The sequence below is a fragment of the Dreissena polymorpha genome, chromosome 12, assembly GCF_020536995.1.
Source record: "Dreissena polymorpha isolate Duluth1 chromosome 12, UMN_Dpol_1.0, whole genome shotgun sequence".
Classification (NCBI taxonomy): Eukaryota; Metazoa; Mollusca; class Bivalvia; order Myida; family Dreissenidae; genus Dreissena; species Dreissena polymorpha.
The window spans coordinates 68,894,102-69,038,280 of NC_068366.1; the positions used below are offsets into that span (position 1 = coordinate 68,894,102).

The window sequence follows — 144,179 nt, forward strand, 5'->3', positions numbered from 1 at the left end:
CATCGTTAATCCAATGTTTAAAACAATTAATTTGGCAACTTTAATCCGATGTTTATAACAAAAACGTTGAAACAATATGCACTTCCACTTCTATCTTCCATGTCTGTATCGAAACTTAGTTTAAACCACACTATTTTATTGTATTCCTATCGAAATATACATTAATGCATGACAAACACACACTCCAAAATACATTTTGAATTCGTTCGATGTTTTTAACAAATAGTTTACTGTTAAAAAAACACCACGTCCGACAGGTCCTTAAATTCCATAGAGTTTAGATAAAACTATTGTGTTTCGTCACAGAAATGACGTCAAACGATGTACTACGTAATACATTTCGTAATATAAAATATTTCCATTTTCGGTGCGCGTAATGTGACGTCATTAAATGGGTCGAAGTAGTCCGGCTAATATGGTAATACGGAATTGGAAACATCGAGTAGCGTAAGACGGGATTTTTTATTTCAACGATTGAAACAACCTGTATTTTGTTAAAAGCATTAAACAAGTATATAATAAAACACAAGTATGCCCCACGGTAGTGTTTGTTTAATACAACACAAGTCTGTCCCACGCCTGCGTTTTGTCCAATACAATAAATGTTAAATTAGTCCTTTTATAGCGAGCAATTATAACATTTGACTGCGGATAATTTCTTTAAGTTGGTTATTTAACTTGGTACAAGGTTTAATCCTCTTGCAAGTAATCAGGGCTGGTAATTTTGAGTTACTAACTTAGTCAGAATCTATGTAATAGCTTTGATTCTATTTACCCCTGTCCGGGAAATTCTTCACCAGCGAGATTTTACTCGGACATGTCAATTTCATGATAAATCAATGCATGCTACACTACATCTTGCCTTATACTATGTTGAAGAATGTAGTGACATGTTACGTTCGATAGTTAAAAATGCTGGCCTTGCCATTGTGTGCAGTATATCGTTACACCATTCAAATCAAAGAGGCAACACTGTTATGTACATAAATGTGTGTATCATTGAACATAAGTTTTGTTTTATTTGTGTGATAATGAATCTTCAATTTAAATTTCGTGAAGAATAAGCAAAAAGCAACGTAAGGTCATTAAATGCTTAATGTTACTAAAGGCTTAACTATACACAAAGACTACAACAACTGCAAACCAACACACAACATTTCGAAAATGCTAAACTGTATTAAAAGCAACTGAGTCTGATACGGAGACATGCTCTCTATGGGAAAAAACAGCTAATAAAAACTAATTTAATTGTTCAAGTTAAATCTAGTATGCCGCTGGGACATAAGTACGATGGAAAAATTGGTTGTAAAATGCCCTATATGAATGTCTTACAGATGTATTTTCAGGCATTTATAATCAGAATGTATGTTTCATTTTAATTTGCAAAAAAACTTAATTTATAAGTTTAACCTATACAAAAATGTTTTGAATGCAAACACACATAAAAATGTTAAACATAACAGCGTGAAAATAGTCATAAGAAAAACAAGCAATTTATCAAAAGTAATATTTTAAGCAAAACAGAGTTTGTTTGTTTATTATTTTTTGCTGCTGCATTTCTTTCAGTTATTGCATTCTCTCAAAATGTTTTAAGATTTGTGTTTATTGTTAACAACGATGACGATGATATGATGACTACGGTAGAGGTGGTGGCGAGGATGATCATACTTATCACAATAAAGCAACAGTGTTTTACGGCGATAAAATAATAGATTCGGAAACCGCGAGTAGCTTTACTTTCAAAGAAGCACTACCAAAAGCTAATCCATCTGTTGACTTGAATATTAGACAATAGTGTCAAATATGGCCATAAAAACGTTCGCCCGAGTTTCTGGTATGAGAATAGCTATAACTATATCTGAAATAAAACGTCAACATATTTTGAACAATTGAAAGCGTACACTTAAGGCCGACATGTATACTACCGCCTCAATTTTAAACACGAGTCACACGGGGTATCAAAAAAAAGCAAGAGGGTCTAAAGCACGTAAGTCTTTTGCCTTAGACATGTAGTAACTAACCTGTTTGTGCAGAATGTATTATGTTTGTGTAACAACTGTGGGTTTTATCGAGTTTTTTCTCTTTGTGACACACGTAATGTGATCTGAGAAAATATTAAAACTATTTTAAGTTTTTACTAAAAACAGTTCCAAAAAACTAAGAAATCCCTAGAACTGGGCATATTTTGACCCAGTGGCATGATTTGAACAAAGTTAGGGCAAGACCATCATACGGTGTTGCACATCAATATTAAACCACTGACCCTTGCTACTTGTTTTTCTGAGAATAACAAGTTGAAAGTTATCTACTATATAGGTATACTTAGTATATAAATCATGAAACTATATGGCGTGGTTAGTTTTGACCTCATGCGCACGATTCGAATAAACGTAAAAGATGAAAACGTTCAAATTGTATAAACCAAATATAAAACCCCTGCGGTTTCAGAGAAGCAATTGTATGGAGCGTATGATATTTACTGTGCAAGTCGGTTTTATTATTTGACCCTGGGGTGGGGAATGTTTTGCCTACAGGGGCTGGATTCGAACGAAATAATCACTAAACCACTATAATACGTTACATGCCTATTAACAAACTTCCGAACCTACTGTTTTAGATAAGACGATTTTTATCTGTCACTATACATGTAAAGTAAACACGTCACAACTAGAACATGGCCAATTTTAAACCCAAAGGCATGACTTGAACAAACCTGGTAGATGACCACCGTACGATGTTAAACATTACATATGAAATCCATGACCCTGGAAGGTTTTAGATTTGTTTATACTCATGACTCGGTAAAAGTTCTTTTTCAATCTGGATCTAATGCAATATTAGTGTTTTTCTACCAAACAACATGTTTAATTAACCAGTTCAAAGCAGCTGAAACATTCATTTGGCAAACATTTTTCGAAAAAGCACAGGATTCACATGACGTCTTTTGTTTTATTTCACAACAATTGTTATATTTTCATCAAGTAACTTGACAGAGCGTTCACAACAGATTGTATACAAACAGGTACATTAACAACATTTCCTTTCCTTTAAAAAAATAACTGCCGCCCCCTGGGCAATTTTCTCGTATCTGCATGAAAGGCGCATGTATTCTGAAAGCAATAAAGCGTTCCTCTAATGGGTGAAGATCCTATTCTTCTGGCTTGACTGGCCACTGCATACCTTTAATTACTACAGGTTTAGTATTTTTCTTTGGGTGATATTTACTTTACATGTAGTACAAATCCACTGTTTTGCATCAACAGACACCAGAAAGGCAAAGACAGTTTGTCGGAACCAGGTTTGGTCACAACAACTGAAAATAAAGATTGACCGAATCTCAATCGCTGCATTTTTCAATAGAATCAGTCATAGTTTGACCAATCTTCATTTGTTTAAAAGCAATTCATTCATGCTCATTACTTATTCTCGTTGCTGCTTTTTGCAATCGATTTTCTTTGGGCTCTAAACTTTTATTTCTCAAAATTGACCTCCATTGTTGTTTCTTCATTCGTTCTGTTTCTAAATTATAAGGATCTGATCTTGCTTTCTTCTTTCAATTTAATGTTCCTTCTTTTTAAATAAGTTTCATTTTAGATGATTGCCTAAAGGTTCTCTGTGCGACTCTTTTGTTTCTTTCTTTTGTTTGATACTCTTTATTCTGTCTTGATTTCCTCATTGAATTGAATCTTCTTGCTTTTTCAATAAGCTGTATTGTAAGTGATTGCCTTAAGATTCTCTTTGCGACTCTTTCTTTTGTGTGAATTTCTTGATTCTGCTTTGATTTTCTTATTGAAATGAATGTTCTTTCTTTTTTCAATTAGTTGTATTGTATGTAATTGCCTAAAGGTTCTCTGTACGACCCTTTCTTTTATTTGAAATAATTTATTCTGTCTTGCTTTCCTCATTGACTTAAATGTTCTTTCTTTTTCAATACGTTGAATTGTAGGTGATTGCCTACAGGTTTTCTTTGCAACACTTTTTCTTTCTTTTGAAACTCTTCATTCTGCCTTGATTTCTCATTGAATTTAATGTTCTTTCTTTTTCAATACGTTGTATTTTAGGTGATTGCCTAAATGTGCTCTTTGTGACTTTCTTTTGTTGGAAATTCTTGATTCTGCCTTGATTTTCTCTTTAAATTAAATGTTCTTTATTGTTCAATATGTTGTATTTTAGGTGATTTCCCATATGTTCTCTTTGCGTCTCTTTCTTTCGCTTTAAAACGTCTGATGCCTTAATTTTCTCATTGAATTGGATTCTTTTTCAATAAACTGTATGTTTGTTGATTTTCTTAAGTTTATTTTGCGTCTCTTTCTTTTGCTATAAAATCTTCAGTTTGCCTTGCTTTTTTAATTTAATTCCATGTTCTTTTTCTCTGAAAGAACTTATTTTGTGCTAATGATCTAAAATTTCTTCTAGATTCATTTTCTTTCAGCCATTTTTGTCAGATTGTCTATATTTGTACACAGAAAAGTATGCTTTTCGTTCAATGTTCTTTGTTTGTTTATGAATTTCATGTCTTTCATCATTAGAGTATTTACTTATCAAAGTTGCTTAATTGTCTTCAGAGCAGATACGTGGAAAACTTTCTTTATTGCATAAAGTATTGTGTTCTGTTTGATGACTCATTCTTTGTTTAGTAACAGAACAATTGCTTACATTTTTCTCCCCAACAGTCCATGTGTCATTTGATTTAACATCACCGATATCATTTGTGTAGTCTTCGAGTTGATCTTCAGCATAAGTTTCACAGCAGTCATTATCTCTTTCACAATTCAATCCAATCCGCAGCAATTCAGCTTCTCCAGTGGTGGCAATATGCTTGTATACATAGAGGGCAAGATAAGTACTAAGTTGCGAGGCTGATTTGCCATCAGATGATAAACCAACTGGACCATGAGAGTTGGAGTCAAATACAAAATATTTCTCACATTTTATGAACACTACTGAGCAAATGGCAACAGTCATAATCAGTATGTATGAACTTTGATCAAAAGCAGTATGAAAGGTTATATAAAGATGGAAAATGAGAACTATTGATTTTTTGTATGCATACACTTGAGCAAATTTCATAATTATTAACAATTATTTGTCCATCAATAATATTCACTGAATTTGGAAGTTAAACAAACGCGAATTTATTTGATAACTTGGAGAGTTCTGTTGTTATTGTATTATTTTGTGACATGAGGATTGCTTATATACATGTTAAGTATAAAAAAAAACACCACTCACTACATGAGCACGAATAGTCGAGTGTTTTTAAGTGCTAGACTTTTACTCTAATGGTCAGTGCCTCCAGCCCAGTTGAGGATTATTGTGTTTTTTTTATTTCTGTAATTGTACTCTTGTTCTTTACTGAAGCAATTTAGTTCCAATGTTTCTATTAATAAATTTAAAGTATTTGGGGGGACCTTTCCACGTTTTGGTAAATTGACAAATTAAAATAAGTGTTCCAGATTCGCAAATTTTCGTTGTAGTTATGATATCTGTGATGAAACAGTAATACTTTCCATTTACCATGCTCTGAAATATCCATTATAGGCATCTTTTGACGATTTAAAAACCCTGAAAATTATAAAACTTTGCAAGGCCAAACGATTGAATAATATGGAGAGTTCTGTTGTTGTCATTATATTTTGTGACACGACCAGGATTGCTTATATAAAGTATAAAATACATCACGCTCTGTATGAGCACAGATGGCCAAATAGGCTAAGGGTTAGACTTTTACTCCAGGGATCAGTGGTTTGAGCCCAGTTGAGGGTTACTTTTTTTTTCTTTAATTTTATTTTTGTCTCTTTATGGAGCATTTTAGATCAAATGTTTACATTTATCAATATGCATTTAATAAAAAACTTCAATACATGCCAAAATCTGTGAAAATGTCCCTTTAAAGACAAACTTCAATACATGCCCAAATCTGTGAAAAGGTCCCTTTAAGGCCTCGTTACACTCGTGCATAAAGTGAACGAACAAAACAGAATGCAAATATAGTAAATACTCCATCCTTAAAGTATATTCTAATTTAGTTAACCAGTGCAAACTCGTGGTTGTGGATATAGAACATCCCAAACACTAGTGAAGGTATGTCGAAGAACTTTTTTGTGAACGTTTTCACGATACAGGTTGTATTTCTAAACCGTCCCACGGACATGCTGGGATCTCCATAACATCTACTTAATACTCATTCTAACAATCTATTCCCAATATGGCCCTCTATCCACATACGAAATTTCATGAGCCTGGATACAAAACTTGTTGAGGTCTTGCAGGAAAAGATTTCTTCAGACGAATGAATCAGAGATACAAACATCCGGTGAAACTGGTTGGGCACTCATCGTTTCCAGAGGGGTCGCTTCTAAACTAACCTATGTACTTTTCGCATTGTATGATAGATAATAATGCAGAACTGCATAGTGTGCCAGTACACGAGGCTCTTTCACTAAAAATTGGTAAAAATGACAATTCTGTATAGAATTTATTGTAACTATGTTTATGCACTTATTTCGTGTATCATTATCCACCAGATTGAATAAGTTAACAACAGTGAATATGCTTGTGCCTATTATTCGTAAGTGGAATTTTTATTCAGTAAAATATCACTCATACTATTCATGTTTTGAAAGATGCATACATTGACAAATGCATAAAAATCAAACTCAAAGGCCAAAGACCACATTGTGAGCTATATTTGAAGTCAAAATGAATGTAATGCATTTTAGTTGTACATTTAACAAAGCATACAAATGTGCTTTAATTCAAATGTTTTCTTACAATTAATACAAACCATTTTTTAAACAAATTAGTCTGATTTGTATTATAAGATGACATATTTGCTAAAAATAAATGTGTCCTAATATAAAACAAGATGTGTTTGTGAAACACAATGTCCCCCTATATGACGTTTGACCTTGAAGGATGACCTTGACCCTTCACCACTCAAAATGTGCAGCTCCATGAGATACACATGCATGTCAAATATAAAATTGCTAGCTTCAATATTGCAGAAGTTACATTACATGAGCAATTTTGACCCATATATTTGACCTAGAAGGATGACCTTGACCTTTCACCACTCAAAATGTGCAGCTCCATGAGATACACATGCATGCCAAATATCAAGTTGCTATCTTCAATATTGCAAAAGTATTCATAAAATAAGCCATTTGGGCCACATATATTTGACCTCTGACCTTGAAGGATGACCTTGACCTTGACCTTTCACCACTCAAAATGTGCAGCTCCATGAGATACACATGCATGCCAAATATCAAGTTGCTATCTTTAATATTGCAAAAGTATTTATAAAATAAGCGATTTGGGCCACATATATTTGACCTCTGACCTTGAAGGATGACCTTGACCTTTCACCACTCAAAATGTGCAGCTCCATGAGATACACATGCATGCCAAATATTAAGTTGCTATCTTCAATATTGCAAAAGTATTCATAAAATGAGCGATTTTGGCCACATATAATTGACCTCTGACCTTGAGAATGACCTTGACCTTTCACCATTCAAAATGTGCAGCTCCATGAGATACACATGCATGCCAAATATCAAGTTGCTATATTCAATATAGCAAAAGTTATTGCAAAATGTTAAAGTTGGCGCAAACCAACCGACCAACAGACCAACCAACAGACAGGGCAAAAACAATATGTCCCCCACTACTATAGTGGGGGACATAAAAACATGCTTATGATGAAAATTGATTACACTGATATAAAAATAAATATATGTATTATAACATTTGATAAATTATGCTTACAATAAAAAATAAGTTTCATACACAATATTTCTTTTCATTATGTTAAGACAATCAAAATGACAAAACATGGATTTTACAACTTCAGAATTTCAAATACAGGTCATAACTCTAGCAATATATTTTAAAAATTAATCTAAAACAAACAATTATTTATTTATAACAAATATCATGGGATAAACACAGCCTTCACAGTCCTCTCCTATGGCAATATGTGAACATAGTTGTTACCATTTTCTTATAACCTTTAAATATGAAGGGTTAGGGTGTAAAATATACTTGAAAAGAAACATGTTAGATACAAACACCTTGAGCATTTAATATATTTTAACAAAACCAATATTGAAACAACAAACTTCATAATAACAAATATTGAAATTCTAGTTATACAAATCAATAACATAAATTCTGTATTGCTTTACATCACCGATGCACAAGACAATCCCATCTCAGAAACAGATTCAGCTCATGTGTTACGAAATGTTAACTCATACCAAACATAAGATCAAATTAAACATGACAAAAAAGGTCTACCGCTTATAAACATCTATTGAAATGTCTGAATGTCTTGAATATCGCATGATTCGCCTTTAAATAACAACTCATTAGCAATTCAAATCCAAAGTGAACTGATTTGTAGGTCTCAAGATATTTGGCTCAGATTGTCTGAAAAAAATGGATAAGAAATACATATTTAAACAGATGCTCCACAAATGGACAAGTTTAAATGAAATGCCATGGGGAAAAAACAGCTGTCAGGAAAAGGAAACTTAATAACAACATACAAGAACCCTCATGCCCAGAATAACAACTCAATGACTTGGTTACAATTACGACAATCTCTTATTTGCATGCCTTATTACAACAAGAGTACACTATTTTTAGCACATTATTGAGATTTTGGACAAGAGATTTGGTGATATAAATAATTAATTACAAGATATTCTTGTATTCATAGCTTTATAGAACAGCTATCGGACAGGAGATTGGGAGATTAAAATAATAAATTACAAGATGTTCTTGTATGCATAGCTTTAAAGAAAGGCTTTCTATTGGTCATAAGTGTGAAATGATGTGCTACATACACAGAATCTGTGAGTACAGTGCCTGCACACTCTCCTGTGTGTTGTGGTCCCCTTGGTTGCCTGGGGTAACCGTGAGTGTATAGTCCGGACCATACTCCATAAGGTACTGGAAATAAAAAGTTGTGTACTAGTTTTAATTTTAATATGTCAAGCATATATAATTCATCAATGTCTGCATTAAATGAGTAAGTTTTCGAGTCAATTAACAACCATTGTATTCAAACATCTTTTTAATAAATGGATAGAAGCCTGTCAGCAAAATGTCTCTTACTTGTAAATAAGAGCTTTGTCATAGACAAAACAGCAGTCCCTGCATGGCTTAATGTCAAGGTAAGAAAGTGATCTCCATAAGTTTCATTGACTACCTTTCGTACTTTTGAATTATAACATGCTGCAGATTTTTGTCTTGAATTATTCATGTTCTACTGGTATAGAAAGCACATCATTTATTTATCAAGCTGCACCAAGCACATGTTTCAGCTTTGGCTTTTAATGTGACTTGGACAGGCAAGACAAGCTGTTTATGGCCTTAAGTCTAACTTTGACCTTGAAAATGACTTTTGATTAAGGGATGAAGATTTACTCTTGACAAGTTGTCCTTTTATGGTGGTCATTTGTTGTAAGGTATTATAATAGGATAAATGACAAAGTTATAGTCTGGATATGCTGTTTGATAGCAAAATGTAACTTTGAACCTTTGGGTTTAACCTTAACTTTTGAGGAAGAGAGACAAGAGTTACACACAACATGTCATTTTACAAGACAAGCTTAGAGGCACGCAAAAACATGATACTATTGACCATTATGACATGCAATATTGGGTTTTACACAGTCGGACCCGACAATATAGTTCAAAAGAAAACTTTGATGTGATACTGTAAATAAATGGAAGTGCCATCTGATAATTTATATTGGGCTATCTGTTTATTAGAAACTGAAATTAAAACTTGTTTTATAATTGATAGATATAAAATAATAAATTCATGCCCATTAGCTTCTAAATTATGTACATATTATGTTAATCAAAAATTAAATGAAAATGTTTCACAGGTCTTCATTACCTAAACTGCAAGCAAAATCTACCTTATGCTCAGGTATGTCATCAGGTAGTTTCCTTCCCAAGACCACAGCTGTCAGATAGGCCCAACACCTGGCAGTGTTGGCATGATTGTAGCCTCCTAGAAATAACAAGGGTCAAAATTGTCACAAAACCAGGTTTTCAATTTCAAAATAAAAAATATGATAAAGGGAGACAACTAAAACTGATCTGATTGTTCAAAGTAATCCCCCTTGTTTCAAAATAAATCTACTTTTAGCCGTGGCAACCTTGAACTTGGAGACATTGATGTAATTCTTTCGTGCGACACATTGTCCAATGATGGTGAACAAATGTGCCAAATGATCTTAAAATCTCACAATGAAAGACACAGTTATGGCCCGGACAAGCTCATTTATGGCCATTTTTGACCTTTGAACTCAAAGTGTGACCTTGGAGATATGGACGTAATTCTTTCGCGCACCACCGTCTAATGATGGTGCACAAATGTGCCAAATGATTTTAAAATCTCACAATGAACGACAAAGTTGTGGCCCGGACAATCTTGTTCCGCCTGCCCGCCAACATTTGCCTATCTAATAACCAGTTTTTTCCTTCAGAAAACCTTGTTGATGAAACAATGTTGCACTGCTGCCCCACAGGTTAATCATGGACAAAACTTTCTGCTTTTATGGAAATTTAATTAAATTTTTGTTAAGTCTCTCCTTAGCAAAAACCCAGTTTAGGTTGAAAACGTTTTATCCTATTACCAGATGAAAATCGATAGTATAACAACGATTGTATAAACTTGAGCTTTATACTTTCGCTATTTGATCAGATTTGGTTTTTTTCAAAAATTGGAGAATCTTTTTTTGTCAACTACAGAAAAACAAAATAATTAAAAAATGCGATTTTTGATAATTATTTATGGAAAATAGGGAGGAAATAATAGGATAAATAGAATATTATGTGAGTTTTGGATAAATAGAATATTATGTGAGTTTTGGATAAAGATCAAGTTTATCATGCTCGGCTCGAACTATGTCAGCGCTCGGCAAGCCTCGCGCTACATCGGTTCTAAGCCTTGCATGATAAACTTGATCTTTATCCAAAACTTACATAATATTCTCTATGTCCCTGATAAGGCTGTGCAGACGTTGCCCCAATGAGAGAAACAACTTAATTTCAGCACAAGCAATAATAAGCAATTTAACGTGACAGAAAACAGGCACTTTTATTTGCAAAGAACTAAAAGTCATACTATATCTGCAACTACAATTATGCATGTTAAAGCTCTCATTAATATCTAGTTAATTGTATTGTATTACACAAGACAACATTTATTCAGAGTCTGGGATATACAAAAGGTAACATTAACTCTTATTAGGTATTGATGCATCCAAAAGTATCATTTATGTACACATACACTGTATTAGCAAGACTATTGCCAAGCAATATAAGTCCCCTACCGGTGAAACTCCAACATTTTCAGCAATATTTCTAGTCTATGTGTTGCCATAGCAACCAGAATTCTTGATGTAGGAACAAAATTAAATGAAGTGCTTAATCTCCATATTGCCATATGTCCATGTTATAAGTTTCATGAAAAAATATGAAGAACTCTTAAAGTTATCGCAGGATCCACTATTTTCAGCAATATTTCTTGTCTATTTGTTGCCATAGCAACCACAATTCTTGACCTAGGAACAAAATGAAATGACGTGCATAATCTCCATATTGCCATCTATCCATGTTTTAAGTTTCATAAAAATATATTGAGAACTTTTTAATTATTAGGTAAATCAAGAATACGAATATGCTACATATTTGGATCAGTTTCATAAGAAATGGCCAAATTGGTAAAAGCATTGCACTCTCCTATAAGAGTATTCAAGGAAACCTGGCCAGAAAGCCATGACAAAGATGCACACAAATTCCACTAGGGAATAGACAATATATTATATATAAATATATATAAACTGATGTACACCATTTGAACCTAAATGAACGCATTTGAACCTTGTTCAGTTAAAAACTGGGCTTGTGCAGTCTGTACAGGCTAATCAGGGACGACACTTTGTGCTTTTACGGTATTTTTTGTTTATAGGAAGTTTCTTTTAAACAAAAATCCAGTTTAGGCACAAAGCGTCATCACATATTAGCCTGCGAGGACTGCACAGGCTAGTCTGGGACGACACTTTACACATACACATTAAAGCCCATTTATCCCCAGTACAAGGCTCATATAACAACAAAGGAGACTTTTTGCATCACCTCCCCCCAGAAGCAGCAGTGGCCGTTTCCATGACAGCAGAGTGTAGACACACTTTCCCAGGGCGTTGGGCGTCAAGTTGAAGGCCCCATTGGGGTCTCCAGTCAGTCCATCGGCCCCACACTGACAGACAACGGCTTCAGGATTGAACCGGTCCCGAACTTTCAGCAGCACTCTGTCAAGCAGAAATTGTCTTCATGGGAGATTTTCATTCTAAAATAGTGGTTTTTAAATGGTGTCATATTTTTCAGAAAATTACTTTCAAATCATGCAGTTTTTCCATACAATTAACTGAACATAACTGAGAATTGTGTATGAATATCCTACCTCCCCCAAACAATAATGCTTCTTTATCACAAAATGATGGCAAAGCACACATAATTATGTGCTTTGAAAAAGTCATGTCTTAAAATAGTTTGTTATGAGCATTTAGCATTTTTTACCAAGTATACAAGGACATAATGGTGACACTATAGAAATAAGAAAGAAGCCTGATTGGGTTTACTAAGTCATCCTTCATGGAATTGGAAAACAAATCATCAAATTTATAGCACACCAATTCAATTTAATAAGAGATAAACAAAAAATATATGTCCAAGGTTTTAAATGCAATTCATCATCAAGTGTACAGCACACCAATTCAATTTAATATGAAATAAGAAAAAGAACTAAAAATATGTATGAGGTTTTCATGTATATTGTTATCATAGGTCAAATTTTCCATGAACAAAAAAACAGTATTCGAAGAAACAACATTTCCAAAATGACAAGAATGTATTAAGAGAAGTTGATTCTAACATGCAGTGATGCTGTCTTTAAGACATCCTACTAAAATGAAACTGATTGAATCTTTCTAGTAATAATAGCGCACCACTGGGACCTAGGAGTGATTGGTAGAATATGTTGTAATGTAATGTTCAGATTTAAAATGAAGTAGCCCATAAAATGGATTTTCGGGCATTTGTAATGGGAATAAATGTTGTTATTCAAAAGTGAAAGCATACAAATTTGTGAATTAAATTGTGAAAAAAAAACAGATTATTTTGAAAGCAAATACCCATTAGACATCTCAACACAACAGCGTAAACAGGGACGCAATAAATATGTTTGCATCTGAGATAGCAATATCTCCATTCCAGATAAGACATTTTCAAGCATTTTCAGTTGCTACTGCATTTTAAAATGTGCATTATCTGTACTAAAAGTGTTGTTAAACATATTGGTGGTGATGATGATAAAAATATACACCTCCTTCTCCACCTCTTCTTTTTATCAATGTTCAATTATCTAAGTATAAAAGGGGCCATAATTCTGTCAAAATGCCAGTCAGAGTTACATAACTTTGCCTGCACAGTACTCAAATGATAGTAAGTGCTGCAAGTATGAAAGCAATAGCTTTGATACTTTACGAATAAAGTGAACCTAAACACAAAACTTTACAAAAAAATTAATTATGTATAAAAATAAAAAGGGAACATAATTCTTACAAAATGCTTGATACAGTTGTCTTCTCTTGTTTAAAGATTGGGGTCATGTTGGTAAAGAAATATGCAAAATATAAAAGTAATATGTCAAGGGACATAGGAAATATTTAACATTCCAAGACTCACAGTAACGGGAACGCTGACGTGTGTAGGATAGCTACACTATATATATATATATATATATATATATATATATATATATATATATATATATATATATAGTCAAGCTAAAAATGTGTAATTGTAGCAATTAACGGCTGTGCAGTCATAATGCACTAGCGCGTGACAAAGTCAATTGATCTTTATCGCCGATAAAGTGATAAAAACAACATTAAGCCGGCGAGTGTTTTTATAAGAAGGCGATAAAAGGATTAGTGATCGTCTATAAAGACATAAACATACAGTGAATTGCAACATTTATAACAAACTTTGGGCAGTTATGAAAGAGGATTTGTACATGTTTGTATTTTGTATAAGGTTGTTTGAATGAAAATGCTGTTAGTGTGATGTTTGCGTACAGTTAAATTTTTACAACATTTTGGCGTCTTTTTCTTTGAATGAGAACGGTACAGTAACACCGTACTTTCCGTTTTTGACAGCAAATCCTTTTTTTATACTTGTTCGGACGTGATCACAATGGCAAGTGACAAGCTTAATTTACTGAATGAACAAGATGCATGAGTAAACATTTATACTATCGAAGATAAAGTCATTGATTTTACATTGTTCAATGTAAGTTAACTATGTTATTATGCTCAGTTATTGGCAACATTTCAACATTTTGTTCATCTCCCATCCAGCTAGATAAGTTCAACCTTAGTAAAAATAATACTGAAAAATTAATTTTGATAAAAGGTGAATCTCAATTATTATTGCTCTGTGGCAATGGACATTGAATGCATGTGCCCACAAAAATCATCCCAGATAAGCCTGTGCATTCCACACAATTTTAACAGGGTCAGCCCATTGCTCTTTTAGGGTATTTTTTTTGCTTTAAAAGCAGTCTCTACTTAGCAAAAATTCAGTTTAGGCTTAAAGTGTCTTCTCTGATTAGCCAGTGCAGACTGCACAGGCTAATCTGGGACAACACTTTACGGATATGCATTAAGCCCTGTTTTCCCAGAGTGAGGCTCAAATACATGTACTTACTAACTTGAATACGAAACCCTCAATGGTCTGAAACACCTCAAGATAACCTGCATAGCTACATAACTCGCACATTCACAATCCGAAATAAGCTGACAGCATTCACAAATCATGTCTGTCACTAAGAAACTGTTAAGTGGAATAAATCTCAATATGAGTAACCAAGTATGATAAGACCTCTTTTTCACATTCTACTTTATAAAGCTTCATTTGCTAAGAGTTGAAGCATAAGCTTGCTTTAAAAATTGAGAGACAAAATCACTTTGATCCAATACCAAAATACAAGAAAGACTATGGCACAAACATGTATACAAATCCTAATACTCTATCAGAGCTGAATGATCTTTAACCCTTTGCATGCTGGGAAATTTGTCGTCTGCTAAAATGTCGTCTGCTGAATTTGTAAAATAAGCATTTTCTTCATTTTTTTTCAAAGAATACTATCAGAATAGCAAACAGTTTGGATCCAGATGAGACGCCACGTCTCATCTGGATCCAAACTGTTTGCAAAGGCCTTTAAAATTCGGTTCCCGCACTGAAAGGGTTAAATACGTGAATATGTGAATCAGGTCAGTAAGAAACAAATAAACTTTGATCGAATCCTCACATGGTAAGACCACTAGTATGGTACAGTCTGCCATACAAATCTGAATAGGCTAATATAGGCTAATACATGCTTTAGATATAAAAACACATCAGGTAAGTTATAAGAAAAAGACATTTTCAACAATTACATTATGTTAAATATACTCTTAACGAATACTGAATTTATATGTCAGAATTTGTTCTGTTCCATGTAATGTTTATTTCACTTTAGGCTTAACAAAAAAATATGTGTGTTTCCACTGACATGGCCTAAAAAAAAAGGGTAGGTAGGTAGGCAAATAGTTTAATTTAAATTTTTAATTTTTTTTTAGAAAATGTCGTACATGGTGCATCTTCTTCTCATTTTTTTTGTACAGCTGTATGTATAATAAATTTGATGATGTATGTAATGCTTTATGGCTTTTTTTAAATGCTTTTATGAAATAAAAACTTGCTGTTCATTAATTTTGCATTTGTTGCTTTCCTTATTTTCGAGTTTAATGTTGACTCCTGGCAACGGCTTTAATAGTCCATTTTATGACCAATAAAAGGCATAGCTTAAGTCGCAGTAAGCTTGACCCTCAGTGTCTATAGGGATTCAGTGTTGTTATACTTTTTGTTCCTTTGGGATCATGGAGTATATACTATATAATTAATAATTAATAATATATTAAATAGCCCAAAAGCCGTGCTATAGGGACGCGAATGGTGTTATATGTAACATTATCACCATGAACAGACCCAATCAAACTGGGTGTGCTATTATATTTCATGGATGCATTTTATGCTTCCAACGGACCACATTTTCAGATTATATTATGTACTGGTGTCGTGTGGTCTATCTACCAGAGCTAGCGCTGTCCCAATATTTCTTTGAGCCAACCAGGTTTTTGTTTTTCGATGTGCGAAAAATGGTTTTGAAATAATTATATATACATTTAATATCAACTTGTTTATATTTCTTTTAATGACAACAAGGGCATATCACATATCGTAATGTAACATACATTTTTCAATATAGAAATAATTAGTATGGTACTTGTCAAAGTACAAACATAATTTATTTTATAGATGTACTTTTTATAGGGGTGTCGATTGTTCCAAATTTGAAATCCTGAAAATTAGGCCGGGGGTCTTGGAACTGCAGCCGCAGGAACCCAACAGGAATAAAGGGCGGATCCCCCACCCCATCCAGAGCCCTTACTAATTGTTCTTTTTTATAGTCTTTCCAATTGTATTTTCAGGTGAACACAATTTAAAATATTACAAACCACACCGTCCTTATCACCGCATGTGCATTCGTCATTCTATTTCTTCTATAAAGAACTTTGAAAATAAATTATAATCGACAAAAAATAATGTACCCGAAAAACGACAGTCCAAAAAATTGTACGCGTTTTCCACATTAAATAAAATGTGCATATCGTTTGACTGCAGACATTGTTAAACCTAGCAAATATACAATTTGGTTGACATATTGCTTTACAATAGCATTTTTTGTGGGTAAAAAACAACTTAATTATAACCTTTCAATTTCAAACGATAATCGGCAGAAAGGTGTAACATCGTCGAAATAGAACTAATTATTTAATTATCATCCTTTAATTCCGATCGATGGTCGGGAGAAAGGTGTTAAGTAATCAGCTTAGAAATAATTTATTTCACTTCTTTTGATTTTGATTTGTTAATTTTTAAATACGACGTTTGCCATCGGCCGCTATATTGTTGGCAGACGACAAGATCAACTGACTGTGTATTCCAAGTGTACAGTGTCTGCGCATGAATGACCCAATATTATGTGTGAGCAAACTAAATGCTGATTGGCCAGCTACCACGTGCGCTTCAATAACCATAAAAATAACGGATAACGTAGACAAGTTTATTATTGAGCGAAGTTTATTGAGCGTCGCCGAAAAAATACGCGGTCTGATTTTTTTCGAATTTTGGCTCAAAAAAAATTAGGACCGGCGGCAAAAAATTAGGTAGGGTCGGGCCACCGTAAACAAACAATTATTTTTTTTACGCCATATAGGATTTTTAGGGGGTATTTTTCTTCTCATGTTTAGACAAATTCAACATAAAGGAAGGACAACATTCTTGTCTTTCTCAGCTCCTGAATCACCACAATGGTCGCACATATATTACACGGCAATAATAGATGCATAGTAAGCAAATTCCATGTGTCTGAACAAAACTGACAAAATACTTTTAGCCATCAAAATACCTAATAGGTCACATATTACAAATCAACAAACTTGTGTAAGCACAATTTAAAGAGTTACAGACCTGAATTTTTTTTTTTTTAAACATTTGGATTTATAAATACAATGGCTGGCTTCTTGTCTCGGTAGTAGGAGGAAAATCAAACAAAATTTCAATTTAGGCCCCATTTATTCATAAATAAAGATTATCTTCCGAACTAAAATCAACAAAGTTGAAACAAATAGTTGTTTGAGTCTCGTTATAGGAAAACTGGGCTTAATGCATGTGCATTAGTGTTGTCCAAGACTAGCCTTTGCAGTCCGCACAGGCTTATCAGGGAGAACACTTTCTGTCGAGCTGGATTTTTGCTACAAGACTTCCTTTAAACGAAAAAAATACCATAAAGCAAAAAGCATTGTCCCTGAGTATCCTGTGTGGACAACACTTTACCCACATGCATAAAACCCTGTTTTTCCAAAGCGAGGGCCATATAATCCTGTCACATTTACTGACCATACTGAGCTTACCTGCATACCAGGGCAGAGAACTCTGCATCCTTGATGCCGTCTTGTAGTGGAATGTTCACGCTGTAGTACTTCCCCTTGCCCATCCCCACATCTGAAACACTGCCAGTACCTGGGAATATCAACAAAGCAATTGTAGTCAGGGAGAGACTAGTTTTGTGAATGTTAACACTCTTAATACTTTTCATTTAAAGTTAGTGCTATTTTACACAGTCTCGGAGGCGGGGGGGAACACTCCAGGCTTTATCAATAAAGTAATGACTCATAGATTTTCTCTTTTAGATTTTAGATTTATAGGAAAATGCAAGTAAAGTAAAGCACAATTTCATGGAGTATCTGCTGTTTTTTTCCAATCAAAGCACTGCTGTATTTCATCAATGATGATGCTGTATAATAAAGCTTTGACTACTGGTTCCACAATTTTACTGCTCCTACCTGGGAAGAATCCAACAGCATGTTTATGTACGGAGACCGTCAACACTTTGTTGGAGGAACAGAACGCATCCTCCACACCTAAAAGATCAGATCGAAACAAAGGTTATGTGTTAAGAGGAGACAGGGTTAAAAGCTTTCTGGTTTGTGCCGGAATTCCCTATTTTCAAGGCACCAAAAGGTCCGAATTAATGTAAATTCTATTAGAAATTATTTTTGTTTTGAAGGGGGGGGGGGGCATCTAAAACAGACATCCCTGGTGTGTTTTTTGTGTTTCATACAGAGAAAAAGTTATAAATTATCGGGAAAAAGGCAGTTGAAGCCTATGCAACCAACAAAGCACACAAACACACTGTTGAAATCGTGAAAATCATGTGCAGTTAAAGGTACCGTCAACCATGAATGATGTAAAAAAAAAAGTTCTAAAATACCGCATATGAAAAAAGTTGCTAAGTTTTCGTATTTTCAGTTATTCGGTAATAAATTTTACAGGGTACCTGTACCAGGTAACTACCAGTTAACGCCAGTAGATTGATCATCATCGTCACGTGGTAAACCTAGGAATGCAAATTGTGCATGCATAGTGAATTGTTTATAATTATATATAAAATGATCAATCTACTTGCGTTATTTATAGTGTGTATATCTTAATGTCACCTATTTTTGCGATGTACTTTCGATTTCACATCCCACAATTTTATTACCAAATATACTGAAAATATGAACTTTTTTCAAGTAATGTAATATACCAGTCATGATATTTAATCAATATAAAATAATAATTGTAAAAAAATACAGTATTTTAGAACTTTTCTTTTTTTGTCATTCGTGGTTGACGGTACCTTTAATGCATTGGGTCATACCTCATTGTCTCATGTATATGTTGAATTACCAAAATTTTTCAGTTTTGCAAAGTTTTACCCCTGCATTCAACTGAACTTTGTAGTGACTAAAGGAGAAACAATACATGTAAAAAAAACAGGTAAACTTAAGTTTTAAAAGGACATTATTAGTATTATTTTTAAATTTCTTTTTATTATGTCTGTTTAGTTTGTATGGAATTTTCCAATTTCAACAGTTCAGCCAGTTTACAGCAAAGGTTGACATATGTCATTTTTAATTTCCATTGCAGTATCTTAAATATTAGCAGGCATTACCCACCATATATAAGCACTTTTTGACAAACAAGCCATCATTCTTTTCACATTTAAATGTATTAATTTAAATTTGTTATCTACACAATTAAACTTCTTTTATACCTTTTTCTAGGGAAATATCTAGAGCAAAAAGAAGGGTGCATGGCCTTATTGCTTTTAGCTGCCCAAAAGCTGTCCCTCAGGACAGGTCAACACAAAATGTTGAAGCCTCTTCAAATGTTTAATTTCTTTGCAAAGTTTTAGTGAAAGGAATGTCTATGCTTGAAGACCTCAAATTTGGATTTTCTAAGATTTACATGTAGTACGTTTTTAGAAAATGTCTGTTACAACATTTCACCCTACCTTCTTGTAGAACAATACAAACAATTCTTCATATTTTACAGCCTACGCATTTTGAATTAGAAAAAAATAGCATGAAAAACCATGAAATTGATAAAAATGAAACATTATCTATATATGATTTTCAATTAGAGTATTACAATTGCTTATACCTGTATGTTGAACTGCATTTTAAAATTTATATAACAAAGTGCTATACAATTATACGGCTGTATAATTAAATATATAAACAAATTATTGAGTATATTGGAAAAGTTTGGCTTTTTGGGGGGAAATTTTGGTCAGATTTTTGGGAAAAAAATGTTACTTTTTGCCATTGGAAACCAGCCTGTATGAGGATGTAATTTGGGGCTAAAAATCACTGTAGCAGCATCCTGAACATTATGTGGTCTTAGATCTGTTCATTGTATCAATATGGTACATAAAAAATAGTGCTGCAACAATAGGCCAAAAACCGTATTGCAATATATTGTCAGTTCAATAACCCGTATGCCAATATATTGCAATATATTGCTAGCTTGTGCCAGAATTATAACTCGCCAGCTAATCACCAAAACCAACTTAATTACATGTACATAACCTTTGTATAAATTGTATGTCAAGGTTCTAGTTATATCCTATTGGCAATCCTAGCCTTTTTTACAAAATGCTTAATAAACACAATTAACTCTCTTTTTGGCTTTACAAAGCATTATGTTATAAAATATTAGTATTGCCATTTTGTCCATTGGATATTCCCATTAAACATTAAGAATAACAACTCGAACAAGAATTGTGGGTGTTAAAAAGCGGGTCGTATAACTTATCAGAATTCTGTAAAAACAAGATGTGTTTGTGAAACACAATGTCCCCCTATATGACGTTTGACCTTGAAGGATGACCTTGACTTTTACACTTCACCACTCAAAATGTGCAGCTCCATGAGATACACATGCATTTCAAATATAAAATTGCTAGCTTCAATATTGCAGAAGTGACATTACACGAGCAATTTTGACCCATATATTTGACCTTGAAGAATGACCTTGACCTTGACCTTTCACCACTCAAAATGTGCAGCTCCTTGAGATACACATGCATGCCAAATATCAAGTTGCTATTTTCAATATTGCAAAAGTGTTCATAAAATAAGCGATTTGGGCCACATATATTTGACCTCTGACCTTGGAGGATGACCTTGACCTTTCACCACTCAAAATGTGCAGCTCCACGAGATACACATGCATGCCAAATATCAAGTTGCTATCTTCAATATTGCAAAAGTATTCATAAAATAAGCGATTTGGGCCACATATATATATGACCTCTGACCTTGAAGGATGACCTTGACCTTTCACCACTCAAAATGTGCAGCTCCATGAGATGCACATGCATGCCAAATATCAAGTAGCTATCTTCAATATTGCAGAAGTTATCATAAAATGAGCTATTTTGGCCACATATATTTGACCTCTGACCTTGAAGGATGACCTTGACCTTTCACCACTCAAAATGTGCAGCTCCATGAGATACACATGCATGCCAAATATCAAGTTGCTATATTCAATATAGCAAAAGTTATTGCAAAATGTTAAAGTTGGCGCAAACAGACCAACAGACCAACCAACCAACCAACCAACCAACCAACCAACAGACAGGGCAAAAACAATATGTCCCCCACTACTATAGTGGGGGACATAAAAAATTGATCATTATTACTTCTGTTTATAATGACATCAATTTTTATTTGGATTATATAATTATTTTTTTTACGTATTTCTACAAGCTTCATCTTAAATTTAACAGTATTAAATGCAAAAGCAGATCTTGCGGACTCCCATGTAACAACGCTTCTCCTTACAACAGAATTTTTAGAATGCTATTTTTGCGCAACAATTTATTTTTACTAAACACCAATTTGTTTTGTTTACCTTATAATGATATTATTTTTCGGATTTTCTGGACGAAATGTGGATGAATTTTTGTTGAATTTTCGTACCGGTATAATGAAAATCCTATCGCAATACAACATGCGGATTGTGTATTGCGATATATACCGAAAAACCGATATATTGTTGCAGCACTAATAAAAAACTACTGATAAATACTACCATCACCATGGTGAACATCGAGGTCAATATATAGGACTCTGTTGAATTTCTCACGCAGTTTCAGTATTCCCAAAACCACATCATTGGTATAGCAGAACCCAGATGCACTGTCTCTGCGTAGAAAAAAAAGCTATTTTATATTGGTTTTTAATATCTTTTGTCTAATTTCGAATGTATTTGAGCAAGATAAGTAATTAAGTCAGTTAATTTCCTCTTAGATTTTCTTGGTAAGGTAGTTCATGAGTACTAACAGCACATACACATTTACTTGAAAAAAAATTTAATGAGAGATACAAAAAGCATTGCTGTTGAAATAATTTATGATCAATCCCAACAAATATTTGGTGGCCAGATTCAGAGAACATGCAATCCTCTGATTTTTCGTCAAGCGCTCTGGAATCACTGAGCTAAATTCTGGGACAGTTCCAAAACAAAAGTAAATCATAGTGTGGAATAGTTAACGGATATTTAATGACATACAGTGTTCTCATAATGTATAGCTTTGTACACGACTATATAAATGTTAGGTTTAATTGAACAAATCAATGCTTTTTGTCACATAACTGTAAAAACTCAGTCATGAGCCGAGAATGTTTTCGTTAAAAAATAATTTCAAATTATAGACTGGGCCCATGATCGTAAAAATGCAGGACTGGTACACCATGTGCCTGATATTATTGAGAAAATTGTGGGATAACCCTGTATTTATACAGTCATTCGATTGACACTGGGGTAAGGCAAATAAAACTATGTGAATTATGTACTGCGATGAATGCTCATTAGACACTGGTCTTATTCAATTATAACAACCAATCAACTAACCAATAAATCTACAAGTAAATTTAAATTTAGATCAATGAAACATCCAAATTATTTGTCCGTAAATTGCGGAAAGTGAAAATAAATATATGTGAATGATCAACTCGTATTTTTCTGCATTTTAAGGACGTATTCATTTTAACTGGTATACGAAATCAATGTTTGACAGATTATACATGCATATCTAAATGTTAGGTGGTAAAATACACAGATTTAAAGTACCTTTTGGCTTGATTGGCCCCTAAATCACAACACAGTGAGCAGATAGACTTTTTGCGAAAATAAAAGGTTTAATTTTTTTTTTCACAGCAGTCAGCACCCAAAAAGAGCTTTGGTGTCAGTAAAAACAAAACCATTATGAGGATGCAACCAGGAAAGAAATAATAAATTTAACCAATCTTATATCAGCCAGTACAGTAGTGCTAATACCCACTTCTTTCCATGATGCCACCCTCCAAACCAGTTGATAGCTATGTCAGCAGTCTTGTTCATGAGACACTCTGCTGCCTGTATGGTTGCCCCGGTAACCAGAGAGGCGTAGTCATAGACACCAGGATGGGCAGGGCAGTCATAACCTGGGGGTGGAGGTCATGCTGATTGAATGCATTTGTTACAACTTGGACACAACCTAATAGTTTCAAAGAACAACCATACAAATAATTTCTAATTTTAATGAAAATACGTTTTTTTCATGCTAACATTTAATATGTTTATGGTAAAAATATTTATTTTCGTTAAAATTTAACAATTTTAAGCACAACAGTGCAAATTATTTGCAATTCATAAATGAACAGATTTAAGATTTTTTCTACCTGGGAATAGGTCTGTGTGCAGTAAAAAATTTCTAACATTACGGAAACTTTGGAGGTAACCTTACTTCTTGAGGACTCAACTTTTCATAAGAGCCACATCTCAATTATTATGATATACTTGATGAAAATGTACATGTACAAGAATACTATGTTTTCTACCTTAAAGTAGGCATTTTACAAGATCAGTGCCTTCCAAAGGCTACCATACAGTCAGATATGATGACAAGATACTTTTGAAGAAGAAATATTAAAAGAAGTTGTTTTTCAATATCTGATAATTTTCATTTAATACGTTATAAACAGATCTAGGCTGACCGTCTTACCAAAAACGGAAGAGAAGTAAAGCGTGGCCCATTTCAGAATAATACATAATATCTACTTGGAATTTTCATAGCCAGAGGCAAATAAGAAAAGGCGCCACACAACATGCTTGTCCCGTAATCGTTCATAGTTCATGGACGACACATAGTTACTGGCAATGTTTATTACTCTTACATTACCGGTATGTAGCCTATCATTCGATATCTCGTCATGCGCGAATTGCCAAGATGACGAGATTTGCATTAACTACCATTTTCTCGTGTCACGCATGGGACAAGTCGGTCCCTCTTTATTATATCGGTTTTTCTGCATAATATAGGATAAAATATTCAACAACACCATGTATCAGTTTCTAGTCCAATTTAATGTCTAACATACTTAATATTTTCGGTTATACAAATACAGTCTGATAGCTACATGATCGTATCTTTCTCGATCCGTACACCTCCAAGTCTAAACGCTAACCCAACCGCGGAGCGCCGCTCTCCTTCCAAACATCCCCATTTTGTCCCCAAATTAATTTGCATATTTTTCTTTTAAACTTTTGATTGGTCCTCAGCTAGTATGGTTATTATTCATTGGTTGATTCGTCAGAATATTCTAGAAGGAACACTTTTTCATGTATTCACTTGCTTGGCGGATATACTAAAATTTAATCAATATATATTGGTACTAATCAATTTTTATTGATATAGAGTAATTCTGTTACTTTCGTCAGTACTATAACTTTTGTACCCCAGACAATAGGTGACCTTTTCATCTGTGCTGTTTATTGACCATGAGTGTTACTTATAATCTCGTATCTATATGCCGACTCTGGACTCAATGTGTTCTTATTTGGATTTAATCAGGTCTGACTTTCCATGTTATTGATTCCAATTATACCCCACCCTGAGTGTGTTTGCTTTCTTACTTTAAATAAATCTTAACCAGGTCTTAGTTTTGTAAATACCTCCCATTATTAATTGTTCAGACTTTATCTTAACATTGCATATATACATTATTTGAATATACATATTATCCTTTTAATTTCTATCGTAAGAATAAAGTCATAAGAATAAACGATAAACGATATGTTTGCATACTCGCTACTGATATACTTGTCAATATTTCGTACATAAAGAAAACCCAAATATTTCACCCAATTTCTCATCATTATTTGACACAACTTATCCTCTCAATTTGATTTTTATGTATTTTAGGATACAGAAAAATCTTTAAGAATGTAAGTATGGAAGTAAACGAAAACATATTAATACATACGATGTAGAAAATCAAACACGCAAACATGAAAACATCAGTGACTAAAACATATATATGATGAAAATCTGCAAATTATTAATGAAATTTTTATCGAATGTTTCTGCTGAAATAATAAAACGTCGGAATATTTAAATAGTCAATGTCAATCACAATGAAGTGGAATGTGTCACTGGTTTGGAAAATCCAATACGAATAGTGTCCATTTTTGACATCTTCGCTGGAGGCGATGTGGCGTCTAGGTGAAGAGATGAGACATCTGGTTGTAGATGGTAACATGCAGTCGATTGAAACGACGGCTTCCGAATGAAGACGATGATGGTCGGTCGGAGAAGCTGTTGGTCCTCGGCTGTTGCACGATTTAGAATACTTCAAACGTTTATTATATATAGTTCTGGAGAATGTCTGCATTCATGACTGTAGTATTATAATTAGTGTTTATGTACATGAAATAAAGGTAACACACATATATATATTAGTTCATAGACGATAAAATGTTCACCTAATATATGTACAAAGTACGCGCGATTTTTCATCATCAAGTCCATTCATATCATCGTATCTTTAAAAATCATTTTCGACGACGCGTGAAATGTCCATTAACAGCCCACTCGTTGTATGGTACTGATGCTGGTTCACAATTTGGATCAATGTCGACAATGTTGATCCTAATTGAAGTCGTCTGTTACGTCATCTGATTCTCGACGGATACATCGTCGTCGAAGATATCGGTCGATGACATATTCTTCTTCTTTGTCGGGGTGTTAAGATCTGATCACGATCTCAAATGCGTTATGAACGCATGTTGCTGCAGGCAAACCACGCCAACTATCTTAGGAGCGCTGTTTTTCTCCTTAACTTGTATCGCATTGGCAAATCGTATAGGGTTAATTACATGGAATGGTAAACGGGCTTTCTATTTACATAGTTATAGTAAATCGAATTTGTTATATTAGCACTCAGATTACTTATCACACCTGTGATAATATACCTAGATAAAATGAATGTGCTAAAGAAACGCTATTCTCATGACACAAATTCATTATGTTTAATTTAAACTATACGCATTTGTCTATTAAATAAAATGCATTGTGCTTTATTATGTTTTATTTACTTAGAGAACAAAAATTTACAAACAAAATCCCTTGTCTTAATGTAGTTATTCTTATAAAGAAACGAAAAAAAACTATATATATGATCAGTATCAAAAATTTAATGTATTATAGCAATATAGTTGTATCTTTTGCATTATACTAATAAAAGGACTGTGTTGCTTTGAAGGATATTTACAAACTGTGTTAAAATGTTATCTACGCCTAAAAAGGTGTTTACTTGAGAGCTGTAGGGCATAAGCTAGCGTTAATTTACGTCGTTGTCAAGTGCGTTATCATTAGCTGGTCTGATACGCGTATATTTGTATAATGTCTTATGTGCAAACATACGAAAGCGTCGGTCAATAAGATTAGGTCGATATACGATACAGGTATTGTGCGTCGTTTGGAACGATACCGAACACTCTTATAATCAATTATGCAGATCCCGATATACATTCAATCCGAACTTGTATCGTTATTTACCTTGAGAAATTGGAATCACACTTATATAATCAATTATTTAAATTTCATTAGTTTGAAGTAACGTTGACCTACGAGCCTAATTGTTTATATAGAGCTAAGACCATATCAACAGATGTTCCCGATAATGGAATTACATTGGGGAAATGAAACCATATTGGCATAATAAATTATTCAAACTTCATTATTCGGTGTGACATAAAACTTTATATGGCCTGTACACATAAGATTTTCTGTTGACCCCTTTCATATGTACCGTTACAACGATAAATGATGTAATAACAATCCTATATGTCAATAGGTTGACCTGTTCCGTTAATCAACCGTCTGTCAGTTATATAATCCTTCAATTTCCTAATCTTAACGTATGGTATTGAACTTTTCAATTTATTTATCCCACCCTGGGTGTAAATGTATTCGTGTTCATACTTGAAATAAATCTTAAATCGGATCTTAGTCTATGTAAATATCTCCCAAAAGTTTTATTACGCTTCAGAGCTGGTTGCTTTTGCGCACGGATAAGTGGTATTTCACCCGTATACTAAAGTATGACATTTTCATTTCATTCTAAACCCGTAAATCAATGCTAATGACGATACATTATCGAAATCGGACGATATCGTCCTCTATAATCCTCTTTTTACATATTTAATACATATACATTCAAAACATATTTCTCTATATACAAAATTTTTGGGGTCTTTAAGTCTCGACATCTATCTCGCTTTATTTTGCAGTCCATTCATTTACATGTGTTCAGCCATTGTCTTAAGGCACGTGAAAATTGCTTTCTTCATTGCGTTATTTGAACGTGAAGTCCTTTTTGTCAATTTTCGTTTTTTGTGTTTTAACGCTACCGCGTCAATTTGCATCTGATCGTCTGAAGAATCATTTTCAAACCTACGTACAGGTGAGTTTTGTGAATTACCGTTATTGTAATGCATCGTATCTGATTCACTGGAGCTTGACTGTATATCCGCGAATTGTTTGTTTCTCAAATGTTTTTGCAGTTCCGCAAGTGGAATATTTTCCTCGTTGTCCGTATTTTCTCTAATCTGTCGGGTCTGTTGCGTAATTACAGGTAACCCATGTACTGAGTTATTTGAATCGCTATCAGAAGATAATGTGTCGTCCGCAAAGGCTAAATTTGCTTTTCTAATCGGGCGCGTTAACGATTGATTTATCACTGGCCATTCATCGATATTTGCGTGTCTTATTTGATCAGCGTGAACTTTAATAGTTGAGTTGTCTAACTGATTTTTTATTACGTATGTTAACGGCGACTTTTGTTCGATTATACGATAATATGGCCTCCATTTACTGTCTAATTTATTTGTACGTTGAAAGTTTTTGTAGTAAACGGGGTCATTGATTTCGAATTTAATATCTTTCGTATTTTTATTCGCATAATCAGCTTGTCTACGTTTCGATTTTTGAATTTGGGCACATACCTTTTTAAATGATTTGTGTTGTTCTTCTAATATTATTTTATGATAATCTTCACCGTGATATTTACGTCTAGGCTTTAACAAGTTGTCTATTGGAAGAATAGGGTCTCTATTAAAAAGTAAGAAGAACGGTGTGTGCTTCGAAGTCTCGGATGTACAAAATCTCATTGCCGCTAAAGACATGTTTAAATGTACGTCCCATTGTTGTACATTTTCTTGAACCCGTTTTGATAGTATATTATTCATAGTCCCATGTGAACGCTCGTTCATGCCATTAGACGCGGGATGATATATTGTCGTCTTTACGTGGTCAATGTTCATTGATTTTAATGTTTCAGTGAAAGCTGTGCTTGTGAATTCTTTTCCGTTATCAGTTATAATTCTTATAGGACAACTATGACGGCAATAAATCTCGTTCATTAACAGGTGTATTACGCTATCAGAAGACTTATCAGGCGATGCGAAAGCTTCTATGTATCCTGAGAATTGATCTACGAAACATATTATATATCTATTTCCGGAAAGCGTTTTCGGATATGGACCGCATATATCTATGGAAACAACTGAAAACGGAAACGGCGGTATTGAGGTATCTGACGATATGGGAGCTTTGATTGCTTTTAAGTTTCTACTTTGACATATAATGCACTTAGATACATAATCATTCAATTCTTTGAACATTTTAGGCCAGTAATATTTCTCTTTTAGTGTTTGGAAAAGCCTTTGAGACCCAGGATGTCCGTTTCCATCATGGTATTGCTTGACAACTGAATCAGTCAGGTGTTTAGGTACAAACAGCCTGAGAGTAGGTTCCTCATCTACGTTTGATATGTAGTACAGTATGTCATCAACCGTTAAATATCTATCATCTTCACTCTTGTTCTGTTTCCCTAATCTTAATCTCGCTTTAATCTCAGATATATGAGGGTCTTTTTCTTGTTCTATTTGCATATTAAGCCCTGATATGTTATCATTCGACGCTGTGTCGTCGACTGGAAGTGGCCGCGGGGTAATAATATTATCAATTATTTGCCTGTGATCGATATGCGTAGAGTCAATTACATTAATTTCGCGCGTCTGGTTTTGTCCATTTATTTCCGAACTAATCGTCAAATGTTTATCGTTAATATCTAATTCTAGTTCTGTTTGATCGCATTGATAATTCTTTATTTTGGTTTTTGGAGGTCGGCTTAGAAAGTCAGCAATAATATTCTTTTTTCCCGGTATATATTCAATTTTGCAGTTGTAACCCGCTATACTTAAGGCCCATAATTGTATTTTCTTGTTTTGCATCGGACTTTCCAATAAATACTTAAGCGGCTTGTGATCACTCTTTATAACAAATTCAGCATTGTGTAAATAATGGTGCAATTTACTTAGACTGTAAAATATGCTGTAACATTCTTTTTCAATGGTACTATATTTGCATTGTGTGGGGCTTAATCTGTGCGATATGAAAAATATCGGCTTTTCGCCCACATAATCCCCGGTCTCGTTACTGTCGCATTTTTGAGTCAAACAGGCTCCGACGCATTTATCAGATGCATCCGTATACAGAATATAACCTTTTTTTGGATCAGGGTATGAAAGATAAGGGATTTGCGTAAATGAGTCTTTTAATTGTAGGAAACTATCTTCGCATTGTTTTGACCATTTAAATGGGACATTCTTTCTCGTGAGATTAATGAGTGGCTCGACTACTTCTGAATACGACGGACAGAATCTCCTATAAAATCCTGCAGCACCTAAGATGGATCGTACATCGCGCACGCACTTTGGCCTAGGGAATTGTCGGATCGCTTCCACTTTTAACGGATCCGGCCTTATACCATTTTGATCTATGATGAAGCCTAGGTATCTAGTCTCTCTTTGTAAGAATTGACATTTTGATAGTTTTAGCTTTAGGTTATGTTTACTGAGACTCTGTAGTACTGTATCTACGTGTGATAAATGAGATTGCAAGTCAGGTGAAAATATTAAAATATCGTCTAGATACGCCACAGCGAAGCTCTCACAACCTTTGAGTACTTTATTAGCCAATTCTTGAAATATAGCACCGGCGGAGGAGGCACCGAAGGGCATAACATTAAATTGAAATAGACCCCTGAATCCCGAAGCGAAAGCCGTTTTTTCTCGGTCCTCTTCCTTTATAGGTATTTGCCAATATCCCGATATCAAATCTAAACTGGTGAAATATTTACTTTTACCTAATAACGCCAATATATCATCTATTAATGGTAATGGATAGGCAATTGGTTTTGTAATTTTGTTTAATTGTCTAAAATCAACACAGAACCTTTTCTCATCTTTATTATCTTTATTTGAATCATGGTTATTTTTCTTTTTATCTACTAAAACAATAGGGAAGCTCCACGGACTTCTTGATGGACTTATTATGTTTGCGTCTAGCATTTCGTCGATGGCTTTATCTATGAATACCTTATTGTTTAATGGTGTTCGATACGGCCTTAATTTAATGGGCGGATGATCCCCTGTATCTATGGTAAATTCTATCGCTGAAGTTTGTGTTAATTCTAAATTATTTCTTGCGAAGAGAGTTCTGTGTTTTAAGAGTATCGGTAGAATATTTTCTTTTTGATTTTCATCTACACGTAAATCTGATAAGATTTCATCTTTAGATAAACCTGATTTCGGCTGATTATTTTTAATAACTTCTTGTACTGAGCATATTTCATTATCATTTACCGATTTTATTCGCCCTATGGCACAGTGTCGTCTAAGCCTTATTGTTTTGTGCGTATTGTTTATAATTAAAATGGGAAATTGTCTATCACGCGTTGTCTTGACGACTGAATTAACAATTGTTAAACCGGGTTCATTATCAAAGAAAGAATTGCTTATTCCATTGAATTCATAATTCGTATTTGAACGTATGCAGTTTCTTTTAGCTTGAGCAAAAAGTCTATAGGCAGTTTGTGGTTTTAACACAGTATGTCTAGTTAATCTCGCTATCGTTGAGAGATGTACATCTTCTTCTTGAGGTACATAACAGTTATCAATCCTCAGACATCCTAAATCAAAGTATAAACGGACACCATTATCTTGTAAAAAGTCTCTTCCTAAAATAACATTTCTATTAACGTTACTTACTACAAAAAACATGTGCTCTTTATATATGCTCCCTATTTTGAATCTCAATTTTACACTTCCGTGGACATGTAATGAATTTCCGTTTACCGACTTTAGATTTACTTTTTTTATTATCAGTGCTGGTTTGTGTTTTAACATATCATAAGTACGTTTACTTATCAATGAAACTTCAGCGCCGGAGTCTACCAAGCTCCTAAATTGATAACCACCTGTTGAAATAACACAAGAATTTGGACTACCACACAAAGCGATATTATATGTCTCGACTTTTCCATTCTTACCATAGACCCCTTTTTGGTAAGAATTTCCTAGTTTTTTCGATTAATGTACGTTTTCCTTTGGGTACATTCTCTACTAAAGTGTCCTAATTTACCACAATTCCAACAATCAATTTTATCTTTCCAATTTTTGTCATATTCTTTCTTGCGCCTTTTATCGTTTTGATTTATCGTATGACCGTTCCGCCCTACCGTATATGCACTTATCTCGCGTTGCCTACGGCGACAGATTTCAATAGAATGACCGTGTTTCTTACAATATGTGCAAACAATAGATGACCTAATATAATCGATACCTGTCTGAATATTATCGGTCGTAATGTTATCAAGTCCATTTATTTGTGATCGTAACTCAAACCTAGCTCTGACACTTTGCTCATGTATAGCGCTTTTTAAAGCATTTGATAACGTTGCATGATTTTCGCGCATTAATTTAAGTCTCAAATAATCGTGCGATAATCCGTCAATAAAAATTTCTACTAACTGTTTTTCTTTATATTCTAAATTTCCTTCAATATTTTCGTATGCATCCGTCGCAAGAGATAAAAGTCGCTCAGCGTATATTTGAACATTTTCGTCGGTCTTTTGTTTAGTCGTCTTTAATAATGAGAAAGCGTATTGTGGGTCTTGAATTTCTGCAAATCTTAATTTAAGCTGTTCCTTTAAATCTGTCCACGTCCCTGTCGAATCATCAGTCAAAAAACGATGTATGTAATCACTAACAAGCCCTTTACTAGATTGGTAAGCAACAAATTTTAATTTATTCTCATCTAAATTGGTAAGCATTCCATATTTTTCTACATTTGTAATCCAATTTTTAAATTCGTTTGAATTTCCATCAAATGATTGTACAACCTGTGAAATAGTCTGAGTGCTTATGGCCGTTTTAACATCTTTAATTTGTTCATTTAAATTTTGAAATAATTCAGGGATTATTTGATTTGCCATTTTGATACAAGCGTTAGGAAATAAAACAGTCACTCACCGGAAGTTGCAGAATATGTGCGGTCTGATGTCGTTGTTCCCGGCTCACGGTTGTTGTTACTGGTTACAGAAGTTGCCGAAACGGAGTTTCTTCGTGTTGTTTTTCATGGCTTCGTAATCGTAAGTGGTAGTATTTCTTTGTTCGAATCCTTGGTTCACGAGCACCATTTAACGTCCTGTGTCCCGTAATCGTTCATAGTTCATGGACGACACATAGTTACTGGCAATGTTTATTACTCTTAAATTACCGGTATGTAGCCTATCATTCGATATCTCGTCATGCGCGAATTGCCAAGATGACGAGATTTGCATTAACTACCATTTTCTCGTGTCACGCATGGGACAAGTCGGTCCCTCTTTATTATATCGGTTTCTCTGCATAATATAGGATAAAATATTCAACAACACCATGTATCAGTTTCTAGTCCAATTTAATGTCTAACATACTTAATATTTTCGGTTATACAAATACAGTCTGATAGCTACATGATCGTATCTTTCTCGATCCGTACACCTCCAAGTCTAAACGCTAACCCAACCGCGGAGCGCCGCTCTCCTTCCAAACATCCCCATTTTGTCCCCAAATTAATTTGCATATTTTTCTTTTAAACTTTTGATTGGTCCTCAGCTAGTATGGTTATTATTCATTGGTTGATTCGTCAGAATATTCTAGAAGGAACACTTTTTCATGTATTCACTTGCTTGGCGGATATACTAAAATTTAATCAATATATATTGGTACTAATCAATTTTTATTGATATAGAGTAATTCTGTTACTTTCGTCAGTACTATAACTTTTGTACCCCAGACAATAGGTGACCTTTTCATCTGTGCTGTTTATTGACCATGAGTGTTACTTATAATCTCGTATCTATATGCCGACTCTGGACTCAATGTGTTCTTATTTGGATTTAATCAGGTCTGACTTTCCATGTTATTGATTCCAATTATACCCCACCCTGAGTGTGTTTGCTTTCTTACTTTAAATAAATCTTAACCAGGTCTTAGTTTTGTAAATACCTCCCATTATTAATTGTTCAGACTTTATCTTAACATTGCATATATACATTATTTGAATATACATATTATCCTTTTAATTTCTATCGTAAGAATAAAGTCATAAGAATAAACGATAAACGATATGTTTGCATACTCGCTACTGATATACTTGTCAATATTTCGTACATAAAGAAAACCCAAATATTTCACCCAATTTCTCATCATTATTTGACATGCTTTTTTCGTTCAAATGTGGTGCAGGTATTAGGCCCCATTCCCGATGGAAAAAAGTAGATATAAATGGGGCCTTAAAATTTCCCATTAAAGACCCCTCCCCAAAAACAAAAAAACAAGAGGGCCTGAAAGGCTCAAAGTCGCTCACCTGAGATAAAAAGAAATGATCTGTTCTTTGCAGCCCAAAATATCAATGGAACAAAATGTTCTAACCAAGTTTCATGAAGAATGAACAACAAATGGCCCCTTGGCGGCCATGTTTTTTTAACAGACCTGAACCATTTTTTAACTCTTCCAAGATATGTCCAAATTTCATGAAGATTGGGCAAAAAATGTGTCTTCTAGACTGTTCACATGTTTTCACTATATACATATAAAGAAAACTGCCCCACTCCCTGGCGGCAATGTTTTTTCACTGATCACGACCATTTTCAAACTCGTCCGAGACATCCACATAACTAATGTTTTGACAAATTTTCATGATGATTAGGCAAAAAATGTGACTTCTAGAGTGTTCACAAGCTTTTTTACCATATAAATATAAGGAAAAAGACCCCCCCCCCCTGAAGGCCATGTTTTTGTACCTATCCAAACCATCATCGAACTCAACTGTCGTATCCAGGTGTGGTAGTGCGGTCTCCTTCGCTTACACAAATGAACCGGTCACAGGATGGGTACGATTTATGTAACTTTGTGATGCGGAAATATTTATTTGACGAAAGCTTATTTCTGGTCAGGATGACACCACTGACTGGTTGTAATTCAATTAACTAAAGGCGTCCAGCCAGAGACGCCTGAATACACTCAAAGAATTTATTTATAAGTGAAAACCAAAGCAGCTTTAACAAAAATAACTTACTTTTATTCCAAGAACTCGGAAAATGAAGAACAATGACAGAGAATTAAGAACAGGTACAAGCCAAGTCTAAGGCATCTAAGTATCGTTACAAAAATGTACAACATACAGCAAATACCTTAATGAATGTAAAAAGAAGTTCACAATCTGTCAAAAAACTGATATAAATATTAGTTACTGTTAGTCTAGAAAGTGCTTCAAAATCTAGTTTACAAAATAGGTCTAACTTAATCTAAAGAACAATATTTATGGAGATTAGGAAACTTCAGTGAATCAAATGTAAAAACAAGAGGGCCTGAAAGGCCCAAAGTCGCTCACCTGAGATAACAAGATATTATTGGGACAAATCTTCTGACAAAGTTTCATGGAGATCAGAAAATAAATGTGGCCTCTAGAGTGTTATTAACTGTTAACAAGGTTTTACTATAGCCAAATAAGGAAAAATGCCCCGCCCCCTGGCGGCCATGTTTTTTAACCAAAGGGCATCATTTTTTAAGTCTTCCAAGATATTATTAGGATCAATCTTCTGACCAAGTTTCATGAAGATCGGACAGTAAATGTGGCCTCTAAAGTGTTAACAAGATTTTACTATTGCCATATATAGCCCTATAAGGAAAAATGCCCCGCCCCTTGAAAGCCATGTTTTTCAAGCAAAGATAACTATTTTCCAACTCATCCAAGATATCATTGGGAAAAATCTTCTGACCAAGTTTCATGAAGATCGGAAAATAAAGGTGGCCTCTAAGAGTGTTAACAAGGTTTTACTATAGCCATATTAGGAAAAATGCCCCGCCCCCTGGCGGCCATGTTTTTCAACAAACCGGCATCATTTTCAATCACTTCCAAGATATTATTGGGATGAATCTTCTGACCAAGTTTCATGAAAAATGAACATTAAATGTGGCCTCTAGAGTGTTAACATGATTTTACTATAGCCATATATAGCCATATAAGGCAAAATGCCCCGTCCCTTGGCAGCCACGTTTTTCAAGCAAATGTTACCATTTTTGAACTCATCCAAGATACCATGGGAATGAATCTTCTGACCAAGTTTCATGAAGATCAGACAAAAAATGTGGCCACTAGAATGTTAACAAGATTTTAATATAGCCATATAAGGAAAAATGCCCTGCCCCTTGGCAAGCCATGTTTTTCAAGCAAACGTAATCATTTTCGAACTCAACCGTCATATCCAGAAAACACATGTTCTGACCAAATTTCATGAAGATTGGACCAAAAATGTGACTTCTAGAGTGTTCACATGTTTTCACTATATACATATAGAGAAAAATGCCCCGCCCACTGGCGGCCATGTTTTTTCACCGATCTGGACCATTTTCGGACTGGTCCGAGATATCAATGAAAGCAATGTTTCCACCAAGTTTCATGATGATTGGGCAAAAATTGTGACTTCTTGAGTGTTTACAAGGTTTCTCAATAGCCATATAAGGAATACTGCCCCACCCCCTGGTGGCCATGTTTTTCAACGGACCGAAACCATTTTTGAAGTCGACCAACATATTATTTAGACAAACATTTTGACAAAGTTACATGAAGATTTGGCATCAAATGTGACTTCTACAGTGTTCACAATGTTTTTCTTTATTTTGACCTAGTGACCTAGTTTTTGACCCAGCATGACCCAGTTTCGAACTAAGTCGAGGTATCAATGGGAAAAATGTTCTGACCAAGCGTAGATTAAAACTAAACCCATACATTCCAGAGTAGGTAAGCAGCTAGAAATTCTCGCATGATTTCTTGGCTACCTCAACTGACTTTTTTTCTCCTTGCAGTATTTGATGTAACATTATGCAGTCAATTTGTTTACTGATAATGACGAACACATACTTTATAGAAAATGTTTAAAAGATATATTCATGTTCTGTAATCAAATCCCTTATCAGTAAAACAAGGCAACAATTTTTCCCCATACATGTTGCAAACTGACATAGATTTAGCAATATTTAAAGGACACGTTCTTCATCGTTCTTGTTGATGCCCTGTGTTAGTGTCATTTTCTTTACAGATTAAGATGGAACAATGTAACATAAATTGGTTAAAAAGTTCACAATTTATTTTAACAAATATTATTAAAGTGAGACTATACGATCTTTGTATGTGTTAAATTGTAATATATTGATTAAAATATGTTACAATGACGCAAAATAGGCAAGAAAAAATATACATTGAAGACGAATTTCATAAAATGCAGCAAAGACAAATTAGCGCCCTGAGCCGATTGTGACGAATATATTTCGTACATATTTTCCTACAATAACCAAAGCATTCATCTTTTTATCAGGTTCGAAGTTAGTGTTCCATGTGTCGTATGAATATATATCGTTGCAGGAAATTAAAATGATCCGTAAAACAAAATTTAGATTCACATCGTACATGCATGATATACATGCTGGCGAACTCGACTGTACAGACATTGGCGATTTCAGAATTAAATATCAGGCTTATTTCGCATTTTTCGACACATGTCCTTCCTAACTTTTATTTTAATTTATATTGAAATATATGTATAATAAGTTTTTACACGTTTTATATAAATTCATAAATATTTGACAAAATCGTACAATCTCGGTTGAAAACGGAAATAATACAGTTTATGAAATGACATAAAATAATTTAAATGTTAAACAAAGATACGCATGTCTATTAAAACATGCCTACTTAAATTAATATACATATTAAAAAAACAGTAAAAGCATATTACGATACCATACAATATGTACTGCTATATATTTGTATAATTTGTAGTTACCGGTATATGTCTGTTTTTGTTTAATTTAAATTTGTTGCTGTATTAATTTCTTTTAGTTATATCACTGACTTATGTCAGTCAACCTTCTCACAAAATATGTGAACAAGTCCCTTCAAAATCTTACACTTTCTTCCTTCCATGACCATCCCAGTCCATATGACAATAAAAATGACCCACAGGTCAGTACAGGGGCAAGGTGGGGGCCATTCTTAACATGGTTAGAAGAGGCAGAATGAAACAAGATGCGTTTGTGAAACACAATGTCCCCCTATATGATGTTTGACCTTGTAGGATGACCTTGACCTTGACCCTTTTCCACTCAAAATGTGCAATTCCATGAGATACACATCATTTCAAATATAAACTTGCTAGCTTCAATATTGCAGAAGTGACATTACATGAGCAATTTAGACCCATATATTTGACCTTGAAGGATGACATTGACCTTGACCTTTCACCACTCAACATGTGCAGCTCCATGAGATACACATGCATGCCAAAAATCAAGTTGCTATCTTCAATATTGCAAAAGTATTCATAAAATAAGCGATTTGGGCCACATATATTTGACCTCTGACCTTGAAGAATGACCTTGACCTTTCACCACTCAAAATGTGCAGCTCCATGAGATACACATGCATGCCAAATATCAAGTTGCTATCTTCAATATTGCAAAAGTACTCATAAAATGAGCGATTTTGGCCACATATATTTGACCTCTGACCTTGAAGGATGACCTTGACCTTGACCTTTCACCACTCAAAATGTGCAGCTCCATGAGACAGACATGTTTGCATTCATATTTAGATGTACAGTGGCATAGAGATGACATTTACTCCTCTTTTTTATAAACTGCACTCCTCTTTTTTCTATCTTGTTTCCCCGACATACTACCTAGAGGGAATGAGTTAACTATGTCGTGGGAATGATTTATTAAGTCGAGAGAACGAGATACAAAAAAGAGTAGTGCAAAACTAAATAAATGAAGAGTGCAATGAAAAAAGAGCAGTGCATTAAATAAAGGAAAGTGCATTAAACACTTTACTGCACCGCTCTTTGTTTCTTTGCACTCCTCTTTTATTTAGTTTTGCACTCTTTTTTTATATCTTGATCGTTCCCTTAACTTAGTAAGTTGTCCCACAACATAGCTTCCTCGTTCCCACGAATTAGTAAGTCGTTCCCTTTAGATAGTTGAGACATGCTCTCTTCCAAAAACACTTTTAATAATTTAACATTCAGACTGGAGATGGATGAATGGTAGATTGTTCTTAAGTGGTTCAATACAGAGTCATGAATGCCTACTTCAACCACTAGTTAATAACTAAAAGTGTTCTCCTCAACAAGGAAATTTTATTCATAATGAGAAATGTTTAATTGAAACTTAAAGTGATTTTTGAAAGACACACTCAACTTAACAATACCATCATTGTGATTATATACTTGGAAAAAGTATTTTGAGTATGAAAACCCACCAATGGTTAAAGAGGTTTGTTTTTAGAAACTTCAGTTCGTACACTTATTATACAATTTTAAGCAAGCTCCACAAGATACTTTGCAAATTATTTGTAATTGACTGACATATATAGTTTAATCATATAGAATACATACATGTGCTATGTTATCTCCTAGATAATCTATGGCAGTATAGTACTTGCATATTTCTGCATATAAATTTTTTATCATTTGTTTTCAATGGTTTTTATACCTCAATATAAGCAATAATTTCCTTTTGCCTTATTAAAATGGCATGAGCAAACATTTTGGTTCAAATTGCAGTATAAAGTGGATTTTAACAAGTTTACAATTCCACTGCAATTTACAGAATCATTTTTAACTTTGCTTTAATAAATTATCATTCTTCCACCACCCTTACCTATTTTATGTGGACAGATTTTGAAATTAAAGGTAATTTTGCGACAAATCATGTGGTTATACTGCAATACATTATGGAGTTATTCTGCTATCAAAACCTGTAAATGTTGTAGGGCTTTTTTACTTCTTTGAGTGTGGCCTGGGTCAGCCATCTCACAGCTTTGATGCAAGCATTTCACAAATCTAATAAATCCACACTATTTTACAAAATCAGCCTTTGTAAGTTGTTTGACATTTAACAGACATTTTATATTCAAAAGTACAATTCATCTGTCTGTCTGTCACAAACTTTTTAGAGCTATATTTTAGAAACTATTTAAGTTTTTTAACATGAAACTTCATAGGTGTCTATATATAAATGAGGAGAAGTCACATTTTATAGAAGGTCCTTTCCTTGAGGATTTAAGTTTCACACACTGAAAACTGGTGTCATCGAAACTGCTCTTAAAAAACACACGCCCCGGATCACTTTTTTGCAGTTTTATCCATGTTATTTTTGTCCATAAAACGTTTTGTCCACTTACATTTACAACGTTTAACGGTAGTACATATTTGGCTACATGATTGATATCTAAAAAGTCATAGTATTTCAAATATAAAATGTGTCTTAAAACCCTTGTATGATGCCAAACTTCCAATTACAGTAGCAAAGAAAAAAGACCTGCTACATGTATCACTTTGCTCTGATGAATAATTCCTTAAGAATATGACCAGTATTTCAAGGATGTTCCATCTGATAAGACAACTAGGGACAGTCTTCCAGAACCAGGTACAATGGAAGAAAGTGAAGATTCAAATGTGGAATAGAAAATCTGAATCTTGACTTTGTTCCATTGTGAAGGTTGGAGACAAACAAGTCCATACTAATTGAAATATATGTATTGTTACATGTGTATGTCCTGTTAAGATCTAGAATGCAAAAGGAAATAATGATGTACTTCTGTATAATAATATCTCGTATTATGAATATTAATATGAACTTGTGCTAAGTGCAAATGTTTCATTCAGTCTCTCAAAATAGATGCATAGCACAGGGCTGTTTTGCCTTAAGGGCACTTAGACCTGTATGGCGTAGGAAAAGCAGGGTACTATTCTTATGCTAAGTAGCACCAAGTGCACTTAACACAGTGGCACACAGAAAATATATATGTTTTACTTTTATGCCATAATGAAGTAATTGCTATTTTGAATACAAAAGCATTAAATATTGTATGCAATTCTATGATATGTTTATAATGCCATAACAATACTTTTACCTAATATTGTAACATAATATTATGCTAATATTCATATTCAAATAAAAGTTGTAGTTTGTCAACCCTTCTTTTGCGTTTTTTTCCACTATTTGAAAAATGGACTTATTACGTTCTGGCTCTAACCCCTCATAATGTGGCCTTTAGAGTGTTAACAAGATTTTACTATAGCCATACATGTATATAGCCATATAAGGAAAAATGCCCCGCCCCTCGGCAGCAATGTTTTTCAAGCAAACGTTACCATTTTCAACTCATCCAAGATATCATTGAGACCAATCTTCTAAGCAAGTTTCATGAAGATCTGAAAATAAATGTGGCAACCAGAGTGTTAACAAGGTTTTACTAAAGCCATATAAGGAAAAATGCCCTGCCCCCTGGCGGCCATGTTTTTTAACCAACTGGCAACATTTTCAAACTCGTCCAAGATATTATTAGGATCAATCTTCTGACCAAGTTTCATGAAGATCGGACAGTAAATGTGGCCTCTAAAGTGTTAACAAGATTTTACTACAGCCATATATAGCCATATAAGGAAAAATGCCCCGCCCCTTAAAAGCCATGTTTTTCAAGCAAAGGTTTCTATTTTCTAACTCATCCAAGATATCATTGGGAAAAATCTTCTGACCAAGTTTCATGAAGATCGGAAAATAAAGTTGGCCTCTAGAGTGTTAACAAGGTTTTACTATAGCCATATAAGGAAAAATGCCCCGCCCCCTGGCGGCCATGTTTTTCAACCAACCGGCATCATTTTCGAACACTTCCAAGATATTATTGGGATGAAGCTTCTGACCAAGTTTCATGAAGAATGGACAATAAATGTGGCTTCTAGAGTGTTAACAAGATTTTACTATAGCCATATATAGCCATATAAGGCAAAATGCCCTGCCCCTTGGCAGCCATGTTTTTCAAGCAAAGGTTACCATTTTTGAACTCATCCAAGATATCATTAGAATGAATCTTCTGACCAAGTTTCATGAAGATCAGACAATAAATATGGCCAGTAGAGTGTTAACAAGATTTTAATATAGCCATATATAGCCAGTTAAGGAAAAACGCCCTGCCTCCTGGCAGCCATGTTTTTCAAGCAAACATAACCATCTTCCAACTAAACTGTCATATCCAGAAAACACATGTTCTGACCAAATTTCATGAAGATTTGACCAAAAATGTGACTTCTAGAGTGTTCACATGTTTACACTATATACATATAGAGAAAAATGCCCTGCCCACTGGCGGCCATGTTTTTTCACCGATCTGGACCATTTTCGAACTGGTCAGAGATATCAATGAAACCAATGTTTCCACCAAGTTTCATGATGATTGGGCAAAAATTGTGACTTCTAGAGTGTTTACAAGGTTTCTCTATAGCCATATAAGGAATACTGCCCCGCCCCCTGGTGGCCATGTTTTTAAACGGACCAAAACCATTTTTAAAGTCGGCCAACATATCATTTAGACAAACATTTTGACAAAGTTACATGAAGATTTGGCATCAAATGTGACTTCTACAGTGTTCACAAGTTTTTTCTTTATTTTGACCTAGTGACCTAGTTTTTGACCCAGCATGACCCAGTTTCGAACTCAGTCGAGGTATCAATGGGAAAAATGTTCCGACCAAGTTTCATGAAGATCGGACAATAAATGTGGCCTCTAGAGTGTTCACATGGCAAAATTTTGACGATGGACGACTGACGACAGACGACGGACAAAAGGCGATCACAAAAGCTCACCATGAGCACGTTGTGCTCAGGTGAGCTAATAAGAAGAATTTACTAAAGTTATTAAAATAAAATAGAGTCTTTCTAATTGAGAAAATACCAAATAAAAATAATCTCAATAATAAGAATAATTTAGAAAATAATGCCAAAATGTCTTGATGCTGGTGTTAAAATAATTTAGAGTTTAATTATTTCAAAATTCCAACCTTTTTCAAGAGCTGTTACCTTTTCAAGAAAGCATCAAGAATTGATTAAATCAGCCAAAACAGCGTATTTTATACAGTTCAGAAGACATCACTGGCAGAGTAGTATATTTTCCCTAAGAACAGTCCATTTATCAATGATCAATTCCCAAATTCCAGAGCAGAACTAAAAATAGATTACTGAACCATGTTAAACAAGGGAGATAAATACTGCAAAATCATGTACATGTTGTCTTTCTTTCAGCTATCTCTTAGTTGATAGGCTTATCATAAGTGCTAATGGCTAAAACAGTTATGTTAATTATGAAATTCTGTGTTATGAAAAATTACATAATACAGTTAATGTTACATAATAATGACATAATAAAACCAAACTTTACTACACAGGAAACAAATGTTCTGACCAAATTTCATGAAGATTGGGCAAACTAGAGTGTTAACAAGATTTTACTAAAGCCATATGTAGCCATATAAGGAAAAACGCCTCACCCCTTGGCAGCCATGTTTTTCAAGCAAAGGTTACCATTTTTGAACTCATCCAAGATATCATTGGGACTAATCTTCTGAACAAGTTTAATGAAGATCGGAAAATAAATGTGGCCTCTAGAGTGTTAACAAGGTTTTACTATAGCCATATAAGGAGAAATGCCCCACCCCCTGGCGGAATATAATATTGAAAACACTTTAATTCTCAATTTTAAAGTATTCGTTAGCAAAACAACAACAACAGTTATTTTCCCAAGTTTAGTCAAAATGCAGCGATTTTTTCCAATGCAAAGGGACCCGGCCCAATTCCCAAAATGGTGAATTAAAACACTGATATGCACAAGTTGCTTATTTCATGGGTAAGGCTCAAATAATCTCCACATACTTAACCCGTAGAGCTGGGCTTCTTCATCATATTTTTCAATGTCTTCTTGTTGACTGATTTTCTGAAGAAACTCCAAGTAGTCCTCCTGGTGAAATTTGCAGAGGTCTTCAAAACTGGCCGGGGTTGGTTGTACTGTTCTGATGAAAAAGGCATAGGCCTAGTTGTATATGTTACGGTCAAATGCCGACGCACATGTGAAGTATCAAGCCAATAGGGCAATTCTTTGATGAGTCATTGGAAACAAACTGGTCTACCGACAGACAGACCGACAAACAGACAGACTGACCGACATCAAGCAAAACAGTTTACCAGGGCTCGACACTAACGTGGTCCGTTAACCTGGGGTCAGTAAAAGATAGGGAGGACCAGTGAAACTAGAAATTTGGTTGATACGTCGAACCAGTTAAAAATTCTGGCCAGCTTATTGTGAAATACTGGTGGAAAGCCGTTTTCATCAATAAAACAACTTTATATGTTCATAATAAACCGATAATTTCATCAATATTTTATGGGCCGACTCGAGACCAGGATAAAAAAAGCAACATAAGGGAAATTTCAATTTTTTTTAGATGCCCAGATGACAAAAACCTGTTGTCGCATCAAAAAATCGATTTGTGATCTGCAAATGTCTCCAGAAAATGTCTCCGGACTTCGCTGTGATCGATACACAAATTAACATAAAATTCTAATAGTTCAGATCGGGAAATGAACAAAATGGTACATGTATTTATTATTTTGAAAAAGCAGCAATAATCAGCATTTTATCGATCTTAATACCATCAGAATACACTTTGTTTACCGTAAGAATTTATACTGGAGGGCACCGAATAATGTTTTGATATTGCGGGAGAGTAAATGTGCGTATTTTCAAGATTACAAGTTTTCGAGATGTGGAATTTCATTTCGGGGGTGGTTGAACTTACGCCTAAAAACCTAAAACTAATGAAGAGAAGCTTGAAGTACAGCGAAAATATGAAAGGGATATTGAAATAGTTTATATATAATAGTAGCCATTACCAAAATAATTAATATGTCGCATATAAGCGGTTTACAAGTTTCGCATATAAGTCGCTTATAAGCCGCATGTTGGGATTTTACATGCAAATGAGATGTAAGTGGCGCATAAGCCGCATATAAAAACTGGATACATATAAGCCAGGTATAAGGGAGTTATATGCGATTTATATGCGGTTATCGAGCAGTTTGCAAATAAGCGGCTTATATGCGCCATATAAGCGACTTATATGCGAGCTTTAAAGAAATTGAGACGTTTGCATATAAGCCGCTTAAACGGACGGACGGACAACGGAAACCATACCATCACATAAGTTCTTGCAGCCTTTGGCCAGTAGAGCTAAACAAGAGGCCCATGAGGTCCTGAATCGCTCTACTAGTTGCTATAAACACTGTGCAGAATAAGATGGAAACTGTGTACTTAATCGCACAAACAAGGAGAATTTTCTCAAATTCAAGGGGAGATTATTGTGTACTTATTTCTACGATACTGCTCATATTCAATAGAGTTTGAGTCCTCATTGATACAAAGACACTGTGCAAGTTTGCCAAGAATTGGATGAAAATTATAGACTTTATCACATAAAAAAAACTGAATTTTCATTTTTTTCTCAAATTCAAGAGGAGATAATTCTGGACTTATAACTCTGATATTGCTCATTTTCGATAGGGTTTGACTCATCATTTAGATAAAGACTCTGTGCAAGTTGGGAAATGATTGGATGAAAACTGTGGACTTTATTGCGTAAACAAGCCTTATTTCACAATTTTCTCAAATTCAAGGGGAGATAATTCTGGACTTTTTACTCTGATGTAACCCATTTTCAAAAGGGTTTGAGTCCTCATTAATATAAAGACACTGAACAAGTTTGAAAAGAATCAGATGAAAACTGTGGACTTTATCGCGTAAACAAGAAAAAGTCTAACACACGCACGCACAACGGAAACAACGCCATGACATAAGCTCTTCAGGCCTTTGGCCAGTAAAGCTAAAAAAAAACTATGAACACCAAATTGAGCATGATGGTCAAATTCAAGTAAAAAATTGTGAAAAACGCTTAAAGTTAAATACAAATATCGACTTAGATTTGTGTGTGACACTAAGCCAGTGTTTTCTAATGTCAAAAGGTCCTATTATCCCTGGCGCATATTTCAATACAAGATGTTTACAAAATATTTCTGTGCAGCAGTGTGCTGGGCCCTGCCCTTTAGGCCTAGCTAGACCATGGCTTGTGTATGACATACATGCATGAAGATTTTAACCCTTTACCACTTAGATACGTATTTTGACCCATTTGTAGCCATTAGAAAGTTTATTTAATTAAATTTCTTTCTTACTAAATTCTTAATAAAGTTTTAAAGGCTTCATTTCCAACCCTTTGTTACTTATGAGCAGCAAACAGTATAAAACCTGAACAGATCTGTGAGTTACCTGCAGGCTGTTCTGGTTTTATGCTGGTTACAAAAGCCATTTCGACTTTGCTTCTTATGGGGGAAAGGGTTATTATTTGAATAGTTGTAATGTATGATGTGTCTTTTAAGGTTAGCAAGTTAAATGACAGAACATCCTTTGCAAGTATTTATTCAAACAGATACATCATCAGTAACCAAGCAGTGCTTATTTTTTTGGTCAAATTTTGAGCAAAAATTCTGCCCCATTCCAAATCTTAAAAACTATATATTTTCCAAACAACTCTCCAATGTGCAATTTAAGGTTCGCCCCCAAAAATAGGTTCGCACCAAAAAATAGATTCATCTTAACATTTAGTTCATTTCCCTATCAAGCTCTTCCAGTTGAACCTAAGTGATTATAAATTATATTAACAAGGGACAAAATTGTCACAAAACCAGGTTTTCATTGTGAAAAAAAAATCTGATAAAGGGAGAAAACTCAAACTGAACTTTTGAAATGAACAAAAAAAATTAACCCCCTTTGTAAGTTTTTTTTTTTTTTTAAATCTATTTTTAGTCGTGGCGACCTTGACATTGGAGATATTGACGTGATTCTTTCGTGGGACACACCGTCCCATGATGGTGAACAAATGTGCCAAATGATTTTAAAATCTCACAATGAATGACATAGTTATGGCCAGGACAAGCTCATTTATGGCCATTTTTGACCTTTGAACTCAAAGTGTGACCTTGACCTTGGAGATATCGACGTAATTATTTCGCGCGACACACCGTCCAATGATGGTGAACAAATGTGCCAAATGATTTTAAAATCTGACGATGAACGACATAGTTATGGCTCGGACAAGCTCATTTATGGCCATTTTTGACCTTTGAACTCAAAGTGTGACCTTGACCTTGGAGATATCGACGTAATTATTTCGCGCGACACACCGTCCAATGATGGTGAACAAATGTGCCAAATGATTTTAAAATCTGACAATGAACGACATAGTTATGGCCCGGACAAGCTTATTCCGCCAGCCCGCCAGCCAGCCAGCCCGCCAGCCAGCCAGCCAGCCCGCCCGCATTCGCCAATCTAATAACCAGTTTTTTCCTTCGGAAAACCTGGTTAAAAAAACCTGGTTAAAAATATTCTCAATCTCAATTTTAAAGCTTTTATTAACATAGTACCAATTTCCCAATTTTAGTCAGAATGTTGCAACTTTTCCCAAACTAAAGGGTCCAGGCCCCATTCCAAAATGGTGAGAAAAAAATACTGCCAAGCTTTGAAAGGATATACTGCAACACACAAACATACCTAAGAAGGCTTGGTAACCTGTATGCCTCAATCAAGCTCGATACCATGCTGGCCTGAAAAGATACGGTACATTCAATACATTCACCTTAATTTGTTGCGAGTGCTAGACCCTTCGGGTTAGTTAATTGTTTAATTGCTAGTCCAAAGCTCTTTAACTTATATATAATAAGCCTGATGTCTTGTAATAAAGAATACTGTGAAACCATTATTATTTGGCAGACATTAATTTTCTTCTATTTCATCAGTGGACCGATTGACGAATTTTAGATCCTAACGAATAATTATGTTACCGAAAGCATGAGTTCTTCTTGTTAACCCATTTTTTAATGTAAAAAAATTATGTCTCACGTATGTCTATAAAATTGAGTTCAATCAACTGAATACATTGTTACAAACACAATACCTGTTATTACCGATATCTATTTGCGAGTGAATTGTGCAGAAATACTCAAAACAAAAACTTTATACAAAAACCGTTATCAAACCGAAAGCTTAAGTTTTGAATTGACAATTCAATCTATAATAATCTTACGGATGTTCCAGAGATAGTCGGTATATTACGATTGGTAGGAGAGCTATCTCGCTGAAGATTCCGGAGATAGTCTATAGGGTATTTTCTAATTCGAAATTACTGGGAATACTTGGCTATGTCCATTGCAAAAACATATACATTTAAAGAACCGACGACGTGTTTGAAACTTTGGATTAATATCAATATTATGCGAGCATAACATATCATGTAAGCTGTTTTAATTTGCGCATTATAGATATATTTGTGTTTATTTATGCCAGGAAACAGTTTTTATTTGGCTAATATTTCGGATTAAACTGCCGCCTGGATTCTGGGCGGGGGACTTGACATGGAAAATGCTGTAAGCAGTTGCAACCCCCAGCAACCCGGAGGGTCAATAGCTGGGGGTTGGATTATTGCAAATAACCCGGCCCCATTCCCAATGATAAAAAAACACTGTAAATTTATCCTTAGTGCTCAAATTAAAACAACTTACTTGATGCGGTGTGCTCGCAGAATGATATTATAAATCCAAGTTTCAAACATGCCAACGGTTCATGAAAATGTTATAGTTTTTGCAATCAAAAACGCAGATTATACTAAAATTGAAAAATATGCATATGTATACATCGACTATCTCCAGATCCTTGGCAAGATGCATATGTATAAATCGACTATCTCCAGATCCTTGGCAAGATGCATATGTATAAATCGACTATCTCCAAATCCTTGGCAAGATAGATCTTGTGTCCAACTCTAATCCACCAATCGTGCTAGACCGACTGAGCATTTGGGGCAATTGCACTTTACCGGTATGTAAAAAAGAACGGAAAAGCTTATTCTAACCCTAACCCGCATCCCCTAACACAACACCTAAGAATCCTTTTCAGGGATTGATACTAATTTCTTACTCAGGGCCCTCAAACTACTTTGGGAGAAGGGGTTCCGCAGCCCTTAGGAAGGGGAATTTTCGCGGCGTTTCCCTTTTTTGGGGATTTTTTTACTTTCTCTCGCATTATTACATTTGTACATGTTTGTTCTATATTCATTGCATTTTTCATGATTGAGTATGTTTGAAAAGATTAAATTGAAATAGAATTGAGATATAATAATCATGAGACACATCTTTCTAAACAAAAAAATTTATTTTTTTATTTTTTTTTAGGGGGAATTTTTCCCCCCAAAAGGGGAAAAAAGTATACTTTTCAGGTGGGGGACTGCCGCCGAAATTCGGCGGCAGATTCGATAGATTGAGGGCCCTGTTACTATTGGTTGCCCGCATGGGCAACCATCTTTAGTATTTTGGTTGTCCATATAAAGAATAACGAGCCCATAAATATGTACATGTGTATATTATACATTCTTTTAATAAAATGATAGATAATTAAATAAAATTGCTGACATTACACATGTTCAATGCATGATGTATTATTATGAGCATGAATCGAATCATTTCCTATTCCTAAATAATGAATGTTATTTAACTAGTAATGATCCATGGTGGTCAATTGTTATTCAATTTTTATTGCACTGATATGTTTTAAGCTTTAAAAAAAACAAGTTGCCCAGCCGGACTACCAAGGTTTGAAATTGAGTTGCCCAGGCCAAAATCTACTTGCCCCGGGCTCACGGGAAACCTCTTATTTCCATCCCTGCTTTTTATACTATATATATGTATTTTCTTAGTATCTGGGGCTACAGCCCCCAAACCCTGCTTTGTCGATAGTGGTAAACATCTGTGTACTGGTAATGTGCAATCTATCCGAGCATTAATCCACACAAAAAACATACAAATTCTTAATTGATGTCGATGTGATAAGCACATTAGGTATTCTGTTCAGGCACTTTCTGTTTGTTAGGATGTATGAGGTTGATTGAATGTGATTTAATAGACAAACTTGATACTTAATTTGTTGACATGGAATTTTGTTTTATAAGGAAGAACTCTGAGCTGTATGTACGTACTCATAAAAGCTCAGAGCATTCAAGAGAACTAAGCTGAACTATGCCTGTACAAAATTTTGGGGCGGAAATGGGACGGAAATGAGGCGGAATTGGGACAGAATCTATTGTTTCCGGACAGAATAGAGGCGGAAATTGATTTCCGCCCCAAAAAGACCATGTCTCTTGATTTTTTTCCAAGCGGAACTCATTAGCAATTCCGGGCAGAAATAAGACTCGGGCGGAAGTTCATACTTATACATTTCTCTGTGGCGGATTTTCTGACTTAGGAAATTAACTTGGGCAGAATTTCATACTTAAACATTTCTGTGGGGCAGAATGTTGGACTGAGAAAACTATTGATAAAGAATTTCAAAATGGGACATGATAATAAATAAAAAAAACTAAGTTCTGATTTTAGTGTCTAAATGGTTATTGTAGGAAACATTTGCCATGCACAAGGTAAACAACATTTACATGTATATTCAAATCAAACAATAGTTAACCCATGCAAAAAATGCTGAAATGAGCTTGAAATGACACAAATTTAAGGCTGGAATGATTCTGAAAAAATAGGACTAATCCACAAATTCAGCTGCAAGTTTTCACTCCTTAAAATTTGGAGGAAAATAATTAACTGAGATAAATACTGTTCTGGATGAAATTTATATATATTTTGGCTCAGGCTCATTTTTATAAGACCTTATAATTAAATCACTTTGTTATGATAATTTACCTATAACAACATTTTAAGTACATGTAAATCTACTATGTATTTAACATATCTTTGAATTAAGGGTCGTAGAGGCCGGTAGAGCAAATTTGATTAAGGGCTGTATGCAAGTTGAAAATTGTTGTGAAATGCAGTACATTTATCCCTGTTTATTAGTAGAGTTTTGTTTTAAGATGTCAATTTGGTGGCTCTTTGTATTCCCCCAGTTTATTGTAAACAAAGAATGCATGGGTAATATGGGGTAATATGATGCCACAGCCAGATATGACACACTGTTGTTCGAGTGTGAGTCAGAAATTTGAAAATAACAGCGCTGTGTTTGCAAGACCTGTTGACTGGCTTGAAAATTTGAAATGCAGTTTCAGAGCAATGATTGGACTTTTTTAAATTGAAGTTTTAATAATATAATGAATTAATCTAACTTTGATCAACCTTCTGAAATAATTACCAGTAAGTAAAATGTGGTTGTCAACATTCAGTGTGTAAAAAAGGCTGAAAAGAGTGATTCAGTGAGTTATGATGGAACTTTTTTAAATGCTCCAAACTACTAAACAGGTTTGTTTCTTAGAATATTTACTTTGTATTGTTTTCTTATATTATGCTGTGTTTATTATAGTTATATTGTTTTACAGTAATATCTGTTTTGGCAGGTGGTTTACCTATAACATTTAACATGAATGCTCAAGCCAGTTTATAATCTTTGCAGTAATTTCACATTTTATAAGACATTTAAAGCAGTCAAAGGTGTCTATATCTTATTGAATGTTTTTGCCATATAATCAAGATTTTTGTCATTTGTGAAATAGAAACCAAGTGTTTATAAGCTCCATCAGAGGTCCAGATAAAGTTTTTGCATTCCTTAAATTTAATTAGTGAATGTTTTAGTGAACCAACACGCATAACTGTTGATTTTTGGTTATTTAGTTTTAAGCCAGATATTTCACTAAAGTATTTAATTGCGTTTATTAAAGCAGTGAATGAGTTAATTGTTCCATCAATGAAGTATGTTGTGTCATCTGCAAAAAAATGTTTGTTTTATGACTGACTGTATCTGGAAAAAGATTGAAGGGGACATGTTGTTTTTGTGATTTTTAGCTTTTATGACCACTTAATGTCTGTCAATCCATAAGCAGCTTAAGAAGCTATGTATATACTGGAGTAGTTAATAATACCCTCCCCACCTTCGGAATCATTCACGTATTCTCCTGTCAATTCCGCCCGGAAATTTCCATCCCAGTCTTATTTACGCCCGGAAATCTTTTCCGTCTCATTAGCATATTCCGCCTCATTAGCATATTCCGCCCCAAAATCCGCCCTGTCAGCATGCAAAAATAATTTCCGCACGGAAATCTTTTCCTCCTCATTAGCATATTTTGCCTCAAATTCAGCCCCATTCAGCCGTTTCCACCTGGAAAATATTTTTTCTTGTAACCACTATATTCCGGGCGGAATCAACAATTTTCCAGGTGGAACTGTCAATAAAATTCCGTCTCAATTCCGGCGGAACATTTCGTACAGGTGAACATGTGAAGAAATTGTTCTGTGAAAAACTTACACGTCGAGGTATTTTCAACATTTTATCACAAAGTTCTATCAATCTACTGCAATGCATAAAAGCGACTGTTCTTTGACTCGCAGTTGATGGATTGAGCTTGTCACCAGAAACTGACTTTGCATCTTGTGATGTCATGTTTGATAATGGCACTTCTTGTGTGGTAGAGGGAAACAATGAGTTCGTTTCACTAACAAAATCCGGCTGGTTTGTTTGCAACTTATCATCTTTGATACGTTTTGTGATTGCCCTATATGATCTAACTGGAGAGTCATCTTCATCGGGGAAATCATATTCCTGTGATAAGCTACGAGAACCCATCGCCAATGAGTCCAAAGTTTCCCGCGATTTTTTTATTTTGATTGAAGAGTACTTCCGGCTCTGATTCGCGCCCTGAAAATGTTTCACGTGTAAGAAAATTAAAAATAAGTCATGAATATTTGTTATTGTACATTTTTAATAATAAATAATATTATCGTAATATGGTCGATGATGAAATATTGAAATATATTTATTTTACTTTGGCATTTACCAAAACTAATATATTGGTGGTTAGAAACAACTTGAGTACGAATACTACATTTTGTGGTTACGAATTTCAAGTTCATTTCATCTGGTTCGCGTTGGTTTTTTCTTTAACAAAAAATAAGTTCTATATTTTGTTATTAAATAATGACACTGTAACATAGGTCGTAGACATTTTGAAATAATTTCAAAGATTTGTTGTAGGTAAAAGCTCGTCAGCTGATCAAAGACAAAGGTAACGAATTACTTTAGAATTGGAACGAAATTTCGCGTTTTTGCCATGTGATGTGCACGTTTCATTTGTTTTCATTTTTCTGAGTCATTGAGTGTAAAACATGTGCTCGAGATTATTCATCATAACTTGTCAACATAACTTGGTTAACGTTTTGTTTTTGTTCAATGGAACTGCCTTTTCTGAAATACATTGCATAGAAAAATTGACTACAATCGATTGATGTATAACGGATAGCTAAGGACTTCGAGTCTCAATTCAACGTAAACACCATGCATTCAGTAATTAAACCTAGATAGACACATGTCTTTCCTATTGAAACATGCCAGGGGTTTAACATTTCCGAAAAATATTATTTGTTTACAGCGCGAATTTCATGGTACACTTATTCAGCCATTACCGGATCGCGAGGGTCTTTATCGAATTACATGTGTATCGTGTTATTTCTTGAAATTAGACACAGCATTTGTAAAAAATAATTGCAATATATGTACATTTCCAGAAAGGAAATTCATTTCTGCGTTTAATAAGACCAAATTCATGGAAATCGCTGCACAATTGATGAAGTAATTGCTGTTCAAAGCGATGCAACCTATATTCGTGTCATTTTGAGTTGAATCTATATATAGATTTGATTGCGGAAAATATGTTTTCAGAGAAATCGATTTTTCGCTATAATTTGATTATTTTTCATTAAAAATGATGTTTTTACTTATTAATATCATAGCCACACGCTTACCACATGTGTATTGGACAACTTCAATTGGGTTTATATTTATTTTGAGACAATCCCCATGTTCCTGAATATGGGTCACCACATGTCCGTTATTCACTAAATCCCGAGTTGCAGCTTTCATGCTTATTTTATATGGTACGCATCAATTTGGTTTCTGAGCATTCTTACTTTTGTAAAGGACACATAATACTAAAATATTACATCAATGAACATTATGTTTACCAAACAAAATCTGCAAAATTCAAGAAACCATTCGTCTGCACTTTTCCTGTCGTCACAAAAACATGACGTGACCTTGTTTTGCTTTCGAAAAAAGAAACAGTTGTAAACATCAACACACATCAACAAAAACATGAATCGACTAAACAATGATAGGCTATTTGTATTCAATTAATAGAAAACTATAAATCTTATATAACATAAATAAAACTGACCTGTTTACTTCTACGGATTCGCCGTAGTTACTACAGATTATTTGGCTAAACTACGCACTACGGATTTGTACTGAAAAACTACGGATCCGTCGATCAAAATGGTCAAATTTCAGATTTTAATCGTACTTTCGCTTATTTTCGGTCTTAACGGGTAATTTATCAATCATAATCATTTTGGCGCTTGTGTAGTAAAAAACGTTGAAATTCAAGCCTCCTGGGGAACGAGTGCTGATCGAGCTTGTCGAGTCGTCACCGAACGACAACTGACTTGCGTAATGGTTCACAAATTTAGCCGAATATATACGATTTTACGTTGCTATCCAGTATACACATCTCTCTCTATTGCGAATACCGACGATAGTCGATGTATCGGGATTGAGCACGCCTGTTTTTACACACGTCCAAGATGGCGGCAAGCAGACGAGTAATTGCGATTAAAGGCGAAAATAATAAATACCATTCAAATTAACAACAGATATCATATGGTCATTATGGAATAATGTAATGCGTGTGTCAATTAACGCAACATACTACGTTTGAGATTTAAAAAAGCAAAAACAAATATTTATCGGAAATCTGCACAGTGAATGTGCGTCACGGAAACGAGTGTTGGAAAATTGGAGTTTAGTCTACTCACAAAGTTAAAGCATTTATTATAATAAGATGAGTATCGTTCGAAAATGGAAATAGACAAACATGATTTGATTTATATGTTAGTGGATCTGTGTATAATCAGAGACATATGCATATTCTGCTTTATTATGTTTGTTACGCTGTACAGTTTAATGAAATAGCATTTTACTGAGGTTATCAAGTGCAAGATATTGAAAGGTAAACAAATAAAATATATTATTTTAACTCCATTAAATACATCATTAACACAACAAGAACACTTAGGATGTTTGTCAATATTTGTTTATGTTTTCCCCTTATGATATTTAATTAAAAAAGATAATGAATTAAATTAATAGCAACTCTTAAAGAGCTTATGATCAAATGGTGTATTTAAGAATCTATAGATTATTGCAAGTTTAATATGCATGTGGATGGATATTAACTAAATATTGTCTTCATTGTAAGAAGACATTGAAGCAGCACTTTACAATATAAAATGCTATCAAACATGCACTTAAAAACAATTTTAATTCTGTTACTTATAATCATATGTATAATGCTTATGGTCTACCAATTTCATGGTTTATCGCGCTATTTTTTCCAATTTCATGGTTTATCGCGATAATTTTCCCAATCCAAATGGCACAGGCTGTAACAAATCAAAGCAAAAAAAAAACTACAGATTTTATTATTAGCAAGTAAATTCATCTTATGCTTTATGTACCGTTACACTGATATGTGACCCAGTCATGGTGTTTTAATGCTCAAAATTATTGAAAAGTTTAAAACTACTGACAACAGCCCCAAACTACTGAGAGATGCCCTCCATACTACTGAGAAGCAATCAGTAGGGTAAACAGGTCTGATATAAGTATTTTGCAAAAAACGTTTAAGCTATCCGTTACTCACTAAAATCCGCTATACACCAATCGACTGTAGTGTTTATTTAACATATTATAAACCTTACACTTTAGTTGCATAATCCAACTCCCCAGCTATTGAGCCTCAGGGTCTCTTGAGCTGTAGTATGTACTCATAAAAGCTCAGAGCATTCAAGAAGACCTACATTACTCTTATATTTTGGAATACACATGAAGCTAAATGTAAAGGTTTTTTTCAGGTTGTAAATAACCACAATACTGGCCGGCTTACTAAGACAGGTTTGTAAATTCAGCACCACAGCTGTCTCAAGTATGAAGTACATCCTCGTGACTGGAGGTGTGATAAGTGGGATTGGGAAAGGTGTGATTGCCAGCAGTCTTGGAACAATACTCAAATCATCAGGCGTCAGAGTGACATCGATCAAAATAGATCCGTACATCAACATTGATGCTGGGACTTTTTCACCGTATGAACATGGTACAGTACTAATTTGTTATAAATGATAAAAAAAGTTTTTCTTTATCAGTGTTTTTCAACATTTTGGGAATCGGGCCATGACTCTTTGGATTGGGGAAGAATCTGAACTTTTAGACAAAAATTGTATGGGGTCATATACCGGACCTGATTTTCAACGAAAAAAAAACTGTTTACAGAACTTTCAATTTAAAGATGAACATGGTTATCGTATATGCATTGTATGGTATCTAAGAATCATATGCTGTTCTCTTTCCTAGAATATACATTGGTCTTTTTAGCATACATGCCAGAATTTCTCGGGTCTGAATTGGAACATTCCGTAAAAATTATCGGGACCAAAGAGGGGGCTTAACCTGCCGGGACATGTAAGAAGATCAATCATTTCACCTTTACTTGAGCAGAGCTCCAGATAAGGATTTATGAAATTAGTAACGGTACTGCCACTGACAGAAAGAAAAGGAGTAACACTGAAAATCAATTAGTACCTGTACTACCATAGCCAAAAATACAGGTACATATAGTACTGTACTACCCGTGTTCTTGGATATTGAAGGGTGTATAACTGATTTTACAGAAACATTTGCAGCAATTATAATAGATGTACATATATTTAGCTTCTTAAACAGTTACTTTATTAGGTTTGGCATGTATGCTTCTTAGATTAAATCTATCACATACTTATACTAACTTATAGTTCATGCGGCAGATAGTGGCAATGCGGACTTCTACAATTTGTAGTTAGCCATGACCTTTTGCTATGTGAAATTGGAATTGTTACTCTTTGTTTAATTACTTACATATGTGCTACAGGTGAGGTGTTTGTTTTGAATGATGGTGGTGAAGTGGACCTTGACCTCGGAAACTACGAGCGCTTTCTTGATGTCACCCTTCACCGTGACAACAACATCACGACAGGGAAGATCTATCAGCATGTCATCAATAAGGAAAGAAGGGGAGATTACTTGGGCAAGACTGTGCAAGGTACAAATGTTTGTGTGAAACTCCCTAGATGGATTAGAAGTAGAGATGTTAATTGATAGTATCAAGATATCTGTTTGAGGTACAACAAGACACAGTAAAAAAAATCCAAATTGTTTTCAATTACTTCTTGTAATTAGTTGTGTCTGGTATAGTACTGTATTTGGATCCCATTCACTGAATTGTTTACTTTGAGATAAAAATAAACACATGCAGAAAGGTAGAAATAAGTATTTGAAATGAAATGTTCATGCAAAATAATTGGAAGACACTAGTTTCATGCCCCCCTTCTCCAATTATATTCATTCACAAATGGAAACATGATATTAATATCGTGTTAAATGCAATAGTTTCGAACGGTGCTTTTATCCCCTTTCTAATGTTATGGTTCCCCATATCACTTGGCTTCTAGTTTCATGCCCCCCCCCCCTTCTAATGCTATGGTCCCCCATATCACTTGGCTTCTAGTTTCATGCCCCCCCTTCTAATGCTATGGTCCCACATATCACTTGGCTTCTAGTTTCATGCCCCCCCCTTCTAATGCTATGGTTCCCCATATCACTTGGCTTCTAGTTTCATGCCCCCCCTTTCTAATGCTATGGTTCCCCATATCACTTGGCTTCTAGTTTCATGCATCTCCTTTCTACTGCTAGGCCTTTTTCTGTATATTTGTGGAAAAGTAACTAGCAAAATTGGGATTTTTCGAGTCGCGAAATCTTCCAAATTGGGAAGAATTTTCATCGACAAAAGCATTATTTTGGAAATTATTTTTCTGATTTTTTCTTATTAAATCTAATGTTTTCATACATAGGTATTGCCCAAAAATGCTAAGAAAGTATTAAACTGTTTTTTTACCATGCAACAGTCATTTTCCTTTGCGTAAGTATGTGTATGATAAAAAAAAAACAGACTTTGTTATCAGGGTTTTTTTTAGAAAAAGGGGAAGACGCTGGACGCTGGGTAGAATGGGAAAATCGAGCGCGAAAGAGACATATTTGGGGAAAAAATAAAAAACTGTTTATTTCAATGTCTATAACTCACCTACAGACTTCAGGTTTGTTTTTTTTAGAAAAAGAGGCGTGTCTCTGACCTTTTTGTTCTTAAACACATTAACAAGTATGATATTAAAGTCAAAGTCCTAAATAAAGTTGCAGGTGTAGATCTTATAATGAGACATGTTTTCAACTGGGGCCGGGGAACGATGTCAATATTATGATTTCAATTTCATGATGAATGGGTTGACGATCTAGATCTGCTACAGTATTGGAAGGGAAAGGTGCGGCAGCTGCCGATTGTCTACTTTCACTTTCACAATAATCCGACAGTATTAATCGATGTTGATTACATGTACCTCCGAATCCTGCTGGGTTTCAACGGTTTTTCAAGATTCATTCTTAAAAAATGCGTCAACGCAATTAATATTTTCCGAGTCCGAACGTTTTATTTTGTTTGTGTATGAACGCCAATTGTGAGACTTTTTTCTGTTTTAACATTTATATCTTGGCTTTCACATAACCCGGATGAAAATTTGACTGGTTTCCGGTAATTAATTGACGAAACACCCTTCTCGCGCAAGACCGGAATCCAGTAAAATAGTCACATGATTAATACGATTAGTTGCCCGGTTTCCATGACGTAATTTAAGAGCTATATATAGAATCACTGGGATTCCCAGATTTGAGTGTTTGTCGGGAGAGAGAGAGAGCGAGATTGTTGTACATGGTACAAATTGGATAGGTGTCGACTTCCCAAAAGAAAAAAACACATTTCTTTGAGGGTAAATATTATATTTTTGGAGGGGAAATGGTTTTTTAAGGGGAAAAATTCTGGTAGGGGAAGACGCCGAATATCGGCGTCACTTTCTTAGTAAAAAAAACCCCTGGTTATGCTTGAAGTTCACATAAAATACATAGCTTGATATGTCATTAAGGATTTTTTTATGAATATTCACAGTCAAAGGACCTGCATTCAACATATTTTTATTCAAAATTCAAGTTGCCAAATTACTGAAGGCAACCATTTTTTGAAACACAAAAGTAAAGCTGAACATCATAAATGTACAGTATTGAAATGTTAAGAAGCTACAAAGGGTAGTGACTCTGAATCTGGCATTGGCAAATGTTCATCACTTGCTTGCTCAGAAACCCCTTCTGGGGAACACAAACTGGCATTCTGACTAGGACTACTGGGAATGTTAATGTGGAAGTCAGATTCTGGGTTAGTTGCAATAATCCAACTCCCAACTATTGACCCTCCATGAAGAGCTGTACGTATGTACGCATAAAAGCTCAGAGCATTCAAGAAGAATTAGATTCTGGGTTAACTGTACACTGACTGGAGGTAGTATTTCCGCACAAAACATTCATTTTTTATATGCCTTTCGAGTCTATTTATCATATTTTACTTCTATAGTACTTCGATTTATGCAAGCCAACATTTTTTACACTGGGTCCTATTTCCGTAATTTTTTGCCTAAATTTATTGTTCCGAGCCACAGTAACGTTGAAAGTGAAACTAGTCCACATTTATTTACATCAGACCATCAATATCGATTCTCAACCAATTTACAATAATAAATGCGTACACCTGGTTATCACTTGTTGTATATATACATGTACCTGATAATTCTGAATAATCCAGCACTTCAATATTTAAAAGCTAATTCTAACCGAAAATGACAGTAAATGTGTCTTAAGAAATGCATAGACAGTCACACAAGCGGCCGCCATTTTGTCTGAAGTGTCAAGACCGCAAAATTGCATTATGGAACACTCGATACAATGACGTTTTACGCAGAATTCCCATTGGCACACTAAAACACGGCAACCGATTATTAAGAACACGGTACCTACAAGGAAATGCATTTTTTGGCTTAGATTATTTCGGTTGGAAATTGGGATTATTTTTTTTTATAATTGAGAAAAAAACGTCCATATTTGTCATTGGGAATGGGTCCGACTATCAGACCCATGAGATAGGCAGAAAAAGGCCTGACTGCAGTGGTCCCCCGTATCACTTGGCTTCACTAGTTTCATGCATCCCCTTTCTACTGCAGTGGTCCCCCGTATCACTTGGCTTCACTAGTTTCATGCATCCCCTTTCTTCTACAGTGGTCCCCCGTATCACTTGGCTTCACTAGTTTCATGCATCCCCTTTCTACTGCAGTGGTCCCCCATATCACTTGGCTTCACTAGTTTCATGCATCCCCTTTCTTCTACAGTGGTCCCCCGTATCACTTGGCTTCACTAGTTTCATGCATCCCCTTTCTACTGCAGTGGTCCCCCATATCACTTGGCTTCACTAGTTTCATGCATCCCCTTTCTTCTACAGTGGTCCCCCATATCACTTGGCTTCACTAGTTTCATGCGTCCCCTTTCTACTGCTGTGGTTCACCATATACAAGGCTTTACTAGTTTTATGAATCCCCTTTCTTCTACATTGGTCCCCCATATCACTTGGCTTCACTAGTTTCATGTGTCCCCTTTCTACTGCTGTGGTTCACCATATACAAGGCTTTACTAGTTTTATGAATCCCCTTTCTTCTACATTGGTCCCCCATATCACTTGGCTTCACTAGTTTCATGCGTCCCCTTTCTACTGCTGTGGTTCACCATATACAAGGCTTTACTAGTTTTATGCATCCCCTTTCTTCTACAGTGGTCCCCCATATCACTTGGCTTCACTAGTTTCATGCGTCCCCTTTCTACTGCAGTGGTTCACCATATACAAGGCTTTACTAGTTTTATGCATTCCCTTTCTTCTGCAGTGGTCCCCCATATCACTTGGCTTTACTAGTTTCATGCGTCCCCTTTCTACTTGTGCAGTGGTCCTTCACATTACTAGTTTCATGCGTCCCCTTTTTTCTGCAGTGGTTCCCCACATCACAGATGCCATCCAGGAGTGGGTTGAGAGAGTGGCCAAGGTGCCCGTTGACGGGGATAATTCTCCGCCAGACCTCTGCATCATTGAGGTCTGTGTTGAAACGGCAATGTTTTTCTTTCTTTATGACATAGCTGTGAAAAGCACTTTCCCAATGAGGAAAACCTACAAAATTCTGAATTGCTTACCAAAAATTTCCCAAAAGAAAGCAAAGCTTTGTCAATGTTGTTCATTTCAAGCAGAATATTTACAAGTGTACGAATAAAATTAGCACAATTACATTTCAGCCGAAAGGCATGTAAAAGAATATTAAGATGACTTTTTATTTTTGCAATTGAGAACCGTGTGAATAAAAAGACCCATAATTCCCAATCTGAAGATTTCATGAAGTGAATTTTGCCAATAGCTTGGTTTTCTTTGTGAAATTTTCCAAATGAGCAAGTAGTATACTGGTACTTTTCATGCTTGGATGACAAAATCCTGGTGTAATAAAGCAAGGTGTTCTCTTCAAAAAGTAATTTAATTTTTGGCAATAAAGCTCATATTTTGCAATGAAACCTGTAATACCCACAGGTGGTTAGCGTGTGGCTATGATATTAATTAGTGAAAACATCATTTTGAATGATAAATTATCATATTGTAACCAAAAATTAACTTTAATGGGAAAAAAAAATTCACTATCAAATATATATATAATAAGGTATCCAACTCGAAATCACCCGAAAACGGGGTGCATTGTTTTGAACAGCCATTATTTCCATCAATTTTGCAGTGATTTTCATGAACACGGTCTTATTCAACGCAAAAATGAATTTCCTTTCTGGAAATGTATATATCTTGTTATATTTCTACACATGCTGGGTCAAATTTTAAGAAATAACACGATACACAATTCGCTTGACCTACTTGACAATGATCGTATTTATGAATGAAATCTCCAGTTGTAAAGACACACCTTCACATTGGACCAATGAAATCACTCGTGTGTTTAAAGTGTCAGTTAGTTGAAATGTATGTAAACAAAGGTTTCAAACAACGCTGGACAGTAACAGTGATTTTTTTTGCTCAAATTTACAGCCGAATTTCGGCTGCTTCCCAATCGCAAAAATACACGTTTTTTCCCAAAATTCTGACCAAAATTTCCCAAAAAAAGCCCAACTTCCAAAAAAAAAAAAAAAAAAAAAAATTTTTTTTTTTTTTTTTAGAAAGAAGTCTCATATAACTTAATTATGATTTCTTAAATCTAGGTCTCAACTTTATTTTTTAAACATCTTACAAAATATATAACTTGAATTTATTCATTTTTGTCCATAAATCATTCCCAAACTTGCCACTTTTATTAATTAAAAAAAAAACAAATTTGACCAGACTCCTTTTCTAGAAAACTCCCTGAACATGCACTTAAAAACAATATCACTTCTGTTACTTATAATCCTATTTATAATGCTTAATTTTTCCCAATTTCATGGTTTATCGCGCTATTTTTCCCAATTTCACGGTTTATCGCGCTTATTTTCCCAATTCAAAAGGCACAGGCTGTAACAAATTAAAGCAAAAAAAATCACTGAGTAAGTTTTGATGCATAATGCAACGGCAAGCACGGTAAGAATGTTTTTTCACACGTTTTATTGAATTATGGTATCGAGGTCCGTGAACTTTGCAGGGAAAATGCCCTTTACTCCGTGGAGATTTCAATCATGAATACAGTCTGATCGATGTTAACTGGGTCACGCAAGTTGTGTATCATGTTATTTCTTAAAAGTTGACCCAGTATTTCAGGGTTCGCACAGACCTTGAAAAGTGCTTGAAAATCAAGGTTTATCTTGAAAAGTGCTTAAAAACGATATGGAGTGCTTAAAAGTGCTTATTTTCAACCATAGCCTTGAAAAGTGCGTGAATTTGGCTGGATAAGTGCTTGAAAAACGGATAAAAATATTTAATTTCCGTGAGTCGGAAGTCGTAGTTTTTTTCACGATTTATGACGGTTCCGATCTGTTATACGGACAGGTACTGGATTGGTACGGGTTGGTACGGGTTTTAGAACGTAAGGGAGGCAACAACTACTAATCTTGTGCCAATTGGTCTACTTCGGTTTTTGTTGTACACATAATGCCATTACGGTGCTGACAAGTTGAAATATGCCAGCGAATAAGTGCATTTTTCAGAAAGGGTGGCTTTTGAAGTACCTTTGGGTTGTTGATAATGCCAATTCTAAAGTCAAAGCATCTTGTAAAGAACGCAGAACAGGTATAGAGATCGACAGTATGGGGAAATCAGCGTTGAAAAGCTACCTAAAATGCAGTTTGTCTGTGAAGCAAATTCATTCGGTTAACCCAATTCATTCAGACGTACTGCAAAAGACAAAAGACAAAAAAGTTGCACTTGACTGATTGTCAAATAAGTTAGATAATACTGTGAAGAAACTGCAATCTGTTTCAATGAGTGCAGACTCTCAGTCTGAACATATACAGTACACTATTGCATCTATAACAGATTTTACATGTACATGTGTACCTGCTGTAGAAAATTACTTAATAAGTATAATTTTACAAGCCTCAATTAATACATGGCATTTTATATTGCCGTTGCGAGATTCTGTACATTTGTAGTTTTCTATTTTTACTTCAGAATAAAATTTGTATCAGATGCATAATCGTCTTTAACATTTTGTAGCAGCTATATTATATACCACTGGAATATCTGTTTTGAACATTTAGATTACATAATGATATTCAATACAAATAACAGGTTTTTTTTGGTATGTGTAATGCCTTGGTCAATTACTATATCATAATGAAATATCTTACTTTTGATTAAACAGTTGTTATGCCCCCCTTCAAAGAAGAGGGGGTATATTGCTTTGCACATGTCGGTCTGTCGGTCTGTCCACCAGGTGGTTTCCGGATGATTACTCAAGACCACTTTGGCCTAGGATCACGAAACTTCATAGGTACATTGATCATGGCTGGCAGATGACCCCTGTTGATTTTGAGGTCACTAGGTCAAAGGTCAAGGTCAAACTTGATGGGTAGATTGATCATGACTCGCAGATGACCCCTCTTGATTTTCAGGTCACTAGGTCAAAGGTCAAGGTCACAGTGACCCGAAATAGTAAAATCTTTCCGGATGATAACTCAAGAACGCTTATGCCTAGGATCATGAAACTTTGTAGGTAGATTGATAATGGCTGGCAGATGACCCCTGTTGATTTTGAGGTCACTAGGTCAAAGGTCACGGTGACCCGAAATAGCAAAATGGTTTCCGGATAATAACTCAAGAACGCTTATGCCTAGGATCATGAAACTTGATAGGTACATTGATAATGACTCGCAGATGACCCCTATTGATTTTCAGTTTACTAGGTCAAAGGTCAAGGTAACGATGACTCGAAATAGTAAAATGGTTTCCGGATGATAACTCAAGAACGCTTATGCCTAGGATCATGAAACTTGATAGGTAGATTGATCATGACTCGCAGTTGACCCCTATTGATTTTCAGGTCACTATATCAAAGGTCAAGGTCACCGTGACCTGAAATAGTAAAATGGTTTTCGGATGGTAACTCAAGAACGCTTATGGCTACGATCATGAAACTTCATAGGTACATTGATCATGACTCGCAGATGACCCCTATTGATTTTGAGGTCACTAGGTCAAAGGTCAAGGTCATAATGACCCGAAATTGTTAAATGGTTTCCGCATGATAACTCAAGAACGCTTATGCCTAGGATCATGAAACTTCATAGGTACATTGATCATGACTCGCAGATGACCCCTATTGATTTTGAGGTCACTAGGTCAAAGGTCAAGGTCACGGTGACCCGAAATAGTAAAATAGTTTCCGGATGATAACTGAAGAACGCTTATTTCTAGGATCATGAAACTTGATAGGTAGATTGATCATGACTCGCAGATGACCCCTATTGATTTTTAGGTCACTAGGTCAAAGGTCAAGGTCACGGTGACCCGAAATAGTAAATTGGTTTCTGGATGATAACTCAAGAACGCTTATGGCTAGGTTCATGAAACTTCATAGGTATATTGAACATGACTGGCAGATGACCCCTATTGATTTTCAGGTCACTAGGTCAAAGGTCAAGGTCACAGTGACAGAAAACATATACACACAATGGCTGTCACTACAACGGAGAGCCCATATGGGGGGCATGCATGTTTTACAAACAGCCCTTGTTACTGTAGCAGGGTAGTGCAGACTGTTTTTAAATTCACATACAATGTTGGGCAAGAAGAGACCAATTTAGCGAAAATATTGTCAGTATTGGCCAAAGAATAATATACAGTTTTCAGTGTGTCTGACTAAAAAGGTGCTTGAATTTGGATTTTTTCCCTTGAAAAGTGCTTAAAAAGTGCTTGAATTTCATTGGAGAAAATCTGTATGAACCCTGTATTTGTAAAAATATTGCAAGACATATACATTTCCAGAAAGGAAATTCATTTCTGCGTTGTATAAGATCAAGATCGTGAAAATCGCTGCAAAATTGATGAAGTAATGGCTGTTCAAAACGATGCACCCCGTTTTCAGGTGATTTCGAGTTGGATACCTTGTTTTATATATGTATTTGATAGGATTTTTTTTTTTCAGAAAAGTTGATTTTCGTTATAATATGATAATTTATCATTTAAAATGATGTTTAAAAAAAAAAATTAGTCTGGCTCTTCAGGTCTGTTGTGCTTATTATTATAAATATTAGATGTTTTCAGTTGGGGGGCACTATTGGTGATATAGAAGGCATGCCATTTGTTGAGGCCTTCAGGCAGTTCCAGTTTAGAGTAAAGAGAGAGAACTTCTGCCTTGTACATGTCAGCCTGGTTCCACAGGTAAGCCATGTACATGTAGCTGTGTTGTCTGTATCTATAGAATATAGCAATATTTACATGTATCTGAATATCTTACAAGATATCTTGTTATTGTTATTAAAGGTCATCTGGGCAAAACCTGCTCATGGTGAGCTTTTGTGATCACCCTTTGTTTCATTGGCTGTTGTCAGCATTTGCCTTTTGAATACTTTAGACGCCAAATGTAATTGTTCAATCTTCCCAATAATTCAGCCCAGCTCTTAACTGGTTCACATTGTCTTTTCACCATTTTGGTTAAAGTGGTTTAGGCCCATCTTATTTGGAAAATGGCATCTTTTTGACAAAAAGTGCTTAATTTAGTTGTGTGTTTTTTTGTTTACAAATACTATAACATTGAGCATTAAAGTGTTATTATATTTTTGCCAAGGTTCAACTCGTAGAGCTGGATAGTGAAATGGATTGATAAAAGTAGGTCACTAGGTCAAGCAAACGAAAATTTAGTGAGGCTTAATTTATTGCCCATGAAAATTGGTCAGAGCATTTGTCCCAATGCTATCTCGTAATGGTTCAAAGCTGGGTCACTTGGGTCAAAAAGTAGGTCTAGGGATCAAATTAAAGAAAAAGTTTGTTTGTGAACACTAGAGGCTTGTGGTATTGCTCAACCTTTTTAAATCTTGGTCAGAACATTGAAATCTTTGTAAAGTTGGAAACTTGGTCACATGGGGTAAAAAAACTAGGTTAAAGTAAAGACAAAGCTTTTGAACTGTTTAGAGGCAACATTTATAGCCCAATCTTCCTGGAAACTTTGTCGGTATGTTTGTAACAATGATGTCTCGGACAAGTTTAAACGGTTGTCGCATAGGTCAAATTAAAGAGAAAGTGTAGAGACTTCATGAAATGTGGTTTCAACACTGGTCAGAAATATATATTGGCCAAGCTCGTAACTGGTTCTCATTGGTCAAAAGGTCATATGATCAAATGAAAGAAAAAGCTTGTTAACTCTGTTGACTGAGATATGGTTCAAGTCCATTGGTAAACATGGCGGCCATCAGGCATGGAAGTTTTCCTTATGTAACTATTGTTTTACTATTTGAATGCCCTATAAGTCAGATTTACGACAAATTAATCATAAAACTTGCTCAGAACATTGTGTTGTTATAATATCAGGGCTCATTTTTAATATGATTGTGGTTTGTTCAAAAGCATGGCTGCTTGGAGTCTGGACAGTTTTCCATACAAGTCTAAGGTGTAATCTTGTGATCACTACTTGCTTAGATAATTTAAGTTCTGTGGAGTTTCAGGTGAGTGCTTTAGGGTGATTCCCCGTTTTATTTTTAGTTCCTGGAAAAATGAAAAAAATCCAGAATGGATCAGATTGGCAATTGTTAATAATGACACCGAGAATGGTTTGGACAGCTGTCTTCTCGTGCATTACTATCTAAAACTTTGAATAATTACGCAATTATAACAAGTTAAGTAAATGAAAATTCTTGTACGTTCCAAAGCTGTTTACATTTCTAAACTTTTTGCTTGCCAGAAGAAAAAGTTCAATAGCCAAAATATACATGTAACTGTATGTTAATGGGAGCCAAGTATATCATGTTTTAAATTGTGTTATGGGATGTGAAGAATATGTTTGCGTAAGTCTTTAAGAGGAGATATTATGAGTAAGTTAGTTGTAGTCTGGAAATTTGCCACTAATAAAATGTCTCGCCCATGGTACCGTTTTCCCCCATAGCCCAAGGCCACAGGTGAACAGAAGACCAAGCCAACACAGTCCAGTATACGAGAGCTGCGGGGTCTAGGCCTGTCTCCGGACCTTATTGTGTGCAGATGCACCAACCCCATTGACGACGCAGTCAGGGAGAAAGTCTCGCTATTCTGTCATGTGGAGCCGCAACAGGTTAGTGAGTGCTGGGTTGCCTTAGTCTTTAAACTTAATTGCTTACCATTGTTCTAGTGTGAATATATTTTTGGGAGATTTAGAACTCAGAGGCTTCAAGGTGATTGAAGTTTTGGAGAACTAGGTTTGAAAATAAATATTGTTCTTTTTTTTTCATTATTCATGGTTTACTAATTGTTTGTGTTCCACCTTTTAATTTTATTCTTTCCGGTGGTTTATAGAGAAATATCAGTGAATTAAAAATGATAATTTCACTGTTTCAAACAGTGAAAATTATCAGTGAAAATTATCGATAATTTTCACTGTTTACTGTGAAATGACGTCATTTTTTTTAACGAAATGACGTCATTATTGCAGCGAAATTCTTTAGTTAAACTCTTTAACAATGTATATAAACTGTAAAAAAAAGCATAAAATAAAAAGAAAATGTGTTGAATTCGGTGGAATATCGATTTTAATTCACTCGTGATCATAGAAAATATATGAAAATATAACAAATATCCTCTATATATTAGGAGTCTAACAATTAACCATCTTTCCCTGTAATCCCCCCTTCCTTTTTGTAACATTCAGGTGTTAAGCATCCACGACCTGTCATCCATCTACCGCGTGCCCCTGTTGATGGAGGAGCAGGGAGTGTCCCGGTACATGATCAATCGTCTCCAGCTCCACCCACACATCGCCAACAGGCCAAAACGCTTCATGGCAGACTGGAAGGAGCTTGCTGACAGGTACGTAATGTGGGAGGATTTTATGTGCGACCTCACTGTTAAGATATCAACTAACGCTATTTACCGGAATTGCCTACTTCTTTTACTACTTCTTGTATACAGGATATTTAAGTTTTCTCAGATAATCTATGGGCTCACATGTAAAAGGCTGATGGCGTATTAGCTTTACACACAAAAATTGTCCGTTAAATATTATTAATTAATCTGTTAATGGCATATCTATAATCTGTACACATTAATAGTCGATCATAGTCTGTAAAATGGTGTATTCTTTAAACTCTTTTTATTAGATTATAAATTGTAACTGGGTATTAACTCATCATTCCCTCAATCAGTAACCAGGACTCAACTGTAAAAGTAGAAATCTTGATTAAAACAAAAAATCTAAATTTATCCATTCTCTGACAACAAATCAATATACACTGCCACCCGTGATTTTTGCTGCAATTCTCACATCACAGCGATTGATGCAACGTGACAAATAGCGGTGATTCTGAGCGACAATAAAATTTGGGTGATGTCTTGGCGATTCCACGGTGACCGTCGGGCGATGTATCTCGCTGTAAGGCAATCAGCGCAAATCGCTGTGATTCACCTTTTTTCGCGATTTGCAAACTTTAACATTGGCCATAACTTTTGCAATATTGAAGATAGCACCTTAATATTTGGCATGCATGTGTATCTGATGAAGCTGCACATTTTGAGTGGTGAAAGGTCAAGGTCATCCTTCAAGGTCAAAGGTCAAAAAACAAAATCAAGGGAGAAACAAGCTATAAAGGGAGATAATTTCTATTTATATCATTTGGCAGGTACAGATCAATTTCACAAGGGAAGTAATATTTTTAGCTCACCTAAAGTGCTCATGGTGAGCTTTTGTGATCGCCTTTTGTCGGTCGTGCGTCGTCAACATTTTGCCTTGTGAACATTTATTGTCTGATCTTCATGAAATTTGGTCAGAACATTTGTCCCATTGATACCTCGACTGAGTACGAAACTGGGTCATGCTGGGTCAAAAACTAGGTCACGAGGTCAAAAAAAAGAAAAACCTTGTGAACACTGTAGAAGTCACATTTGATGCCCAATCTTCATGTAACTTTGTCAAAATGTTTGTCTAAATGATATGTTGGTTGAGTTTAAAAATGGTTCCGGTCCGTTGAAAAACATGGCCGCCAGGGGGCGGGGCAGTATTCCTTATATGGCTATAGAGAAACCATGTGAACACTCTAGAAGTCACAATTTTTGCCCAATCATCATGAAACTTAGTCAAAACATTGGTTTCATTGATATCTCGGACGAGTTCAAATGGTCCAGATCGGTGAAAACACATGGCCGCCAGGGGGCGGGGCAGTTTTCCTTATTTGGCTATAGTAAAACCTTGTTAACACTCTAGAGGCCACATTTATTTCCAATCTTCATATGAAATTTGGTCAGAAGATTGGTCTGTATGATATCTTGGTCGAGGTCAAAAATGGTTACGTGTACTTGAAAAACATGGCTGCCAAGGGGCGGGGCATTTTTCCTTATATGGCTATATATATGGCTATGATAGTAAAACCTTGTGAACACTCTAGGGCCACATTTATTGTCCAATCTCATGAAATTTGGTCAGAAGATTGGTCTCAATGATATCTTGGTCGAGGTCGAAAATGGTTAAGTTTGCTTGAAAAACATGGCTGCCAAGGGGCAGGGAATTTTTCCTGATATGGCTATATATGGCTATAGTAGAATCTTGTTAACACTAGAGGCCACATTTATTGTCTGATCTTCATGAAACTTGGTCAGAAGATTCATCCCAATAATATCTTGGACAAGTTAAAAAATGTTTCCGGTTGGTGGAAAAACATGGCCGCCAGGGGGTGGGGCATTTTTCCTTATATGGCTATAGTAAAACCTTGTTAACACTCTAGAGGCCACATTTATTTTCCGATCTTCATGGAACTTGGTCAGAAGATTTGTCCTAATGATATCTTGGATGATTTTGAAAATGGGTTTGGTTGCTTAAAAAACATGGCCACCAGGGGGCGGGGCATTTTTCCTAATATGGCTATATATCATGCTTTTGTCTAACCTTGTTAACACTCTAGAGGCCACATTTATTGTCCGATCATCATGAAACTTGGTCAGATGATTTGTCCCAATGATATCTTTTATGAGTTCGAAAATTGTTCCGGTTGGTGGAAAAACTTGGCCGCCAAGGGGGCGTGGCATTTTTCCTTATATAGCTATAGTTAAACCTTGTTAACACTCTTAAAGCCGTATTTATTGTACGATCATCATGAAACTTTGTCAGAAGATTTGTCCCGTCCCAATGATATTTTGGACAAGTTCGAAAATGGTTCCAGTTGCTTGAAAAACATGGCCACCAGTGGGCCGGGCATTTTTCCTTATATGGACTTATGAATCTTCATGAAACATTGTCAGTATATTTGTTTAAATGATATCTTGGATGTGTATGAAAATGGTTCTGTTCTATTGAAAAACGTGGCTGCCAAGGTGTTCACTAGTCATGAAAGTTAGTAAGAACATTTTGTTCTAATGACATCTTGGGCTGCACAGAACAGGTCAGTTACTTTGAATCTCAGGTGAGCGACTTTGGGCCTTTCAGGCCCTCTTGTTTAAAAGGATATAATAAAAAACAAATTTTAAGGTCAAAAGTAAAAAAATACAATCCAAGGGAAGTAATAAGCTATAAAAGGGAGATAATTTCTAAACCTGCCAAATGATATATTGAAACTTTATTTCAAAGTGGCGCAATAGGGGGTATTGTGTTTCTGGCAAACACATCTCTTGTTCTAACAAATTCAGTACAAGTATCCGATTCTGATATATACTTTGTTTTCATTAAAATAAAAAAGTAGCAAAATCGAAGAATTCTGCAACATGGGAAATGGAAATATGCGCTCCGCAAACTAGGATACATTGTAAATAACCGAAATAATAAATATTCGGCCCATTGGGAATTGGCAAAAAAATGACTTCGCAAACTGGAAATCTGAAATTGGAAATTCGAAAATCTGGTACAAAGATGGCGACGATCACAGCTTCATTGCTTTATCCGTCCGTTAAACCAATTTTAACCGCTTAGAGGTTAAACGACCTTCGACAGCTATTTGGTGTTGATCTGTTGTGTAATGTCAATAATGGTGTGAAAAACTCGCTCCCTATCAAGAGCAGTACGTGTAAGAAAAATAAATGAAATAATCCAGACGATTTATTTACATGCTAACGCAGTGTAACTGTTAACAAATATTCATTTTTACCCGTTATCAGACAGTGTTTTTTTCAATTTTCGGGGAAAGGGGTCGGGTCCTTTGGGGAAAGGGGTCGGGTTCCCTGAAGGGGGGGGGGGGGGAATTTGCGCATAAAAGGGGAAATTTCAATGCTTAGCAAGTAACAGTACAAAATCAAGTTGTAACACTATAACTCACCATACATAGAGAGAAAAACATTATTCCAAAATATATACGGCAAAACAACATTTTTTTTATCCAATATACACATTGTAACGTAGTAATCTCTTTTGCTTTTGTGTGTAAATGCTCTTGCAACAATTTGCCATTGATAATACTATAGCATATAATACACCGATCAAGTTTGTATGCCTTTTCAAGGTTAAAGTTCGTACAGGCAATATAATTCTACCAAAATCTTCCTCATTCTGTCCCTTGTGTTAAAACCATTTCTGAGAACATCTAAAATGCGTGATTAAAAGACTTCTGTGTTTCAACTACCATTAAAGGTAAAACAGATTTTTTTTATCCGATAGCTTTTGCTGTTGTGCGACATGGTGGAATACGTACGGTTTACGGTACATGTCGTAAAGCGAAAGGCGTGATAGTGAATTACATACTGTTTGCGGTAAAAGAGTAACGGCTAAAAGAAAGTAAACACGCAGATACTGCAGTACGGGAAAATTATAGTAAATAAATTTGTAACAAAAGACGTATTTAAATGAGGTATTGATTCCAAGAGGGGAATTTTTCAAATATTTAGGGGGAAAATATATACTCTAGAGATGGGGAAATGGGGCTGAATAACGCCGAATATTTCATTTTAAAAAAAAAATGGCAGAAAGTCCCCAGGAAGCACGTTTTTAATGCATAAAACATTTTTTTGTACATTATCGTATTGCATTCAATCTAAATTTAAATTTACTTGTCCAATGAAAGCTGTGTCCCATAATGCACTGTACTCTTTACACTTCTGAAAAATGGTGTAGGCATATGGTTGTGTTTATGAAATTCTTTAACATGTTTATCGTCATAAATGTTTACTTATATTTTTTCGTAAGTGATGTTGTAATTATGTTGGATTATCAGATAATAGAGGATATTTGTTCATGTCAGTGTAAGATCATTTTTTATTTCACGAGTGATCATAGAAAATATATTTTCATTAGTGACTTCATATTTGTGAGATATGACCTGCTGGTACGTGAGGTGACTATTGTCTTGTTATCAAAAGGACTTCATATTTGTCAGATATGACCAGCTGCTACGCCAGGTTACCATTGCCTTGTTATCAAAAGGACTTCATATTTGTCAGATATGACCGGCTGTTACGCGAGGTGACCATTGCCTTGGTAGGGAAGTACACGAAGCTGGAGGACGCCTATGCCTCGGTCATCAAAGCCCTGCAGCACTCCGCCCTTGCCGTCAGTCATAGGCTAAACCTGAGAGTAGGTCTCTCATTGGGAATATTAACTGTCCGTCATAGGGTAAACCTGAGGGTACATGTAGGTCTCTCATTTGGAATAGTTATAGTATTAGCTCGGTGTCTTTGAAAGTGTGTTACTTTGGGTTTCTTGTCTTGATAAAACTGCTTAAGAATCAGTCACATGTTGTCTGAAAACTGCACAGTTACATGATTAAAACAGTTATCACATTCTTTTTAAGCCAGAATTTTCAAGCAAAAAATGTGGCTTTAAGATAGCCAAAATGGGCAGTTGGGTAGTTAGGTAGTTATTCAGATGTTAACAGTTTGCATTAAAATTTTGTATCCATGTCATTTTTAGGGAGGGGGGCCTATCCTAATAAAATTATTTTTTTAATTGCACATAATGGCCAACATATTTTCAATAGAATATCTCTAAGCACCTTTGTTTTTTTAGCTCACCTGAGCACAACGTGCTCATGGTGAGCTTTTGTGATCGCCTTTTGTCCGTTGTCCGTCGTGCGACATCAACATTTGCCTTGTTCACTCTCTAGAGGCCACATTTATTGTCCAATCTTCAAGAAATTTGGTCAGAAGATTGGTTTCAATGAAATCTTGGATGAGTTCGAAAATGTTGACGTTTGCTCGAAAATCATGGCTGCCAAGGGGCGGGGCATTTTTCCTTATATGGCTATACCAAAATCTTGTTAACACTCTAGTGGCCACATTAATTGTCTGATCCTCATAAAACTTGGTCAGAAGATTCATCCCAATAAAATCTTGGACGAGTTCGAAAATGATGTCGGTTGGTTTAAAAATATGGCCGCCAGGGGGCGGGGCATTTCTCCTTATATGGCTATGGTAAAACCTTGTTAACACTCTAGAGGCCACATTTATTTGCCGATCTTCATGAAACTTGCTCAAAAGATTTGTGCCACTGATATCTTGGATGAGTTCAGAAATGGTAATCTTTGCTTGAAAAACATGGCTGCCAAGGGGCGGGGCATTTTTCCTTATACGGCTATATATGACTATAGTAAAATCTTGTTAACACTCTAGAGGCCACATTTATTGTCTAATCTTCATGAAACTTCGTCAGAAGATTCATCCCAATAATATCTTGGACGATTTCGAAAATGATGCCGGTTGGTTGAAAAACATGGCTGTCAGGGGGCGGGGCAGTTTTCCTTATATGGCTATTGTAAAACCTTGTTAACACTCTTGAGGCCACATTTATTGTCCAATCTTGATGAAATTTAGTCAGAAAATTTGTCTTAATGATATCTTGAATGAGTTCGAAAATGGATACATTTGCTTGAAAAACATGGCCGTCAAGGGGCGGGGCATTTTTCCTTATATGGCTATATAAGGCTATAGTAAAATCTTGTTAACACTCTAGAGGCCACATTTATAGTCCGATCTTCATGAAACTAAGTCAAAAGATTTATCCCAATAATATCTTGGAAGAGTTCAAAAATGATGCCAGTTGGTTGAAAAAATATGGCCATCACGGGAGCGGGGCTATTTTCCTTATATGGCTATAGTAAAACCTTGTTAACACTCTAGAGGTCACATTTATTTTCCGATCATCATGAAACTTGGTCAGAAGATTTGTCTCAATGATATCTTGGATGAGTTCGAAAATGGTTTTGGTTGCTTTAAAAACATGGCCACCAGGGGTGGGGCATTTTTTCCTTATAGGGCTATATGGCTATAGTAAAACCTTGTTAACACTCTAGAGGCCACATTTATTGTCCAATATTAATGAAATTTGGTCTGAAGATTGGTCTCAATGATATCTTGGATGAGTTTGAAAATAATTATGTTTGCTTGAAAAAAATGGCTTCCATGGGGCGGGGCATTTTTCCTTATATGGCTATAGTAAAATCTTGTTAACACTCTAGAGGCCACATTCACTGTCCGATCTTCATGAAACTTAGAGGATTCATCCCGATAATATCTTAACCGAGTTCAAAAATGATGCCGGTTGATGAAAAACATGGCTGCGAGGGGGCAGGGCATTTTTCCTTATAATGCTATAGTAAAACCTTGTTAACACTCTAGAGGCCACATTTATTTTCCGATCTTCGTGAAACTTGGTCAGAAGATTTATCCCAATAATATCTTGTTATCTCCGGTGAGCGACTTTGGGCCTTTCAGGCCCTCTTGTTTAACTCTTTTGATAGAATCGTAAATAATTTCACACAAATGTTCATTAGATGGTCCTTCGCCAAAATTATCAGAAAGTCTCTTCAATTGCTCAAAATTACCACTTGTACAATATTTTAAAGATATATGTGTTTGACATATTTTTTTATTCTTGGCCAATTATTCATGAAAATCTACTCACACGTTCTTTGTAGAGCTGTAACGATTCGGTTCGATGCATCGAAAAACCGGATTAACGCCGCTGATTCGATTTCAATACCAATACCGCTAATTTTGATTTGATTAACTGCAATCCCAATTGGTCCGCATTTTAAACCTTACTTCCCAAATCCGTCATCTAAACATTCTTGTCATTTGTAATACGTCTTGTAATTGGTCAATAGCCAATATGGCATCCAATAAATGGATGAATAACATGCTGAGCATTACATCAGCCGGTAAAATGGCTTTTTCAACGACGCTGAAAGATGCACCGTCAAAATTAAAATCAAAAGTTTGGGAATATTTCGGGTTTCGCAACGGTTCTGATGCAAAGGCAACTTGCAAAACGTGTTTTGTTGACGCAAGTTACCCTAAATCTGATAGCACTCAACATTTGAGGCAACATTTGAAGAGAAAACACTCGGTTGATATTTCAGATGTAAAATCTTCATCTCCCACGACAAGCTCCTTCAGAATGTTAGCAAAACAATCTGAGACAACGGGTCAAATGAACTGAGTCAATACATATGGTTTGTTTACTAAACTGCGTGCATTCTGTTAAGAAGTCAACTGGAAGTTGTTTATATACTTACTTTTTTCTGTTGTTTTTTTCTGTTAAACACATGTGATTCATTGTGCATTTTATGTTATTTAAGAATAACTCAACAGGAATTATTGTTCAATAAATTTGTTAATTATAAAACAATAAAAAAAAAAAAATTTTTTTTTTTAAATTAAACACATTAAATGTACAACATAATCGGACCATTTGGTATCGAAATCGAATCGAATCGAATGATGGATGAATCGTTACAGCTCTAGTTCTTTGGAGTGTTTTTTAACAAACATATGCTTATAGTACGGCTTCAATGGAAGTGATAACTGCCATAGCTAAATATATATATACATCTGGAAGCCATTTCTCATACAAATCTTACAACTTCACACAAATTTTCATGAAGTTGTCCTTTTCCAAAATCATTTTTAAATTTCTGTTCCATTGTACAGGCTGTCAAGCGGTCATACTTTTTCCTACTTTTTCCTACTATTTCCTACTTTTTCATCAGGATCCTACTTTTTCCTATTTTTTTACCAAATCTTCCTACTATTCCTACTTTTTCATTTTCAATTGAGAATATTTTTTTTAAATAGTTTATTTAGTAAACTTGCAGGATGAATGAATCAATGGCATGACTGTATCCCTGTTAATGTGCATTCATCTAGATGAGACCTGACACTTAACCCATGCTGACTGTCTTCTAGCACCTCTTCAGGAAGCATAAATATTTATTTCTTATGTAACTTTTGAAAATATTGACATTTTTTTTTAAGTAACAATAGTGCCTTGTTTACTTCCTTAGCATTTGTACACTGCAGACTTCACATACCTTACACAGTTCCCAGTGATGCAAGAGCTGAGGGCACCCATTGTTTATTCCAGTTTTATTTTGTCTCAATTGACAACAATTTGACCAAACCTTATGCATGTTTACATGATATTGCTGTTTGGAATGTAGAGATATAGAGATATAGAGATACATGTATTGTATGAGTGGTTATGAAATATGGAATTTATTACACAAGTTATTGGAAAAAGATAAAACTGATGCTTTGCTGAGTTTTCATCATTTACAAATATAATGTAAAAAATTCTTTATTACATGACAACAGATATGATGTTCTATTGATATCATAGGTACATCATGTTTAGTAATTGAAGATAAATGCACAGAGCCTAAATGTCCCGATACATTTTTGTGCTCCGGGTAGGGTGGCATATAGCAGTTGTACTGTCAGTCCGTTTGTCTGTCTGTCTGTCTGTCTGTCTGTCTGTCAGTGTGTCTGTCCGAAAACTTTAATATGGGCCATAACTATTGCAATATTGATTTTGAAGATAGCAACTTGATATTTTGCATGCATGTGTATATCATGGAGCTGAACATTTTGAGTGGTGAAAGGTGAAGGTCATCCTTCAAGGTCAAAAGTAAAAAAGTACAATCCAAGGTTAGTAATAAGCTTTAAAAGGGAGATATTTTCTAAACCTGCCAAATGATATATTGAAATTTTATTTCAAAGCGGCGCAATAGTGGGCATTGTGTTTCTGACAAACACAATTCTTGTCTAATGATGCCATAGCTAGTGAGGTAACTTCAAGGTGTTACAGCGTAGTATTAAAATTATTTAACGGCATTATTACACTCAGGCGAAGTAATCAATAATGTAAAAACCATTATTTGAAACTGGAATAAACAATGTAGTGCAACTGTTTCATTGCCCAATCAATGATGTCATAAAAGATGTCAGGTGATAAGGTCCGATCTCCAGTATCTCCAATCTGCTCTACAATGACCAGTCATTTTGAATGTAACTTAAGTTATTATAACTGCACCCTATTGTCAATTTAAAGGTTTCACAATGTAGCTGTAGCAGAGCATTGACACTGGTTTATATACTAATATTAATCTTGTACAACATGTTGGTGTATCACTAAATAAATTTGGTCTTCTGCTTAAGGATATAACATGCACAATATATTACCATTTTTATATCCATACACAGAAGACCTCAAACCACTTAATTATTTGATGAGACACCAAAATGAACAGCATCTTATTATACTTCTTTATCAGGGTAGCTTTGCTTGAAACTTAATTATCATAGATACACTAAGTGCTAAAATGCCTAGTGGGAAAACAAAGTTTAACCCTTCATGGATGGAGAAGTTGGACAACAGTGGAAAAACACTTGGATCATGGTGCAAGAGAGATACCGGCAATGAGTTTGCAAGATATTTTACTGTCTAAATGAAGTCCATCTTGTTGTAATTCTGGTGCTAATCAACTGATAAGTCATGCAGATGGATAAAAACACAAGGAAAACATGAAATACATGCATGATAATTCACAAAAGCGTGGAAGTGCCCCAAAGCCAAGCAGCTCTCAGGGTGGTGGGGATAAATCTATCTGTATGCAAGTACAACCATCACACAAGGAACAGATACAAAAGGCTGAAATCTTCTGGGCCCTTAAGGTAGCTTCAAGTGGGTATCCATACAGAACATGTGATGGCACTCCTGCTCTGTTTCAAGCTATGTTTCCTGGACCTGTGTCTAAAAAATTAGTATTATGTATTCCTACTTTTGAGGGAAAAGTTCCTACTTTTTCCTACTATTTTCCTACTTTTCTTGCAAAAGTAGTTCCTATTTTTTCCTACTTTTTGAAAAAAGGTCACTTGACAGCCTGATTGTATTTAATACTAGCTTGAGCTAAAAATCAAATATGTTTCACGCTTAAAAATATAACATAATATTTTCTTCTCACACATTTTTGTTAATTCCAACACTTGAACTGGACTTTTAAAACAAATGATTTAAATTCAATGGTCAATTGACAATTGACCAAATACCATTGATTGACAGTTAAATAAAAATGCAATTAATGATAAAATATCATGAATAGAGAATCTTGAATTATTTTAGAAATGCAAATAGGCAAGATTGTATCAAAGCAATATGCCACTAATTTTATTTCATCTCCAGTTATTTTGTATTTACATTAAACATTTATTTAGCCTTTAAAAACATCATACATTAATTCTTAAGTACAGAATATCACCTTGATATTTTTTTGGCAACATAACAATCAGCCTTTAACGAGGTTTCCAAATTGTTCTCTTCATGCAGGCCTTTTCCTGACCATTTTGGGAAAAATGATATTTCAGGATTGGATTTTTTTTGCGTGAAAAGTCCACTGATTTGGAAAAAAACTAATTCTATATAACTCTATAATAATTCAAATTATAAGAACAAAATCATGTTGTAGATATATACTTTGTTAGATGTTTATGAAATAAAATTGAGATAACAACACACATCTTTTTTGAAAATTGGACATATATTTACACAATGGGATTTTTTTACAATATCCGTTTGGGAATGGGTCCGTTTTAAGACCCGTAGATACGCAAGGAAAACCTGTCATGATATCTAATGAGTTACATAATGTGTCCACAGTACATAGCTGCCTCTGATCTGGAGATGGAGACCCTGTCACAAGACCCGGTCAGATACCATGAGGCCTGGCACCAGCTGGTCAGCGCTAAGTAAGTGGGTCTGCTAAAGAGTTGTTGTAAACTAGATTACTTACTTACATGATGTGAATTTCCTTTTTCGTGTTCCTGAGTCTGTCAAAGAAAGTCACATGAATGTGCTTGAAAAAGCTGTTATAAAGTGGATTTGAGCCTTGCTGTTGGAAAACAGTACTTAATGCTTAATGTCATTTCAGATTAGTCTGTGCAGTCTGCACAGGCTAATCCAGGAAACACATTCTGCTTTTTGCTAAGAAGTAGCTTCCTTAGAAATCATTTCTGCATGAAACCCCGTTTCCAGGGAGCTGCTCATTTCTAAATTACTTGATGTGTATTTCCCTTGTTTCGTGTTGTCTGACCATGGTCCCTGGCTCAACTGGAAAGCAGTGGAACAAAATATTAATATGACACAATAGACATCTGAATAATGCAACACAGGCAACTTCATAAATATGCTAACATATTGTATTTCTTGTTCTTTTAAATAAAGTTAACTATTTGTATTAGTAAGTTTAGAAATTATATCTAATAATCGTTAATCATGCATTGGTTATTCATGGTTAGGATAAGTTGGTCAATATACCAGTAGAATTGTACTTCCAATCTTCTTGATACAGTGTATAAACTTTACATGTCTGACAGGGTGACAGTAAATTTGTCAACTCGAGGAGATACTGTCAACCCAGGCGAAGCCGAGGTTGACAGTATTTTTTCCAAAAGTTGACAAATTTACTGACACCCTGTTAGACATGTAATATTTATTTTATTATACCGAAAAAACTATTCAAACATGAACAATTTATATGAACCATGAACAATTTTAATATTCAATAATTGTATTTAATTTCAGCAATGATCGACAGATTTGGTAGTCTGTTTACAACAGAAATGCAAAACTGCGCATGCGCGAATGGGACAGTATATTTTTTTACCATTCCCCTCGTGATTGCTAAGGTAGTGGGCGACAGTATTTTTTGAGCAGGCGACAGTATTTTTTGCACAGTAATTTTTGGTTGCTGGGTCTGACCGTATTTCTATGTCACGATTGCCTATGGGACCATATTTCTATGTCACGATTGCCTATGGGAGTTGAAGCGAGACTATATGATTTTTATATTTGTTAAATTGTTAAAATTGATAAAAATATGTTACAATAACACAAAATAGGCTAGAATAATTATACATTGAAGACAAATTTCATAAAGTGCAGAAAAGACAAATTAGTGCCACGAGCCGATTGTGACCAAGATATTTCGTACATATTTTCCTAAGATAATCGAAGCATTCGTCTTTTTATAAGAATCAGAGTAAGTGTTTGTTTGTCGTATGAATAGATATCATTGCAGGAAATTAACATGATCCGTTAAACTAAATTTAGATTCACATCGTACATGCATGATATATGTGTTGGCGAATTTGACTGTACAGACATTTTCGATTTCAAAATTAAATATCTGGCTTATTTTGCATTTTTTTGAAATATATGTATTATTAGTTTTTTACACATTTTTTATAAATTCATAAATATTTGACAATATCGTATAGTCTCGCTTTGAGCATTGTGAATAAAAGTGAGGTTTAGTAATGTATATTGTCTCCAAACTTACCTAACAACGAGATTGGATTTATTGAAATGATCAGCCATTCAAAAAGCTTGAACTCGATTATAAGACAGTCCTGCAATGTGAACTAATACGGCTATGTACCTTTACTGATCTTAAGTGCTTTAGAGACTTAAAGTCAAGTAGGCATGGTTCTGGAAAAACTGGGCTTAATGCATGTGCGTAAATTGTTGTCCCAGATTGGCCTGTGTAATCTGCACATGACAAGCAGGGATGACACTTTTGGCCTAGACTGGATTTTCATTTAGAAGATCATTCAAACACATGAAAGCAGAAGGTGTCATCCCTGATAAGACGGTTCTGTTTTCCCAGAACAAGACTCGTATAGTTTGTACTGTGTTTTATAGTGGTGTCCTGGTGCCTGGTGGTTTTGGTCAGAGAGGTATCGAGGGCAAGATACTGGCTGTTAACTGGGCTCGCACAAAGAAAGTACCATTTCTAGGTAGGGTTTGTAATGTCAGGTTGATATTTTTACAATTGACTGCTCTTTTTTCCTTTTTTGATCTTTTTGAATTTAAGCCCTGTAAAAAGTCTTAGATTAAGATAAGTACATGCATATACCAACACCTGCAATGTAAAGAAGAATATTTGAAAAGTAAATTTTTGGTATTTATTAACATACAAAAATTGAATATTGATATTGTTGTTTTTTAATTCATGCAAAATTTTCTCCGTTGATACATGTACTACAAATTTGAATGACTACAATACGCTGAAGTTTACAATAGTTCTGCTCAATATACAACCATGTTTACTTACAGGCATATGTCTGGGGTTGCAGTGTGCAGCCATTGAGTTTGCCCGTAATGTTCTCGATATGAAAGATGCCAACTCGACAGAGTTCCACGCAACCACAAAATACCCTGTGGTCAGTGACAAAAGATACTTTCCTGCATTGATGCTTTGATTAACTGCTCTTGCAGTTGTTTGTTTCGAAGTTTATATTTGAATAGGAGTTAAATAATAACTTTTTTTTTAAATGATCAAGAGAATGTACCCAGTTATTATATCAAAAAATAATTTTGCATCTGAGTAATTTCAAATATTACACTAGCATGAAACGTTCAAATTATGATCCTGATTCTTTGCATGACACCATCAAAGCAGGTTGCAAATAGCAGTTGCAATGTCTGTAAGTTCAACCTTCTGTCTGGATGCCCTTCTGAAAATTCTTGTTTCAGCAACAACGTTGCCAGATATGGATGGATGTTTAAATAACTTTGCACATATGTAAACCTTTATAAGTAGACCTGTCACATATTTATCACCGGTCCCCCTACCTCAAAGGTAAAAGGTAACACTCATATGTTAAAGGTCAAATTTGGCTATAAAACAGCTTTTAAATGTCTGTCTTAGCCAAAAACAGCTTTTAAATGTCTGTCTTAGCCAAAAACAGCCTTTAAATGCCTGCCTTAGCCATAACTTTGCCTTCTATCAATGGGATTCAAAATAACTTGCCAGATTTGTAAACCATCATATGATGACAGGTCACATGTAAGACACATCTACCTACTGATGGTCAAAGTCACAGTTAAAATGTCAAATTTGGTCATGAAACAGATACAAAAAAGTTGTGTTAGCCATAATTATACCCCCACAAAGAAGTTAAGGGGATATATAGGAGTGAACTTGTCTGTCTGTCGGTCTGTCTGTCGGTTCGTATTAAGTGTCTGCTCTCTAATTCAAGTAGTTTTCATCCGATCTTCACCAAACTTGGTCAGAAGTTGTATCTACATGATGTCAAGGCCAAGTTCGAACATGGGCCTTGCCAGGTCAAAAACTAGTTCACGGGGTCACTTAGTGCGTTTTAAAAATTCAGCTTGTTGTCCGCTCTCTAATTCAAGTAGTTTTCATCTGATCTTCACCAAACTTGGTCAGAAGTTGTAACTAGATGATGTGTAGGTCAAGTTTGAACATGGGCCTTGCCGGGTCAAAAACTAGGTCACGGGTCACTTAGTGCGTTTTAAACATTCAGCATGTTGTCCGCTCTCTAATTCAAGTAGTTTTCATCCGATTTTCACCAAACTTGGTCAGAAGTTGTATCTAGATGATCTTATGGCCAATTTCGAACATGTTCCTTGCCGGGTCAAAAACCATGTCACGGGGTCACTTAGTGCGTTTTTTAACATTCAGCATGGTGTCCTCTCTCTTATTTAAGTAGTTTTCATCCGATCTTCACCAAACTTGGTCAGAAGTTTTATCTAGATGATCTGAAGGCCAAGTTCCAACATGGGCCATGCCAGATCAAAAACTAGGTCACAGGGTCACTAAGTACGTTTTACACATTGAGCATGGTGTCCGCTCTGTATTTCAAGTAGTTTAAAACCGATCTTCACCACACTTGGTCAGAAGTTGTAACTAGATGATGTGTAGGTCAAGTTTGAACATGGGCCATGCCGGGTCAAAAACTAGGTCACGGGGTCGCTTAGTGTGTTTTAAACCTCACCATGTTGTCCACTCTCTAATTCAAGTAGTTTTTATCCAATCTTCACCAAAATTGGTCAGAAGTTGTATCTTGATAATGTCTAGGGCAAGTTTGAATATGGGTTATGCCGGGTCAAAAACAAGGTCACGGGGTCACTTAGTGCGTTTTAAACATAACAATGTTGTCCGCTCTTTAATTCAAGTAGTTTTCATCCAATCTTCACCAAACTTGGTTGGAAGTTGTATCTAGATGATGTCTAGGTCAGGTTTGAATATGGGTCATGCCGGGTCAGAAACTAGGTCACGGGGTATCTTAATGCGTTTTAAACCTCACCATGTTGTCCGCTCTCTAATTCAAGTAGTTTTCATCCAATCCTCGCCAAACTTGGTCACAAGTTTTATCTAAATGATTTCTAGGACAAGTTTGAACATGGGCCATTCCGGGCCTAAAACTAGGTCACGGGGTCACTTAGTGCGTTTTTTAACATTCAGCATGGTGTCCGCTCTCTAATTCAAGAAGTTTACATCCGATCTTCACCAAACTTGGTCAGAAGTTTTATGGAGATGATCTTAAGTCCAAGTTAGAACATGGGCCTTTCTGGGTTAAAAATTAGGTCAAGGGGTCACTAAGTGCGTTTTAAAAATTGAGCATGGTGTCCGCTGTTTTTTGTGAAGACGACATGCAAAATATTATGTGTCAATGCGGCGTGTGAGGGTATTCGTCACGTCTGTGACAAAGCTCTAGTTTTGCAATATATTGATGGATTTAAAAATAAATGGGCACACATGTGAAATGCCATTAATCAGAGTGTAGCGTGTTATACCTGTCTCCCCACCCAAATGGTCAAGGTTAAACTTAAAGGTCAAATTTTAAACTTTGCCATAAAACAGCTTGTCAGGACTGTAGCTGCATCATTTATTTTCTGGAGTTGAAAAATAAAATATAACAAAGTACCACATTGAGAAGACAACAGGTTATGTGTAATACCTTTCTCCCTGCCTGAAAGGTCAAAGTCACACTTACAGGTAAAAAGCCAAACTTGAACATAAAACAGCTTGTCAATACTTCAACTTTGACACCCATCACACAATTTTAGAATAACACCACAAACCACAACCATGAGAAGACAGTGTGCATCTTCTTTATCCAAAGGTCAAGGTTTTTCTTAAGTCAAGGGTCAAAGTAGCCCATTAAATAGCTTGTTTCACATTAGAATATCTACATGGTTCATAAAACAGTATGTACGCAACTGCTCTGTACCTGCATGGTGGATTTTTGTCAAGTTTCAACAACTGAATAGCTTATAATTTGCCGATTATGGTAATGATAGAAATTTTCCCTGCTGCAAGTTTTGGCAGAAATATGGCCTTTTATTTGTTCTACTGTTCCTATGTAGATGATTTTTCTTTATTTGAACAAAAGGTGTGGACGCATCAGTGTCTGTGAAACACGCCTTGTTTTAGTCATGTTACAATTTTATGCCCCCCTTCGAAGAAGAGGGGGTATATTGCTTTGCTCATGTTGGTCGGTCTGTCGGTCGGTCCGTCCACCAGGTGGTTGTCAGACGATAACTCAAGAACGCTTGGGCCTAGGATCATGAAACTCCATAGGTACATTGATCATGACTCGCAGATGACCCCTATTGATTTTGAGGTAACTAGGTCAAAGGTCAAGGTCATGGTGACCAGAAATAGTAAAATGGTTTTTGAATGATAACTCAAGACCGCATACGCCTAGGATCATGAAACTTTATGGGTAGATTGATCATGACTTGCAGATGACCCCTATTGATTTTGAGGTCACTAGGTCAAAGGTCAAGGTCACGGTGATTCGAAATAGTAAAATGGTTTCCGGATGATAACTCAAGAAAGCATACCCCTAGGATCATGAAACTTCATGGGTAGATTGATCATGACTCGCAGATGATCCCTATTGATTTTGAGGTCACTAGGTCAAAGGTCAAGGTCACGGTGACCCGAAATAGTAAAATGGTTTTCGGATGATAACTCAAGAACACATACGCCTAGGATCATGAAACTTCATAGGTAGATTGATCATGACTTGCAGATTACCCCTATTGATTTTGAGGTCACAAGGTCAAAGGTCAAGGTCACGGTGACCCGAAATAGTAAAATGATTTTCGGATGATAACTCAAGAACGCTTTTGCCTAGGATCATGACACTTCATAGGTACATTGATCGTGACCCGCAGATGACCCCTATTGATTTTCAGGTCACTAGGTCAAAGGTCAAGGTCACAGTGACAAAAATCGTATTCACACAAAGGCTGCCACTACAACGGACAGCCCATATGGGGGGCATGCATGTTTTACAAACAGCCCTTGTTTTATTTCAAAATAAAGTGGATAATTGTAAAATATTTTAAATAATAATCTATAAAAACTTGGTTTCTTTGTGTCACCTAGGTGATTGAGATGCCAGAGCACAATACAGGCGTCATGGGGGGCACAATGAGACTGGGGCTCAGGAAAACAATTTTCAACTCTGACAAATGTATTATGAGTAAGTGGGCAGGCCAAAGTAGTTAAGTAGTAGTGCTTTATAAAAAATGAGTTTGCAGGTACTTTATATTGGAGTTTGAAGCTATTTTGGCCTCTGGACAAAGTTTTATTGATTGCAATTTTATTTTAAAACCTTGCTGTATTACGAATGTAATTGTTTTTATGCCCCCGAAGGAGGGCATATAGTGATCGGACTGTCCGTCCGTCTGTCCATCACACTTTGCGTTTAGGTTTCGAAAAATGCTCATAACTTCTATGTCGCTTCAGATAGCAATTTCATATTTGGCATGCATGTGTATATGGACAAGGCCTTTCCATACGCACACACATACGCAAACAAATTAAGTTTCGAAATATGCCTTTAGGTTTCGAAAAAAGCTCATAACTTCTATCAAGCGTTTATAGGGTGCATAAGTCATCCTATGGTGACAGCTCTTGTTTAAATTTTATAAGGATGATGCACTGGAATCACCATGGCAGTTTTTCTGTCTGTCTTATTGTACAAACAAACTTGTCCATAGGCATTCTCCTACACTATTCAACAGTGGGTTTTTTCACCATTTTGGGAATGGGGCCAGGTCCCTTTGGATTGGGTAAAGTCGTGGTGTTGTAACTAAAAATTAATGGGAAAATTAGTGTTGATCTTTTGCTAACAAATGCTACAAATTTGAGAATAAAATGGTTTTCAATATTATATTTTTATGCTCCCCCAAAATTTATTTTAAGGGGTGCATATAGTCGCCGCTTCGTCCGTCTGTCAGTCCGTGCACAATTTTTGTCCGGGCTATTTCTCAGCAACTAATGACCGGAATTCAATGAAACTTTATAAGAAGCTTCACTACCAAGAGGAGATGTGCATATTATCAGCAAGTTCTGGTCGGATGATTTTTCACAGAGTTATGGCCCTTTGATATTTTCCATTAACTGTACATATAGTACAATTCTTGTCCAGGCTATTTCTCAGCAACTAATGACCGGAATTCAATGAAACTTTATGGGAAGCTTCACTACGAAGAGGAGATGTGCATATTATCAGCGGGTTCTGGTTGGATGATTTTTCACAGAGTTATGGCCCTTTGATATTTTCCATTAACTGTACATATAGTACAATTCTTGTCCAGGCTATTTCTCAGCAACTAATGACCGGAATTCAATGAAACTTTATGGGAAGCTTCACTACCAAGAGGAGATGTGCATATTATCAGCGGGTTCTGGTTGGATGATTTTTCACAGAGTTATGGCCCTTTGAAATTTTCTATGCAAAATAAATTCTTGTCCCCCCAACTACTCTGCCCTCAAGACGTTTCCTTTTATCTGAATATATAGTGCAATATTGTGACCAAAAATAACTTTGGGGAGCATCGCCCGTCTCCGACGGTTTTTTGTATAAGGTCTAACTTGAAGAGCTGGATGGGAGATGAACTAAATATTGAGATATAAATTAAAAAGGAAAACTTCAGTTGGTAATTTGTAGGTCCCATTTGGGGAACAATATAATGTTTTCAATTGGGAATGGGGAAGAATATCGGCCCCAACTAAAAAAAACACTGCAACAAACAACATTTCAAACTTGTAGCCATTGTTTGTTATGATTATAAAGTTGTACCCCTTGTTCATTTTTGAATTTCTGCAACATTTATTATTGTTAATATAGACTTTATCAGCAAACATATACATCTTTGATACTGCAGCATCCAAATGTGTTATACCAGTTTTTTGTATATTATATGTATGAGCAATACCTCTCGGTCTCGAATAATGTATAGAGACTTTTCTAGCAAATAATTCAAAACAAATCTTTTGCTCTGAAATTATAAGGCCAAAAGGTTTTAAACTTGGTAATTAATATTCTAATGTATTGTGGTTCTCTACAAACTTTGCACACATTATGCTCCTGGGGTCAACACTAGCCATGTCCAAGGGTATATATTTTCATTGTTACAACTTTCTACATATTACAATAAGCAGTTTCTGTGGGTGTTCGTCACAAGTGTGACAAATTCTAGTTTGTTAACTTCTGTACGCAAGAACTTCTTTAATTGGAGCATATATACTTTGATTCTTATCTAAAATAATGTATGTTGTTGACTATTTACAGAGAAGCTGTATGGTAATGTACCCTTTGTTGAGGAAAGACATAGACACAGATATGAGGTAGACACATGATTGTTAGCTTTCATGAAGTTAAATATTCATTAATATTAAAGTTCGGTTCTTAGCTATCAGATCTTTTAAATGTCAGTTAACTTCTTGCGTTATTTGTCTTACATGAATTTTACCATCGCCTGTCATAACATTAAAAAAAATGAAAAAAACACTATTTGTATGTCTACAATTGTAGTGTTGTAATGAAATTCTTCCTTAAATACCTTTGATGATAAATTTAAAAAATAATAATATCAGACAATAATTCTCCATAAATATTAATGAATCTATCAATCAAAGTTACAAAATTCTGAAGATTGCATTTAGTGTTACACTCAATATATTCTAACAAGATTTTCTACCATTTAAGATTAATCCAACGTTTGTGGACAAGTATGAAGCCAAGGGTATGAAGTTTGTTGGGCGCAGTGAGGATGGGGAACGTATGGAGATCTTGGAACTTGAAGGTACCCTATACAATCAGGTCCAAACGACTGTAATACTGGTATTTTAGCCAGACAATTCTGTAACGATTTAATCAAATATTTGTAAAAAATATCAGTCAGATGTCTAATATTATAGAAAAAATTATAAGAACATTATAGTTAAATTTCATCAAAAATAAACCACAGAAAATAGTCAATTATTTAAATATTTTAAATAACTAACCTCAGCTATATTTTCCACTGGGGTATTAATTGAATCTGTAATACCGTTTTCCAATGAAAATGTTTTTTGTTTGTGTTCAATTAGAGTCAACACTTATTCTGTGTTCTCTAAAGGTCATCCATTCTTCGTTGGTGTGCAGTATCACCCAGAATACATATCTCGACCAATGAAACCGTCCGCTCCGTATTTTGGTTTCCTGCTGGCGTCATGTGGCAAACTTCAGGGGTTCGCCAATCGAGGCTTCCGCAAATCTCCAAACATGAACTACAGCGAAAGCTCAGATTATGATGATGAAGAATTGATCAAAATCAACGAGTCAGTATCTAAAGACGCGGAAGTGCTTGTTAATGGACCTCTTTTCTCGGCAAGCAGCACTTCCACATCTGATTAATAATAACGGTTGTTTAGTGGATGCAGATCTAGACATTTCTGTTCCTGTCGAAATATAAATTTGGCAATGACTGGAGCTCTATAAGTAAATGATTTACCACCCGATTTGATGCATTTAAAAAAAAGAGATCTCATTTTTTCATAATTCTCATTTTGTCTTTTCAATGTACATCATTGAATGTACATGATAATTGCACAGTACAGTTATTTTCCGTTTCGATCTTTTTTATATCTCAGCATTAATGCGTTACAATAAGTATATAATTGTTGTATTGCAATGTATTTTTTTATGCCCCCGGTAGGGTGGCAAATAGAAGTTGAACTGTTAGTCCGTTTGTCTGTCTGTCTGTCTGTCTGTCTGTCTGTCTGTCTTCCAAAAACTTTAATATTGGCCATAACTTTTGCAATATTGAAGATAGCAACTTGATATTTGGCATGCATGTGTATCTCATGAAGCTGCACAGTTTGAGTGGTGAAAGGTCAAGGTCATCCTTCGTCAAAAGTCAAAAAGTACAATCCAAGGGAAGTAATAAGCTTTAAAAGGGAGATAATTTCTAAATCTGCTAAATGATATATTGAAATTTATTTCAAAGCAGTGCAATAGGGGGCATTGTGTTTCTGAAAAACACATCTCTTGTTTTGCCCTTTTTTACACCTGTCTGTTTCTGTGTTAATGTAGGACGTTTAATGTCCGGCTCATAATTTTGTTGTACATGATCAGATCTTGAAATAAATTGGCACAAATTATAATCAAATCAAGACTATGTGTTGCATGCAACAAACTGTAATTTACTTCTAGACCAAGTTCACAGTGGACACTTAGATTGTATGAATGTTCCTTATATGCATGTTAAGAAAGTACATTTTAGAGTCTAACCCATAAGTTTCCTGTTCATGATTGGATTTCAAAGTTAGTGAGACGACATATTGCATGCAAAAAAAACATGTCGCTTACATCAAGGCCACAGTGGTTTTTAGCTTGGCTGTTTTCGGAGAAAACCCGAGGTATTGTCATAGCCAACTCGGCGTGTTGTCCGACGTCCCCGTCGTGCTAAAACCTTTACATTTTGCTCTTAAATCAAAGTGCTTCCACATACAACTTTGAAACTTCATATGTAGATGCACCTTGATGAGTTATACACGTCATACCCATTTTTGGGTCACTAGGTCAAAGGTCAAGGTCACTGTGACCTCTAAAAAAAAAAAGAAAAAAAAAATTCTCAAGCTTTCATTTGCTGTATTCAAAACTTCACCCGCAGCCGAGCTTGGCACCCGTTACGCGGTGCTCTTGTTGAATATTCTGTTTATGTATATAATGAATGTGTATTTAGTGAATGTACATGTTTGTGTCAGGCCCATGACTTTGTCGTCTATGATAGGTTTCCAACATTAATTGGCACACATTATATCAAATAAACCTGCTGCTTGCAACAACCATTTCGCTTGCTTAAAAGTAAAAGTCGCAGTGGACACTTATTGTTTGTGCATATTCCTTATAGTGCCAATAACGTTTATCATGCATGAAGGGATTTCGATACAAATGGGCACACAATTCTTATACAGTCTATGGATAATGTGTTTGGTGAAACTCTTATGTCTGTCGATTAAAGGTCCAGGTTGCATTGGACACATAAAGTTTGTTCATAGTCTTTATGTAGTATTATTGATAGCAGTATGACATGTGACCAGTTGTTTAATTTCTTAATAGTGCATTGGCAAAGTGTTAAATAACGTCAAGATGAAGTGTGACTGTTATTTCTTTTTCTTAATAGTTCATTGGCCAAATGTTTAATAATTTCAAGATGAAATCTACATTTTTTGGTTTGATACCTACAATTTCCTAAAAGAATTCTTTTTAAAAAGTTAAGAGGTAGCTCATTCATGCCCCTTAATTCTTTACCGTAGGCAAAGCATTAGTTACTCAACTCAAAATTAATCCACAGTTTGCAAATATATGCCCCTGATGTTATTTTAAGCCAATAATAGGTGTCATTAACACCTCATTGTAGGTATACCACCTCTATAAAAAAGCAATTTACCGAAACCTCAATGGCATTTATTTTATAAATCCAATTTACCGAACTTGTTATTTACCGAAACCTCCAGCATCCCTGAAAATGTCTGTCAACTCATGAAAAGGCACAAACTTCAGCTATTTTCAGACTCGCATATTGGTGCTCGAACTTGTGTAAGGCGAATGTTATACAAAATCGGAGGTCACATAACATTTCGGAACTTTTAATAAGAGCGCGAAATTGTTGCTGTTGTCTGTCAAGTTACACAAATGGAACAACAGACCGTGTTGTGTAACTAAATATAAACATGCAACTCAGTCATACATGTAGTAATTTAGAATGAAAAATTTACATCGAATTAATGCACACAATTAGTAAGTATTGAACCCATTTAAACTATAGGAAAAATGTGTCAATTTACGACTAATGCATTGCAGTACATGCATTTTTAGAGAGCCAAAAAGCACCAGACTAGGTTGTTTCACAAGTACGTTTGTAAAAAATATTGGGAAGATGAGGGGCAGGAGGCGGACCATTCCTGTCAATACATGAAAATGAAATGAAATGAAGCATTTGATTTTAGAGGAAAAATATTTTATTTAAATGTGGTTTGATTAATAATTTAATACAATGCTTTTTGATACCAATACATTTAAGATAATTATGTTGTTGTTCATTCTTTGTTAGTATCGCACAGCGACAGGTACATTCCTTTATAGAGCAAATAAGCTTATATGTGGGTCGTCATCATAAGGCTGAAATTTGGTTTCAACTTTTTTATGCCCCCAGATTGATAGGTCGGGGGTATATTGTTTTTGGCCTGTCTGTCTTTCTTTCTTTCTGTCTTTCATTCTGTCCCAAAACCTTACAGTAAAGTTTTGCAATAATTTTTGAAATATTGAACATAGCAGCTTGATATTTGGCATGCATGTGTACTCATGGAGCTGCACATTTTGAGTGGTGAAAGGTCAAGGTCATCCTTCAAGGTCAAAGGTAAAAAAAAAGGCGGCGCATTAGGGGGCATTGTGTTTCTGACAAACACATCTCTTGTTTTCCTTAGTGCCAACCATCATCATAAATTATTTTCTTGTGTTTAGGGTTTAGTTGCCATAGCGCTGCATTACAAGTTTTGTTTGAAAGCAATTGGTATGGTGTCATAGTTTTACCTAATGATTACCATATCAGGTTTGCAAAATATTTTTTATGACTACATACAAATCGTGTTATTAGTATACCCCCGCACAATAGTTTTGCAAAATGGGTGAATACTGGAATCGGAGTATCCGTCTGGCCATCTGTTAGGCCTCGGGTTTGTTGTCCAAGGAATAGCTCTAGAACTAGCAGAAGGATCAACATAATACTGAGTAGTTCGCTAGATCCCATTGAAGAAAACTGCTCTGCACACAAACTTCTGCACGTACCTCCCATAATTCAATTGAAAAAATAATATAATAGTAACACTTCCTAATTCTTTTTTTGCAACTCTTAGTAGTTATCATAAGGGAGTTTTATTAGCTCGGCTGTTTTCGGAGAAAACCAGAGGTAATATCATAGCCAGATCGTCGTGTCGTGTCCCAAACCTTTACATTTTGTTAACCTTTTGAAAATTGGCTCTTAAATCAAAGTGCTTCCACCTACAAGTTTGAAACTTCATATGTAGATGCACCTTGATGATTTATACACGCAACACCCATTTTTGGGTCACTAGGTCAAAGGTCAAGGTCACTGCGACCTCTTATATAAAACTTAAACATAGGCTCTAAAATCAAAGTTCTTCCACCTGCTACTTTGAAACTTCAAATGTAGATGCACCTTGATGAGATCTACACATAACACCCATTTTTGGGTCAAAGGTCAAGGTCACTGTTACCTCTAATATAAAACTTTAACATAAACCTTAACATTGGCTCTGAAATCAAAGTGCTTCCACCTACAACTTTGAAACTTCATATATAGATGCACCTTGACGAGTTCTACACGCCACACCCATTTTTGGTTCACTAGGTCAAAGGTCAAGGTCACTGCTACCTCTAATATAAAACTTTAACATAGGCTCTAAAATCAACTTTGTAACTTCATATGTAGATGCACCTTGAGTTATACACGCCACACCCATTTTTGGGTCACTAGGTCAAAGGTGAAGGTCAATGTGACCTAAACAAAAAAAAATCTGACAAACTTTCATTTATTCAAAACTGCACCCGCAGCCGAGCGTTGGCATCCGTTGTGCGGTGCTCTTTTCCATCATACACTTTATATTTATTTGGGTCAAAGTTCGGGAATCGGCATATATTATAAACGTATACATCTGTAAAATAAAAAGATACTTAATAACATTTTAATTTTATAATGACATACCCAGCTATATAAAATATTTGTCTGAACATGTAATAAAGCAGATTTCTTCCATTATTGCAAACTGCTCATAGGCATTGACCAACGGAGTAGCTAACGTCAGACTTCCTTCTTTCTTGATAGCAAAATAACACAGTTTAATTAAATCTCGACATTTCGTCGCTCGGTAACACCTCTGATAAGACAATTGAAACGATCATCGGTAGACGAATGATCAAAAGGACAATATTCCATGCATCTTTTTGGACGTATGTGTGAATGTCAAGAGTTATAATATTTACAGGTCATCGCTGAGTCTTCACGACTACCTTTTGTGCTGACCTGCTCCTGTGACCTTTCAGGGGAAAATATTTTAATTTTGAACCAAAGTAGGTCAAATTTGCCTCAACTGCTCGGGTTTTCGCTGAAGATTTATTATGGTTATTTTTATTTTTAATACAAATAATCAGTGCACGATGGCCAATTACAACTTATAGTTCACTGGTATTTATAAAAGACAATTATATTACAATAATAAGAAATGAAAATGAGTAGGTATATCTTTCGTTAAATGTATAAATTTTGCCCTATTATAACCATAATTAGTATTTTTATCATCCTCGCTAACATTAACATAACCATCATTATTATCACCACTATTATTATAATTATTACTATTTATGATTTTTTTTGTTTATAGTTTGTTTACTGAATTGAATGTGATTGTATTGTGCTCTCCGCCCCAAGAGAGGTGTTAGTGGGGGTTCTAGCGGGATACAGGAAACGCTCCGCTTTCAGACACGTTCTTTTAAGTGCACGGTGTACTGTAGAGCACCGATACACTGCACCGCCGTTAAACGTCCCGCGCGGAAGACATGTTAGTCAGTGAGGTTAGTATTAACAGTATTAGTTAAATCAATTTACACACGCAATAATAACCATATACATGAGCAGTGAGTGAGAATTTAGCAAACTGCAAAGAAGGTATACAGCTTCCTCCGTAAATTAAATCGTTACTCGTCGCCCATATATACCAAATTAATACTTAATATTTAATAATAAAAAATGTGTATTGCAATAAATTTGAACCGAGGTATATGATGTTTAATCCCTTTATTTTTCAGCAATCGTACGTTAAACTTTCGAACTATTTCGCGTTCATGCGCAAGAAGATCGACATGTTTGTAAATTAATACGCGAGTAAAATTAGGTTAACAACTTAAAGGTACAGTCCCGATTTTTGTTACATTATCGTTTCGTATAGATTCGTATTTTTTTTATAAATTATTTTGTAGGATAAATAGAATAATAAAATAAAATAAATAGAAAACAAAGCAAATTGCAAAAAACAAATAATGATGTTGAAAAATTTAAACGATTCCTAGAATTAAAAGGCGAGAGCAGAGAACTGCATGTACTTGATGTTGACATTTTAGATGAATATGTGGCAAATTTCATTTTTTCATGCAAGACTAAGTCGGGAAAAGATTACGAACCCTCTAGTATTCGAAACACCATGTCAAGCATAGATAGGGAACTAAAACACCACAAATATCCATATCTGATCATGTCGAACACTGGCCCTGAGTTCAGTCTATCGAGGGATGCCTTCGCTGCTAAGTCCAATAGTCTAAAGAGACAAGGCAAAGGTAACAAACCAAAAGCTGCTTCTCCGTTGACTGACGACGAGATTGAGGCTTTATACCAGAAACAGATTCTTGGTTGTCAGACTCCCAGTTCTTTGCTGAATACCATGTGGTATAACAACGGTGTCCACTTTGGTCTTCGGGGAACCACGGAGCAGTATAATCTATGGTTTGAGTGATTTACAATCGTTTAGCCATTTCGTTTGAGTTTTCTATATGTCCTGAAATTAAAAAAACATTAAAGTAACATTGAGAGATTATTCTAAACAAATAGTAAAAAATAAAACACCAAATAAGTCTGCAAAGTACTTTTTTATTGAACACGGTAGGTTACAAAGTTTTGAAATTTATTATTTTAACAAGAATTTTTCAAATGATAATTTGCCCCATAATTTGCAAAAAGGTACCATCTGCCATTTCAGTGACACATGGTACTTTTTGGCACCAATGAGGCGATATTCAACTAATATTTGTTTTTATTTCTTAAAAAACTAATTTGTCTCACTTTTCAAGGTTTTCAATGTTGCTTCTTTTTAGCTGGGAAGACGTTACCCTCAGAACGGCAGCAGATGGCACGGAGTTCCTTGAACTGAATGAGCGCCAGACCAAAACAAGGACAGGAGGTGACATTTCAAACATCTGGAAAGTGCCACCTAGGATGTATTCCACACAAGACGACAGATGCCCCATCGCAGCCTACAAGTTGTTTGCCTCCAAGCGACCCAGTGGATATTGTCAGCCAGGAAGTCCATTCTACATTGCGCCTAGGACCTGGGCTTTGACAGGACCAGATGACAAGTGGTTTATTATGCAGAGGGTCGGCCTCAATAAACTTGGACACATGGTTCAAAGGATGGCTGAGCAGTGCGGGCTGGACCGTCAGCGCCTGACTAACCACTCTGTTCGCAAGCGAATGGTCCAAATGCTCAGGGATAAATAGTCTAAGACACAAATTTATTTACATCAAAGAATTACTTACAGATAACATTGTACATTGTTGACCTTCTGTTTATTTTAGAAACAAAAATAGATGACTCTTTTCCTGATGCAGAATTTGAAGTTGATAGTTACCACATATGGCGAGCTGATAGAAACCAACATGGAGGAGGTATAGCCGCATATATACGGTCTAACATTGCATGTGACAGAAAGACAAATCTAGAATTTAATAACATCGAATCGATTTCTATAGAGATTACACTTGGTAAATTCAAATGGATAGTTTTTGGCTGCTACAAACCACCAGTATTAGACAATGAAACCTTTCAAAAAGATTGTACTTTGATCTTAGATAAATGCATGAAAAAATATGACCATTTGTTACTGATTGGAGATTTAAATTATGATATAATGAGTAACAGTAAAAGTCAACCATTACTTGATGTATGCGATATCTTTAGCCTAGAAAATGTAATTACAGATCATACTTGCTTTACGAAAAATGCAGACCCAAGTCTGGTAGATGTCATTCTAACAAATAAACCAGAACTTTTAGGAAAAACTTGTAACTTTAATTGTGGCTTAAGTGATGTTCACAATCTTATTGGTGTGCAGCTAAAACATAGCATACCCACCAAAAGACGAGAATATCGAAATTACAGAAGTTTTAAAAATTTTGATATCATTTCTTTTCAAACTGAGTTAGAAACACAATTTTCACGTGTCGACTTTAACGAACCAGATGTAAATAAACTTTATAATACTTTTGAGGAACACTTTTTAAATGTAGCTGATAAACATGCACCAATTAAAATGAAAAAAGTCCAAAAGAAACCAGTGCCATATATGAATAAACAATTAAAAAGTGCAATTTATAAAAAAAGAATGCTCCATAACAAATATTTAAATAACAAGAATACAAAAAATTGGGAAAATTACAGACAACAAAGAAATCTTGTAACCAAAATACAACGTAAATCTTTAAATAATTACTTCATTGAAAGGTGTACAGGGGGATGCAAATCTCAGGATTTCTGGAAAACTGTCAAACCTTTTTTAACCAACAAAGGCAGTAATATTAATAAAGACACCATTCTAAACGAAAATGACAAGCTTATTACTAATCAAGAACAAGTAGGGGAAATATTTAATAACTTTTTTGTAAACGTGGCACAAAACATAGGAAATGAATCCATAACAGTTGATGAAAATCACCCTAGCATATCTATGATATCCTTAAATATCAAACCTAATCAATGTTTTACCTTCAACCCTGTCAGTGAAGATTTTGTAGGAAAGCAAATTGGAAAACTAAACACTAAAAAGGCAGTAGGCATTGATGGTATATCAAGTAAATTGCTGAAGGCAGCTCAACCTGTTCTGACAGGTCCTTTAACCGTTATTATAAACTCTAGTATTAGTTATTCAACATTCCCTGATAAACTTAAAATAGCTCAAGTAAAACCATTACATAAAAAAATAGTAATTTAGATAAAGCAAATTACAGACCAGTTAGTATTTTACCCACACTGTCCAAAATCTTCGAACGATCAATAAATGAACAATTAACAACATATTTTAACAATCATTTTAACCCTTTTTTATCTGCTTTTAGGAAAGGCTATGGTTGCCAAACTGCACTTTTAAAAATAATAGAAGATTAGAAAAAATCCTTGGATGAAAATAAATTTGTTGCTGCAATTTTAATGGACCTATCTAAAGCGTTCGATTGTCTCCCTCACGACTTGATACTGCTAAAACTTAAAGCATATGGTATGTCCGAACACTCAACCGATTTGCTAAAAAGTTACCTCTCACATAGAAAACAGTGTGTCCGTATGGGAAATTTAAATAGTCAGTTTTTACACCTATACAAAGGAGTTCCTCAAGGGTCTATTCTTGGGCCGGTTTTTATTTAACATTTTTATAAATGACATTTTTTATTTCATTTCAAATAGCAGCTTGTATAATTATGCTGACGACAACACCCTTTCATACTCAGGACAGAATTTAACAGACGTTGTTAGTACTCTTGAAGAAGATAGCAAAACACTAATAGCTTGGTTTTCAAACAATAAAATGCAAGCCAACCCAGATAAATTTCAAGGCATTGCCATTGGAAAAAAATCTAGAGAACATATTACATCCTTCAATCTGGGAAATAATCACACTATTAAATGTGATGAAGAAGTAAAATTAGTAGGTGTCACAATCGATTTTCAACTTAAATTTAATAGCCATATATCTAACATATGTAAAAAAGCCTCAAGGCAATTCAATGTTTTGAAAAGAATTGGAAAACACCTTTGTAAATTAGGTAAACTTACCATCTATCATTCTTTTATCCTATCTAGTTTTAACTATTGTCCTGTAGTATGGCATTACTGTGGGGAAGTAAATACAAAGAAAATGGAAAAAATTAAAGAGAGAGCATTACGATTTATTTATGACGATTTTGTTTCAACTTATGACGATTTATTGAATAAGTCAAAATTGCCTTCATTAAAAATTAGGAGACTAAGATCAATTATTTTGGAAACATTTGAAATAGTCAATAATCAAACTCCAATTTATCTTAATGACCTTGTAAATCTTAAATCTAATTCCTATTCTTTTAGATACACCAGAACTGCTGAAATCCCCCAAGTAAGAACATCAAGTTACGGCATCAACTCTTTCCGTTTCGGGGCTGCCAAACTGTGGAACTCTCTCCCCCAACATTTCAGGGACCAATTACATTTCAACCAGTTCTCCAGTTTGGTTAGCTCATGGGACGGTGAGAGCTGCCGCTGCTCCTATTGCATGTATCAAACATAGTTGCTAAATTTTGCTTTTTGTTGTTGCTTGCATGCTCTATGTTTTCATGCATACTGTGATATAAGCTTGTTCATGCAACGAAACTGATTATTATTAAATATGTTAGTTGCTTAAAAAAATCTTTTTATTTGGCTTTTTGTTGCTAGCTCGTTTAAGGTGCTACATTTTTTAGATTTTGTTGCTTGCTTGCTTTTGTGTTGCATGCACACTGTGATATACGCTTTTCTTTTTACTCATGCAACGAACCTGATTATAATATAAATATGTAAGTTAAATCATTATAAGTAAAATATACTTTCATTAAATATGTAAGTGCTTAAATTTTGGCTTTTTGTTGCTTGCTTGTTTAAGTTGCTAAAATTTTGGCTGCTTGTTGCATGTTTCTTATGTTTCATGCACACTGTGATATATGCTTTTTTATAAATAAGCTTAATCATTATTAAGTAAATATACTTTCATCACAACTATTGTAAATCCTTTAAGTAAATAATTATGTTTTTAATTACAAGCTTACCTTTTTATGTGTTTATATCTTTTATATAGCTGCTAAGTTATTATATAGTTGCTTAGTTATTTTATAGTTGCTAAGTTATTATTATGTGCTTTGTTAGTAAACTAAATATGCCTTTGATATTTTAACAAGAAATATGAAAATTTATGTATTTATTTATGCCTTGTACATAACCATATTACTATTTATATGTGTCGGTCAATAGCTATACATAGCTAATGTTATACTGTTATTTATTGTTAACCGACTTGAAATAAAAGTTTGTATCTTGTATCTTGGACGAAAACGTCGCACCTACTGACATTATGCATTTCACAGGCCACAAAAACATCCAATCTGTATTGAATTACAGTGCGATTTCTGAATCCACACAGAAGGTCGGATCACACATCCTGTCTGGGAAACGACGGTATCCAGTCACTGCAACTGTAACGTCTCCACCATCACCATCAAGGCTTGAAAAGCACGATGATCGCGATGCAGCACCATCTCTCACGTCTAGCGCTTTCAAACCAACACCCGAACCCCGGCCCGTCAATATTCCAAACATTGATGTTCATTCATTCCCCACCCACTCGGAACAGAATCACGTGTCCGTCTCATCTTCGATGAATCTCCTTCAGACACAATCTCAGTTTTATGGGACAGTCTTCAATGTGAACAATTTCAACTTCTACAGCAAGTTAATCCAATGCTCTGTGTAATTCGCGTGATATTTGTTTAATTTGTTGTTCCAGTTCCATTCGTTGTGTAGTAACACTGCCACATGTGCTGTACATGATTCATTTATGATTTCAAATGGCGACCTTTATAATATCATCCCATCAGATGTTAAATGTTATATTATCAATATTATCTGACATTTTTATTCTTCTGTTTAGAATTTTCACTTGCTCAATATTTATTTGAAGCAGACGACAGTACTTCTGTGTGTAATAGTGATTTATTTATTTTATTCTTATGATTATTGTCATTGACAACAATTTAATAAAATAAAAACAAATTCTACATTTTTCTTTTTTTATTTGGTCAATATAATGATAATTAAATATGATACATTTTAACAAGTAAAATCGTCTACTAGTCTTAACTACATTTGACCTTTAACCAGGGGTGAAAGGCCAAAAAAGTAGTCCCTATGTTCATGTTCTAAAAATAACTGTGCTATAAACCGGATCTAAAAATAACCATGGAAAACACTTTATCTTTTCTTTATGAGTCGTATTAGTTCTATAAAATCATTTAGCTGTAGAATAACTTGTGTATATGGACAGGTGCTTTTTCCAAGCTTGCAAAACGAATCTTTGTGCACAAGTACTTGTAAAAGAATTCACTGATACACTTAAACATAGGTTTAATAAAATATATTAAACCAGTTCTAAAATAAAGCTCTGCATTGAAAAATCCAAAATGAAGTAGACTATGTTTAGCTTACACTGACATTATGTTGATCCTTATTCAGCTATCCGTGTTGCAAGCTACAATTGACCTTGGCCGAAGAGACCGGAGTCTTACCTGTTACACAGCTAGATAAAGTAAAAAAATGTGTTATTTCAGAATCCCTTATCGCTTTATGAAGTAATGGTTAAATTATGAATATTTTATCATATATATTTGTAAACTTTTACGTCCATGTGTGCCCTTGAATTTGCCTATAGTGTTATGGATCTTGCATGTGACTCGGTCCCAGATGATTGAGAACAACTGTGGTAAAGTCTAAGCTGTGGCTCATATGTTGTTGGACATGCAGATCAAGACAGAAAAAAATATCCTATAAAATGGTATTTTTAAGTCAAAAAGAGCCGTACGTCCGTTATTGATCAATTATTTACATCATTCTCTTGTCCAAATTTACACGCATACCAAGTTTCAATGATATCTGCCATTGCACTTCCATGATGTAGCTCAGACACACAAATGTGATTATTTCTATGTTAAAAAGGGTCATAACTCCTTTATTTGCAAATGCATTGTGACGACATTGAACGTGCATTATCCTCTTGTCCAAATATACACTATACGAAGTTTCAGTGAAATCGACCCAAGCTGTTCCGAGTTAGAGCTCCAAACACAATGTAAACCGGACCGACAATGCCAAAACAATCTCCCTCCGCTTATGGTTGGTAAATTACCGTACTAATAAAACATTTGTCCAATTCCAACATGAACGATTATATTTATATTATATTATAAACTGCTTTGATGTACGGTTAGTGATAAGGACCCACTTGACGAAATGCTTGAATATCTGCAATCAACAAATTAGTAACCCCGCCACAGTTAATTTGTGGTGATATTCTTATGCACACGTATAAGTGACGTGACCTAGAACATGTTATCTAGTAAAATTGCATTTAAAAAGTGCTGCAAACGTTCTTAAGAACCATTATTAAGTCGAGCTTTGTTTTGACACAATCAAATTGTTGATCATTAAGATGCGCATGCTCATTGTATTAGTCGTTGCTTTTGTCCAAACATTGATAGTTCGAGCCACATTTGATGATGTCGAAATGAAACTAGCATACTACGATGCCAGATTCAAACAGTTGGAAAAGGAACGACATGTAGAAAAAGAAATCATACAAATGTTAAAACTCCAGGGTACACAATTTGAAAAGCAACGAAACGAAGACAAAGAAACAATAAAACTGTTAAAACTCCAGATATCACAATTAAAAAAGGAGCAGCATGAAGACAAAGAACAATTTAAAATATTAAAACTTCAGACAACGAAGTTGGAACAGTTTCAAAGACAAGCTGTGGTTGGAAAGTATCTGCAGTCTTCTTTTGTGAAATCACCCCATACTAGAGGTATAGTTAGCTAATCGTATTATAAACATTTTTACTGGAAATAAAAATAGTAACATTTTATTGAGTGTCTATTAACATCTAAATATTGACATCCTCAGTAATGCAATATTAAAAGCCGCATTTAATATCACTTTCAGTGCCAGGCTTTGCCCCATCTGCCTTTACTGCTTGTGTTCAGGGATTTGATACAAATTTTGGAAACCACCAAACAATTATATTTGAAAAGGTGATCACAAATGTTGGCAATGCTTACAATCCTAACAACGGCGAATTCACAGCGCCCATAAGCGGTGTGTACGCATTCCACGTGTCACTTATGGTTTTCTATCAGTCGGAGACCTACTTCCAGATCGTGAAAGACGGACAACTGATTGACGATATGTACGTGGACGGACACTCAACAAACGAACTTACAACTGGTGGAGAATTCTGGGTTCTTCAGCTTAATGCGGGATCGCAAGTGTGGATACGAACAGGGAGGGCAGGAGATCGTATGCACGGAAACTGTCACACAATGTTCTCTGGTTTTTTCCTATTTGAAGTGTAACAAGAAATATCTTTAAACAATATATTCGGCGTATATCCTGACTTTGAAATAAAGGTAGACAATTTACTTGTCTAAGTTATTAAATTAAAAACAACACTTTAAGTATTATTGTGTTGTTTTTTCAGTGAAAATAACTACCTTTATTTTTTAATCATGGTTCCGATTCGTTATCACAAAAAATGCGAACACTCCTAATTTGACATTGTTCCTGTTTTGTTTCATATATACACTTTAAGAAATTCTGCAGAACAAACTGGACAAGAATTGTAACGATTGGATGAAACTAGAGGTTTTGGATGAACACTTAACTTGAAGACATACTAAACTTAGATAACCCATACTTTGAACAATATATTTACAAACTCGACCCTAAAGAACTAGTCTTAAATATATCGTGTCAATCCAATACGGATGCTGCATAGACTTACATTTAATTGTTAATGATAATGTGATTCAGACAAGTTTATACGACAAACGAGACGACTTTAACTTTGAAATTGTAAATTGTCCTTTCCTAGATGGTAACATCTCTAAAGGTCCATCCTATGGCATTTACATTTCGCAGTTGGTACGGCACGCCAGAGCATGTTCATGTTTTAAAGATTTAAATGATCGTGGCTGAATATTAACGAAAAGTTTGCTTAAACAAGATTTTGTATCATAACCTACGACGTAAATTCGCTAAATTTCACTATAAGTATTGTGATTTAATTTCAAAATATAATGTTTCTTTAAAATGGCATGGAATTTCTCATTCATCATTTTGTGGAGATATTTTAAAGCGTGTTCCCAAATGTAAATATCTTAAGGCAAATGTTTGTATAAATCTTTTCAATTTAATTAACTCATTTTATCAAAAGGACATGATGCTGCCAAACTTAAAAACAAATTAGTATTGGTTTTCGATTCACTACATGTATATCTTTCTTCTCTTAAAATTTGAAATTATTAAGGGAATGACCGTTTTATATTTTTGATTATAAAATGTTCAATAAACACAGCTGGTTGTATTGGTAATTCGGGTTTACAGTATTTCCCCTTTAATAATATTTGACTTTACAGGAGACTACTGCCCCTTCAATAATATTTTATTTCGTTACTGGTGACGTCTTCGTGTCATCGCTTCTGAATTAAGTCATCCGATCTACTTTTACTGTTTCAGCTATATGCATATAGGTCATCGGGTTTATATCGTTCAACTTTATTGATACATTCTCTCTGACGGGCGTTTACCGATCGATTTATTTTTTAGCTTTGTTTTTATTTATTTTGAATAATATACGCGTGTATAGATCACGCAGCTTTTTATCAAAAATAATTTTCGTTTTGATAAATTATCGCCTCAGTCTATACGGTTATTCTTTTTCAAAACGTGACGTATTATAGTTTCACCCTTGGCGGGCGGGCCGGCGGCGGGCGGCGGCGTCCACAGCAGTGTCCGCTTTCTAATTCGAATATTTTTCATCCGATCTTCACCAAACTTGGTCAGAATCGGTATCTAGACAATATCTAGGTCAAGTTTGAATATGGGTCATGCCGGCTCAAAAACTAGGTCACGTGGTCACTTAGTGCACACGTGGTCACTTAGTGCATTTCAAGGATTTAGCATGGCGTCTGCTCTCTAATTGAAGTGGTTTTCATCTGATCTTCACCAAACTTGGTCTGTACTTCTATCTAGACAATATCTAAGTCAGCTTCGAATATGGGTCATGCGGGGTCAAAAACTAGGTCACGGGGTCACTTAGTTCATTTCAAGGATTTAGCATGGTGAGGCTCTCTAATTGAAGTAGTTTTCATCCGATCTTCACCAAATTTGGTCAGAAGTTGTGTCTAGATGATATTTAGGTCAAGTTCAAATATGTGCTGCTTAATTTTCAAAAATATATCATTTGGCCACTAAAATGGTAAAGTTATCAAGTTGTTCAAAACCTTCAAACGGGCGTATCTTGTGACAGTTTGGCACTCTTGTTAGGTATTACGTTCTTTTACATTTACTTTTACATTTATTTTCATAGTATATTACAGTCACATAAACAACCAAGTTATGTAATATGGATCTTTTACACCTTATATTACTGGTTCTTCTAGTATTTGCACGATGGTGATCTTAAATATTAACTATATGATGCTATATCCTTAAATATTTTTGTAAAAAGAAGGGATGCAAATGCCACTTGTTTGTAAATTCGTGTCATCGTTCCTAAAAAAATGTAACTCTGTTGCTCTGGTCTACTTCCTACCATTGAGTAATTAAATGGTGATTTAATTGAATGCGTTTTAATTGCTTTTAATTATTGTTTAATTTGAGCTGCAATGCTATCAGGTTAAAATTTATTTACACCTATATGTATCATGAATATTGCTGGGCCAAGTGTGAGGTTTAGCGCTCAAAAACCTGTATAAACCCACAGTGCTTTGCATTGCCCGTTCCAAGGCGGTGACCCCAGCTTTATTCTACTATGTGTGTATGTTGTCACATATGTGTGTATGTTGCTGCGTGTTGTGCCGTACTGTTTTGGCAATTGTTCACTTGCCATGAATAAAGGACCACGGACTTGTGTATAATAAGAATGCAATACTGCTGGAGCAGCTGGAGTTTTACTTCTTAACATAGCGATATTTACGTGATTCTACAAATCTGTTATCATAACCGTTAATATTTAGTTCATCTTTAAACGCAATTATGTCTCGATAACGACTTTTTATCTGTAGACATATGGAATGGAACCATTTATCGGAGGTCAAACGAAATGGGACTACATGGTTTCTAGTCATTTATATTTCTACTAACATAGCCGATCGGAAGATGTTGACGTCATACAGCGTCTGGCAAAGCTACATGCAAAAATGAACACATGGACTTCAAAGTTTTCGAAGTTTAAAAATAACGCAAAGAAAAAAAGAAAGAAAATGATAAGTACTTCAGAAATGTGACAGGCACAGAGTAATTTTACCAATAATTAAGGCGCGGTTCATACAATCACCGCATACGAGAGGTATTCTTAAGACTTATGGTGTTGCTTAATTATTGTATTTGAACATAAAGTGGTAAGTTTATTTACTTAAAATATGCAAATTTAATATATATATACGTGAAGTTTTCGCACACCAATTGACTGCGAAGTACGGCTAAATTCTTTCATCTTCGACTCAATGTGGGTTCGCAAGTGCGGCAAAGGGCATCGAGTGTTTTACTCGTTCGAAACTGTGGTGTAGAGGTTGATCCACGAACACATTACTGGCATCAAAATAACGGATAAAGACAAGAGAGCCATGTTGGCCCTTAAGCACTCTCACGAGTTACAGTGTACCAATTATTGAACATGAATGTTGATCTAGTTATTTACCCAACTTGGGCCAGATTCATTCAAGGCATCGACATTGTAAAGATAAACATTCTTATAAGGTTTCATAACGATTTGTCTTATTTGACCAGAATTATTAGTTTTTAACGTACATGACCTTGATTCAATATTGTGAAGATAAACATTGTGACCACATGTCATCGAGATTGGGTCATAGATATGGCCTCTGGGCTATTAAGAAGGTTTTTCTAATATTTAACCCTGTGACCTACTATTCGAACGCAAGTTACCAAGATTAAAACGTGGCTTAGGTAGTGTCGCGATACACACTCTGAAGAAGTTTCAGTAAAATTGATTCATTAATATTGCCTGTAAAGATAGTCATGCTTTCGGCAAAAAATGTTCCCTAAATATATGTAAAAAAAGCTCGCCGTACGACAACCAGTGTATAGGATTTATACACAATGATTCGAAAAGCCTTTGTGGAATTTTTTCACTAAGATTTATATACCTGACTGACAAATTGCAGTTAAAAATGCCATTTCATGTTTAATAATCAAAATTGTTAAATTTGTTACAGTTAAAAGCTATAGTAATGAAATGAAGTTTGATAAAAATGTTTGCGGTTCTCATGCTAAGAACCCAGAATATGCAGGACTCTGAATCACTACCACTGCACACATCAATGCTAACTTTAAAGGGTATGTAAGCAGTATTCATATTTATATTTTCCGATTTATTCCCGAAAAGAGTGTTCTTTGTCAAGATTTGTTTTTCACTAAGAGGATAATACACGGCATAGCATGTTTTATGTATCGTTTTAAAAACTCGGAACAATCCCTCTAAAGGAATATAGGCGATTTCTATATACAGTCCACTCTCGTTATCTCGACATCGGATATCTCGATATTCTCGATATGTCGAAGTAAGCTCAATGTCCCAACTTTTTTCCTTCTTTATCTATATAAATAAACATCGCATATCTCGATTTTCGTTATGTCGAATAATTCGATATCTCGATATAAAATTTTGTCCTGAGTCCCGATTTTACATGTATTTACTGTGGTTTATCTCGAAGTGCGAATAACTGTGTCAGTGTCGGCAAAAGGTGAGAAATTTTTTCTTTGATTCATCACCGTCCCGCTTTGCCCGGCTGCTCCCGATACACGTGTGAAATGTCGTTAGCCATTAACACTTGAGTAAGGCCTGTCACTTTAACATCAATTTACTGCAATTAATACACAGCTTGCCGAAAGACTAATTGTTTTTACAAACACCATTCCAAAATGCATTGAGTTATATTTTGCGTATATAAACCGTCGCCAATTTGCATAATGTTGTTCTATCATTGAACTCCATCAGTCATTTTCATTAGCATTTCAAACTACAAAAGATACATGTGCAGTTCAGTATTCCGGAACGTGATTTACGCATGTTCAGATGGAAAACCCTCGTCTTGATTGGACGTCAATTGCATCATAACTTTAAATAGCAACATTACCGGATGTTTACACGACAGTATAGAACAATTATAACCGCATGTGTTCATGCAATTCTGTAATAGGTAAAACGTCATTTTAAGCATTTAAATAGCAAAATTGATCGTGCCTCGTAAAAACGCGTATATATCAGGTAAAGAGTATTATGCCACACGGTGACGGCTTTAGTTAGACCTCTAAGCAGGTATTTAGATGTTAAAAACAAGGTAAATTTTCGTCTCATTTTTTCGTTGAAAACGCATAATCGGATATCTCGAACTCTCGTTCTCGATATTTTTTCTTGTTCCCGCCGACTTCGAGATAACGAGAGTGGACTGTATATCACATTAATCAATTTAAGTTTTACTTCCTTTTAGTGTAGCAAAAATGAAACGGGGTCAATAAAAAGTTTTATTATCTTAACTATATTTTTCCAAATAAAAGTTTGTCAACAAAATAAAGCATCGACTGATCGCATGTAAAAAGGGAAGTGGTACGTACGTGGGTTCCCAAAGCGGTGTTTTAAATCCGCGTTACAGAACAGAACAAATATTGTATTCACGTAAGCATTTTAAAGCTCATCGTGATCAATGTAAAACATGCATTAAACATTTAAACATGCGTGAACAATTGGTAATCAAGATAATAAAATGTCCTAAATTCTGCAGCATCATGCCGTGATTGCGCACTGATAGCGTTCTTAAACGGGTAAAAATCATCTCCGCGTATGCAAATTGGGATCAGCTGGACTTGATAGCGGTACCTTACGGCAGTGGTCTTGGTCTTGGGTGAGCTACACAGATCAGACTAGGGTCATACACATTTGTGGGATCTAAACTTGTACTATTAAATCGTAAGGCATATAAAGTGTATACGCTTTAGGGTCAGCTGGAGGGGGGTGGGGGGTAGCACGTGCCACCTGAGCTTACGGTAGATACGTGCCAGTTCTTTGACAAAATTTACATACATGGCAAGATCTAATTTTTTATCTTGACTGAATACAAATAAACAAACCTCAATATTTCGTATAACATCATTCAGTCAAGCATTGTTTCAGACAAAATCAAATATTTAACATGAAGATGCGTATGCTTCTGGTAATTTCCGTTGCAGTGGTTCAAACGGTTCGCTCAACAAAGAAATAATACAAACGTTAAAACAAAAGATAACACAAATTGAAATAGAAAGATATGAAGACAAAGAAATAATTCAAACATTTAAGCTTCAAATAAAGAAGTTGGAACAGTTTCAAAGACTAACGGAGACTGGAAAGCACCTTCAGCCGGGTTACATAAAATTATCCCAAACCAGAGGTACATTTTAATTGTACATAGTTGACTGGGGTTTGATAGATAACTACTTAGAGTAAGCTGTTTTATCGTATTTAAATACGTTTTAAGCAATTAAGTCAAACGTGAATTAATACTGAAAAGCATATTGATTTCTTACAGTGCCGGGTTTCGCACCAACTGCATTTACTGCTTGTTTAATGACACCACATCCCCAGCTGGGCGTCTACCAAACAATAGTCTTCGAACATGTTATCACCAACGTTGGCAATGCATACAATCCTCACAACGGCGAATTCACCGCAACCTGTTAATGGCGTCTATGCATTCCACGCAACGCTGATGACTGAGCGAAACACAGATGCATACTTCTAGATAGTAAAGGACGGCCAAATGATTGACGATATGTACGTGTACGCTACATTAACAAACGAACTACGAACTACGGGCGAATTCTGGCTCCTAAATCTAAACGCAGGATCGCAAGTATGGTTACTAACGGAGCAAGGTGGTGAAACAATGCACAGCGGCTGTCACACAATGTTTTCAGGGTTTTTTCGTGTTCGAAGTTTAATAACAACCAAGTTGTTAATAAATAAATTCAATAAAATTAGTCCGTAGTTGTGTTTGATCAATTCTAATCCATCCAAACGACGACCCTAATTTAAGAAGAGCTTATGTATTATTAAATAATATAATGTTGCTTAGCAGTCTAGCTGTTGCACAATAGTTCTAAGTACGATATTAAAAAATAAAACTTCCATTATGTGCATACTTTTATTCAGTATCATGCTCATTCTATATGCGCATTCGTAGAGATTGTCACAAATACTTCCCCAGGCATGAATTGCCTTTCATATAATATAACCATTATAATTATTTAGCAGATCAACCCTGCACTCGTTAATATTCTCCTTTAGTTTGATATCATCCTTAACTAAAACGACGACATGAATAAAACGCTTTAGTCATTTTTAGGTGATACTTATAAATAGCGGCATAACAGTTACCTTACACTTTGATATTGCACTGCTTCAATGTAGAAGTTTAAACCGAATATGTTTCAGGTTCGAGCTTAGCTTTTTGTTTTGTGTGTTTTATTGTTGTTATTTTGCCACAATGTCACTCTTGTAGCATGTTTTGTAAACTCACTTCATTCATATGTTTAACTTATTCTCTAATATATGTTATATATTATTATATTGTATAATTCACTCAATTAAAATTTGATGACTGTAAACAAAATAACCTCTTCATATTAAAACTTGAGTCAATACAGTTTTATACATAAGTATGCACGCACAAAAATGCACTTCTATTTTTTTTTCAATTCTAACTGTTTAATGCGACTCACTAATCTGCATTGTTCCTCCTGATCATTACCGAAGTTGGCTACGCGTTCAACCCTCACATAAATCATAGCATAAGACGCTAAAGGCGGAACCTACACAGACGCCTACTTGCACATCTTAGCCGAGGTCAAGTCTTCTGATAACATATATGTAGACGCGTCTCACATTCTGGCTGTTTCAATTCAATGTGGGTTCACAATTGCAGTATGGGCATCGAGGGCGGGCGACCGCATGCATGGGTGTTGCCATAAATGTTCGCCAGGGTTTCGTGTTCGAATTTAACCATTACAGCCACCGATTACATGTTGATCCACACACAAACACTCGCATCAAAATCACCTTTCATAGACAAGATTGCCATGATGGCCCTAAAATGATCACCAGATTTTACGGGGAATCAATTATTCAAAATGTATGTGGTGATCTAGTTGTTGACCTGTCGCTTTGTCTGTGGAGAACCATAAACGTTGACAAAGTCCATTTCAGATGTCTGTGCGTTTTATTTCTGCATAATAAAATCTACACAACGTTATAATTAAAGATAAAAGCGAAGGCCCGCAACGGGCCCCACAAGCGACAGCAAGAAATAACGACCTCTTCTATCTGGCTGTGAGCGTAAGACTGACAATTTACTAACAAAATATAGAATTTGACTGTAACGTGTGCAATTCTGATTGACCGTTTGTAAAGTCACGTGTCTGCAACGTAAATATGACGTATGCAACGGACACATAACGAATACATACGGAATTAACCGATTTTTGACGATCTTTATGATACGTAAAGTTGTTTGAAGGTAACACAGTTTTGTGTCAAAGTTACAACCTTATCTCACCGAATTCGCTCTATATATGACCTGGCATATTCTTATCACATGTAAACATATCATAAACAATACAATGAAATTAGACTGGGCACAACAAACCTCAAACACAACATATCGTAAGCATCTCAGGACGTTTTCAGAACATCAAAATCTGAAGTGTATGGTTCTCAAAACCGAATTTGTATTGGGCCTCCCATTTGTTAGACACGGATGTAGCTTGGGTATAAAAATAATTACGTTTTGCATACTGAAATCATCAGGCCTGCACTGAATATATATAATTTTGTTAATGATAATACGTTATCGTAAAAAAAATACTTAAGCGAGGGTCGCTTCGAACCACGAACGTCTGCATGGTAGCACCGCTCTTTACCACTGCACCACATCTCAGTCTAATTTCAATGGCACTTAAACATGTTGAGACGTTCTAATTATTTATCATTTAAAACGTGATTATTTATCTTAATTAACCTTGTACCATAATGGGATATATATGACTGACAAGTCAACCACTTTTCGTAAATGAGACGCCCTTTCGTGTCTTTGTCTCAATGGTTAAACGAAAGATGTTCTATGTATGGGTAATTTAAGAACAAATCATCATCCGTGATACGGTGGTGTAATTTGTGATTTCATACAACTAGCTTTATCTTCGATTTTACCAAATACATACATCACAATAGTATAATACTTAATACGTGGGTTTATTCTTTTCAATATTATATATATTATTTATTATTATTAAACAAATATAATTTGGAATCTTCCAATATAAGAATCGACAGTCAACGAAGAACCGCTTACCACATCCGCCCTCCAGCTTGTATCTGACATTTCTTTTCCTCTGCGCGAATATATGTATAGGCATGTGACTACGTTGCACATACCACTATTAAATACTTTAAAGGGCTTCAACGATTTTTGTATTTTTGGAAAATGTAATAAAATATTTTGACTAACGAAACAATAATATTTTTTAAAAGTGCAAAACTCATAAACCATTAAGATATAAAATAATATTAAATGTTTGAAATCGCCATGATTTCAACCTGGAGTAAATGCTAACACTACCGCTACATCGCTAAGAGATCATTTTGCATATTTTAAACTCTATGTTCATGCCACACGTATTCACAAATTATCAATGATTAGCGTTGCAACTGCTCTCTAAATTTATCGATTTCAATTAACGTTTATCGATGAACAAATCGATATTTTCATCATTTGCTTTTAAGTTTCCAAGTTTACTTATTATAAGTTGCGATAACATTAAAACTTGAGTATCTGCAATAAAAACCTATTATGAGCATTTTTTCACGAGGGAATTTTTTACTGTAAGCAATACACAACAATACATATTAACAGATGTTTTTTTTATCATAATCTGCTATCGAAAAGACATACTTTCTTAAAATAGTAACGTATAATAAAACATTTTTTGGCATTTGCGTGATACTACCTACTTAAGGAAAATATGACAAATTATAAATACAAACAATGCTTGTTCATATTTCTGTTCAAAGCTCTTTCTTTGGAATGAGCATTTGTTCACAAATTTTCATCCAAATGTTATGAAATGTGTAAAATAAATATAAAAAAAATTTAATATTTCATTTTTAAAATCTTTTAATATTTTGATAATACCCCTAATAATTTTCCACAACGTGCTATTTTAGATTTCATGTTGTTTACACGTATATACATAACAGACGCACGAGTGTTATTTTACCTGTTTTAATACATACAATTATTTTTTGAATCTATGACACTTTCTTTTTAATTGTCATTTTGCAACACTGTCAACTAGTTCCTAGTTCCTAGAAGTTTTATTTTTAAAAACAATGCCAGTGGAATCTGGTATTTTAAAGACTGTTTAACAAATCACATTTGATAGCATATTTTAAACAAATACATTATTGAACTGATGGAAATATGTTGAAACAAATGAGAAATGCAAGCAGAAAACCAGAGAAATTCAACTTCCTGTAAAATTAGTTTTAGATGGAATGTGCGTTACATACTTATTTCATAAATAGTCAAATTCCAATACACGTATCTCAATGATCCATTACTGAAAACCAATGTCTTAGTAATGTGCGGATCGATTTTTGTTTATGAAGCTTCCGATAAATTCCAATTGAAAGCTCGAAATTAATTGCATTATCATGTTAATAATGCATACAATTTGTATCTAAAAATCTTACTCTGACTCTGACAACAACTAGTGAAGCAAAAACACTTTGTTAATGGCACATCGCTTGGTAATCGAGCTTCCTTTAGAGTTAAATCGAATTCTTAAAGTATGTGTGAAGAAGTATTCAGAACATTACTGTATATTGCATTCCTTGATAACTAATCTTGATTGAACAATTGAAATCAAATATTGGTTTTTATTTTCATTTTTGTATGAAGGTACGAAGGCTGCGATGGAAGTCATCCACTCTTTATTATTACTGCTTGCGTAATGAATAAACCGACTGTCTAGTTCAGCAGATTGGGCCTCGTTTATCGGTGTATCAGTATGAACATTTCTAGTTTCGACATCTCAGAAATCCACGTACACCACCTTTAAATCTCCTTTGGTCTTTTAGTAGCAACTTGTAGCGACCTACCACTTTTATCTGTATATGAGTACATGTTAAAATCAGTTCGGCGCTGTTTTGATAAGAGCAAACATTCGTGTCTAAACATGAGGCTACACATTGGATTTATATTAATAGTTTTATTAGCAGAATCCAGTCAATCATCAGAAGTGGATGTCGTCAGGAAATTAGCAGAACTTGATTCCAAAATAGCGCAGCTTGATGCCAAAATAGTACAGCTTGAAAGGGAACGAACACAAGACAAAGCCATAATACAAGCACTGCAAAAGTCAAACAAACATGACCATCAACAGACGAAAACAATCAAAACAAAAAAGGGACACGCAGATATGTTTCCGGTGACTTTAAAACAATCATTCCGTAAAAGAGGTATTTAACTTTTTATCGATATACTTACTGAATTTTAGCCACTTACAGATTGAAGGTTGAAATTCTGTTAACATTATCCGAAATGGAATCCATGATATTCGTTCGTTGAACTGATATTACTATCATTGAATTAAATGCGTTCAAACAAACACAAGTTGACAATTTATATTTAATTATATGACTTGTCAATATCGATATATTTGCGATAACGTAAAAACACGATACATGTGCACTAGTTTTACGTGCGATGTATGATAATATATTCGTGATCTCGCATGATTACCTTGCAATCTCGCAACGTGATTACGCTAATATTAAAGCAATGAACACCGTACGCAACCTTGTATGTCAAATGAATTCATTTATTGCAATAAACACTGATATAATGCATAAATAAGAAACTTTTTTCAGATAATTTCTTTGACGGTACCGCTTTTACCGCTTGTCAACAGGCAGCAACAAGCGAAAATGTACGCACGAACCAAACAGTTGTATTCGAACATGTCATCACCAACGTTGGCAGTTGGTATAATCCAAACAACGGAGAGTTTACAGCACCCATTAACGGTGTTTTCGCGTTCCACGTTACGCTGATGACCGAGTCAAATGCGGCTGCAAACTTCGAGATCGTAATTGACGGCAGACGCATTGATGGCATGGGCACAGACGCTTCTGGTATGCACGAATACCGAAGTACGTCTGAATTGTGGCTCCTTCAATTAAATAAAGGGTCGAAGGTGTGGATTCGATCAGCGTCGGCTGGATACCGTATTCACGGGAACTGTCACGCTATGTTATCTGGCTTTTACATCAGAACGTAATAATGATTAACTCGTTTGTGAAACAAACTTTAAACCCCACGAAGTCATCCACAAAATGATAACACCAAACCGCATAACATTCTAGTAGTTTTTAAAATAAATGTGTACAAAAAATTGTTTTAATACAAACGCGTTTCAATACTATTTGACAATATTTCAATGTTATGAAAATTATTTTGTTGTGAGTAAAGAATAAATAATCAGTTAACAATTCGTACTGTATGGTTGTATTGGTATTTCCTTTGAAGAGTCGGTGACATATCCGTTACCTAATTACACAAACCTAACCGTGTATCTCAGTTGGATAGGTGAATCTTGGATCGATATTTTCTCAAAGCATATATATTAAGTAACATTTTACATAAGTTACAGTGTTTCAGACGTTAACATACACGAGTTGTATAATTCTTACTCGACTCAAACATCGTAGCCCAAACCGTCGCTCTCAAGAGAGAATTAAGACATGCATACCGGGCTTATACATTGTTGCCATTAACATAATTAACTTTTAAACGGACCTTTTCACATACTTTGGCATGTATTGAAGTTTGTTATTAAATGATTTTACTCTCCAAATTATTCAATAATTTCGCGTTTGTACAGCTTTATAATTGTCTGGTTTTTAAATCGTCACAAGATGCATAAAATGGATAGTTTAGAGCATGGTAAATGGTCAGTATAACTGTTTCCTCGAAAATATAATAACTACAACGAAAATGTGTTAATCTGAAACAATATCTTTTTCAATATTGTCAATTAACCAAAACGTGAAAGGGGCCCTTTAAACCGTCACATTCGTCATTCATTAAAACAATAATATAATTTTTAACATTTAAAGATCGATCAACTTTCAGTAATCTTATCAGTAAATATTGTTGCATACTATTACAATCGGCGTCAAGTAAAAAAGAATGGCGTCTACATTAATTACTTACTGCTTTTCTCAACAACAATGTCCTAGAATACACACACTGTCAATGACGAGGACGGTCTGATTTCTAACTCACAACAACCAAAAGGCCATGAGCGGCCCCATATCACTCGACTAACCCATAAACACTTTTGTGTTGAGGAGATGTCAATTCAATTGAAAAAAACAATACACTTGTTTTCACAAAGCAATTTTTGCCTTATTAACGTGCTTTAGCAGTGGACAACCAGAACGGCTTATTTACCGTTTGCATAAATCCACAATAGGATCATTCCTTTGCAGGTCCATTAATACGACCCACTGGTTTAGAATATGTCAAATAAAGAATGTTTACACATGCCAGACAAAGGATAAACACATCAGTAACCTGGGAGAAATACATGAGATTAATTTGTTTTGTTTTTCTACAGTGACAATTGCTTGAAGCTCGAATGTCTTCTTTCTCATCCTTCCTCTGCTTTGATCACTTTGGGAACATGATACTGTCTGTCCCTTTTTATGTTGATGTAAAAGCTCTGAAACCAACCATGCTATATAGTAAACAAGAAATATCTTTAAAAAAAAGATATACGGCCTCGATTGTGGTTGGTGTTGTTGAAAGATAGAGTTATATTAATGAGATCAAACATAGCGAATGACTTTGCTGCATTACAAGCAAATAAATCCGAGGTGTTGCTTTAGATTTCGTTGCTTATTTCGCATCAATATATATTATTGATCATATATCTACAGTTATAGAATAGAAGTACAACTGAAGAATGGAAATGAAATGAAAACATATTAGTCAACTGGCCACATGCAAATCATCCGAACACATTTACAATATTATACGCGAGTTCTTTGAACAGACCTGTTAAAGCGTTTTGCCGCACACTGTTTTGTTATACAATTATAAATAGAATCATAAATCATCGCGCTAATGCTTAATAAATTGATGAATATGGTGGAATAGTTCTTATTAAAATAATCCAAAATAGTATTTATCCTGGATTTGTTGAAAACGCATTATAAATCTATTATTGACATACATTAATAATATCGCCGAATATCTTCATTTAAGATTTTCCTATTCAACTAAAGTCAAGTTCACCTAGTTAACGCGATAGCATAAATTTTATACAGCGTTGATACAGCGATTCGCGACCTGACCGCTAACTGACCTCGATACTTTGCGGGATGGAAAGCAATTAATTAAAGTGAGGTTACTTTTCCTAACAATTCTTCTGATAGAACGACGGCTTTTTAAAGCTTAGTTCTTTTATATATTCAACGGTAAATTTTTAAAACAATTTAAAATAGTTTGGGCAAAACGAATATCAGGATAGGAGACAACACTATTTATATGATCTAAAAGATACAAGCGCACATATTGCAATATGGTAGTCATTGACATGACGCCTGGACGATGATCGCTCCGCCCACTTAATCACGTGGCTCAGCGGGTAGCATCCCTAGACAAGCTAACACCAAAATGGCTTCTTTGCCTATAGATTGCATATAGATTTACGCGATATTCCGGATGATTTTTATGGACTTTTTCACACCATATAACACTTGTAAAAGGGGGTTGTGTCATTTAGTTATTATGCAAATGCAAAAAAAAATACGTTTATAGAGAACATCAGCTATTTATATGTTTTTTTTCGGTACATTAAACACGCTCTCAAACGCTTGCTCGCTCACCGAAATCGAACCTGTAACTACGTGTAATGGTGTTATTAGCAATAAATTAACACTTATACACCGGTATTTACCGATGTTATTTACGAAAATATTAACGAAACATTTTCTCTCGTGTATTTGACACGAAATATCGCTTTATAACTGGGATTTCGGTGAAGTTTCACGCGCTTTCTGACACCGAGTGGGTACCTAAATCCCACATGTTATTACGTATAAAAGTGATATTAATAATATTAAAACATTGCTTATTTGACATTTATCAATCACTATAATTGAAAGTGCACAACACAATCAGTTTGGTCATTGTCTGATATAAATTAGCGTTGTATGAAGGACAATTCAGTCAGGCTACTTAATAATACTACCAGTATCAGACGCACGCGCAGGTACAGACTTCTCCCCAGTACCCGCATTTATTGGTTATATCAGTAATAATAACTCTAATACAATGGCATTTATCGATACGTTTTTATTAAAATAGTAACATAAAATGGTTTTTTTCAATTGTTTCTGACACACACAAAAACTCGATTAATAACGGGGATTTCGTTAAGTAACGCAAAGTGGGTACCAATATTCTCTATTATTTTACATGCACACGTGATATAATTCATACTTAATAATGCTTAGTTATTGCTTATATGACATTTTCAGTTTTTGAAATAAATTAATGTTCTATACGGGGGATCTCGGTAATTCTTCACATTAGAAACTTCCATTCGCTCTTTTCAAGACCGCATGTCCGCGTTGGAAATCTTTTTGGATACCGAATGTCAGAGTTACATAATCCCTATTTGCACCGTTTTTCGATTTTTCATTTCCGTTTTATATAACAAAATAAACGAAACTCGTTGGAAAAAATGAGAACTAGGCATTCGATCTCCAAGCGTGGATTAAAAGCGTTCATTGGTGACACCACATGTCTGCACATGTGTAGATACCGTTATTAAGATAAGATATCACGTGTCACCTTCAAATAACATGTATAATGACAATAAAGTGCATTACTATCAGAGTAATAAAACAGCATGAATTAGGCTTCATGCTGGGTTTTACTTCTCTTAAAGTAATGCAGATGAACCTTGCATCTATTAATCACCTAGTAACTGACAAAACTATTAAAAACATGAACTATTATGTCATGATCAGATCGATAACATAAACTATTTAAATCTGCTAGTATATTCGATAATAAGATATTGCAATTGTCTTTGACAGTGTTGACGTTCAGTTGTTCGTGGGGACGACCGCTTGCATTCATCCATTTTTTACACTTCTCAAGATCTCTTTTCGGCTTTGGAAACGATATAAATTCAATGCCACCAACTGATCTGACAGGATATCGATTTTCCGAGTTACATAATCCCCATTGACACCGTTTTACCATTTTAATATACGTTTTTTAAAGTGGAAAACAAAAGAAACTCGTTGAAATAAAAGTGAACCTAGACATAGCTTGTCTAGGTAATGGCGGACAGTTCGTTGCTAACTCGCGCGCCCGATTAATCGATCGCTGATTGGTAGATCAATTCTTAGATAAGGATTTGATTGACAGGCGGCGTCATGTCAATCACTAAATATGAGAACATAGTATTTAAGTACAAACGCTTTAGCGCTGACAATCTTTTGAATATAAAGGGGCACACTCACTGTATTTATGTCGAGAGTTGAGTAAGAAACTGTTCCATCCCTCGAGCCTTTACATTGGAGATACATTTTGTACATGCTGAACAAGCTGTTAACATCGTTGCAAAACGCACCGTAGTAGCCTTTAAGTACAAACGCTCTGGCGCTGACACTCTTCTAAATATAAAGAGGCACACACAAACTACATTTATGTCGATAGTTGAGTAAGAAAATGTTCCATCACTCAAGCTGTTTTATTGGAGAACAATTTGCCTCATGCTGAATACGCAGTTATCATCGTTGCAAAACGCACAGTAGAATCCCTTTTCATTCACTATACTTCCAAATAATAGAAGTTCTCTTGAATTACCTTTTATTGTAAATCTGACAGATGTTTGAAGATTTCAACTTTTTCATAACAAACATTTACTGGCTCACAGGCGGGAAATTGTATTCAAATGTCATAGGACACTTACAAATATCAGCTGTGGAGGAAAGCTGGGTTGAACAGCTACGACAAAAAAATGAAGCCTCGACTTTGTGTGATGTACATTCATGTTTGAATGACATATCAAATCATCAAATCATAACTCCAGCAGTAGTATTGATGGTGTCACTATCAGAGATAGTATCATAATATCTGGATATACTTAATAGCCGTCATTGCTGCATATCAATATAACAACTCTAGCAACCCCTCCCCACCACGAACGAGAGATATACTGACTATAAATACATAGAGAATACTAGGTTAGCGTTGAATACAGAGAAGTTTATGTTGCGAGGCTTAGAACGCCGGAAGCGCGAGCCTTGGCGAGCGCTTTCGGTGTTCGAGCCGAGCAACATAAACTTCTCTGTATTCAACGCTAATCCTAGTATTCTATTTATCCCATTTGATTTTTTCAACGTGACATTTAACATAAATAGATCTAATAACCTTAACAATAATTTTAATTCAGTCATAAAAGCGCTTAAAATCTAACAAATGTAACCATGCGTAGTGATATACATGTATTTGTTCTGGTACGCAAAATAGTCTTTAAAAAATTCACACACAAACTGTAAAACAAGTAAAAAATATCACCATATGCCTACATTCAATTTTACGCAGTATGCGAATTTTAACACATTACGACCGCGAAAAGAAGATTTTACTTTACTATAATTCATTTTATTTTCGAAAGAAAATGATCAAATCCAATATGGCGGCGATTGCTCCTGACAAAATGCTGTCGATGTCAACATACATGTACACCATCGACGACCTAGTTCTGGCTACCATAACTTTATGTCGCTTTTTATGATTTTTGACTGGCGCGACTTTGTACAGGTCTTTCAATACTAAATAAACTGTACGCTGAAGTTTCTTTAGCTATCGAAGACCTTGACAATTTTGACGAGTAAACAGACAATTGCAGCGACTGACACTTTATTTGACAAAATATACAGGGCAATACGTTTTCCGACTTCGGACGAATTTAAGGACGCGCAGAACGTGTTTTTTATAAAATGTTATGGGTATGCCGTGTGTGATCCGATGCATCAATGGCGCCCATGTTAAAATCATTTCCCCGAGAACAGGGAACGACAAAAGTACAAACAAAAATCAAAACACGTAAGAACTAGTATCTTACCTTTAATTATCCTTTAAAATCCATCTAATAATCCATTTAACTCAATAATTGACGATTTTGCATCTAGGGTCTTTAATAATTATTTTAGCATAGTTAAATAAAGACCCTTATGCCATTCTATCACTTTATTCAAATGAGTTTATGAACGCGATAAACTTTCTTCTTCGTCACACGCTACGTCATGTACTCTACATTACTGCTGTTCAAATGAACCGGAGCAGTTTATCTAATAATAGCCGTTGGTAAACTCGGTTGCATTTGCAGATTTCTGCATACAAACATAATTATGTTTAAACTTGCACAATGTTTTATTTATCTATGGTAAATGCCCTTATTGTACGAGAAAATAATTTAATATATAAATACACAAAGAATGGAAAACATTCCAGTACACAACAGATAAATAAGTAGAAAATACCCGTGTACAAAATGGGACGTTCCCAATTCCAGTGTGGTGCTATTTTTACCATCTTATACTTTACACAGCTCTATGCCTAACGTGAATTAAATAGGAAAGCAAACATAGCAGATTATTCATGAACTGTGCGATATGTGTATGGCTTGTTGTACATTCTTAATATTTAAGTTAAATGTCAAAAGTATATGCTTTGGTTATAAGCAATGCACATTACACGAAATAAGGAAAATGTGATCAATTGACAATTCAGATATGTCGACATACAGTACATGTAGAAAAAATGTGAAATAAGTCGCGTTTATAATAAATCGTCAAAAAAATGAGGAAAATGACGCAACAAGTATGCCATTTTATGACGCCATCAATCAGCTGATTCATTATACGGATGGCGAAAAATTATGTCATATGACTAGTTTTAAAGGTTGAAGGTCGTATAATTTTGAAGCTTAAGTTTTGTCGACTTTGTTATAAATAAAAAAATAACAAAACAAAAATCGTGTAATTTCATATTTTATTTCAACATTTCTTTTGGTGAATATGTCAGATATATGTTTTTCTGCAAAATGTGCACATTTTCTTCTAATGGGTGACCTTAAAATTCGATCAATGAACCAAACAATATCGACCTAATTTTAGCGCATATCGCATGACGTCATTTAAAAAGTAGTCCGTGCACGCGACAGGTATATTCCACAGTGTTGAATACAAGCAAGTATATCCCACAACGTGTTATACCGTCAATGTCGCGGTGAAAATGGGATAAAAAATATGTATCCCAATACCACTTATAAATCCATATTAATTGTTTGAATTGTGGTCGTTCTAAAACGACTAGCTACAAAGGAGAGGATTCTAATGTCGCTGGCAATTTAATATGGTGTAATATATTAAAATAGATACAATGTTTGACTGTTAGGAGAAAAAATTTCGATGAAAATGCGAAACGCTTACCACGTCTATATATATGTCAGCACGAGGAAAGCGAATTCGAGACGGATTCAAAATAATCATCTATAGTAAGTTCAGAATTGCTATAAATAATGTGTGTGCGGTCGAAGAGCATTGAGCTGTTTGCGAGAAAAGGTCTCCAAGTAGTTCATATTTGTTAAAAATCAAAACGACTCAGCTCCTTATTATACATTTTGACAGTTTTCCTTTGTCAATGTATTCACCCCGGGAGTACAACTTATCATCTTTTGCGTATCCTTATTGCAGGTTCATAAGTTGGTTTACCGGGCGTGGAAATGGTCAGTTATACGTTGCAGCGTGATTTGAAGCTCGAAAGCGTGACTCTCATGCCGAACTTGTAAGACTCGTCAGGTCTGTCTAATATGTGAATTAATGTCTTGATGCACATGTAATATTTCTGCATAAAGTGTTTCCCTAAGTTCGTTTGTCAAACATAATATAAACACAATAATAGTTTGACCTGTGCTAAGAAATTCAATTTCAATTCGTAAATTTAACAACACGAAATAAAATGAGGCAGATGTGTATTAAATATGGCTTTATGTAGTACGCTTACAGCTTTATGTAGTACGCTTACAGTCCATACCTATCCATTTATGCATAGGATAACACGGCTTTGAATGGCTTTATATGCATGCAATAAGTAAAATGAGTTTGATTTCCAAACAATTCATATGTATAACGAGTGTAAATGGTAACACTAATATTACCAGGTTTTTATTGAAATTATTTGTGCATTTTAAGTTGACCAGAAAGGTTTTTTCAAACAAATCTATACAGGACACTAAATATTGGGAACACTATAAACTTCCGTTTCTTAAGTTTAAGTATTTCCCTCATGTGTTCAAGTCAGCCCTATAGGTGAGACCGGCATGGAATGCAGCTTTGATGGGGCTTATTTGCCCTGCTTAGATTCTTTCCATGAACATATCCTCATCCAATATCAGTTAAACTTCTACAAAGAAATTAGTAGATATTCGAATAAATTACTCAAATACATTGAACTAAAAGTTAACATCTAAAAGAATATGATATGTATCTGTGTAACGCCTAATTACAAACTCTTTGTCGTTCTGATACCTGGCAATGCTTCATTCATTACAATGTACGTTATAAAGAGCTTGGGTCTTTCCCTGCTGCCTTTACTGCGTGTCTCACAACGCCAAATCTTGTTAGGTTAGACGTGGTTTGAGTTCATCAAACCGTACATTTCGATAAAGTGATCTCCAACGTCGGTAACGCCTATAACCAGTACACCGGGGTATTTACAGCACCGGCGAAGGGAGTTTACGGGTTCCACGTTACCCTACTGGTAGAAGGGAGCAATGTCGCCTAGTTAGATATCGTGATTATTGGGCGACATTTTGACGACATGTACATCGAAACTTCCACATACAACAAACTGAAGAGTACGGAGGAGTTTTGGCTCCTTCAGCTGAATGCCTACTTAGAAGTATGGATACAGACGACTTCCTTTGGATACCGTATCCACGGGCTATGTCACACGATGTTCTCCGGATATTTCGAGTATGAAACATAAAGCATTTGCGACTTAACTTAGCTGTTATGTCTTCTTCGAAACAAAACAACTAAAAGTCTGCTTTGCAAAAGAAGTGTTATTGTTCTTGTTCGAAATCAAGCAATTAATACATACCTATGTAGTATGTACGCCTTTGCTTCATTATTTCATATTTGTAACGCGACAATTCAGAATACGTTACGCAAAGTAAAGTAATTTTTAGTGTGAGCGTTAATGTTACAGACCATATTTTGCAAATCAGTATGTGCTTAGAAGCCTTAGATACGGTATGGAAAGACAACCACTGCCTGTTGCAGCAGACGACAAATGCTATATAGAGCGTCTGCTAAGAAAGATAACCACCACATTTGCCTGTTTATAGTTCACCACTGGTACACTGCAGAGGGTTTATATGACCAATAGTGTTTAACAGCTTGTAAGACGAGATTGGCCAGTCTAGTGTTTATCATTGAAATCTGTACATATTGGCTGCTTTCAGGGAAAAAGGGGCTTAATGCATGTCAAATAAGATTAGCCTGTGCATACTGATTAGCCTGTGCAATGCGCACAAGCTAATCCAGGACGACATTTTACAACAGCGAACACCTACAGTGCCTTCAGCGCTTTGATTAAAAGAAGCGATTTTCCACATAATTATCTTTTTTTTTTCATTTTTCGCAACACGAATAGTGTAAGTCAATCTGTGTTAAGAGCGTTTTCCTTACGCGTCTGCTACACAAAGTCTGAAGTTATGCAGACAAGTTCAAGTATTTGTTTTACGTACTTTTATAACAGCTTTGAAACAAGATTTACAAATACATTAATATGTTAACCAGTGCATGTTATTATCATCCAGGCATTGTCTGAATCTTCATGAATACGTTATCTTTCTCAATCGATCGAAGGATGTCAGTTTAGCGAAATTTTGCATTCATGAGGTTACATCTCAATTGTTCAGTACCCGATTACGCGCGAAAATGTAAGATATCCAACAACGCGTTCATAATCAGTTATATGCAAGTGATTATCGACTTTGTCATTTGTCGCTTTTTACAATCATCCATTCCTTCCTTTTTCAATTTTTACTATTATCCGAGCGAATAATTGTTGCGTTGCCACACTCCATTTGAAGAGTATTTATAAGGTATGTTATATTATCTCATTTTCTAAAAATTATTAAAGGAAACGAAATTTTATCAACCAGTTATGTGACGTTGCTCAATGCATGACTAACGGAATAAGTATATGATTTAGATTATTAAAAATTGGTTAGAGTTTGCAGTTATACAAGAATCCTATTGGAAATCAGGGAGTAAACAAATACCTGCCCTAAAAACTCTGAAAAAAACGCTATGTTTATGTATTGAAAGAAAAGCTTTTTGAAAACTGGAATGTTCAAACTATATTACTATAGCACTTAAGGAACACTTCTCCTGTCTCATGGTGGATATGGACGGGCACTTTATCTTGCAAATGTGACTTTTAATAAATTCGACCTTATGACCTAGTTTTTGCTCCCATACGACCCTGTTTTGGAGAGATATTATTATTGGGATAAATGTTTTGATCATTGTAAAACGGTACTGGACAATAAATGTGGTCTACAGAGTGTTCACAACTTTTATTTAAAATTGACCCAGTGACCTAGCTTTTGAACTCGCACGACTTGTCAAGAAACAATGGTAACTAATGTTTTTATAATGAGATTAATAATAAGATTCTGCAATAAATGTTTGTCTCTAGTGTTCACAAGCTTTTTTTAATTTGACCAAGTAACCTAAATGTTGACCAGTTGACACAATAACGAACTCGGTCGAGATATTGTGTGACACATGTTCCGATCTTAAGTCATGTAGATTGGGAAAACATATTGTGTCTATATTTTTCATTTTTATTCTTTAATTTGACTTAATAACCTAATGTTTGAACCTCATATCATCCAACTTCGCACTCGGCAAAGATATCATTGGGATGGCGACTTTTTTTGGAAATAAATGTGGCCTCTAGAGTGTTCACAATAGTTTTCTGTGATTTAACCTAGTGACATATTATTCCAATTTCAAACTCAGTTGATATATCATAAGGACACATTTTTTGACAAAGTCTTAAGGAGATTTTGCAAAACATGTGGCTTCTAAAGTTCACAAAATAAATTTTGACAATGCAAAAAGCAAATAAAAAGTATCATAATGCATAATGTTCTCCAAAAGCTAAAATATTCATATTATAAAATAAAAAATTGGGATCAGTGACTAATGATAAAACAGGAGCCGTGTTGAAATACATGTAAACTACATTGATACTAGACCAGGCACTTAATATGTAACTGAATAACCAAGCTTATTGTATCATATTGGAGAAATAGAAAAACTAAAGACACACAAATAATGGATATAAACGGGTATTACCAGTTTAGAAATGTTTAAGTCTATGCATTTTGTTGTCATATACAGTTTTCAGACATGCAATAACTATGCATATGTTTTGCTGTTTATAATATATTTAAGTGCTTCAACTTTTAATACAGGACGAACAAATATATGAGCATATATTAACCGTGAATTACTTTGCGCTAGAGCGATGTTAAAAAGGGCTTACTCTAAAGAAAGTATACAAAATACATTTAACATTTTTGTCAACAAATATTGATGACAAATATGCAAAATACAATGAAATTTATCACCTTATAGGGATGATAATAAGTGTAATGTTTATAACAATAATTATATTATTTAAAACGAAAATTCGTTTTTATCTGCTTTGACTTATAATTATTCATTTACCTCACTGACTATTTTACCATGGTAAATACTTTTGTATTTGTATTTTATATTTTTACGCACATACAAGGAGCAAATAAATAATAATATCAGCAATCAACATATCGTTTATATAAATTAAGAAAACTTTAATGCCGCAAGTAATATTTTGTGTTTCGTATCGTTTTCGAATAGAAATTAATAAATAATTTACAAGTAATTAGGCATTTAATCACATGAATAGCAGTACTTTCTTTAACATTCATCTGTATATGTTTAATATAGTTACCAGAAAAAATATGTTTGAGACGATGCTATAATAATTTGATAAAGAATAAATGGATGTGGGGAGATGAAAGGTTAAATTAGAAGGGAGAAGGAAAATCTATACTTCGAAATATTATACTTCGAAAGTATTAATTATGTAAGCCTAGATAAGCGAAACATCCTCATTTAATACGAAATCATGCGAAGCATACGAAAATAAAATAACATTATTACTAACGACCGTTAAAATGAAAACAACAGTTGGGGCGTTCTGGTATTGAACTTTCGAAGCACTAAAATATGTTAGACGCACTTTATTTATCAAATAAAAAACATACTTATTATAAACGTAATTTTGATCATTGTTTATATATTTTGGTATAGTATACAAAGTAAACAGCTTTCCTTATTGCCGTCATCATTGCTTGCAATGTTTGATGTCAAAAAGGACGCTCTGCACGTTACATTCCAGGCACATGTCCGTCTGCAGTCTAATGCGATAAACATGTGTCCTTTCAATGTATACTGGAGGCATAGTATGTCATTGAGCTTTGCGTTTTATACCAAAACTGCATTTGCCTATACCAACACAAGGTACATTAACAATAAATAATATAACCTAGACAAATCGCAATATAAAGCTTAAAAAGTCGCTTCTATCCATTTATCAACTGAATGAATGTAGGATTCTACCTGTCGGCACGGTAAATATATATGTAATTAGAATCGGTCTCTTGGTCATAATTGTATGGGCACTATAAATTTGGTTCTCACAACCGTTAACAAAACAAACACCCCTTTTTAGAGGCAGTCATAATTCAATTTTGAGCAATTCACTTTGGACTCAATTATAATTAATGTTTCAAATATAATTTGGAATCCATTCGTGCTAATCGATATCATTCTCAAAATATCGATATTAAGCGAAAGCAAACAATTGGATACTTAGAATGCACAAACGGAATGAAAAGCAACTAATGTTTTAACCTTCGTTTGGTGCCATTGTAATCAAATGTACCTGCGAAGATTGTTTGTTTTACACCTTTTTAGGGACCTACTAGAATTAATATTCAAATTAAATAGCAATAAAAGAGAAGATATTTACATTAAATTTCCATTTCATTGCGCAGTGGTTATATACATAGCTGAGCATTCGAACCGTAACTCTCTTAAGCGAAATGTTTCGCAATTATGTTTTTGTTGTTTATGTTTTTGAGACATTTAATGAATAGAGGACTCGCAAAATACCAGGCACTTAAACTTGCCGTTAGTGTGAATAAAATTAAGTACCTTCTCTGTTTCTACTATAATGTGTGAATATTTTATTAGATTATTTCAGTCACAACAATATTAACAAATATTCCGCTTACAAACATGAATTAAAATGTATTGCAACTCATTTTCCTCTCATATTGAGTTATATCAAAGAATTTATAATTACAGAGCTTTAAACTAAAATACATACATGCATTTGAAGTAAAAGATAACACAACACAATGAAATGCAATCATAGAATATAATCAACATATAACTTTTTTTATTAAGCATTAATATAGCATATTTTGAATTGTTAATAGGACCAAGGTATCATTTATCTGGCAATATTTCAAATTTAACTTAAATATGCTGACGTTCGAATTTCATGTACCGGTGCGTGTATTTAAATCTGAAACATATTCGTTAGTATAACAAGTCACACTATGAGTTTTAAATAGAATACTTAGAATGAATGACCATTAAAATTTCATTCAGTTTCAAGGAGGGTTTACATGGGTTACAACAGTCGTCCTTAATGAATTCAATTAATTCATACAATGTTAGGAAGATATACCAACATTAGAGTGACTGGGGAAAGATTTAGTGAAAACAGTAAATGTCACTGATAAAATATGCCGCTTGTAATCAGCACAGAACACAATGTATGTGTAAAGAGCATAGTCATGGTATTGTTCAACATAGACACATAGTATATTTAATGAACGCACATTTATTATTTTCTTGCACATACACTATTTATCGAGTGTTTTGGTAACACCGTAAATTGTTTTTTTACAACTTATATAAACGTTTAATCTTATTTATTAATGAACTGTAAAAATTATTCATTCAATACATACAATTAATAAATTAGACATAAAACCACCATTCCAGTGCGCTTGGTGACCAAGATACATTACATATATTCAGGCAATATTAGAAAAAAAAACGTTTTTAATCTAAGTCTTTTGAATACAAATAAAATCCGATTACCACCTACAGACATAAAATATAATTCTAAAAATAGTAAATGAAAAAAAGTAGAAAACATTTCTACCAATTAAATAACGTATTTTGAAAAGCATTATGGTATTTGTTTCGGGTAATTTACGACTAATTCAATAGTTTACTATATATAGTACAGGACCGTCGCATAAAATAATAGTTTCTACCATGTTCATTTTTCGATGCAACATCGTCAATAACATGCACTTATTTTCAAACTTCCTTAAAATAATAATTTTAATTTTACAGAAGTGTGTTGGCATATGAATAAAAAAAAAACTTAATTGAGGCAGAAGCTAAATATAAATATGATAATATGCGAGCTTAAGTCCATAGTGACGACACAATACAACACTAATAATACCGACGGTTACTCAAAGTAAAATGTTAAGTATTTTGTTTCATGTATCGATCTCTAAAAATATACATTGATCGTTGTTATACTGCAACTGTTCCTTCCGGTTCACGTGGACATGTTTGTATAAATGCGTTAGTAGGCATACATACTACTGGATGTGTAGTTCACGTTCATAATTATGCAACAACACAAGTATTACAGAATGGGTAGTCCACGTTAATAATTTTGCAACAATACAAGTATTACAGAATGGGTAGTCCACGTTCATAATTATGCAACAACACACATAGTACCGAATTGGGTAGCCCATGTTCATAACTATGCAACAATACAAGTTGTATTGAATGGTCAGTTCACGTTGATAATGATGCAACACTACAAGTAGTTCAGAATGGTTAGTTAACGGTCATAATTTTCCAACAATACAAGTAGAACCGAATGGGTAGTCCACGTTCATAATTATGCAAAAAATACAAGTAGTACATAATGAGTACTTTACTTTCATAATTATGCAACAATACAAGTAGTACTGAAAGGGTAGTTCACGGTCATAATTCTCCAACATTACAAGTAGTACCGAATGGGTAGTTCACGTTTATAATTATGCAACAATACAAGAAGTACTGGATGGGCAGTTCACGTTCATAATTATGCAACAATACAAGTAGCGCAGCATGGGTAGTTCACGTCATAATTGTGCAACAATACAAATAAGAAGTACTGAATGTGTAGTTCACGTTCATAATAATGCAACAATACAAGTAGTACAGAATGGGTAGTTCACGTTCATAATTATTCAACAATACAAGTAGTACAAAATGGGTAGTTCACGTCATAATTATGCAACAATACAAGTAAGAAGTACTGAATGTGTAGTTCACGTTCATAATAATGCAACAATACAAGTAGTACAGAATGGGTAGTTCACGTTCATAATTATGCAACAATACAAGTAGAACTGAATGAATGGCGCACGTATTTAATTATGCAACAATACAAGTAGAAGTGAATAAATTGCTCGCGTATTTAATAATGCAACAATACAAATAGAACTGGATAAGTGTCTTGCGTATATAGTCAAGGATACTATAAGCATTTTATTCCGATCTTGCGTCGTGTGCAAAAATTACCTTTCCATACTCATGTCACATCTTCTTGTTGTTGATGTTAAAAGTTGTCATGTAATTTAACGACGATATTTTGAAGTTTTATGTAAATCTTACAACAGTGAGCATTATATATCTATTGGACATATTGAATTATTATTTCAATCATTTTAGTTACGTAAAAAATCTAAGCACAATAATATAAAGATTGTATACAAACTACTTTGCTATCACAGACTTGTTTGTCAGTGTTATTTCAATTACTTGATTCCACTATAACATTGCCGTGAAAACACTGTGGCTTATCTTGTACAAATTCTGTTACGCACAATTTCGTATGTGCCAGTCATAGCCGGTATTGATTTTGAATGAATTCCCTCCGCTTTGATTACGCAGTATCTGAAAGTGAACGTAAAATGTAATTATTTTAAAGTAGCATTACCTTTTAAAACATAATGCAACTAACATGAGTTATAACGCTCTACATGAAAATTGTTGCACTCTTTGTATTCACACAAATCAGCTGCTTAATACACTGAACATCACTTTCTTTCAAAGATTATCAGACAATATGCTATGATAATATTCATTTGCAACACAGAGTTGACTTAACAAGACACTATTCGTAAGCATCAATAAGGTTCAACGATTCAAAGATATTTCCTTTTGGTGCGTCATATTAAAATTGTGCTGAGTGCACAGCATGACGATACGAAAACGTAATTTTCGAAAATTTTAATACAACATGTTCAAAGTACAATTTTCAATGAATACTATTATGTGAAGACTCACTTTTACGGTATATGTATATTTTAAAAAAAATGCTGTATGGTATCAATATCGGTGTTGATCGACTTGTAAGGTAAACAAAAAGTTACTTATTTTCATTAATTTCTCCTTAAAATAAGGCATGTAGGTCAGCCAATCATTTTCCGACATTTCATATTTTAACCATATATAAAATGTTTCATTTTTTAATTTAATAAGGGCGTTAATTGTCATACGTTTTCAAAATCTATTTTAAACACAAATTTGTGTCCTCACTTTTTAATCAAAAACAATTCATTTCAACGTGTACATATACAAATGCAATCAACATTACAAGGCAATTAAAACATATAAAAAGTAAACAAGTGGTCATTAACTATGAATACAGAAAACAAATAAGAAAAACGACAAACGTACACTTCAACGGTATGCTGCACTATATGCACAAAATACGTATACAAATAAAATGTTTAATATGATGTAAAATGAGCACTAGAATTCGAGACGTATAAGCAATATTCACAAACACATTTCTTTAAATATGTTGCCAACATATATAGTACAGTTTAAATATGTGAGTGTGCATCATATTTTTAATGATATTCTATAGTTATTTTGTTGTAATTTATTATGATCGAAATTAACTCGACCATGAACACCAAAAATTAGGGTGGGTACCGAAAGTTATGATCGGTCGGGTTCTGTGAAAAAAACAAATATTTAATTTGGATAAATTATTCATTGATGCGTGTCATCGACGTTTTAACACCGGTTTTGTAGTGTAATTTATATTGACCAATCCGATGGAAAGTTCTCGTACTAAAATGAAAACCATTTGCAATCATTCGGGCTTCGGGCAAATTATCCCGCACCCACGTTACCACCCACGCGCCATATTTGTTTGTTGTATATGTTGTGTCGTGTTTTGTTTTTTGTTTTACAAAATTTGTGATTTTTCGATATCCCCGGTTGCATTAAATTGAATATCGATAGGATATGAACACCTGCGGGTATGTTTAAGGTAAAATATCGTATTATTGCTTTTATCAGTCATAGGGATTTTTAATTGAGTTATTAATTAAAAATAATATTGTTAGTTTTTTATTTCGGAATGTAAAGTGCATACAATTAAAGTTGTGAGTATATATGGATTAATGATACCAGATTAATACTAGATCAGTTAATGATTATTTAATGTTCTTCTTGGTTCGTATAGAGCAAACATGCTGCATTTTTATTTTTATTTTATCATAATTGTTATTGATTATGGAGTGATGAATACAACGTATAATTTGACAGAGCCTCGGGTCTCGTCCGTACTCATGCCATTGAAAGAAAAGAAAATTAAATAAATATGAAAAACAAAGACAATACAAGGAAAAGAAAACAGATATGCAGCAAAATTGCGGATCCCGACCATCATATTAAATGAATATTGTTTGAATATCGAATACCTTTTTAACTAAGAATATAACTGCTTTATGGAAATTCCCTGTACAAAACTTTTGATTTTTGACACCTTATACAAATTCAAAATATAGAATAAGATAATCGATGAAAGTACATAAAAAATAAATCCTGCGAGCAATACTTTTTACTCACGAATTAGGTTGTCATAAAGACAGCCCTGTTGACCCGTACTGTGTTGTTGATGCATTACTTGTTACCCTAGCAGTTCACACGGTGTCAACAACTCTGACCTAAACATGGGTATAGAGCACTAATGTTCTTTTTCGGCGTAGCTGTTTTACCCAGCTTTTCACCTTAAATGACTTAAACATAACGCCAGCAGACACGCATTAATATATTCGAATATTTCATAGGCTAACTCTAGATTAAACCTCTGAACGTTGGATACATCACTGATTATGTGCTCACCGCAAAGGACGTATCACTATTCAGTGTAAGGATCCACTGACCCCTGGAGTGAAAGTCTATCGCTTAAACCATTCGGCCATCCGTGCTCATACCATGAGTGATGTATTTTATACTATATACAAGATAAGTATTGATGCACAGCATCAAAGGGCGTCGGGAATTTCAGTGTAAAAGGCACTCAATGAAATTACATGGAACGATTTTTTTCTACTGTTAATATTTATATATTGGCCGATTATTTTAAACAAAATAGAAAAAGATACTGGTATAACCATTATCTATAATTTTGTGTTATAACCCCCAAATAACCATTATTTATGATGTTGTGTTATAACCCCAAATAACCATTATCTATGATTTTGTGTTGTAACCCCCAAATATTTCATAGTTCATTTTATTTACATTGGTTTCCTTTTTTTACTGGCATCCGTGTGCAGTTTTCATTAATGGAACAGAACTGTGTAGGTTTAACAAAATCTGCTTCATCTTGTAAGCGTAATTTCATATTTCATATTTCAACTTCAAGGGGAGATGATTCTGAACTTATTCTTACGTTGCTCATTTACGATAGGGGTGGAGTACTCATTGATATGAAAACACTGTAAAAGTTTGAAAAAAAATAAATGAAAACTGTAAATTGCATAAAGAAGCTGCATTTCACAATACTTTGAAATTCAGTAAAAGATCATAATAGATTTATTGCTCCGATATTCATCATTTTCAATAGGGTTCGAGTAATACTGATATAAAAACACTTAACAAGAATGGAAAGATTCAGACGAAAGTTGTGAAATCTTTTAAACAAGTGGAAATTGTTTATTTTGTCAAATATAATAGAAAAAATTCTGGACTTATTGTCCCGATGTTTCTCATTCTAAATGAGGTAAAAATGCTCATTGATATGAAGACACTGTAAGTTTGGAAAGAATCTGATGAAAAATGTTGACATAATCAACTAACCAAGCAGTTTTTCACTTTTATTTTTAAATTCAAAGAGACATATTTCTGGACTTATGATCCGATATTGCTCATATAGAGTTTGGGTTGGGTCCTCATTGATAAAAAAAAACCTGTGCAAGTTTGGGAACAATCGGATGAAAATTTTGGACTTCGAACATCGATTTCAAAATTTCTCAACTTCTAAGGAAGATAACTATGGACGTAATGGTCGGATAATGCCAAAGCGCCCATACCACCTGGATAGTAATACGTGTCGCGCTTCGCGCTCTATATGTGGTTCTTAAAAAATAAAAATAGGAGTGCTTTACTCTAGGGAAACGAGTTGCTGGGACACAGCTCCTCCTTGATAAGCGGCTGCTTCCTTTATCGCAACTCATTGTTACAATCAAGCATACGTGTCGCGCTTCGCGCTCTATATGTGGTAGGGATAATACTTAGGGCCTATGATAGACAACCATAAAAATACATGGATAATAGATGTGTTGTTTGCATTAATTTGTTAATATAAAACACGTGTATTTTTTATAAGATATTTAAGTGACGTAAGAAATTTTAATTAACGTTATCACCACGCGGCATCCGTAAATTTTAATAAAAATGTCCAATTGTAGTAAAATTGATTTTAAAATGTCTGCATTAAATAAAGCTTTATTATATTTATTAACCTGACTGAACAAAATTGTCAGCCGCCGAACTGTTCCGTTCGTGCCGGAACCCGGGATTGAACCGGGGGCCTTTAGATGATTGTTGCGTAAACAACTTCAGTCTAACGCTCTCCCAACTAAGCCATTCCGGCTGACATCATTTATGTACTGCTATTTGGTGAAGTTGTGTATAGCGATCGTTATTATATGTCTATTAATAAACTAATACATTGTACGTTTTCGTACCACTACGCCTTCCAATAAACTTGCTTGCGCAATAGGTCGTCAAATATCGTACTACATTGATTCTCTACTAAATAAGCAATTTAGAAAAACCACAAAATAAATATATTTTGATTATGTTTTGTTTTTATACAAAACCAGAAAGTTTCGCGTATTTGCCCAGTCCCTGTGATCTTTCCCCTGTGATCAGTTGTGGATCAGTTATTAATTAAAACAATTAGCTTTGCATCATTGGCAATAAATGTTGTAGTAAATGTAATAGGCACAAATGCAGTACTTATTTACACTAATTTACACAAAATATCACCACTATGCAAGATATTCTTACAACAAAAATATATACATTGATCCGTAAAATAACTTCTCCTCCCATAAGCGAAAAAAAATGCATTACATACTAGTCGCCGCTCTCCAGAGCGACGCCAATAAGCAATCCTCGTAGTATCATGAAACACAACGACAACAACAGAACTCTCCATTTTTTTTAATCGTTTCGCGTAGTCAGGTTTTAAAACCATCAAACAAATGCATTTAATGTATATTTACATGTAAGAGCGAGGTAAATGTTCAGTATTATTGCTTCTTCACAAATATCATAACTACAACGAAAATTTGCGAATCTGAAACAATTTGTTCATTTTTTTCAATTTACCAAAACGTGAAAAGATACAACCAAATTCTTATTGTACTTCATGCGTTTTTTGCAACATTCTTTAACTTATTTCGTCACACACATAAACGTCACTGAACTTATTTGCCTGTTTATACTCAAACAGCATACTCATATTTTGCACAGTAATATTAATCCGTATCGTTTTCGCAGTGCTTGCCAGCGTATCCAGGGGCGCATCTGCAGGCGTAACTATGGAAATAGTTCTCGCACGTGGCACCGTTCTTACAAGGATTTGTTCGGCACTCGTTAACATCTGCATAAAACACGCATAGAGTGAAACAATAAACTACGGAATATTACATTTTCGTTTACAATCAAATATGATTGTGTAATGTTGCAAAATAATCGAATGCTATTAAAGGTATCATAACAATTGTGTATAATTTTATGTCGAATTGAGCCTCGATTGGTCATTGTCGGCTCGGGTACTACTTAAATGTACCCCGGATACTCTTACGTATACTTAATTGTACCCCGGGTACGGAAAATACGTATGCGGCCAATTTCGACTGTAACCGAGTTTTATTCCCGCCAAAAATCCGATGTCGTAAAACGCGCTACGAATTACGAAACAGAATTCGCTTCGAAAATAATATGCCTCAACATCCTTTTTGTAGTATGAGCTTCGATTACATAGAGGTCATTTTACAGAATATGGACATATATATTACCATAATTATTTGGAAAAAAGCCAACAACGACCAATTTAGAGTTAGCATTTCTAGGTACGTTTCAGTATGTTTACCGTACCCGGTGTACATTTAAGTATACTTAAGAGTACCCGGAGTAAATGTAAGTAGTACCCGAGCCGAAAATGACCAATCGAGCCGAACTTACCACACCCGCTATGAAATGTTTAGTTATTAGTTTTATCATGCAGTTTAATCTTTCGAAATATATGCAATGATACCGATAATAACTCATCAACCAAGAGCAACCAACGTACCCAGTTCCCATGAATGCAGTACTGCGGTGCCCTCGTTTAACGCCTGATTGTTGATTGCAGTTCCCAGACAGCTGGCAATGCAGACCATTGCGCCATTAGCGTTGCCCGGCTGCCAGAAGCGAGCAGCCTGAGTGGTGTAGGCGTACACCATACCGCCATATGTGCACGGCTTGTCGTAGGCAGTAGTCTCGTAGGACAATGCCCCCGTACCGGGGAACCTGTAGCCGCTGCTGGGGCTAATCGATGATTGAATCTGGAATATATGAATACTGGGCATAATGCATGCGCGTTAAGTGTTTCCCCATTTTAGAATGTGAAATCCGCACAGGCTTATGATGGACGACACTTTCCGTTTTTATGTTTTCGTTTAAAAGATGCATATTATATACTGGAATCCATTTTAGGCGGAAAGTTTCCATGATTAGCCGGATCTGGGACGACATTTTACGTATATGGCTTTAACAATGTTTTCACAGACCGCGTCTCATACTAGTATGTTGCAATATGTTACACACAGTATATATTGACCAGAAAATAATCTTTAGATTCAAGCAAAAGCATAATTCATATTATTAAGACTGGAAATGCTGATACTAATTGGATAATTGTATTTAAAATATCGTACGTTGAAGATTTAAACATACTGTTAATGATTATCCCGTTATCATTAAGTACACATTTTCTTACTGACTATATACGGTGTGATACGGATAATATCACGGTTAGTTGGTCAAAGCGCAGCTGCAATATACAGTAAAAACCCTGGGTTACAGCGCGTGGTGATGGTCAAATCTGCGTATTAATTTTAGCTTATAGTGTTACATTCTATTTATATAAGAAAATTATACAAAAACTAGACTGAACTAGACTATTGTTAATCACATAATTTTATTTATTTTCGTAACGCTTTTGTATGTGAATGTAAAAAGAATGCCTTCAGTGAATGGATATTAAACAAATTGTGACCATTAATAAAGAGATGCTCTGAGCAAAGCTTAACCAATTATATTATATACACGGAAAAACACCATTATTTACAATTGAAATAGCAAGAAACTAAGCACCAATGTAGCCGTTGCGAAGAGGATATTGCGAACGCCTAGCGACCGGGAGGCAATGGGTTCGATCCTTACTGTGGGAGAGTTCTTTCGACCTCTCTTATAGACACCAAGAGAAATGAGTGTACCCAGGAAACGGACTCAAGAGCGATGCAATAAGCATCAGTCTGTTGATTGCTTAAAAAAAGGTTTAAACTAAACACCTTACCCAAGCGCGAGTGAAGACCTGGTTTTCGTTCCCGGCTGGTTTATAGTCGAGTATTTTTTCATTTCCGTTCTGGGTGGAACTTAGTTTCAGAGTACCGCTTGTGTTGTAGGGAAGAGTCTGGTTACTCCATGCATAGAGCTGCAAGTCAGCCACTGTTGCTTGACCACTAATCCCGTAGCCGTCCCCCATGTAAACAAGGCCTGAAGATATAAAAAGATCAAGCAGCGCTGAAGTTGCAATGAGCCACGCAATATTCTAATTGCGCTTTTAGCGCCGAAGTTAGGATATTCAACTCAAAGTTAGTATTGCGCTATTGCGCTGAAGTGGTTGTACTCATCTCAATACTCTTATTGCGCAATAGCGCTGGAGTGGTTATACTGAACAAAATGCTGTTTACAAGTGGTTACACTCAACTCAATACTTAAATTGTGCCATTGCACCGAATTTGTGATACTCCACTCAATACTCTACTTGCGCAATAGCGCTGAAGTTGTGATACTCTACTCAATACTTTAGTTGGGGCATAGCGCTGAAATGGTTATATATGGAACGCTTCGTCTGTCTCCTGCCTACCATCACAAACAGAAATCATACCATGACAACACACAGCATACCATGACAAACCCACAAAAGACTATGGCAAATACACAGCATATCATCACAAACACAGCATACCATCACAAACACACATCATACCATGGCAAGCACACATCATACTAGTATAAGCACATATCATATGATTTTAGCCCACAACATTTCAATGAAACAGCCGGAATATCAATAGTCCACAGGAGACAGACGAGGTGTTCCATATTTATACTCTACTGAATATTGTGATTGCACCACAGCGCTTTATTGGTGATACTACACGCAATAGTCTTATTGTGCCATGGCGCTGAACTGGTAATACCAAACTTAGTACTCGAATTGCGTCATAGCGCTGGAGTGGTTATACTGCAAGCAATGCATTTTACAAGTGGTTACACTCAACTCAATAATACAATTGTGACATGGCGCAGAAGTTGTCATACTCAACTCAATACCCTACTTGCAACATAGCACTGAAGTTGTGATACTCATTTCAATATTTGTAATGAGCCACATCGCTTAATTGGTAATACTACACAAAATACTCTAATTGCGCCATATCGCTTAATTGGTAATACTCAACTCAATACTCTAATTGCGTCATAGCACTGAAGTGGTAATACTCAACGCAATGCTGTTAGAAGCTGTTACACTCAACTCAATACTTAAATTATATCATAGCGCTGAATCTGTAATACTGAACTAAATGCTCTAATTGTGCCATACCGCTGAAGTTGTAAAACAATACACAATTCTCTACTTGCACCATAGTGCTGAAGTTGTTTTACAATCCTCAATATGCTTATTTCGCCATAGCACTGAAGTAGTGATATTCCACTTAATACTTTTATTGCTCCATAGCACCGGAGTTGTAATACGATACTATATACGCTTATTTCACCATAGCACTGAAGTGGTGATACTCGACTCAATAGTTCTAATACTTCACTCTATACTCGTTTTTGCCAGGGCGTTGAAGTTGTAGTACTCAGCTCGATACTATAATTACTATTTAGCTCTAAAGTTGTAATTTTCTTATTGGCCAATGACGCTGAAGTTGTACAACTAAACTCAAAACTCTTATTGCGCCATAACGCTAAAGTTATAAAACTCATTTCAATACCCTTATTGCACCATAGCGCTGAAGTTGTAATACCCAAAAAATGCTCTTCATGCTCCATCGCGCTGAATTTGTGATACTCAACTCAATATTTTAATTGTGGCATAGCGTTGAAGGTTTGATACTCATCTCAATATTTTAATTGTGCCATAGCGTTGATGTTTTGATACTCAACTCAATATTTAAATTGCGCCATACCGCTGAAGTTTTGATATTCCACTCAATACTCTACTTGGGCCATAGCGCTGAAGTTGTGATACTCAACTCAATATTTTTATTGCGCCATAGCGCTGAATTGGTAATACATAACTCAATATTCTAATTGCGTCATAGCGCTGAATTTGTAATACGATACTCAATATTTTAATTGCGCCATAGCGCTGAAGTTAACTTACTCAACTAAAAACGCCTTTTCGTCAAAGCACTGATGTGGTAAAACTCCACTCAATACTCTAATAGCTCCATTGTACTGAAGTGGTAATACTCAACACAATGCTGTTTACAAGTATTTACACTGGATTCAATAATTAAATTGTGCCTCAGCGCTAAATTAGTATAATCCACTCAATACTCTTATTGGGCCGTACAGCTGAAGTTGTAATACTCAATTCAATACTCTAATTGTGTAAGAGTGCTGAAATTGCATATGTATTCGATTCTCAATACTTAAATTGCGCCTTAGCGCTGAAGTTGATTTACTACACTCAAAACGCTTATTTTGCCATAGCGCTGAAGTGGGTTTACTTCACTCAATAGTATAATTGCTCAATGGTACTGAAGTGGTTATACTTAACACAATGCTGTTTACTCAACTCTATATTTAAATTTCTCCATAGCGCTGCAATGGTAATAAGCCAAGCAATACTCTAATTGCTCAATAGCATTGAAGTTGTAATACGATACTCAATACGCTATTTCGCCATAGCACTGATATGTTAATACTCCACTCAATACCCTTATTGCGCTTTAGCGCTGAAGTTCTACTACTTCACTCTATACTCTTATTTGCAAGGGCGCTGAAATTGTGGCAATATTTAACTCAATACTCTAATCGCGCCATAGGGCTTAAAGTGTAATATTCAACTGAATACTCTAATTGCGCCATGGCGCTGAAGTTGTCAAACACCACTCAATACTCTAATTGCGCCATAGCGCTGAAGTTGAAATACGCCACCTGATACTCTAATTGCGCCATGGCGCTGAACTTGTTATAAGCCACTCAATACTCTAATTGAGCCAAAATCGTTGAAGTTGTAATACGACACTAATACTCAACTTACGTCCATACATGTCTGACGGCGCCCAAACCTGGATATTTGAGGAATCGTACCCAAACACAACGTAACCGTTTAAAGTGTAATTTTCGTTCCGATAGATGACCCCAGCCGACCCTGAAATGATGGTACAAATAAAAAATAAAAAAGTTTAAAAACAATTGTTTACCCTAAAGACTCATTAGCGTTTTTATTTTCAGTATTCCGTTAGAGTAACCAATGGAAAACAGTTAAATTTCTGAAAATTTCAGTCGAGCTTAATTACTTCGAAATACATAAACAGTTATAACTTGATTCACAGGAACAAAACATAAAGCATTCATCGGTACTCGTCATCTTCTGCATTGTTATTTGCCACTGTTTTTAAAAGCTATGTCCTGTTTAACGTCATTTATGTATCATAGCCAGATACATGTATATCCAGCAAACCACAAGTGAGGATACAAAAGATTCAATTGAAGTGCTGTTAAGATTATTCTGCAGTATACCATGTGCATTAAAATTACTCTTGACATGCTCAATGAATGAATAAAGTAAAGTATTTTTAATCTATTGTTTCTTACCGATCAACTTTTCTTACCCTTGTTTGACTTGTTCGATTTACATAAATTCTAAGAAACTATTTAGAATCAACTATATGCAAAATGTAAAATAGAATATATTTGTATTATCTCAATACACTATGCATATATTTTATTTTATTATATACCTGTTTAATGCTTTTAACAAACTACAGGTTGTATCAATCGTGGAAATAAAAAATCCCGTATTACGATACTCTCTGTTTCCAATTCCGTATTACCATACTAGCCGGACTACTTTGACCCATTTAATGACGTCACATTACACGCACCGAAAATAGAAATATTTTATATTACGAAATATATTACGTAGTTCATCGTGTGACGTCATTTCTGTGAAAAAAACACAATAGTTTTATCTAAACTCTGTAAGGACATGTCGGACGTGGTGCTTTTTAACAGTAAACTATGTGTTAAAAACGTATTTTGGAGTGTGTGTTTATCATGCATAAATGTATATTTCGATAGGAATACAATAAAATAGTGTGGTTTAAACTAAGTTTCGATAAAGACATGGAAGATAGAAGTGGAAGTGCATATCGTTTAAACATTTTTGTTACAAACATCGGATTAAATTTGTCAACTTAATTGTTATAAAAATTGGATTAACGATGGCATTAAGGTTAGCGTGTCGGAAACCTGTGTTTTCCCGGTTCGAATGTTTACACGTTAATTTACATAAACTGTATTCATACGCGTCTTTAATAAACTATGGCGTACCGTTTTAGTCATTGTTTTGTCAGTTTTGTTAAAGTAACAAATACATTTGTTAACTGTTTTCGTTAGTTGTTGTATATAATAAAAGGAATATTACGCTAGTCAATTGTTCCAAGAGTTTGTATCACTCTCGTGGCGTGTGCTATTTCGCATCACACTCGAGGCTCCGCCTCTCGTGTGATACGTCATCACACAAGCCACTCGAGTGATACAAACTCTTGGAACAATTGACTAGCGTAATATTCCGTATGCACAAAATATGTTGAAAGTTTAGAAATTCAATGTGACTAATAAATCAGTTGCTAACAACCTACCTACTGAGTCGGCATATACAGTGGTTCCGGCTAGATCAAACTTTATGCGTGAGACCACTAGATTTGGTGTACCGTTAATACCATGGCTTATATTCTTATAAGAATCAGCCGCTGAAACAGAAATTGTACTGTACTACTTTGTATTACACGCCGCCTAATGATGTTATTATGATTAGCATGAGCCTCATTCTAGGAGAATGGGGCTTAATGCATGTGCGGAAATTATCTTCCCGGCCTCTACAGTCCTCACTGGCATATTAAGGACGACAATGTACGCTTTCGTGGAAGTGTTCGTCTAAATGAAGTCTCTTGTAAACAAAAATGCAGTATATGCGGAAAGTGTATTCCCTGATAAGCCTGTGTGGACTAAGCAGGCTACTCTGGGACGATTCTTTACGCACATGCATTAAGCCCTATTTTACCAGCTCAATGCAGGACTTTTTTGTTATGGAAGATGCTCAATGCAGGACTTAAGGACATGAGATGGCGCATCTCTTCTAGATCCAACGTATTTCCGCAGTGTCTCCAACATTGTGTTAGGGTATTTATGAATCCTTATCGGATCGTGCACAAATACAACTATGATTTCATGTTTGTAAATAAATGTTCATGAAACTGTCCCTTCTGTATATGTAAAAAATGTTCCAACTTTCGAGATGTGTTGCGCTGTAAGGGTGGGGTATATAACAATAAATGAACCATCTTTTTGGGGGATGGGGATTTCACAGTATGTCTGCTTCATTCGGCATCGTAGCTAGGCGCCCACGCCGAAGACTCCAATAGGAATATGTATGTCTGTTTGTATGTCTGTGTATCTGGTTGTTCAAACATATCTGTCTCCATATATAATGATATTGTAATCAAGACTTTTAAATATACGCTGCTTAACAAGAATACTGTTATAACGACTATGTAATTGACGCCGCTTAATGAGGGATTGTACGAACGACTTTGTAATATTCGCCGCTTAATGTGAACATTGGTATAACAACTTTGTAATATACGCCGCGTAATGAGGACAACGAAATAACGAATTTATAATAGATACCGTTAAATGAGGCAGTTGTTATAACGACTTCGTTATATATACCGCTAAAAGAGGAAATTGTAATGACAACTTAATAATATACGCCACTTAATTAGGAAACTGTAACTAGGACTTTGGAAAGGACACCGCGAAATAAGGACAATTTTATGACAATGTTGTAATCGACCCCGCTTAATGAGGACATTGTAATGACAATGCTGTAATCGACCCCGCTAAATGAGGACATTGTAATTGCAGTGTTGTAATCGACCCCGCTAAAGGAGGACATTGTAATGATAATGCTGTTATCGACCCCGCTCAATGAGGACATTGTTATGACAATGTAGTAATCGATCCCGCTAAACGAGGACATTGTGATGACAATGTTGTAATCGACCCCGCGAACTGAGGGCAATGTAATTATAATGACAATGTTGTAATCGACCCGCTAATGAGGACATTGTAATGACAATGATGCAATCGACCCCGCTAAAAAGGACATTGTAACGACAATGTTGTAATCGACCCCGCTATATGAGGACACTGTAATGACAATGTTGTAATCGACACCGCTTAATAAGGACAATGTTATGACAATGTTGTAATCAACCCCGCTAATGAGGACAAGCAATGACAATGCTGTAATCGACCCCGCTAAATGAGAAAATTTTAATGACAATGTTGTAATCGACCCCGCTAAATGATGGAAGTGCAATGACAATGTTGTAATCGACTCCTCTATATGAGGACATCGTAATGCCATTGTTGAAATCGATCTCGCTAAATAAGGATAATGTAATGATAATGTTGTAATCGACCCCGCTAATGAAGATAATGTTATGACAATGTTGTAATTGATCCCGCTTATTATGACATTGTAATGACAATGCTGTAATCAACCCCGATAAATAAGGACATTG

At 35.0% G+C, this 144,179-nt stretch overlaps 3 protein-coding genes, 1 long non-coding RNA gene and 1 other non-coding gene across 14 annotated transcripts; 3 read left to right on the plus strand and 2 right to left on the minus strand.

Moving 5' to 3' along the window:
- Positions 1-6,551: 6,551 nt before the first annotated feature.
- Positions 6,552-52,337, minus strand: LOC127854197 (histone deacetylase 8-like). 7 transcript variants are annotated; one of them, XR_008036956.1, is made up of 12 exons: positions 51,977-52,337; positions 47,237-47,289; positions 43,510-43,646; positions 23,375-23,516; positions 22,123-22,235; positions 18,540-18,617; positions 18,108-18,216; positions 12,166-12,338; positions 9,939-10,033; positions 8,856-8,961; positions 7,504-8,436; positions 6,552-7,358 (listed from the first exon to the last, which is right to left on the minus strand). XR_008036956.1 is itself a non-coding variant. In XM_052389227.1 (11 exons), the coding sequence occupies exons 1-11, from the start codon at positions 52,292-52,294 to the stop codon at positions 8,414-8,416; spliced, it is 1,341 nt and encodes a 446-aa protein (XP_052245187.1). In that variant the 5' UTR covers positions 52,295-52,337; the 3' UTR covers positions 6,552-8,413. The 7 variants fall into 7 exon arrangements, 3 of the variants coding, with proteins under 3 accessions (XP_052245187.1, XP_052245186.1, XP_052245189.1); XR_008036957.1 differs by having other exon boundaries at positions 6,552-7,186; positions 7,339-8,436; XR_008036959.1 differs by having other exon boundaries at positions 6,552-7,060; positions 7,213-8,436.
- Positions 52,338-52,350: 13 nt separating this feature from the next.
- Positions 52,351-90,703, plus strand: LOC127854195 (CTP synthase 1-like). 4 transcript variants are annotated; one of them, XM_052389224.1, is made up of 16 exons: positions 52,351-52,383; positions 52,703-52,733; positions 55,636-55,874; positions 56,685-56,855; positions 60,722-60,822; positions 65,454-65,570; positions 67,288-67,452; positions 68,026-68,183; positions 72,729-72,861; positions 79,219-79,307; positions 81,262-81,356; positions 81,676-81,782; positions 85,766-85,862; positions 87,960-88,015; positions 88,377-88,473; positions 88,789-90,703. In XM_052389224.1, exons 3-16 carry the CDS (start codon positions 55,709-55,711, stop codon positions 89,064-89,066), a joined length of 1,830 nt encoding a protein of 609 aa, XP_052245184.1. In that variant the 5' UTR covers positions 52,351-52,383; positions 52,703-52,733; positions 55,636-55,708; the 3' UTR covers positions 89,067-90,703. The 4 variants fall into 4 exon arrangements, with proteins under 4 accessions (XP_052245184.1, XP_052245183.1, XP_052245182.1 ...); XM_052389223.1 differs by lacking the exon at positions 52,351-52,383 and adding an exon at positions 52,526-52,589; XM_052389222.1 differs by lacking the exon at positions 52,351-52,383 and having other exon boundaries at positions 52,550-52,733.
- Positions 90,704-101,692: 10,989 nt separating this feature from the next.
- LOC127854199 (complement C1q tumor necrosis factor-related protein 3-like) lies at positions 101,693-102,749 on the plus strand. Its single transcript, XM_052389236.1, has 2 exons — positions 101,693-102,138; positions 102,276-102,749. The coding sequence occupies exons 1-2, from the start codon at positions 101,763-101,765 to the stop codon at positions 102,683-102,685; spliced, it is 786 nt and encodes a 261-aa protein (XP_052245196.1). The 5' UTR covers positions 101,693-101,762; the 3' UTR covers positions 102,686-102,749.
- Positions 102,750-108,603: 5,854 nt separating this feature from the next.
- LOC127854204 (uncharacterized) lies at positions 108,604-109,370 on the plus strand. Its single transcript, XR_008036961.1, has 2 exons — positions 108,604-108,781; positions 108,920-109,370. It is a non-coding gene; the product is annotated as an uncharacterized LOC127854204 (long non-coding RNA).
- A 25,202-nt stretch (positions 109,371-134,572) lies between these two features.
- Positions 134,573-134,662, minus strand: Trnaf-gaa (transfer RNA phenylalanine (anticodon GAA)). Its single transcript is given in 2 exon segments — positions 134,573-134,608; positions 134,626-134,662. It is a non-coding gene; the product is annotated as a tRNA-Phe (tRNA).
- Between the last annotated feature and the right edge of the window lie 9,517 nt (positions 134,663-144,179).

Bases quoted from the DNA above. Each gene is read 5' to 3' on its own strand.
- LOC127854197 (XM_052389226.1), bottom strand. From the start codon at position 52,294: ATGGGTTCTCGTAGCTTATCACAGGAATATGATTTCCCCGATGAAGAT. The intron at 47,290-51,976 runs GTAAGTTTTTCA...GTATCTTTTCAG, and splicing joins TGTTGAAAATACCTCGACGT to GCCAGCATGGTATCGAGCTT. The intron at 10,034-12,165 runs GTGATGCAAAAA...TGTTATTTCTAG, and splicing joins ACTGCTGCTTCTGGGGGGAG to GAGGCTACAATCATGCCAAC.
- LOC127854195 (XM_052389224.1), top strand. From the start codon at position 55,709: ATGAAGTACATCCTCGTGACTGGAGGTGTGATAAGTGGGATTGGGAAA. The intron at 65,571-67,287 runs GTAAGCCATGTA...TTTCCCCCATAG, and splicing joins ATGTCAGCCTGGTTCCACAG to CCCAAGGCCACAGGTGAACA. The intron at 81,357-81,675 runs GTAGGGTTTGTA...GTTTACTTACAG, and splicing joins AAAGAAAGTACCATTTCTAG to GCATATGTCTGGGGTTGCAG.
- LOC127854199 (XM_052389236.1), top strand. From the start codon at position 101,763: ATGCGCATGCTCATTGTATTAGTCGTTGCTTTTGTCCAAACATTGATA. The intron at 102,139-102,275 runs GTATAGTTAGCT...TATCACTTTCAG, and splicing joins GAAATCACCCCATACTAGAG to TGCCAGGCTTTGCCCCATCT.